General features: G+C 39.2%; 8 protein-coding genes across 13 annotated transcripts; 2 read left to right on the top strand and 6 right to left on the bottom strand.

Moving 5' to 3' along the window:
- The first annotated feature begins 42,491 nt into the window (after nt 1-42,491).
- rab43 (RAB43, member RAS oncogene family) lies at nt 42,492-47,720 on the top strand. The gene is made up of 3 exons (XM_026220758.1): nt 42,492-42,936; nt 44,236-44,419; nt 45,564-47,720. Exons 1-3 carry the CDS (start codon nt 42,748-42,750, stop codon nt 45,815-45,817), a joined length of 627 nt encoding a protein of 208 aa, XP_026076543.1. The 5' UTR covers nt 42,492-42,747; the 3' UTR covers nt 45,818-47,720.
- A 251-nt stretch (nt 47,721-47,971) lies between these two features.
- Nucleotides 47,972-63,424, bottom strand: zgc:77375 (haloacid dehalogenase-like hydrolase domain-containing 5). Of its 2 annotated transcripts, none has more exons than XM_026220757.1 (8): nt 63,034-63,424; nt 57,178-57,381; nt 55,802-55,914; nt 55,176-55,269; nt 54,699-54,732; nt 51,486-51,660; nt 50,734-50,922; nt 47,972-49,092 (listed from the first exon to the last, which is right to left on the bottom strand). In XM_026220757.1, exons 1-8 carry the CDS (start codon nt 63,292-63,294, stop codon nt 48,693-48,695), a joined length of 1,470 nt encoding a protein of 489 aa, XP_026076542.1. In that variant the 5' UTR covers nt 63,295-63,424; the 3' UTR covers nt 47,972-48,692. The 2 variants fall into 2 exon arrangements, with proteins under 2 accessions (XP_026076542.1, XP_026076541.1); XM_026220756.1 differs by having other exon boundaries at nt 57,178-57,384; nt 63,034-63,418.
- A 775-nt stretch (nt 63,425-64,199) lies between these two features.
- Nucleotides 64,200-70,194, bottom strand: isy1 (ISY1 splicing factor homolog). The gene is made up of 11 exons (XM_026220753.1): nt 70,075-70,194; nt 69,705-69,727; nt 69,573-69,624; nt 69,365-69,430; nt 69,238-69,280; nt 69,041-69,153; nt 68,398-68,515; nt 68,061-68,183; nt 65,810-65,928; nt 65,632-65,718; nt 64,200-64,748 (listed from the first exon to the last, which is right to left on the bottom strand). Exons 1-11 carry the CDS (start codon nt 70,075-70,077, stop codon nt 64,641-64,643), a joined length of 855 nt encoding a protein of 284 aa, XP_026076538.1. The 5' UTR covers nt 70,078-70,194; the 3' UTR covers nt 64,200-64,640.
- Nucleotides 70,195-72,626: 2,432 nt separating this feature from the next.
- cnbpb (CCHC-type zinc finger, nucleic acid binding protein b) lies at nt 72,627-75,635 on the bottom strand. Of its 2 annotated transcripts, none has more exons than XM_026220754.1 (5): nt 75,489-75,635; nt 74,320-74,444; nt 74,164-74,229; nt 73,800-73,998; nt 72,627-73,733 (listed from the first exon to the last, which is right to left on the bottom strand). In XM_026220754.1, exons 2-5 carry the CDS (start codon nt 74,420-74,422, stop codon nt 73,616-73,618), a joined length of 486 nt encoding a protein of 161 aa, XP_026076539.1. In that variant the 5' UTR covers nt 74,423-74,444; nt 75,489-75,635; the 3' UTR covers nt 72,627-73,615. The 2 variants fall into 2 exon arrangements, with proteins under 2 accessions (XP_026076539.1, XP_026076540.1); XM_026220755.1 differs by lacking the exon at nt 75,489-75,635 and adding an exon at nt 75,104-75,414.
- A 3,582-nt stretch (nt 75,636-79,217) lies between these two features.
- Nucleotides 79,218-97,655, top strand: raf1b (Raf-1 proto-oncogene, serine/threonine kinase b). 3 transcript variants are annotated; one of them, XM_026220749.1, is made up of 17 exons: nt 79,218-79,370; nt 86,956-87,182; nt 87,992-88,104; nt 88,748-88,850; nt 88,928-89,085; nt 89,595-89,681; nt 90,781-90,934; nt 91,019-91,043; nt 91,142-91,236; nt 91,359-91,476; nt 91,932-92,016; nt 92,130-92,306; nt 93,871-93,917; nt 94,063-94,181; nt 94,738-94,869; nt 96,113-96,247; nt 97,082-97,655. In XM_026220749.1, exons 2-17 carry the CDS (start codon nt 86,985-86,987, stop codon nt 97,217-97,219), a joined length of 1,884 nt encoding a protein of 627 aa, XP_026076534.1. In that variant the 5' UTR covers nt 79,218-79,370; nt 86,956-86,984; the 3' UTR covers nt 97,220-97,655. The 3 variants fall into 3 exon arrangements, with proteins under 3 accessions (XP_026076534.1, XP_026076533.1, XP_026076535.1); XM_026220748.1 differs by lacking the exon at nt 79,218-79,370 and adding an exon at nt 83,552-83,673; XM_026220750.1 differs by lacking the exons at nt 79,218-79,370; nt 89,595-89,681 and adding an exon at nt 83,552-83,673.
- A 489-nt stretch (nt 97,656-98,144) lies between these two features.
- Nucleotides 98,145-106,899, bottom strand: mkrn2 (makorin, ring finger protein, 2). Its single transcript, XM_026220752.1, has 8 exons — nt 106,740-106,899; nt 106,367-106,495; nt 105,298-105,458; nt 104,928-105,205; nt 101,336-101,550; nt 100,489-100,599; nt 98,969-99,113; nt 98,145-98,816 (listed from the first exon to the last, which is right to left on the bottom strand). The coding sequence occupies exons 1-8, from the start codon at nt 106,763-106,765 to the stop codon at nt 98,667-98,669; spliced, it is 1,215 nt and encodes a 404-aa protein (XP_026076537.1). The 5' UTR covers nt 106,766-106,899; the 3' UTR covers nt 98,145-98,666.
- Nucleotides 106,900-107,880: 981 nt separating this feature from the next.
- On the bottom strand, nt 107,881-112,855 carry tsen2 (TSEN2 tRNA splicing endonuclease subunit). 2 transcript variants are annotated; one of them, XM_026220746.1, is made up of 11 exons: nt 112,557-112,853; nt 112,411-112,477; nt 112,299-112,338; nt 111,783-112,224; nt 110,891-110,965; nt 110,371-110,421; nt 110,146-110,284; nt 109,696-109,732; nt 109,342-109,438; nt 108,103-108,192; nt 107,881-108,027 (listed from the first exon to the last, which is right to left on the bottom strand). In XM_026220746.1, the coding sequence occupies exons 1-11, from the start codon at nt 112,758-112,760 to the stop codon at nt 107,968-107,970; spliced, it is 1,302 nt and encodes a 433-aa protein (XP_026076531.1). In that variant the 5' UTR covers nt 112,761-112,853; the 3' UTR covers nt 107,881-107,967. The 2 variants fall into 2 exon arrangements, with proteins under 2 accessions (XP_026076531.1, XP_026076532.1); XM_026220747.1 differs by lacking the exon at nt 110,891-110,965 and having other exon boundaries at nt 112,557-112,855.
- A 4,152-nt stretch (nt 112,856-117,007) lies between these two features.
- On the bottom strand, nt 117,008-142,990 carry pparg (peroxisome proliferator-activated receptor gamma). Its single transcript, XM_026220745.1, has 7 exons — nt 142,856-142,990; nt 131,032-131,340; nt 130,635-130,804; nt 126,472-126,610; nt 123,016-123,215; nt 119,672-120,140; nt 117,008-118,572 (listed from the first exon to the last, which is right to left on the bottom strand). The coding sequence occupies exons 1-7, from the start codon at nt 142,899-142,901 to the stop codon at nt 118,325-118,327; spliced, it is 1,581 nt and encodes a 526-aa protein (XP_026076530.1). The 5' UTR covers nt 142,902-142,990; the 3' UTR covers nt 117,008-118,324.
- Between the last annotated feature and the right edge of the window lie 1,189 nt (nt 142,991-144,179).

Below are 144,179 nucleotides of genomic sequence, written 5' to 3'. Positions count from 1 at the left end.
TCCCTCCACACTGGTGTTTTCCCCTCATCATTTAGACAGGCACGTATAACTCCACTACTTAAGAAACCCAACCTCAACCCATCTCTTTTAGAGAACTACAGACCAGTTTCTCTTCTTCCTTTCATTGCAAAAACACTTGAAAGAGCTGTGTTCAAACAAGTCTCTACATTTCTCACACACACCAATCTCATTGAAAGCAACCAATCTGGCTTCAGAAGTGGACAATCTACTGAGACGGCCTTACTCTCAGTTGTTGAAGCTTTAAGACTGGCAAGAGCAGAATCCAAATCTTCAGTACTTATCCTGCTTGATCCGTCCGCTGCTTTTGACACGGTTAATCACGAGATCCTCCTATCAACCCTACTGGCAAATGGCATCTCAGGAATCACACTTCAATGGTTTAAGTCTTGCCTATCAGATAGGGCCTTCAAAGTATCTTGGAGAGGTGAGGTGTCCAAGTCTCAACATCTAACTACTGGGGTGCCTCAGGGCTCAGTTCTTGGACCTCTTCTCTTCTCTGTCTACAAGGCATCATTAGGTTCTGTCATTTAGAAACATGGCTTTTCATACCACTGCTATGCTGATGACACTCAAATCTACCTCTCATTCCATCCTGATGATATGATGGTAGCTATTCGCATCTCAGCTTGTCTAACAGACATTTATTCCTGGATGATGGACCATCACCTTCAACTCAACCTTGCCAAGACAGAACTGCTTGTGATTCCAGCAAACCCATCGTTCCATCACAATTTCACCATCAAGTTAGGCACTTCAACCATAACTCCTTCAAAAACAGCTAGAAGCCTTGGAGTTATGATTGATGATCAGCTGACTTTCTCAGACCACATTGCTAAAACTGTCCGATCCTGCAAATTTGCTTTGTTCAACATCAAGAAGATCAAGCCCTTTCTTTAGGAACATGCTACACAACTCCATGTTCAAGCACGTGTTCTGTCCAGGCTGGACTATTGCAATTCTATCAAACCTTTACAATTAATTCAGAACACGGCAGCAAGATTAATTTTTGATTAGCCAAAAAGAATACACGTCACACCTCTGTTTATCAATTTGCACTGGCTTCCAATAGCTGCTCGCATAAAATTCAAGGCATTGATGTTTGCCTACAAAACTAACACTGGCTCTGCACCCATTTACCAAAATTTGTTACTTCAGACTTATGTGCCCTCTAGAAGCTTGCGTTCTGCAAGTGAACGTTGCTTGATTGTGCCATCCCAAAGAAGCACAAAGTCACTTTTACGGACTTTTAAATTAAATGTTCCCTCCTGGTGGAATGACCTTCCCAACTCAATCCGAGCAGCTGAGTCCTTAGCCATCTTCAAGAATCGGCTTAAAACACATCTCTTCCATCTTTATTTCACCCTCTAACTTTATCACTCAATATTTTAATTCTATTCTTAAAAAATCTAACTACCTTTCTAATCTTTTTGTATTCTATTTTTCTTTTCATTTATGATGCAATTATATATATGTGTGTATGTGAAAGACCTCTAACTAGCTTGCTCTATTCTTTCTTTTATTCTGTTTTCTTTTTATTTATTATATTATTTAAAATCCCATGCTACATGTACTGTGTTAACCTAACTGAGACTTATAACACTTATATCTCATTGCTCTTTTTGTTGTTTTTGATTGCTTCCACTGTATTCATCTGTAAGTCGCTTTGGATAAAGCGTCTGCTAAATGAATAAATGTAATGTAAATATATATAACATGAGTCTTAACATGTTGTGATAGATTGTTATTTTATGGCTGTATATCTCAATGACCTAAGCTCATACAATTTGTGTTTTGTATTATGTTTTTTGCATTATGTATTGATTAATTTGACTAAAACAAATACTCAGATTAAACATATTGTGCTCTTTCAACTGTGTCTATGTGTTTAGGTCATGTGCCTGAAATCAATTTTATACACTTAATGTACAAACTTATCCATTCAATTCTATTAACTGGTCATTTCTGACCTATAACATATGTATAAACATATAACATATGTGTAAAAAATAAACAAAACACCAACATTATCCAAATGTATTTTGTGTGTTCAAATGCTGCATGTGGACAAAGTTATGGAACCTTATGAGAATCACATTAAATAAACAAATTTTTTTCAGAGAGAAAACTTGTAAATCGGTTAAATTTTACCTATTTACCTCCAGCAATTATACCGTAATAGTATTTACACATCAGTGACAGTTGACGTTACCTAGTCTATCAAGCGGTAATCATAGGCTAATTTACATAGCCAATCTTGCTATTCGTAAAGTACAAAAATCCTAAACTGTTTCATTATAAAGATATAAAAACATACATGAGCAGTTTGTAAATAACATACCTGAGCAGAGATTATATTGAATTGGCGGAAAGACAACAAAATTGACCGTGTGTGGTGATTGGTTTGCCATTTAATTGGACAAGCAAAACTAGAGAGCGTAATGTGATTGTTTTTTTTAAAAGGTGGAAGTCGGAACGTGCATGATTGGTGTATAGGAAATAGACCTTCCCATTTCATTGGATAATGAAAAATATAGATTGTAATGTGATTGGTTTTTAAAAGGTAGAAATTATAGCGTAATTGGTTTTTAAAGGTAGAAGCCAGCCTGCAGTTTATTTCCATGTTAATCGCCGAGCTTGTCGGAGTGCTTTTGAGATGAATGGCAATACCGAAGCATGTCCGTGTCTTGCCTATACATCGGAACGGGTGTGCAGTCTTTCATGGAAAAAAAAAGCATGCCTGGAGATTTGCCTTTTCTTTTGGACTTTGGAGAAGAAAAAAAAAACACACAACAACAAAATCAGCCTGAGAAAAATAAAATAAACACAGAGCAAGCCAGCCAAGAGTCGAACCTTGAATTTTCTGATCCGTAGTCAGACGCATTATCCATGATTAATGACATGAAAAACTACATCAAATTCTCTTCCATTGAGCTATAACCCTCTACAGTTTGACCTCAAAAAGGAATTTAGGAAAAGGCCTCGTTTTTGCCAACTCTGCAAAGTCCAAAGGGGGCATCCTGATTCAAACCTGGGACCTCTTGATGAAGAGTCAAATGCACTACCACTGAGCTATACCCCCAAATACTTCCTGGTTTAAAGCCACATACAGTGTGACAGACTCAAGTTTATATCCAGTTTTTGGTTAAGACAAGCATTCCAGATCCAAAACATGGACCTCTTGATCTGAGGTCAAATGCTCTGCCATTGAGATATTACATCCTACAGTTTAATGCACGAACCACAAAAAGGAATTTAAGACAGGGACTTGGTTTTTGCCAAATCTGCAAGACCAAAAGAAGGCACCCATATTTGACCTCTTGATCTGCATTCAAATGCTGTGCAATTGAGTTATAACCCCGTACAATATGATCACAAACAGGAACATGTCTTCCTGTATTCCTAATATGCAAAATCCAAAGGGGGCATCCGGATTTGAACCAGAGACCTCTTGATCTGCAGTCAAATGCTCTATTTAGGGCTGGGTATTGTTCAAAATCTTTCAATCCGGTGCCAATTTCGATACCTCCGTTTCAATACCGGTTCCTAACGATACTTTTTTCGATACCATATGTTTTAAGATCCGTTTCAACATCAACACAAATAGATTAAACACAAAACTTTTATTTTTCACCTTAATTAAAACAAATCCTCGGGATAACATTATTAATACAACTGGTTATGCTTTTTGAATAGGGGTGTGCCATTCAGGGGCGGACTGGGCCCAAAAAGTGGCCCTGGACTTTCTGGCCCACAGCAGCCCACCACATCATAACGCAAACGCCCCTGTTTTGATGTCATTTATTAATTTAATATTTAAGTAAACAGATTTTGGGATTTTAACCAATAGGGCAACTGATCCTAAAAATAAAAAAAAAGACCAGCAGCTGTTCATTTAGCAACTAGTGAGCGATACATGCTCATCAAGACACAAACATTCTTCTAGAACTCACACTTTGCATTCAGTTAGCAGATCCATATGAATCATGCATGAAATAAAAGTTTATAAACTCAAACGATAGCTTTATGTGCTTTACAGATGAACTTGCAGTATTTATTCATTTGAGATGTTCAATAATAGATCATCTTTGGCTTGGTAATACAAGTTCATGATCCGATTAGTGAACCAATGATTCTTTTGAGTCAATCTTATAAAATAATCATTTATTTTGTTTAACGAAACCAGTGTTTCACAAACTGGATAGATCTTAGGTGCAGGGCTCGCAAAATCGTTAGCCCCACATCCCCGGGCTATTGTGTTTTCCAGTCTGATGGGCTATCGTGAATAGTGATGTAAAATTCCTAACTTGATTCGCGTAGTTTACTCGATTGAAGGGGTGAAACGGATCGTAGCTGATCATTTGCCCTAGTTTCTTAATCTTGCTGATTCAAGCGTTTTAAACAATTTGTGCACGTTCAGAGCTTGTGTGCACTCATTCAAAGCACGCGCTGCGAGCAGCATTTCAGACAATGCACGTACAGAGAATGAATTCATCTTTTGCGTATAGTAACTTCTGAATGAACACATACACACAATTATATCAAAATAATTGTCTCTGCAAGTATTCTCGTAATTTTAAATGAACATATACTGTGGCCTGCTGCTCAGAGAAATTCGTTGTACCGGATAAATCTGTCTCTCTCTCTCTCTCTCTATCTCTCTCTCTCTCTCTGTCTCTCTGTTTTTTTAGACGACGTGAAAGGGAGCATGTTTCAAGATACACAATGTACTAGACCAGTAGACCAAACTAAACAGGGAGGGAGGGCAAAACACTCATCCAAACAAATGCTTCATTAAATTGATGGTATTGTCGGCTTTGGTTGCAATACTCTTATCGCATATGTTGCACTTTGCTGACTCGGCATCCACTTTTATAAAGTGTAGCCACACTTTAGACCTATTTGGCATTATAAAACGGAAAGGTTTTGAGAAAAAACAACTACACTTGTGTTGTCTGACTGCGAGTATCTTCAGAAATCCTCCCCATCACGCCACGTGGTGGTGGACAGCCAATCACGGCGAATTTAGGTCTTTACATGCACGTGTGCTACAAGCTCACACAGACACAGCCGCTTGACAAAAAAAAAAGGCTGCTTGGCTTTTGAAACCGAAATTTGGCACCAAAAGATAAATAATTTTTTGCTACTCATAGTACTGAAATTTTTGGTTCGATACCATAAAGGCATCGAAGTTCTGTACCCAGCCCTTGCTCTATCACTGAGCTATACATCCACAGACTTCCCTGGTTAAAGCCACACACAAGATGACAGACTCACTTTTAAATCAAGTTTTTGGATATGACAAGCATGCCAGATACAACAAAGGGACGTTCTTACTGCTCTGCACTTTGCTTCTTATTTCTGTACTTTTCTCTGATTTTTCTAAGATTTCTACATCAGCAGATTAGCACAGTGCTCAAACAAAAGATTTTTGGCACAAACGCTAAAACTAAAAACTCTTTGGGACTGGAATAATACTACAAAAAGAAAACTTTGCCTACCACTGCCAGCATCTTACATTCCGGAGACGGGAAAACAACTGTCTACATTCAAACAGAAGAGAGAAAAAATACCTCCTGTTGGATCTAATTGTTGCATGAACTGCTACAAACTTCTACAAAGGATTGTGATTCTTGAAACAAAGTTACTTGCTGGACTTCCAAAACAGACGAAACACTTAGCACACCGTCGTCATGGACCCTCTCAGCATACAGCCGGTGAGTCCCATGAATCTTCTGAATCTCAACAGTTTATACCAAGCGTAAAGGAACAAATCCGAAACTGATCGGCACACTAATCGATGGTACAAACAGAGAGAGAGACCCAAAGGAACACGAGATATCAGATTGTCACGAGTTTCTCATATTGCTGCTGCAGCTTCCTCTACCCCAGATTCGACTATGACAAGGCTTGTGAATACTGGTATTCAACCACCCCCTATACACTACAGATTTGAAGCATTAATGAATGTGGGTGAGGAATCCCCAAATGTGATTAAACATCTATTGGATCAGCCAGCAGCTAACACCGCTACTAACAGGTGCTCAAGGTCGAGCAGACAGTGGCATTCAGCTCAGAGCGCAGCCGAGCCAAGGACTCTGATAATGGGTGACTCTGTTATCAGAAACATCAGTAGCAGGACTACAACAACATACTGCCTTCCTCAAGCAACGGTTTCTGATGCAGTAGTGTAGCCAGAAAAGAGACTCTGGGTGTGCATATGAAAATCTGGGTGTGCCACATTTATTGTCAGATTACTGTGCAAAATTATGGGATAGTATTTTTGTCGCACTGCTTCCGTCCAACCATACTCCTAGTGGTAATTTGCAGGCCATGTCAAAATGTAGTTAATGGTTAAATGTAATAATTTTCTTCAAAATACGTTAATTTTGGACATTTCCAATCTGGCAACACTGTCTGTTGATGTTGGGCCCGGGGAGGGAGAAACATCCTCATCAGGTGTAACGTTAAGCCTTGTGTCCAGCTGTCCATTAAGACGAGGTTTTTTGCTAAAAAAAAATTAAGAAAGGAGCTCTTCGACATATTGCTAGCTAGCAATGTGCAATCAAAAATCATCTGTTTATATCATAGACTGCTGGGGTCACAGTCAGCTGCTGTTTGCTGATTGGTTGGCAGTCCGAATGTCGGCAGATATAGTTTAACAAAAATAATTTAAAATGTAAATTACATTTTAACATTTTTAGCATTATTGCACCATATATTGGATTCTTATTTATGTCACCTTGAGAGGTTTAGAATGTTCAGTGGCATCACAGAACAGTTAGATTCAAACAGCTTTCGCGCGTTGGCTGGCACTGAGCCAGAGACGGACTGTCACGTACGGGAACACAGGAGATGGAAGATCCAAGTGCAGTGTGGTTTTATTAAGGGTAATCCAAATCAGGGTCAATAACAAGCCGGGGTCGTAACCAACATAATCCAAACAGAACAAACAAACAGGAACAAGAACAGGAAGTGGCAGAGGACCAGGGGGAGGGACAAATTGCCAGGTAAAAATGGGGAAACAGAGACAAGAAGTGCAAAACAAAAACAGGGAGCCCAGGAGGGAAGTGGACCGGCGGAGGATCAGGGGGAGGGACGGAGGGCCAGGTAAAAATTGGGAAACAGAGACAAGAAGTGCAAAACAAAAACAGGCAGCCCAGGAGGAGGTGGACTGGTGGAGGATAAGGGGGAGGGACGGAGTGCCAGGTCCATAGAGGGAAACAGAGAGAAGAGGGCAAAAAACAAAACAAAAACAACAACAAAACACAAGTCCAGGAAGGACAGAAAGTGCAGTGGCCCAGGGATGAGTGAGGAACCCACCAGGGTGGCGCAGAAGACCACCACATCCGTGCGGTTGAAGCAGAAGCCCACCAGGGCGGCGCAGAAGACCACCACAACCATGCAGTCGAGACAGAAGCTCACCAGGGTGGCGCAGTAGACCACCACATCCGTGCGGTTGAAACAGAAGCCCACCAGGGCGAAGAAGACCACCACAACCATGCAGTCGAGACAGAAGCCCACCAGGTCGGCGCAGAAGACCACCACATCTGTGCGGTCGAGAAAGAAGCCCACCAGGGCGGCGCAGAAGACCACCACATCCGTGCGGTCGAGACAGAAGCCCACCAGGGCAGCGCAGAAAACCACTACAGCCATGCGGTCAAGACAGAAGCCCACCAGGGCAGCGCAGAAGGCCACCACAGTGGGATCGATGATACATGAGAGCAAGTCTGGATAGGCAAGTCTGAAACAGAGAACATGAACAAGTTAAGGGTGGCCTCCGTGGCCACGACAGGATCAGTCGAGCACTCTGAGAGTTCGGCTGAGACATGGAGAGGCTCTGGTAGTTGAGCAGAGACGTGGAGAGGCTTTGGTAGTTCAGCAGAGACGCGAAGAAGCTTTGGTAGTTCAGCAGAGACGTGGAGAGGCTCTGGTAGTTCCGCAGAGTTTAGACTGGATTCAGGAAGATCAATGGTGACTTGACTCTGCTCATGAAGATCATTGGTGACCTGACTCAGCTCATGAAGATCATTGGTGACCTGACTCAGCTCATGAAGATCATTGGTGACCTGACTCTGCTCCTGAAGATCAATGGTGACTTGTATTTGCTCATGAAGATCAATGGTGACTTGCCTTTGTCCATGAAGATCACTGGTGACTTGACTCTGCTCCTGAGGATCATTGGTGACCTGACTCTGTCCTTGAAGATCACCAGTGACTTGACTCTGTCCTTAAAGATCACCAGTGCGTGGGCAGTGACGCTGGACCGGCGGCCACCTTGTGCTGTGGTGCTGGGTTGGCGGCCATATTGAGCAGTGGTGCTGGGCTGGCGGTCCCACTGTCTGTAGGCCCCGGTCTAGAGTCGGCCATCTCACCGAGAGAGACAGGTGTGGCTGAGTCATCCCACCGAGATCGATGCTGTAGGTAACTGGTGAAACCCCAAAAGCCCAGTATCTCCAGCCCCTTCATCTACCACCCAGGCAAAGGGTCATCCAGGCAGTCATTGAATAGGTCCTTCAGGGCCTCATCATTATACCCCATCCCCACTGCCATTGTCCAGAACATTTGTGCCAAGCACCACACCTCACTCCCCTTTTGACGGAGAGTGGTTAGGTTGGAAAGTCTCCCCATCCGCTCCTCTAAAGTGGCTGGGGAATGTATACGAAATCCCACACCGCTGGATCTTGGCATGATGATGTCCTTCTGTCACGTACGGGAACACAGGAGACGGAAGATCCAAGTGCAGTGTGGTTTTATTGAGGGTAATCCAAATCAGAGTCAAAAACAAGCCGGGGTCGTAACCAACATAATCCAAACAGAACAAACAAACAAACCAACAGGAAAAAGAAAAGGAACTCAAGGACTGGGAAACGCGAGAAAACTAGGTGACGGAAAGTAAGGACTCCTTGAAGACAAACAGGAAAAGACTGGTTAATATAGGGAGGGTAATGACTATCAAGTGAAGATACCTGAGTGCAATTAACAGGAGTGCAATTACTGTGATGAAGGGTCAAGGCTTGTGGGAATAGTAGTGCCTGCGGTGAGGTGCCTATGGGGAAGTGAGACCACTAGTGGACACCCAGGGAAACAGAGACCAGACAGCGTTACACGGACGCACTAAGCCCTTGTCATATATCACAATTAATATGCACTGTTTCCAACCACATAATGTTTATTTTAGGTTTTATACATTTAAATATACATATTCACTAGTAAAACAATACATTGGTAGTTGGTAAAATACACACTGATGTCTATGGAAGCAGCAAAAACTATCTAATCAAATGTAATTTGCCGACGTGTTTTATTCATATATCAGACAGACATAGCAGAACAATAAAGTTTACTCTATCCTTCGTCCAGTTCAACAGCCACTTACTTTCGTGTATTTCAGGAGAAACTGGGGAATTCAAGTGCTTTACTTTAAATCCGTCTGACAGGACTCTGAACTGCAGCGCTCATCTCGTTATAGATCAAGATAAATTATAAAGGTTTTTAAATGAAGAATTGGAATATCAAATAGTTGACATGGTAAGCAAGTTTGTACATATATTTTAATAAAAAAATGAAAAACTAAATAAAACGAATACCGATACATCTGTTAGTGGCTGCAGTGTGTCACGTGACAATCATGACGTGTCGCCATGGAAACAAGGGGTCAGTTAAAACATTTTTAACTTACGCGTGAAAGGATTGATTTAAAAATATATATATTCTAAGTAAACAACAATAGCCCAAGTTTAGTAAACATTTTTTATTGAGACAATAAAAAATAATTCTGCATCTATTTTTAGGTGTGACAGCTGCCACTGTGGGTGGCACAGGCACACCCTGGCACACTCGTGGATACGCCACTGCTCTAATGTGAACAAAGAACTTCAGAACATTCTTATGAAGCACAAGACTGAAAATCTAATCATCATCCATGTGGGGAAGAATGATATTCGGAAAGAGCAGTTAGAACTCCTTAAGAAGGACTTCAGTGAACTCTTTGAAACACTTTGAAGACTCAAAGTTCAGTCATTCATCAGTGGACCACTCCCAGCAAGGGGAACAAATATATTTTCATGGTTGCTTGGGCTGAACAAATGGCTACAAAGATCTTGTAATACAAAATGAGTGAATTTCATTGACAACTTCAATATTTTCTACCCAAAAAAACTTGGTGCTAGAGTGTTTAAGGACAATATCTACTTTTCCCTCTATCATTCTTCAGCAGAGTGTGTCAATCCATTCAGCCCACCGGATCCGAGTAATCATGTGGTTGACATATCCCACACGGACACTGATTACACCATGCAGCCAAAACAAGCACTGCTGATAGACACTATCCCGGGTGAGCCCTGCCCACAGAGCTCCTCGCAGACTGACTGTGATGTATCAAAACAGCTACAAGATTCAGCACCCAGGGATAACTTTCTGGAAAACAGCCAGGGAAGCCAGGACAACATATCACAGCCACCGGAAACACCAGAGATACAGCCCATCTCACAAGACATATTATCCCTTTCTCCAGCATCTCCACTTCTGTGCTTTTCACAGAAAATGGAGGAATTGGTGTATGCTGGGACTAAACTCTCTCACTTATTTCTGCAAGCCCACAGATATCAACAAAAAAACGGCGGGCCCCACAACCACCAAAGCCCGTGGTCCCTGCTCCTGCAAGAGCTCTTCGACCACTGCCTCAACGCCAGGGCCCAAACCCTCTTAATGCTGAAGGTGAACCAAAAAAAAACTGATAGCAGCTCTCAGTGATATGTGTCGGGTCCCCACTATAATAACAGCAACATTCACAAATGCCAACAGAACAAGCGTGCCTGTAGCTTTCTCTATTTCAGTTTTATCATGTGATAGAAAGTCTAAGGCCATCTCAAGCCGAAGGGCAAACTCATCTAATCTGCGGCCTATTATGCATCAAACTAAGACTGATGCAAAGACACAAAGCACAGCCATCAAGTTAGTTTAAACATTCGCTCACTAAAACATAAATAATTTCTAATCAATGACTTTATAACCACAAACAATCTGGATTTTATGTTTCTAAACGACACATGGCTGGAAGACAGCTGCAATGCAACACTACTTAATGAAGCAGCCCCTCCTAACTTCACTTACATGAGTGTCTGCAGGACTGTTAGGAGAGGTGGGGGTGTAGCTGCTCTATTTAAAGATGTCTATCAATGCAAGCAAGTGTCATTTGGTCAGTACTTGTCTTTTGAATATCTAGGGATTGTGCTGAAAGGTGCTCCACGCATTCTGTTTATTATTATTTACAGGCCTCCAAAATACTCTCCAGCATTTAAAGATGTCTATCAATGCAAGCAAGTGTCATTTGGTCAGTACTTGTCTTTTGAATATCTAGGGATTGTGCTGAAAGGTGCTCCACGCATTCTGTTTATTATTATTTACAGGCCTCCAAAATACTCTCCAGCCTTTGTTGAAGAGGTCACAGAAATGTTATCAATAATTTCCTCAGAGTTTGACTGTTTTGCTATTGCAGGGGATTTTAATATTCACATAGATAATGCAGAAAACAAAACTGCAAAATAAATGATAATGGTTCTAAACACTTTTGACCTGACTCAGCATGTGCATGGACCCACAAAAAAGGGGGACACACTCTAGACTTAATCATCAGTAGGGGTCTAAACATTTCATCCATTGATATTAAGAACATAGCACTATCTGATCACTTTTGTATTTATATTGATATTTTGATGTCTGCTAAAACTGAATCTTGATCGGTCTCTGTCAGAAGGAGATGCATTAACGAGAACTCAAGTGTACTATTTATGGAGGCTATATCTATAACACCAAGCATTTCTGCAGACTCTGTTGATACTCTCCTTGATTCCTGTGAATTATTAAAGTTTCATTTTGATTGTCCGCCGGTTCCCGCCTCCTTCGTCTCGATGATTGTGAAGGTTATATCATTACACCTTATAAACAGTAACTTAACACTCTTACTCTTTTTGCCACTGTTGAGAGACTGACAAACCCCCCAAGTCAGATTCCTAGTGAAATGCTCTCAGACAGCAAATGCAATGATTTTGCATCCTTCTTTTCTGAGAAGATCATCAATATCAGGAAGGCGATTAGCACATCCTCAAGTAATGCAGAGGTCAGACAGATTAGGCTACAATATCAAAAATATACTATTTCTATTTTTGAAGCAATTGATAGCAAAATTCTGGAAGACATAGTGCAGCACCTAAAACCGTCAACCTGCTATCTTGACACACTTCCCACACCTTTTTTCAAAAGTGTGCTTAACTGCTTAGAAGCAGATCTTTTAGAAGTGGTGAACGCCTCACTTCTTTCTTGGACATTTCCAAAATCCTTAAAAACTTCAGTTGTTAAGCCCCTCCTGAAAAAGAGCAATCTTGATAACACCATTTTGAGCAATTTTAGCCCAATATGTAATCTTCCTTTTATAGGCAAAATTATAGAAAAGGTAGTTTTTAATCAGCTGAACAAATACTTAAACTCAAATGGATACCTGGACAATTTTCGATCTGGTTTTCGATCGCATCACAGCACAGAAACAGCACTCATTAATGATAGTTGCTTAAATTGTGACTCTGGCAAAATATTGGTGCTGGTATTGCTAGATTTCAGTGCTGTGTTTGACACTGTCAAACTGTTGACTGGAAAACTGGGTTGGGCTTTCTGGGATGGTACTCAAATGGTTCAGTTCATACTTAGAAGGGAGAGGCTATTATGTGAGTATAGGAGAGCATAAGTCTAAGTGGACGTCCATGACATGCGGAGTCCCACAAGGGTCAATTCTTGCACCGCTCTTGTTTAGCCTGTATATGCTCCCACTAAGTCAAATAATGAGGAAGAACCAAATTGCCTATCACAGCTATGTTGATGATACCCAGATTTACCTAGCCTTATCTCCAAATGACTACAGCCCCATTGCATTGATGAAATTAATAGTTGGATGTGCCAGAACTTTCTTCAGTTAAACAAGGAAAAAACTGAAGTCATTGCATTTGGAAACAAAGATGAAGTGTTCAAGGTTAATGCATACCTTGATTCTAGGGGTCAAACAACCAAAAATCAATTTAGGAATCTTGGTGTGATTCTGGAGACAGACCTTAGTTTCTGAATTCATGTCAAAACAGTATTTAAATCAGCATACTACAATTTAAAAAACATTGCAAGAATTAGATGTTTTGTTTCAAGTCAAGACTTGAAAAAACTAGCTCATGCCTTCATCACCAGCCGATGGGCTATTGTAATGGGCTCCACACTGGCCTTCCCAAAAAGACCATTAGACAGCTGCAGCTCATCCAGAACACTGCTGCCAGGATTCTGAATAGAACCAGAAAATCTGAGCATATCACACCAGTCCTCAGGTCCTTACACTGGCTTCCAGTTACATTTAGGATTGATTTTAAAGTACTTTTACTCGTATATAAGTCATTAAATGACCTAGGACCGAAATATATTTCAGATATGCTCAATGAATATAAGCCTAACAGACCACTCAGATCATTAGGATCAAGTCAGTAAGAAATACCAAGGGTTCACACAAAACAAGGGGAGTCCGCCTTTATTTACTATGCCGCCCGCAGTTGGAATCAGCTTCCAGAAGAGATCAGATGTTCTAAAACACTAGTCACATTTAAATCTAGACTTTAAACTCATCTGTTTAGCTGTGCATTTATTGAATGAGCACTGTGCAATGTCCGAACTGATTGCACTATATGTTCACTTATATTTGCTTGTTTTATTCGTTACTATTTTTCTTCATTATTATTTTACTTTATTTTATGTAAAGCACTTTGAATTACGATTGTGTGCGAAATGTGCTATATAAATAAACTTGCCTTGCCTTGCCTTGCTTATAACCCTATTCAGTATCTCTATATATTCCTAATCTGCCAAGTCCACAGGGGGCACCTGGACTTGACCAGGGACCTCTTGATCTGCAGATAAATGCTCTACCACAGAGCTATTCCCCCACAGACATTAATGCTTAGACCCACACAGAGCTAACTAGATGCAAAGTTTTGCCAATATCAGACATTGACAGCTTCACTGTAAACTCAAGTATTTGGTTACTCAAAAGATGCCAAGGCCAAAGGGTCAAACCTAGATTTGAAACGGGGACAACTTGATCTTCGATTAAATGCTTTACCTCTGTGTGAGATCCCCTAATTTCTGTTGCACAAGAGCACAGAAAGACAAGGAGTTCAAACATTTTGACAATTTCCAACAATGACAGACTCACTTTGAACTCAAGTTCTTTGCTATGCCAAGCAGGCTAGATTCAAAACAGGGACCACTTGATCAGTAAAATACTCTGTCATTGAGCTATACCCCCACAGACTTGTGTGCTTAGAGCCACACAATAAAGTCAAGGATTTGTTTATTCCTAATCTGCCAAGTCCAAAGGAGGCACATGGAATGAACCTGGGACCTCTTGATCTGCAATCAAATGTCACTGAGTTATAACCCCGTACAGTATGAGCAAAAACCACAAAAGGCAGGAAGATATGTCTACACATACTCCTTATTTGCCAAATTAAGAGGGGACAGTCAGATTTGAACCGGGTTCCTCTCGATCTGCAGTCAAATGCTCTACTACTGAGCTGTACCCCCGCAGTCTTGGTGTTTAAAGCCACACATGATAAACTAGATCTTTTTTTTTTTTTTTGCCAATATCAAACATGGACAGCTTTGCAGTAAACTCAAGTCTTTGGTTACTCCAAATCTGACAAGTCCAAACAGGGCACCCAGATTTGATTTCTCTTGATTAAGTTAAAGATAAGGATTTTGTTATTCCTAATCTGCCACATCCAAAGGGGGCACACAGATTTGAAATGGTGACCTCTTAATCTGCAGTAAAACACACTAACACAGAGCTATACCCCTACAGACTTCATAATTTAAAGCCTCACACTGTCATGATTCTGTCACCACTTCCTGTTAGACTTTTATTTTGGCAACTAGCATCCAGCTTCCTGTTCCTGGCCTAGTAACTCCTCTTTCCTTTCCCTCATTGGTTTCACCTGTCTCCCTAACTATATAAGCCAGTCTTGCTCTTACCTCCTTGCCAGATTGTCTCATCAGCTCATTGGTGAACATTCCAGCCAGTTCCTGAACCAGATTCTTGAAGCCTGTGTGAACTCTACCCTGCCTGGAACCTGATATTTCTCTCTCTGCCTGAACCTTTATCAAGAGGTAGTATTTTGATTGACTAGTAAATTTGCTGCTCTGGATTTGGATTGTCAGTTAATTCTGGATCTGGATTTGGATTGTGGAATTGTTTTGGATTGGAAGAGGATAAAGGAAATTGGATTGCATTGTCTCTGTTTGTTCTCTAATCCTCTTACTTCTCAGATTGCCTTCTAGAACACACTGGTAGACTCCCATGTGTGGTATAGTGGACTGTGTCTCTGCCTGTCATGTGGTAGACCAGGGTTAGATTCCCAAGCAGATCAACCCATCCATCTCAGAAGACCAACTAAATCCTGTTAGCTATACTGATCCATGCAATATCTTTAAGCTGGTTCACTCTGTTCCTGCTTAGAATCACTTAGCTAACCTCCAGACCTTCCTCTGAACATATACTCCCATTGCTTACTCCACTGTAGCCACCTTCTGGCCTGGATAAGACCTGCCAGCATCCTGAGAACATTGATATTAAAGAAACTGAAAATAAACTTTCAGAGACTTATTCACTTGTGTCTGGATGTAATTTTGGGTCCAGTAGTAATTCCCTCACAGTACAATCTGGCCAGGATGGACCCGACAGGAACAAGTGGGCAGGGTTGGAAGAAGAGTGTTGAGAATGTGACATGAGGAGAACTTTGGTGCAATAACTACTAGTATTCAAGCACTTAATCAATGATTTTCTCATTTAACAGACCTGCTCAAGATTAGAGAACTAATGAAATGGATCAAGCTCGAGTGATTCTCCAACTATAATGAATCAAGAATCAAAAGTGGCTCCCCCAGAGAAGTATAGTGGTGAATCAGGAGATTGTGCTGCCTTCTTGATGCAATGTGAGCTGCAGTTTGAAATGCAGCGATCATCATTCAAGAGGAGGACTGAGTGTTGTGACTCCTTTGAGCATTTTAGCAGGGAGATGAGGAGAGTTTTTGACCCTGTGAAATCTGAACATGAAATGCTGCAGATTGCACCTGGAACAAGTCTGCTCTATGTGACCAAGTGACCAAGTTATCGGGGCCTCTGCAGCAGACTGAAAGACACTCTGGCTACAGTGGATCTCCCCAAGAATCTTGATGAACTCATTGATTTAGTTATTAGGTTGGATCGACGTTATAAGGAATGTCAACAGGAAAAGATTCACGAAAGTTGGCAGACTACACGCACACCACACCACTGGAATTCCCCCCTATCGGTGAGAATTAAGGAGAATACATATTCATCTAACAAGTCCTCTGATTTCCCGGAACCTATGCAGCTTGGATGTGGAGGTCTGTCCAAGGAGGAGTGAGAGAGAAGGTTTAATTAGAACCTGTGTCTGTATTGTGGAGGTACAGCCCACTGAGTGAATCAGTGGCCCGTAAAAGAATCGGCTCAGCAGAGAAGGGGAGGACTCTGCTGAGCCACTCACTCATTGATCCCTCGCCCTCCCGTCCACTCTGTAAGGCTCTGCTGATGTCATCGTCTCTGAAAATTAAGGCGAGTGTTCTCATTGGCAGACACTAACTTCATGGATATTCAGTTTGCTATGAAGCATGGTTTTCAGTTTGAAGAATTGATAGAACTCCTGATGTGCGGTTTTTAAATAATGACTTTTTGCACAGAGTTACTCTTAGGACCAAACACTTAAAGATGGCCATAAATAATCATCAGGAACAGATATCGTTTTATTTAATTCAGACGTCTGAATATCCTGTGGTTCTAGGATTTACCTGGTTAAACGATCATAACCCACATATTGACTGGGGGTCAACCCTCATCAGACATTTGCCTTTTGTAAACACATTTAGCAGAAATCCAAGCTGTTTTTATTTTTATTTTTTTTTACATTTAAAATGTTACTTGAACACTTAACACTTTAAATTTAAAGAATAGAGCTTCAAAATGGCTGAAATGGCAGTTGTATTATATAAATGGAATAAACGATGCAGTAATCATAATTACTTTTAACATACTTGCTGACAGGATCTAAACAAAGTTCCATTCAAAGTCTGAAAGTTTTCGCAGAAGTGAGGAAACTGGTGGGCTTACAGTGGCGTTCTTTTTTTGCACAACTTGGCCAGTTTTCTTTGAAGTCACTTTTCCTTTTTTTGCTTTCGATCCACGTTCAGGAAAGATGTCAACAAAGCGTCTAAAATGAAGAAAAGAGGAAAAAAACACAATGAAATATTATAGACTGTGCATATATATATATATAGAGAGAGAGAGAGAGAGAGAGAGAGAGAGAGAGAGAGAGAGATTTGATTTTGAAAAAAGCTTTATTTACAAATACTCAAAACACACTGCACAAATGACTTAAAACAAAAACATACAGCAAGCACATTAAAGAAAAGAAAACACTATGGGATTATAAGAAAAAACCCAACTCATCTTCGGATAATGTGCACAAAGCACCATGACTACACCAAATTTGTTCAAACGTTGAAAGATCATCCATGGCTCTATAAAAATTAAAGTCAATCAATACCCTCGATTTGACCAAAGTCAGAAAACACACATAAACATCATTACCAGACCTTTGCAGAATCTTATTTTTCCGGCTAATATACACAGCCAGCTTTGCTTGTCCTAATATAAAATTCAACAATTGACAAAAAAACCGTTTTTTCTGGAAATACTTAAAACCCAAAATAAAAGTCTCAATTGAAAAATTTTCATTAAACCTACCAAACAATTCTTTTAGCTTCACAAATAAAGGCTGTAATCTAAAACAGTGCATGAACCCGTGAAAAATAGTCTCTCTTTGGAGACAAAAAGGGCATCCAGGATCAACTTCTGGGTTCATCACGGAGATAAAAGAATTAACAGCAATGGCACCATGCAAAACTCGCCATTGTATATCACCTACCCTCTTTGACAATGGTGGCTTATACAAAGATCTCCATTCGGGTTTTACATCATTTTCCAAACTGAAAACAGAACGCCATGGTGTATCAATTCTGCTGACCAAAGACTTCTTGTTAAAAACCAAAACACAAGCTCTATACAGTTTTTTAACTTCACATGATAAGAAATCTAAAACCAAAGATTCATATGATTTTAACAGAAAATTAAGGCCTATATTCTCATCAAGAATGGGTTGCAAGAATAAACAAGGAAAAGGATTCTCAGTATCAGGAACACTAACCCCTGCAAAGAAATCCTTCAACATGTGGTCTTCTTCAACTGTAAAACAGAGTCTTAACTTTGTTAAAAACTGTGCGAGCAAGCGGATAGATCTAATACCCAAACGCTTAGAAGTTGCCTCCACCTGCTCAAAGTGAGGCCCGGTTATAGTCAGTAAGTGTCCCAAAGTAAAAATCCTTGATTCCCAAAGAGAGGTGCTGAATCCTTGTAGGTTAAAACGAGCAGTAATATCCAAACGGGCCCCCAGAATCAAAGGCTCCAGTAATAACCAGTGAAGAGAGCAAAAATTCTCAGCCTGCCGGACCCGAAAAAATCTCCACACTTTGAAGAGATTCTGATAAAAAATAGGCAGTTCCGATAAATCCAACTTTGTAGGATCCATTAAAAAGAGTGATTTATCCAGTCCAAAACCTCCAACAGTACGCAGAATGGTGCAGCTAGCAGAGCGCCAGCTACAGTTTGTTGAACCATCCAAAAATCTTTTTAAAAATTGTAAACGAAAAGCAGCAACTCTACTTTGTAAATGGATTAACCCTTGTCCACCTTCTTCTTTGGGGAGGTATAAAATACTCTGCGGAACCCAATGTAGTTTATCCCAATAAAAATTCACGAGAGTGGCTTGAACTACAGATAAAAACTGTGAAGAAGGGTCTACACAGGCCAATCTATGCCAAAGTGAGGAAGCACCTAGATTGTTGACAATAAGAGCCCGCCCTCTGTAGGACATATTTGGAAGTAACCATTTCCATTTATCCAAACGCCCTTTTACTTTTTCCAATACCCCCTCCCAATTTTTCTGTAAAAAACTATCATCTCCTAAATAAATTCCTAAATATTTTAAGCCTCCCCTGCCCCAACACAACCCATCAGGCAGACAAGGTATCCCATTAGACCACTGACCCAACAATAAAGCATTACTTTTTTGCCAGTTTACCTTAGCAGAAGACAATTTTCTAAAATCTTTGATTAAGTTAAGTAAAAAATTTACATCACTTTGTTCACAAATGAACACCACAACATCATCAGCATAAGCTGACAGGTGAATATTATTATTACAACCTGGTAGACACAAACCACTTAAATGTATTCTTATCTGTTGGAGAAGGGGCTCAATAGCCAAAGAGTACAACATTCCAGACAAGGAACAACCTTGTCTGACACCCCTAAGAACCCGAAAAGGAGCACATAAGCCACCATTTATTTTCAGTGCACTCTCAACGTCACAATAGAGTACTTTGATCAGATTTATAATTTCTTTACAGAAACCAAAAGCAGCTAATGTGTTCCACAAATAAGAATGCTCAACTCGATCGAAAGCCTTCTCCTGATCCAGAGATAACAAGCCACAATCTAGATTTAACAATTTAGAAACATGAAAAATATCTTGAATTAACGAAACATTATCAAAAATAGATCTACCTGGGATACAATACGTCTGGTCCGGCTGGATGACCTGATCCAACACTCCAGCCAACCTATTAGCCAAAACCTTGGAAAGCAGTTTGTAGTCACTGCAAAGAAGCGAGACAGGGCGCCAGTTCTTAATGTCAGTAAGGTCTCCTTTTTTTGGAATAAGGGTGATAACTGCCCTCCAGCAACTCAGCGGCAACCTACCCTCTAACAAGCTGGCACTGAGTACCTCAAGCAGATCCTCTCCCAGTTCCACCCAAAAAGCCTTATAAAAGTCAACTGGGAGGCCATCCACTCCTGGAGCCCTCCCAGACTCCATGCTTTGAAGAGCCTTAAAAAGTTCTCCCAGTGTCAACACTCCTGAAAGCTCCACATTAGCCTCCACAGAGACTTTAGGTAAGCTTTCAAAGAAGACACTTTCCACACAGCACCCTGAATCAAGCTCGCTTCTGTACAGATTTTGATAAAAAAGAACTGCTCTCCTCCGAATATCAGCAGGGTCAGATAACAAAACGCCATTTTCAGAACGCAGTGCATAAATAAAACGCCTCTGCCCATTCTTTTTTTCCAAGCTGAAGAAGTATTTGGATGGTGCATCCATCTGGTCAAGGCTTTGAAAGCGTGAACGAACCAGAGCCCCCTGCGTTTTATACCCCAGTAGATCTGCTAACTGTGCTTTCTTCTTAGAGCAATCTTCCATGTGTCTAGTTTCACCAGTAGAGTGAGCTAAGTTCTGAGATTCAAGTATTTCTCTTTCCAAAAGTTCTAATGACCGAGCCAACTCCTTAGTGACATTGTGAGTGTACTGTTGTGTAAACTGCTTTATCTGGATCTTACCAAAATCCCACCATTGTTGTAATGAATGAAAAGAAGACTTCATTGTTTTATAGACTTCCCAAAAAGACTTGAATGATTCTTTAAAAAAATTATCATTTAGTAGTTTAATGTTAAAATGCCAATATGCACTTTTGGGTTTAATTGAGCTTAGAATAAATTTACATTGCACCATACTGTGATCCGAAAAACTTACTGGTGTGATATAACACTTACTAAAAATGTTAAGATGAAAATTAAAGCTATAAAATCTATCCAGTCTGGCCAAAGAAATAACATTATCACGTGTGTGAACCCAAGTGTACTGCCTTTCACTGCCATTCAAAGATCTCCAGATATCACATAATTCATATTTTTTTATAATATGAATAAGACGGTTACGAGAAGATAAATGAGGCTCAATGTGATTCCTGTCTAAATTGAGCTCAGTACAATTAAAATCTCCACCTAGAAATAAAAAATCTTCAGTGCAACAATTTTGCAAAGTCGAGCACAATGTGTCTAAAAAAACCAATCGTTCAACTGGTACAGCAGGAACATACACACAAATAAAGACAAACACATAATTTTCAAAAACTGCTCGAACTTTCAAGAGCCTACCTTTAACAATTTCATCAACTACGTAAGAAAAAGAAGGGTTGTGGGTTCTAGTCTCGGGCCGGACGGAATTGTGGGTGGGGGTAGTGCATATACAGTTCTCTCTCCACCTTCAATACCACGACTTAGGTGCCCTTGAGCAAGGCATCGAACCCCCAACTGCTCCCCGGGCGCCGCAGCATAAATGGCTGCCCACTGCTCCGGGTGTGTGCTCACAGTGTGTGTGTATGTGTGTTCACTGCTCTGTGTGTGTGCATTTCGGAGGGGTTAAACGCAGAGCACAAATTCTGAGTATGGGCCACCATACTTGGCTGAATGTCACTTCACTTTCACTTTCAATGTAACTCGCTTAGCCGGTAGAGAAAGGGGCAAGAGAGGGACAAGTTCACCACTTATAATTATTCCATGCTCAACTATTTCATTAGCCTTATCAATACTATCAAGAAAAACTACCATAGCACCATTCATTCTCGAGGCGGAAAGCACACTCTCGTGCCCAACCACCTGTCCAATTGCCAAACAACAATCTTCCACGCTCACCGCGGACGCCACCTTTACACCGTGTCGCCGCGTAAGTGAGCTCAACGCCTGCATGCGTGGGGCCGACATGCTTCCTCAAAAGAGCGGATAGCACGCGGCCCGAGAAAAACTCAAAAATCCAACTGTAAACACACCGTCAGGGATAGATATAGTAGAGAGAGGAAAAGAAAAGGGGGAAAAAAAAAGTTTGACTCACAGCACACCACTCCGCCTCTACACGCTCACGCTCACGCTCGCACCGGAAATGACAGTGACAGAGAGAGAGAGAGAGAGAGAGAGAGAGAGAGAGAGAGAGAGATTTAACGACTATTCCCCCAGCTTATATTAACATTATATTCCCGTCATCAGGTACTGGATCAGGGCCTACCAGAGTATCAGTTGAAATGCAGCCATAATCCCTGTTTATGTAGAGCACACATTGCCGAATCCAGTCCAAACATTTGTGACTTCATTAATATAACTAAATTTCAACCTAGGGTCCTTTGCACCATGACCTTGAGCCAAATACTAAGTTGTCCAAAAAACTTTTTCAACAACACCGGTTGATTGCGGAAGCCCTTACAAGCTTTTACCAGATCACGGAAGTGAACTCCACGTCTGTGTTAGCGGTAGCATTCACTCTCAGGCAATTGTTATTTAATAAACTCCCGATGTACTTACAAACCTTCAAATCCCTCGTTTTAGGAGTACAGAACCTATTTGTACTACTGTAGAAGTTTGGTACCCTTCTGGTCATCATTATTAGTGGGGTAATTTACTAGACACAACTTTTGGAAAAGGCTTCTGGGGGGGTGTTTGGCTCAATGTCATGGTGAAAATGACCCTAGGTTGATTTTACTCTGAACCATCTCTTTAAAGGTCCTATGACATGAAAATTTCACTTTCTGAGGTTTTTTAACATTAATATGAGTTCCCCTAGCCTGTATATGGGTGTAAATTTAGATTTTTCTATCTTTCTCTGCCTTTGAGAAAATGGAAGCTCAAACGGGCTGATCTTGAATCTCCTCGTTGTGACGTTGTAACAAGAATTGTTACCTCCCTTTCTCTGCTTTGCCCGCCCAAATATTTACATATAATTCAGTGGCAATGTCAGCACAGGCATTTCAAACAGACTTTTATGATATGGATTCGACAGCACCGGCACAAACAGTGAGTAACAGTGTTCATTAATGTCTGATCTGTGGTCAGTGATTTCTGATGTGTAGCTAATCATTCAAGTTCACACAGACTTTCTTTCTAAATCGTTTAATACTGTTTATGCATCAGTGAATCAAGCCAGTGACTAAACGATCAACTTCACGTTGTTTCTCTTAGTAGCATGAAACAAATCTGTTATTTAAATTGTGATTTAACTACAGAGAGCGATCAAAGAACACTCGCTTTTTTCCGGAGCTGTTACACATCGCGAGTATAACTGCACACTTGCCCAAACTGCCGTTACAATGAATGACGCTGTTATGCTGCACAACGGAGCTCTTACTGTATTCATGTGTTTGCTGTTAGCTTTGGTGAAAGCATTTTGTGAGAGAAAACGTGTTGCAATAATGACGAGATCACTGCATCCACGCGATAAACAGACTCTGTCTACTCAATGCTCATCACTGCAGCCTTTCATGTGATGTGGAAAAGATCGAAAAAATAATTATATAATCAACACTTCCACGATTCGTTAATCTCGACAGCTGTAATAGTAATATATATATATATATATATATATATATATATATATATATATATATATATATATATATATATATATATATATATATATAATATATTTGAGAGGGGTTTCACATGTAATATGCATTTTGAATGCAAAGATGTCAGCCAATCACAACAGTTGTGGTTTACTCGGAGTCTCACAGCAGACACGCCCCTTCAAACAGAGCATTCAAGCCAGAGGGCTAATGTCAGGATATAAAAATGTTTTTTATGTCTAAATTTCGAAAATACATTTTGGTCCAAAAAAAACAACAATTCAGACTTTATTCAACATTGTCTTCTCTTCCGTGTCTGTTGTGAGTTCACGACGCTGCTGACGTGTTTTCTGGTGTGCCCAATAAAACAAGATAACACGTCAGCAGCGTCACTGCAGTCTTTTGAACTCTCTCACAACAGACCCGGAAGATAAGACAATGTTGAATAAAGTCGTAACTGTTTTTATTTTTGGACCAAAATGTATTTTCAATGCTTCAACAAATTCTAACTGACCCTCTGATGTCACTTGGACTACTTTGATGATGTTTTTCTTACCTTTCTGGACATGGACAGTATACCGTTCACACAGCTTCAATGGAGGGACTGAGAGCTCTCGGACTAAATCTAAAATATCTTAAACTGTGTCCCGAAGAAGAACAGAGGTCCAATGGGTTTGGAAAGACATGAGGGCGAGTCATTAATGACATCATTGAAATTTTTCTGTGAACTAACCCTTTAAGCTAAGCCCTGTCTACACTGCAAAAAATGATTGTCTTTTTGTCTGGTTTCCTGTCTAAAAAGAAATCCTAAATCAAGATGCATTTACTTGATACGTAAAATTAGATAAGATATAATGTCTTGTTTTCCAAGGGAATTAATCCAAATTAATCCAAATTTATAGGAGGCAAACAGCGCTGCCAGGCCAGTGATGAAGTTGGGCTGTGCTCCTGCCTCCTTCACACACAACTTGACCCTCCAAACTTAACATCCAGCGCTGGTTGCTCAGAGATTGACCTTTTAATAAAAATAAAAATCAGAATGAAAAAGTAATAATAATATTTAAAATAACTATTGTCGGTTCAAATTTTGTTCTATGTAGTTGTCTATTCATAATTCTACATAACTGTTAAAAGAACTCTGTTCACAGGATACACCATTTCATTCTGCCTTAGTAGTGCTTTTGGGTGGGGTTCATCAATACAGTAATACTATAAATTAATTTATATTATTTAATCCTATTTAGAGGAATAGTTTTCCTGGTTAAATGAAAGTAGTGTTAGAGTTAGTTAGCGGGACTTCACAACCACACAATTTTGCTGAACACAGTTGATTCTTCCATATATATGTTGCCAATTAAAATCTGTTTTATATTTCTCTTTATATTTCTTATCTTTACCTTGATTTTTCCATGAACTAATACGTTTTCTGCATTGGATAGGTCTTATAAACTCCAAAATGTCATCTTTTTCATAAACCAAAAAGGAATGATGGAGAACAATTACTGACAAGCCACACAATGAATATTCAGACAGAGGATAGTAATCCAGTAGACTGTCTTGATTTATGCATAGGTAGCCTTGATCTTGTGGTTTCAAGAAATGAACTCCCTGGTCTATAAGACAAAAAGACTGACTTTTCTTTGTGACAAAATACACATTGCTATTGTCATGTACAATAATTAACTGAATGTTCCCAAACACAATTCCCTCATCATTCTTCTGCAAAACAAAATGCATGTTTTTCAAAAAAAATAGATTCATCTGCATTATTTGGCAAAAGTGCATTCTCTAACTGCTGTCTGCCATCACCACAATCAAAGCATTCAGACTGTGGATGTGAGTGTTCGGCCTCACCATGCGGCATCTGTACTGAAACATTTGACTGATACCAAATTTGAAAACGGATTTTCATGTGCTGGCAAAATGCTGACAACGATTCAAAAGTACAATCGCAGAACTGACACCATGCACTTACTTTAGCACTGGATTTTTCATCAGATTGTAAAACCCGAAATGAAAAAAAAAAAAAAAGCAGATCATCCAAATTACATGGTAAATCACTCGGTGGAACGAGTGATTTTTATTTTCACGATTTTTATTTTATATAACTTTTATATAAGCAGGTCATGCAAATGAAATGGTATGCTGCCTGTGTGAAATTTCAAAGTTAAGTTAACGAAAGTTACTTGGTAAAGAAGGAGTGTTTTTTTTTTCCACGTTACAAAACCACGTTCGCAAAATCAAACTAACTTATTCGTGTAACTTAAACCTAATGCAATAAATAAATCAAAATAGATTGGCTTACCGTATCAGTCAGTTGAACAGTCTTCTCAAGCTCTATAATCCACTTTTGCTCACAGATGCATGACCGATTCTTCCTCCCGTCGTCTTCATGAGGTTCATGTGACGTTAACCGTTTCTGCTGCGTCACAGGCAACTCATATTTGAAAGACGCACATAAATGCTTACACGAAACAAAGCTCACACGAACCAAAAAGCTTAAAGATTAATTACAAACTCACAAAAACTCACACAGTTTGCACATCAGTTGGCGTCAAATAAAATCAATCCCACAATGCAATGCATTTACAGTCTGATACTGTATTACCAATTTACCGGGAGGAAAACAGAAATGTGCTGTATATTAACAGCTGTTCTGTAAATTATACAGCCTTATACTGTATTATGGAAATACAGTACAATTCTGTAAGAAATTCGCTGTAAATTTACAGCAAAGGGTTACAGTGCAGATATCTCTAGGGTACCCAATTTATATCATGATTTGAAAGAAGTATTTAATAAGACACAAGCTACTTCTCTGCCACCTCATCGACTCATCGATTGTGCTATCAATTTGCATCCTGTGACTACACACCCACGGGGCAGATTGTACTCTCTCCCTGGTCCTGAATCTGAGGCAATGCAAGAATACATCTCCGAAGCCTTGTCTGCTGGTCTCATCCGCCCCTCTTCATCTCCTGCTGATGCAGGTTTCTTCTTTATCTGCAAAAAGGATGGTGGATTGAGGCCGTGCATAGATTATAGAAGTCTGAATCAAATTACTATCAATAACCATTATCCTCTGCCACTGATCTCCTCTGCATTTGAACTGTTACAGGGACCAGTGATATTCACCAAACTGGACCTGAGAAACACTTACCATCTGGTCAGAATTCGCGAAGGAGATGAGTGGAAAACTGCATCTAACACCCCTTCTGGTCATTTTGAGTACCTTGTCATGCCCTTCGGGCTCACCAATTCTCCAGCTGTATTCCAGAATTTGGTCAATGATGTGTTAGGAGACATGCTAAACAGATTTGTCTTCGTATATCTTGATGAAATTCTGATTTTCTCCAAATCTGAGACTGAGTATGTACAGCACGTCAGGGCGGTTCTCCAAAGACTTTTGCAAAATAAGCTATTTGTGAAAGCAGAGAAGTGTGAATTCCATTCTAGTACAGTCACATTTCTTGGCTTTTGTCAGCTGGTAACATCAGAATCCAGAGAAGGTGGAAGCTGTTAAAGCCTGGCCTGTACCTGAGAACCGTAAACAACTGCAGCGTTTTCTAGGCTTTGCTAATTTTTATCGTAAGTTCATAAAAGGCTATAGTTCAGTGGCAGCACCTTTACACCAACTCACCTCGATAAAACAAAATTTTGATTGGTCCCCAACTGCTGACAAGGTTTTTTCCACCCTAAAGGAACTGTTCACTACTGCACCTATACTGATGCTTCCTGACACTAAGAGGCAGTTCATTATGGAGGTTGATGCATCCAGTTCAGGGGTAGGAGCCATTCTGTCCAAGAGAGCACAGCATGACAACAAGATCCATCCTTGTGTCTTTTTCTCGCGATGACTGTCTCCTGCTGAGAGAAATTATGATATAGGCAACAGAGAGCTCCTAGCAATAAAACTGGCACTGGAGGAGTGGCACCACTGGTTGGAGGGCTCTGAACATCCATTTCTAGTTTTGACTGATCACAAGAATCTGGAGTATCTTCGTGCTGCAAAACGGCTAAACCCCCGCCAGGCTCGCTGGGCTCTATTTTTTTAACAGATTTAATTTTACACTGTCCTATCGTCCTGGATCTAAGAATCAAAAGGCTGATGCCCTCTCTCGGCAATTTGACTCTCAAGAGGAGGAGAGTGAAGATCTTGACTTCATTTTGCCTGTTTCTAGCCGTCTTGCTACAGCTCTCCTTGATGTTGAAGAAGAAGTAATTAACAGCCTACCGAAATTCTCCTGCTCCAACAGTCTGTCCTGACAATAAATTATACATACCTGATGCCCTCCGACGAAGAATTCTGCAGTGGTGTCACTACTCACACTTTTCCTGTCATCCAGGTAATACCCGGACCACATTTGTCCGGATTTCTGGATTTGTTCATCCACTATCCATACCAAGACGCCCCTGGGTCTCATATTTCCATTGATTTTGTCACTGGTTTTCCCTTATCCTCTGGAAATACCACTGTCTTGACTGTTGTGGACCGGTTTTCAAAAATGGTTAATTTCATTCCACTACCCAAACTGCCCTCAGCAAAGGAAACAGCTGAAATTATGGTTCAGCATGTTTTCTGTCTCCATGGCCTCCCCTGCAACATTGTTTCAGATCGTGGTCCACAATTTACGGCTTTTTTCTGGAAGGAGTTTTGTAAACAGCTTGGCATCTCATTAAGCCTCTCCTAAGGTTTCCACCCCCAAACAAATGGCCAGACAGAACGCTTCAATCAGGAGTTAGAGACTGGACTTCGCTTCCTTTGTGCGCGGGACCCAGCCTCATGGGCTAAGAACATGGTATGAGTCGAGTTTTTTTTTTTTTTTTTGATTGATTTATTAGACAGTAAAAAAAAAAAAAAGCATAACATGAAGTCATCACAGTGACATTATACATTAATCAGAACAGAACATAAAGATGGTCAGGCAAGCTACAGATGACTAACGTACCTTGTACATTCAATCACATCCGAAAAATAAAAATAAACAAATACATACACTTCAATAATAAATATTCCTTAAGATCACATAAAAAAATTAATCTAATTAGCATTTAGCAACCATTCACCACATGCTCTGTTAAAACAAAGATCTGACTGGCTTAACTTAATCTCAACTGGGAGTGTGTTCCATTCCATTGCTGCAGTGTACAAGAAGGTGTTTTGCCCCGAACAGCTCTTAAATCTACAAGGAACAGAATGTCAAGGAATGTCTGTGGCACTACCTCTAGTTGAATAGCTATGAGAGTTCCTAATAAGCTTAAAATAATCCTTAAAATACGTTGGCTCATTCCTATACATAATCTTTCGTGTCAATCTCAGTTTCAACTGTCTCAACCTGTTTTCAACTGTCAACCATTTTAATTTCTTACGTTCGGGAGAGCCAACATGGTTCCTATTGTTAAGATTTAAAATCAACCTGACTAATTAATTCTGTGCCATTTGGAGTTGAACTTTTATCCTCTTTGGGGTGCTGCTGTACCATGTAATATTTTTGAACCAAATAGAATAGATTCGGTTTTCCCCAGATGCAAAGACAATTTGTTCTCGATCAGCCATTCACTTTTGTTCTTTAACTCCTCACTTAAATGGTTTTCAATAACTTCTTTGTCCTTATGGGAGAACACCAAGGCTGAATCATCTGCATAGAGAAAAAGATTACAATTGCAAACAGATTTCATATCATTTATATAACAAAGAGAAACAACAATGGGCCCAGGACACTACCCTGAGGCACCCCACACATTATTTATCCATCGAGGCTTTTCCAGCACGGAGGCATCAATATGAGTTTTGTGCAGACCTCTCTGTGTGTCCCCTGCCACCAGCCTCTGACCGCTGACCATTCCATTGGCACAGCCCGTTCGATGGTAAATAAACTTCCCCCCGCCAGGGTTCTACTGAGCTATCCATAATTGCTCCCACTGAAAGGCGATCTCCGATCTCCACATGCTTGCCGGCTTGTTATTCCAACTTCTCATCTGACTCCTTTACCGCACACCTGCCATCCAACACACCCTCCATGTCCGCCGTCGTAAAATCACAGATTCCCAGAAGAGATTGATTTTCAGGGCCAGGGCACTGATGAATGTCTCCCGATAACAAAAGGCAGAGAGATATTATCAACTTATCTCGCCTGCATTCTCTTTGGACAATGCCAATGCGCGTATTTGTTTGTTGAGGAGTACCTCCAAGAATTTGCGAGACACACGTTTCATCCAGAACAAAAAAGCTTGCAACTACCAAGCATTTTTTGGTCTTATTCCCATTTACAAACTTGAGCATTAAAAAATGGTTGGTTTAAAAAGTTGCAAACAAAGGAGTATATCAAAAGGGCTATAAGAGCACCTGTAGCACCTGTAGAGCTTGATCACCAGATCACTTTGAACGATGTTGCCTGTGTATTTTTTTTTTTTTTTTTTTTTTGTGAGTATGCTCACAATTCACTTCCTTCCTCTGCTACGGGCTTGACACCTTTCCAAACGTCTATCAACCACCTCTATTCTCATCTCAAGAATCTGAACTTACAGTTCCATCTGCATTTGCGCTGGTGGGGTGTTGTCACCTGGCTTGGAGAAGAGCCAGGCAGGCACTCCTCCATTCCTCCGCTAACTATAAGAATTGGGCAGATAAACACCGCTCACCTGCACCTCCGTATCGAATGGGACAACGAGTTTGGCTGGCTTCTAAAGATCTGCCCCTTCGACTAGAGAACAGAAAGTTGGCTCCTCACTTTGTGGGACCTTTCTCCAACACTGAGGTTGTCAACCTGCTGGCAGAAAGATTGCGACTCCCCAGACCACTTCGCATCCACCCTACTTTCTATGTTTCCCATGTTAAGTCCACTTGACGTCTTGATCTGCAGTCAAATGCTCTATCACTGAGGTATACCCCCACAGACTTCCTTGATTAAAGCCACACACAAGATGACAGACTCACTTTAAAATCAAGTTTTTGGATATGACAAGCATGCCAGATACAAAACAGGGACCTCTTGAGAGGATGTGCTATTGAGTTATCACCCCATACAATCTCTCTCTCTGTCTCTCTCACTCGTGCGTATGCGTGGGCGTGGGCGTTTGTGGAGCGAGCGGAGCGTGGCTGTGAGATTGATTGTGGAAACTTTGTTTTCAAACTTATTTTTTTTCTCCCACTTTTTTCTTTTTTCCCCTCACTAGTTAGTTTACTAATAGTAATAACAAAAGGTTTTTGTTCTGGTTGCGCGGTCTTTCAGACGCCGGAATGGCGTCTGTTCCCGTGCAAGGAATGCCAACTCTGTCACTCCGGAATGGTTGCAAGTGTGTACCAGAGGCCGGGGTGACAGTGGAAGAGCTGCTTTTGGTTATAGGAGAGCAAGTGGGGTTTGATAATATCATTTCTGCTTTGCGGATGAACAAGGCTGTCGTTGTGTTTTTAAAATCAGACTCCCATGTTAACCAGTTGACTGTGAGCGGAATATGGGTAAGGCAAGGGAAGCGTTTGTTACGATAACCCCGCTATCCGCACCAGCAACCAAGATCATCATTTCAAATGTTCCGCCGTTTATAACTAACGAGACCATGACGAAAGAACTGCAGAGGTTTGGAAAGATCACCAGCCCTGTAAGAATGATTCCGCTTGGATGTAAAAATAATGCGCTTAAACACGTCCTCTCGTTTAGACGGCAAGTCTTTATGTTCACCGGATCGTACGTTAGAGGTCTCTTTCCGTGTTAATCACGGGGAGAATTCATACATGGTTTACGCTAGCACTGAGAACCTAAAGTGCTATGAATGCGGAGTCTTGGGTCACAAACGTTTTGCATGTCCGCATAAAGATGACCAACGTACATCTACTTCTCGTGTGGATGTAAATGATACCGATCAGCGAAAGAGTGAAAGTGAAGAACAGAGAACTGAAGAGCAGGATGAAGGGCCTACAGAGGAGGGGAAGATACAGGAGGTGAGTGAGATTAATGTATGTGCTGTGAGTGTGGAGCAAGCTGGATGTAGCCTGATAAACATGGAGATGTGACAGATGGGATTGAAAAGAGAGAGGCACAGAGTGGTGTGGAAAATGTGTGTGAAGTTAAGGATGTGGCACAGGCTGACAACTTAGAGGAAAATATGGTTGATGAGATGGATAGTTTATCCCAGTATACGGATGATGGAGTAGATGAGGAACAGTGGACTGAGGGCTCAAGAGGAACGGATCAAGATTGAAGAAATTAATGCATTTCTTGATAAAACTAAAGGTAAAGCTGGTGTTGAAGTAAGTCATTATTTTCCTCATATTGAGAAATTTACTGCTTCGGTGATGTGGGGTAGGAAGGTGAATAGCATTGATGAGCTCTCACAACAGAATCGTCTAAAAAACATCTTACTGGCCTTAGACAAGGCAAAAAGTCAGGGAAAGCGAGGGGAAAAAACGAAATCTTAATGGCTTTTAACATTTCTATGTCTTTCTGTTCTTTCCTCTTCTTTTTCCCTTTGCTTATGGAGATCTTGCGGGTGGGATCAATTAATGTAAATGGAATGAGGGATGGATAGAAAATTAGTTTACTATCAGAAATCATTCGATTGAAAGATTTGAGTGTTGTTTTTTTGCAAGAAACCCATAGGAATCAAAATAATGAGGCTGATTGGGGTTTGTGGTGGGAAGGTGAAAGAATTCTTAGTCATGGGACTAATGTAAGTGCAGGAGTAGCTGTGCTTTTTTTCCCCTGTTCTCAAAACAAAAATATTATCAGAACATGAAGTGGTACCAGGGAGATTATTGGCTGTAAGAGCTGAGATTAGAAATTTGCAATTTTTGTTTGTAAACATCTACGCTCCTAATATAGGAGAAGACAGAGTACAGTTTTTTATTAAACTAGAGCACTTTTTAAAACAGCAGCAGGATGGGGATGTTATTGTACTAGGTGGAGATTGGAACTGCACTTTAGACTCTACAGAAGATAGGATTGGAGAAGAACCTCATCCAAAGTCAAGTATATCTTTAGCTAATATTATAAAAAAAAAAAATTCTCAGATGTATGGAGAGAACAAAATTCATCAGTACGGCAGTATACATGGATGAAAGTCAGTAATGGAAGTGTTTCTGCTGCACGTTTGGAAAGGTTTTATATATCACACAATATGAGAAATACGATTGTTAATACAGCCATCACCCCAATAGTTTTTTCTGATCATAAGCTTATTACAGTTGAGTATATACTAACTGAAAGAAAGCATAGGAGTTATTACTGGCATTTCAATGATAAACTTTTGGATGATAAGCTTTTTTGTGAAAATTTTAAATGTTTTTGTTGTGTTCTAAAAGTTTTTTTGGAATGTTATTGGTGCTGATTATTTTGAGGTAATCAAAAAATGTATCAAAGAAATATTTTTCAAAATGTTTGGCCAATAGGGTAAATAATGTACTGCATACAATAATACATAAAGATCAGTCATATTGTATAAAAAATAGATCGATACAAGATAACTTACATCTGGTACGGGACATTTTTGACTTTGCCTCTTACAGTAAAACTAATATAGGTTTTCTGTCTTTAGACCAAGAAAAAGCTTTTGACAGAGTTAATCATCTTTTTCTTTTTGATACCTTAAAAGCGTTTGGTTTTGGAGACATTTTTATCTCCAAAATAAAACTACTGTATACTGTAGCCATTGAACCTTTACTATGTAGACTGAGAAGACAGCTGACAGGTCTCCGGGCCAATCCATTGGATTTTAAATGTCCTATTAAGCTCTCTGCATATGCGGATGATGTCACAGTTTTAATCAGTAATCAAAATGATGTTGAGTGTGTAAAGTTGGCTTTGGAATGTTATGGGAATGCGTCTTCAGCCAAAGTTAACTGGCAAAAATGTGATGCTTTGTGGTGTGGCCAAGATTTTATTAGTCCATCATTACCTGGTGGATTGAAGTGGGGGAGAGAAAGGTTTAAATATTTAGGTGTTTTTCTAGGGACAGATAAATATAAAAATAAAAATTGGGAAGGACTGGTGGAAAAAGTGTGTGCTCGGTTGTCTCACTGGAAATGGTTGCTGCCCCAGCTGTCCTATAGGGGGAGAACCCTGGTCTGTAATAACCTGATCGCATCATCGTTGTGGCATAAAATGATGATTTTAGAGCCTCCGGAAGACCTGGTAAGAAGAATTCAAAAGTGCCTGGTGGATTTCTTCTGGTCAGGACAACATTGGCTGAAGGCACCAGTGCTCTATCTGCCAACACAGGAAGGAGGACAAGGGTTGGTGGACATTAAATCCAGAGTCAGAGCTTTTAGTCTTCAGGCGGCTCAGAGACTCCTGTATGAAGAAGATGTGAGCTGGACTGGGACAGCCTGTGCCCTTTTGAAGAGAGCAGGAAATATGGGATTAGACCGACATCTGTTTCTGATGAACACTGAATAGCTAAACCTGACAGGATTGACACCTTTTTACAGATCAATGTTAAATATATGGAATTGTTTCAGTTTCTCTCGAGAACCAAATGGTGTGAAGGGGCTATGGCTGAGAGAAGAACCACTGTTTTTTAATGCATCACTGGATCTAGATGCTTTTAAATCAGGATCCCTCAGAAAAATGCTGTGGACTGCAAATATGACCAAAATTGGACATTTTGTTTCTGAAGAAGGATGGATTTCTGCTGAACGTTTGGCTTTAAAACTGGGTATGAGATCAGTCAGAGTGGCAGACAGACTGTTGAATCAAATCTTTGAGTTTTTACCACCCGATTATAGACTGTTATTAGAGACACCGGCTGAAGAGGAAGAGCTTCCTGTCTTCCCGGACCTAATTTTTTCAGCTGATTTTAGAACATGGGAAGAAATGGAAAATGGTCTGCTTTCTTTTAAGACTCCCCAGCCGGGACTTTTTAGACTTGCTGGAAAGAAAGATCTTTATGGATTGTGTGTAAAGGTATCTCATCTTCTTCAACTTCAGAATGTGAAGGAATCGAAGTGGCAGGAGTTTTTTGGGTCAGGTGTTTCCCCTAAAGGTTGCTGGAGGACCTTGTACAAACCTCTCATTGAGAAAAGAACTGGAGACTTACAATGGAGGATTGTGCATGGTATAATAGCCACAAACAGACACAGAGCACACCTCGATCCACAAGTCCAGGAGGGCTGTCCTTTTTGTGGAACTCAAGAAACTGTTTTCCACTTATTCTTTAATTGTGAAAGATTACAACCAATATTAGATAAAATTGAAGTGTGGTGTCAAGCTCTAGGGGAAGTATTCACACCTGAAAGGTTTATTTTTGGCCCAAAATATAGCAAAAGTAAAATGAGGAGTCATGTTCTATTAAACTTTTTATTTGGGCAAGCAAAGATGGCTATATGGTTGTCAAGGAAAAGTAAACTAAATGAAAAGGGATCAACTGATGCTATTTTAATATTGAGGGGATTAATAAAATGCCGTATTAGTATAGAGTATAGCTATTATAAGTTGATAAATGATCTGCAGATGTTTAAATATAAATGGGAAGTTAATCAATGCATTTGTGAAGTTGACGCTGATGAAGTTTTGATTTTTTAAGTTTGAGGAATGTTTGTTTTAATATGGTGTCAAAAAAAAAAAAAAGAAAAAAAGACAATTGATGGAAATTTATAATTTTTAAACTTTTTTTGTAATAAAGAGACCTTAAAAGTCAAAAGTCTCTCAATATATATATATATATACATATTCCTTATCTGCCAAGTCCAATTCAAATTTTCTGATACTGAATTTGGGATTTTCCTTAGTTGTCAATTATAATCATCAAAATTAAAAGAAATAAACATTTAAAATATATCAGTCTGTGTGTAATAAATTAATATTATATAAAAGTTTCACTTTTAGAATGGAATTAGTGAAATAAATCAACTTTTGATTATATTCTAATTATTTGACCAGCACCTGTAAAGTTACTGGGATAGTGAAAACATTTGCCCATCCAGAAGCTCAACCATGCTTGCTTGACATGCATCAAAAACTCCATTGGCTCTTTCAAGTTAAGCACAATTTCACTTACTATATTTGATGTGTGTTGATCAGTGTTTATAGATGAATAAAAGCCTAAATTAATTTGTCCATCACATAGAAGAGATTGTCTCTCCTCAGAACATATGGATTATAGCAGGTATCTCCAACCGTACTCCTGGAGAGTTACCAGCAGTTATCCTGCAGACTTCAGGTGCAGCCCTGCTCCAACACACCTGACTGTAATTATAGCAGTCAGTGATTTTCCATGTAGGCACCTCATGAAACTGATTTCGGACAGACTTCTGAGGCAGTGTTCAAGTTTTTTTTTAATTACTAAACAAATATTTAATTTCTATAGAACTCGCTACTCGCTATACTCACTAGAACTAACATTAGAAGTGCAAAAAGTTAGTCAGATATCAAAGGCATCTATGCCATCTTCAAAATTAGATCAGAAGAAGGTACCTCCGGAGACAGGAAGTAAAGCAAGGAAGAATTTGGATTCAAACATGCCTTGATGCCTCCCTGTCTTGGAATGCTGCCACCAATGCAGAATTTTAGTTTTCAGATGCAACCAAAGTGTGCTTCAGTTGTGTTGGATTAGGCTCAGAACTGAAATGTGCAAGACAGTAGTGTTCCAGAAACATGGTTGGAAAGCACTGGATTATTCAGATCAATTCGAATTACAAGGTCTTCATACTTTTTGATTAGAGGTCTGCTGGCATGGAGTTTCAAAAGGAGGACAAAAACAAGAATATTAAATATATCTTATGTAATGAACGGTAGTCTCATGTTTGGAAAAACATGAAGGTGGGTAAACCATTCCTTCTTGGGTGACTAATCACTTTGAAGAAAGATGACATCCTTTTCATGGAGATGACAAAACTATTGTCAAAAGGAACTGTTGCTATAACCAGAATGCCTTAATAAAAGTATAATTAAGAGTTATGAACTTTACTTAAGATTTTAGAAATGTGTTAATTTTAAAATGTTAAAATTAATTAGTTGGATAGATTAATGTTAATTGAATGTTAATTAAAGCTGGATAGATTTCAAACCACAGTATAAATTGAAAGTTAACTTTGAACCAAAGTGGGACAAAATAATGCACTTCTTCAACACTCTGGTCTGGAAAAGCTAGTTACACAATCACATTCTCAGTTTACAATATCTTTAATATTTCAATGTGTGAAACATATTTTTTGCTATTATGCACAGTATTTGCAAGAGTGTAAAGAAGTAATTTTACTGCATGATTTTAAGCTAAATAAATTGATAAAGTGATTTGGAATGTCTATCGATAGGATTAGTTTCATCTTTTTAGAATTATCATGACTGAACAGAAGTTCATGAGAACTTATACACAAACAGATGGATTTTTCTGATCTGTAAAGGAAAATTTTAGTGCAAAAAAAAAAGTATTATAAAACAGGCACAAACAAGCACCCACACATTCAGTGAAACCATAGCAACTATGAATAAAGCATGAATAAAGCCCTGTCCATTAACTACAGGATTATGATGTATGCTTTTATGATTAACCATGCACTGGTCAGTCGGTGGTTGTAGACAAAAGGAATGTCACAACGAACCGATGACACAATTTCATGTTATTTAAAATGGTCACCGTTATTAAACCCTAAGAAATTGGAAGTGATTATAAAAAAAAGGAAAAAACAAACTTCTTGTCTATTTAAAAAAATTTACTCAGTATAGTGATTGTTTGCTTGCTCTCTGACAAAAGGGTTAAAAATAACCCTTTTAAACATTTAATCTGCATTAAAGTTTAAAACAAAACAGAAAAATGATTTAAACAATGTTCACAATTTCTAATTTATGGTGGCTTGAATATGTTTGACACTAATATTTTTGGGTGAGCTATTACATTAAGTAGCCAGGACTGCAAGGGTGTGCAATGAGACACCCTGTTTTGTAAAATCTTTTAAACAAAACAAAAAACAAATGTGTGTCTAAATTGTGTTATAAATGTCTACGTGTGAAGCCTGATAAAGAAAATAAAAGCTTGTTATTGGTGTTCAGCAAGTCGTTAAAGGAAAAATCATACAAATGACAAAGCGGCAGGAACTGGCACCTGAAATAAACACAAATGTAAAGGATCCCAGGGCTTTCACAACATTTAGACATACTCAGTTTTCAGAGACGCCAAATCATATGTAAGTCTCTCTACTCTCAAGATAAAACTCTTACATGCGCATGTGTATGCTCATGATTGGACGTTTTCAGATAAGGGCACCTATGGAAGACATAAAACAATTTCTAATTCAACATTAAAATACATTTGATCTGAAAATGCAACGTTGATGTAAATGAGAAGAACCACACTCACTAGCCCCTTTCACACAGTAACAACAGTAAATTGCCGTAAAATTACCAGAACGACTTTAGCAGTAAATTCAAAAATGCGCTGTTCACACAGTCAACCACATTCCGTCTTTTTTCCGGAAAAGCACCATTCACACATCCATTCCAAAATACCGGTAAATTCTGTGACATCACTAACCTCTAAACAGCTGCGTTTGTATTTGTAAAGATGAAGGGGTATATGAGGTCAGTATTTTGTTGATGTTACATTTTTGTTTCATGCTTTAGCATTCATGCAACTGCTTTTGTTACAGAGACGTCGTAATAGACGACTGGTTTAAATAATTATAATCACCATTAATAAAACACCTGATGCTGTCGGGAGCTGACCAATTTAGTGAAATTCGGCTTGAAAGGAGTAACAGCACAATGAAGGTGCGATTGTAAATTGCAGTCTGTAAGACGCGCAACATTGCAGAAGGTGTGTTCACAAATTTAGCCTATGTTAAATTCATATCAATTAGTCTATGTGCTGTCAGCGCAGCTGAACAGTTCTGCATTCAAATGCGTTCAAAAGATGGCGCAAAGCACTAGAAAATGTTATTACCGTAAATGTGACAGAGGGAAATAGTAAAAATGTTTTTCAATTATTTACTATTAAACTAGTGTTTTCTGAATCTGTGTCGCAAGGATGAAGTTGCCTTGTCATCTCCTCATTAGACGTGCCTTCTATACGGATTTGTCAGGGTTAGGCAAGGGAGGAACTCAAGTGCAGACAGGGAATCACAAAACAAGGGGTTTATTCACAAAAAGGGGAAAACAAAACCCACGAGGGGGAAAACAGGACTAGGGCAGATACAGCAAATACTAAATAGACTGACTAGACGAGATAAACAAAGACTCAAGACAGGAGAACACTAACTACAAATAACACTCACGGCTATACAGGATACAATCTCACAAAGGGGAATACTTCTTTCACGAGGCTGACAGGTAGGAACACATCTGAGAAACACTCACAATTGAGGTACAGGTACAAATCACAATCACAGGTGAGGAACAATGAACCGACAGAAGACAGAGCACACTAGGGGATCTAAATAGGGGAACTAATCAAGAGACAACAGGTGGCACAGATAAGGCAATCACAACAAGACAAGGATAACAAGGGGGGCGGGGCAAGGGAACGAGACAACACAAGCACATGGCCCAAAGACAAGGCCATGTGCTTGTACACAAAACACGGGTCTGCCATGATCCTGCCTCAAGACTAGGAAAAATCAAGGACACAAGGGCAGAATCATGACAGGATTATGATTTTAATGAAAGAGGTTTTTTTCCATTATTTAAAGCTTTCTATAGATATATTTATCATGTCTTTGAGGCAGGTATTCGCTGTGTTTCGGTTTATTTTTGTAAGCGCTCCTGTTCAAGATGACAGAAAGCATGTTTGTTTCTTTATTTTATATTTCTTTATTTTATGATCGTGTCCCAAAAAAGCATGCTTTATCTTGCATTCTACGCACAAAATAGTAGATATAGTGCACATTTATCTGGGTTTAACGCTAAAACATCATTACATGCTTGAACTGTTTTATATCTTTGGATTTTATTTTAGACAATTCGTGATGATTTGAGAAGGCTAAACTGATCAAACAAAGGCTATGATCAACTCTCTCTCTCTGTGCTGGCTGATGTTACTTTAAAAATAAAACTTATAGGCCTATTTAACGACCAAAAACTGCTCCAAACATACAAAACTGAACTATTTTAAAAGCTGAAACAGTAGTAGACTATAAGCTGTTTTGGGAGAATAGGGAAAAAAGAGGGGATGAACATCTTCAAGTGAGTTGTGGGGCAAACCGAAAGTTGCTGCCGAATGTCCAGCACTCTTCTCCCCTGCTCCGACTTCTCGTTTGTACCCTATGTGTTTTTCCCTTTGTAAAAACTAAAATAAGCAGTAAAACTTGAAGTTATTTTTTTTTTGTGTGTGTGTGTGTTTGTGGTTTCGTGACAGGCCGCGGATTGAGATCCACTGGTTAGAGCTACAGGATTTGTGGAGTAGCTGGACCCCCAAATAAATTGAATAATAGGAACAAGAAATTCTTCCACTTCTACTTCATTTATGATGTTCGTTTATTTTTTAGATATTTAAGACGTGAATGCATTGCTCTCAGAGACAGTTAACAGTTCCTCTCAGATGTCTAATCTCTCGAGTCTTCAGGTTTGGGTTCGAGTCGTTTGTTCATCACATGACAGCCACATAGACTATAGAGGCCAAGCAGTCTGCACCGGAAACAGAAGTGATTCGTTCATCTCCCGAGTCTTCAGGTCCGAGTCGTTCGTTCTTTTGTGACGTGAGAGAAGCAAATTACAGAAATTAGTTAATAATTCCTAACCTTCCTTACAAACAAGCGCAAAGTTTGTTTCTTTACTCTTACAGTGATGTAATTTTCCTGGTCTCAAATAAGATTTGAGCTTTATAGCTTTTTATTTCTTACAATTTATAAATGTGATGTTTTTCATAACGCATGTGATAATTAAGAGTCTGTTAATGCTTTAAACTTTGTCCATATGATGAGGAAAATCACTTTAATTCCTAAATATAGCACAACATTACTGATAAAAGACATAAGGAAAAAGAAGACTGCATAGCTGTTTCTTATAATTTTGTCTTGGTTGCATTACAGTTTATACAATGCAACAAATGTTTGAGTTAACAGAGGTGATGGGGAATTTGGATATTAAAACGTAACATTTTAATTGTATTCTGCTGAAATGAACGAAATGACTTGAAATGGGATTTGTTCATTTTGCTGATCGCGATTCAAAGATCCGAGTCAGTGAAATGATCCGAACTTCCCATCACTATTACCGGATATAGTTCTTCAAAAATCCTTTCAAAAACCCGGACCAGTTCATCAAGACGTGCATATCAGGATAATTATTTAATCTTTTTCCGACATTATTGAAACTCTACAACTAACAGTATTGTACTAACCGAGTTTACGAGTGGGTCGCTCGTCGTCTACTGAAGCAAATGTAAACTCTAGGCGCCCTACGTCACGAGTCATCGCAAAAACCAGGCGTGTAGCGCCCTCTATTGGTCCGTTTATACTCCAACATGCACAGTCAGAGCAGTTTTATTTCATTAAATAATTAAATAATAATTAGTACTGGGATAAATAATGTAGTAATCATTCATTACTATTAATTAAAACGTCATGGGATTTATGTAAAGATGTGCTCAGAAAGAAATAGACCACAGAAAGATGAGGGATAAAAGCATGGACTTGTATCACAGACCCTAAATATGATTAGATAGGCTAATTATACCATTGACCACTGAGTTGTTTGGGGTTTCTTATGCAGTGTGAAAATTCATCTGCAAAATCAAGTCCTCGAGTGTTTCTGGAGAAGTTAAATCTAGAGCATAGCCTACACCGATTTATGCTGCAGAATGCCTAATAACATCAAAGAGTTCAAAAACTTCTGTTGCAACATAATCCTTACAAAATCTATTCATGAGATTACATTTACATTTAGTCATTTAGCAGGCGCTTTTATCCAAAGCAACTTACAAATGAGGAACTAATACAAATGAGATTATGCATTCAATACATTTTAATTTAAACAAAAGCTATGTATTTTTAAATAAATTAATGATGATAATATTTTGTTCTTGAGGGGAGAAGTTTGGGTAAATATAACTTTCCAAAAATGTAAAGTAGTAATTGATTGTGCGCCCATGATTGTTAAATAACTATAACATCTACAATCACATTTCAGCACAAATTCAAGACCACTGATACTTGGATATATTATTATTATTATTATTATAAACATAACAATATTACAAACACAACATTTCCAGCAAAAGTACATATTACACAAGTGCAATCAATTTTACATAATGTATCATACATAAACAAAAAAGAAGGGAATAAAACAAAAGGCAGAGGAGAAAATGGGTATCAAAAAAGTGTTACAAGGGTATATTATATTATGTAAAATCACTTCTCTCATTTGATTGGGTATGCACTATCTATTTATATGGCAATAACCACTGAATATTATCTTTCATAGAACCCCCCAAAAATGTCCCTTTTGTAATAATTTATTTTCTAGATTGAGAAAGTTGACGAATATTAGATTTTTTACTTAAAAGTGAAACACTTCAAAAACAGAATTGATATAGTTGGTTTGAACATGACTCATGTGCAAGAGAACCTTTCATCAGACATATCAATCCATGTGGAAAAGCCTTTATAACACAGTTAAAGTCTTTAGATGGGACAGGACATTGGTAGATATTCACAAAACATTCATAAGATAACAGATTACCATTAGAGAAACAACAAAACGTTTTTATTAAACCATTTATAATAAAAGACTCATCCACTTCTAATTTTAAAAATATAGGGGAAGTGTTTACAAAACTTTTTTCCTCAGTAACAGGGACTGCTGATGACATTTAATAGGTAATTTACCAGTGGAGTAACTACATTTTATTAAAGAGAGAGAGAGAGAGAGAGAGAGAGAGAGAGAGGCCACCTTTCCTTCTAAATATACTGACACGCGTCTTTTAACCAGTTGATTTCAAATGTTGTTTGTATCATCACAATTGTCCAATTCAGTACTTCAAGATCCTTCCATCACACATTTTCTTTGCCAAAACACATTTCGTCAATTTGTGAGACGTATAATTCCAAATAAAGAAAGTAAAAATCTATATTCTGATACTGGATAGTTTTGAAAAGCCTTGCAGCGTGGTGACGTGCGCATAAACAAAGTCCACGATTGGTCAACTGGACGCCGACGTCACAATTCCAGCCACAGAATCTCTGTTTCGCTTGTCACAAAGTAACAGTTATAGTTTATCCGGCGATAAAGAGGCGAAGATGTTTGATGTCTAGAGCAGCTAGTGTCTTCTCGTTCTGTCAGGCGCCGCGCGGAGACACCTAAAACAGCGCCGCGGGTGCGCGCGAGCTCTTCCGCGTTGGCGAGCGTCCACGCGAAACAACCGGAGGCAGCGATTATCGGTTTATAGGCGAGCACGCGCTGCACGGCTGACGGCATGTCACTGCTGGACTCTGACGACAGCTACGATTTAGTCTTCAAAATCGTTCTTGTTGGAGATGTCGGTGTCGGCAAAACGTGTGTGGTGCAGCGCTTCAAGAGCGGTATCTTCATGGAGAAACAGGGGAACACGATCGGTGTGGATTTCACCATGAAGACGCTGGAGATCCACGGGAAGAGGGTTAAGGTTAGTACCGCGATCCGAGAGCTCTTTATAGTTCTGTCTTATGATTAAAGAGCTCATTAAGTGTCTCTTCATTGGCGAGTTTCCTCATAAATCCACATTAGGTCCCAAAAATCTCCTTCGTATGTGTATTGTTGTTACTGTAAGCCTCGTCACATTCATCTAGGGTTTGATTCGAAAGATTCATGTTGTTGTTGTTGTTGTTCGTTTTTAAGCTGAGAGGTGTTTTAATAATAACCGCCGCGAGTTTGATGCTTTGTCGGATATCATGTTAACTATTTTAATACGAGGACAGAGCGTTTCCTTTCCACGTTGACACTTTTGACGTGGAGGAATACAAGTGAAAATACTGTGAGGTTTGTTGTTGGCTTTAGGGCTTAAAGTTGTGTCACTGGACAGTTATGCAATAGACAAGGTGCTTGTAAAGCTGTAAACAATGTCTGAATGTCTAATGGACATTATATTCTATAACACGGATGGAAAAATCATAAGCAGAAGCCAAAACACGGACGGTAGTTTCAGCTGATTTAACAACACCGACTCTTCTGGAGGTCTACCTGGGCTTTTGTTGGTAGTTTGGTAAAAATCTCAACTAAAACTCCTCTTTTCTCTCAGTATTTTCTGTTGACCTCTGATTAAAGTTGTGGTTGTGATACTGCGGTTGTGTTTTATCTTGTTTCCTGAAAGAACTTCACAGAGACGTCTATTTGACGTCTGCAGGATGTGTTTTATAGTGTTTGCTCATCTGCAACACATCTATAAGATTAGCTTCCTATCAGATGTCCATAAGATGTTTATGATTTGGACTGTATGTAAAACTGGCCTCTTAAAGGTACTGACTGTAGTGATGATGTAAATACTGTCCTGACATTAGTCCAGTGTCCGGCCGGCTGTTGGATGCTAGCTCAGCCAGAATGGGACTCCATTGTGAAATCTCACTGTGTGTCATTGGCTGACTCGGCAAACGTCAGCACTTTTTATTGTCCGTGTCTAATGTCTTTTACCATGCCAAGATTATCTGCCTAGCTTCTGCTCATGTTCAATCGTTTACTATCTAAATATGCTTTCCATTTACAATAAACTACAGCAAACATCCTCATTGTAGTGTTGAGTTGGGCATGACCAATTCTGTAATTTGTTCCATTGAGATTGAATTATTGACAATGCATTAATTGTATGTACAAGTTCAATGTAAATAAGTAGATATTCGTTAAAAAGACAACTGATATAGAGTGTGTGCAATGTATAAGCACGATAGTAGTTCAATACAATAGATGTATAGAATAATACTTTGTGGTATAGTTACAGATTTGGGATACAGCTGGACAGGAGCGGTTTCGCACGATCACACAGAGTTACTACCGCAGCGCCAACGGTGCCATCATCACTTACGACATCACAAAGAGAGCCACTTTCATGTCTGTGCCCAAGTGGATGGAGGATGTGAAGAAATATGGCGGTTCCAACATTGTTCCTCTGTTAATTGGTGAGTGATAAGCTAAAGAATGACTGTGGCTGACATGTTTCCTTTATCAATTGTTATAGATCACCCTAAGAAAATGTGCTCACCCTCAGTTCATCCCAGATGTGGATGAGTTTCATCAGGTGCTGGATTCACCAAACCTTCTTAAGAAGAAATTTCTTCTTAACTGCCGTTTTCTTCTTCTTTTTTAAATTTAGAAAAAATGTAAAGAATATTTTGTATTCCCATAAATTCATCTTAGAATATTCTTATCTTTTTTTCTTAAGACAAAAACTTAGAAGAATTCAAGTTCTTGGAAAGAATCTTCTTAAAAATGATCGTAATTAACTTCTTAAATTTAGGACAGCCCAAGACTTATCTTAAATCGCAAACAATAAGAATTATTTAATGCATTTATTGGGTTATTTAAAATTAATTGTTATATTTAAGCATTACATATAATACATATAAGGACTAGGGATGAGCATGAGTTTTCTGAAGGGACAGCGATGACTGATAATATAAACATGATCGCTCATTATTAACCTGTTTGTGACTGTGACGATGATTTGAAACATATCGCTGCAGCTTGAGACAGGCTATTTTAAAAGTAAAGAAATGTCTTAATTTATTTCTTAAGAAGATTTTCCTGAATCTGGCCCCAGGTTTGTAGAAATGCAGCATTGCATCACTGTCTCAGCAATGGATGCTCTACAGTGAATGGGTGCCGTCAGAATGAGCTGAATAGAAACATCACAGTAATCCTCACCACTCCAGTCCATCAAGATGTTTATATCTCAAATCGAGTCCATAATTCATAATAACTCTTCCTCCAGTGAAAAAGTACATATTGTCTGAATCAGGAGAGAAATCTGACCAGATCAAGCACCGTTTCTGAACAAAAACATTCCAAAACATTGATGTTTTTATCAGCTGTTTGGACTCTCATTCTGACGGCACCCATTCACTGCAGAGCATCCATTACTGAGACACTGATGCAATGACACATTTCTCCAAACCTGATGAAGAAACACACTCATCTATATCTGGGATGGACTGAGGGTGAGCAGAAATTCAGCAAATGTGCAGTTTTAGGGGTGACCTACTCCTTTAAGAAACTGTTTTGGGAAAATCTGTTAAGCACTGTTAAATACCTTTTGCATCCCAGGTAATAAATCAGACTTGACCGACTTGCGTGAAGTTTCATTTGAGGATGCACAGACCGTGGCTCATCAGCTGGATTTTGTCAGTGCCATCGAGACTTCAGCCAAGGACTCCAGCAATGTGGAAGAGGCGTTTAACCAAATGGCCAGTGAGCTCATTCTCAGACATGGCGGGCCCATGTTCACTGAAAATGTAACAGACAGCTTTAAACTCAGCAGCAAGGACGTGACCAGCGAGGGCTGGGGATGTGGGTGTTGATGACTGTTCAGAAGGCAATAAAGAGCTTTGGTTCTCACTCACTCACTCCGTTATATAAATCGGGTCTTGTCAGGCAGACGCTGAATTTAAAGCAGGAGGATACATGGCTTATAAAAGACCCTCAAAACAGCACCATGTGATTTTATAACTTAACTGTGAAGACACTGGGTAGAGACTATTTTGATTGCCAAGCACAAAATCATAACCAGCCAAAATTCATGCTCAATTATTTTCTTTAAATTTAGGCTTGAAAGGACAAGTATCACAGTGTCAAAAACCAGTAGGAAGTTTCCAATGTGTTTCTCCATTGAACGCACAATTACTGTGAGACGTGACCCAATCAGCCAATCAGATAGTGTTTGAGTTTTAATGTGCAGTTATGTGTAGCAGGAATGGACGGGGCTTCCTTGAGCTACGGCTAACAAATAGAAACCAAGCCGTTGAGAAAATATCCCATGGCTGTTAAGGTAACACATGTACATTATACGTGACACATGTACATCTCCGCAGAAGTTTTGTACTGTAGGTTTAGGTTTCCCATGGAGCTTATCCAGGAAACACACCATGTGTATTTGAAGCAAATGAAACAAGGCTGTGAGCGATACAACGTGGACATATTTTTAACTCTTTGTCATCTGTATGATCGACACTGAACTATTTCACATTCCTTTAGTAGTAAATGAAACGTGTCATCTAGTCAGACTAAGGTCCACTGCCTCTTGCTTAATCTTCCTTATAGTTATGTAACTGTTTCAGGACCTTTTGTAACAGCGGCTCAGCAAGACTTAAGTCACTGTCATCAATATTCCTTCATTTTACAGCTACTCAAGATTTTGAGTCCACGTTGAGATGGACATTTGCACCAGAACACCGAGACCAATCCCTTCTGTTCCAGGGGAGAGAGCTTCTGTTAGGTGCATGGGGTTTGTGACCCTCCCTGTCATCTGTGTTGACCAGAGATCTCTCATTCTCCATAGATTTAACTGACCTGAATTCTCAGCAGCCACAGTTCTGAGGCATTTTAACAATGTTTTCAGTACATTTTTAAGATTTAAAGAAAAAGTAAGAGGGCATTCAGAAGTAAAGGTAGCCAGGTACTGTGGTAAACGAGTGGCCATCCGCAGGTCTCTAGGGTACATTGGTTTGAATACAGTGTGGTTAACGGCTACCATGATACTTTACACTCTAAATATGAACTATTTTGTGTAAATGTGATTTTATAAACTGGCCAATTTGAAAAATGCAACCCTTTTGACCTGACATTTTATCATAGATGTCACATGGGCTTTGTACTGTGCATCGATTTAGTACCACAAAGCCTTGTTAAATAATAAGAGTATAATAAACTAGCTTGCAAAAGCATTTTTTTTTGATAATATTGTACCATGAAACTAATTTGAGGATTGCACTATTGAATATGGAAGGAACATCAATCCCAAGTAAGCCATTTTACACGCAATAGTGGATTTGTATTTGCCTGCAATATCTTTCTAAGGTTAAGAGCTCAGTTTGGTACTTTTCATATAGCACTATATGTCTTTTAAATCAAGAAAAAAAAATAGGTCTTTTAAATCTAAATATATATTTAGGATATGGTATGGTGGCAGCCTTTGTGTAGTTTTGAAACAATAATTAGCTTTTTCATTATACAGAATTGTTGAAGTATATGAGTGAAAGAAGACGGTATATGAAATATGATATTGACAGATGTACTGGAAGCTAAATCATTCTTCAGATCATTTATAGTGCCTTTTAAAATTGTAGTATTGTCTTCATGTTATTACTATGCATTATGCTGTGTGTCAATCAGTTCAATGTTTTGAGAAACATGATCAATTTGTATTTGGTAATAAATCGTTCTATTATCTTTTTATCAATAAAATTAACTTGTATGTACGACTAATGATTTACTACAGAATTATGTTTTTTATTTAAATGTTTAACTTCTTTAATGGTCACATCACTACCTCCAAGTTCTTAATCAGATATATGTACAGATTATTCCTCAGAGGTTAAACTTAATTTGATTTATAGTTTCAAGTGACAAAACAGACAACTATCTGTCAGCCTTTAATGTACTACCATGATTTTTTTACCATGAGTTGCACAAGATCATTTACTGATAAACCCCCCCCCCCCAAAAAAGAGAAGAAATCCAAGTGGATGGCTTTTATTTTCTGCAGGTTGTTTTGTCTCAGTGCAAATCTCACCATAATGTTACAGTGTAACAGTAACCAAACAAACATTAAATAAGCTAATAAAAAAAATAATGGAGGCATAACAGTGTAACAGTTACCTGTGTAATAATGGCACAACGAAGATAACAATACTGAACATGATGAATTAATATGAGGTATTACACAAACAACTCCATAAAAATGACCTGTAATGCTAAAACAACAAAACAGCAAGTTACTGTAATATGATGTTAAACTAACTGTGAAAAAAATGAGAAAGTACTAATGGTCTATTAAAAAGGCAGACTGATAGCCCTTGCGATCCAGGGGTGCAGAGGAGTACTGCTTCCAGAAGGTCACAGATTCAATCCATTCTGGGCTTCTGCCACAGTTTTCCCTCATGTTATTCCTCCCACATCAGTCTAATCATGACTCGGTGGCCTCTCTACTCACACTAGAGAGTAGAAACTGCAGATCTGTTCAGTCAGAGCGTCTGAAAAATACTGTTGGACCACGAACACTTGACAGGTAAAATGAAATCATGCTATCCAGTAAAGCTAAATGCCTCGAGATCTTTAACGATCGCTCCTGTTTTCTCATTGTGCTTCTCTGTGGAGGTCTTCTCCATAAAACAGATACTAAGATGGAAAGGCGGATTCATACAGACTGTTGATATTAACATCACTATATATACGTCACTAAACGGCGGTCCCGAACTTCTCCATCTCAAAGATGAGCTCCACAGCAGCGTCCACGTCCTCCACGATCTTCTCCGGCTCCACCAGAGCGGGGTCGAAGCGGAAGTCACGGTGGCCGTGGAAGACTGTCTCTTTGATGCACTGGCTGGCGTCTTTCGGTAAGTCCATGTGGGGGTTGTAGACGCCTGTGCACACCAGGATGGACTTGCAGGACGTGGCGGAGGGCGACGCAAGCTCACTCTCCCAGCCGTTGTCCATGTCCACCTCCTGAGGGACGCTGGCGGGCGTCCCCGCTCCAGTCACCATGTTTGCCACTGCTTTGGTGGACTTCCTGGCCATGCGCTCATCGAGGTAGCGGTTGTAGAGGTTGGCACCATAAATATCAGTCATCAGGTTGTCCCTAAATGCATATAGAAGATTAGCAATTCATTCCTAAAAATGTCTATTTCTTGAATTTGACAGACACATTTGGTATTCTGTTTTTTCTGTCATGGTTGATTTGTTGTACATTTCTTATTTGTATTCGTGAATGTATTCAGTTGTTCATAACTGATGTTTGTGAGCGTAAGATGGGGCCCAGCACAGGATATCTGTTGCTTTGTGAATTACTTCAGCTGTCATGTTTCCAGTGCTTATGTAGTGAGTTTTACAACAGGGAAATAAAGAGAAAGGAGTAAAAAAAGTTTGAAGCCAGAACAAGCGTGAGATCAAGAACGGCATCAGTTTTCACAGTTCTAGAGGGCAATAGACTTACAGCAAGAAAACTAAGTGATATGTACAAACTTTCTGTGCTTGGCCTCTAAACATTACTGTCCACAAAATAAGTTGTAGCCCTTAAAGGAGTAGTTCACCCAAAAATTTTCCTCAGTTCATCCCAGATGTAGATGAGTTTGTTTCTTCATCAGGTTTTCTAGAAATGTGTCTTTGCATCAGTGTCTCATCCATGCATGCTCTGCAGTGAATGGGTGCCGTCAGAATGAGAGCCAAACAGCTGATAAAAACATCACAATAATCCACAGCACTCCAGTCCATCAGTGAACATCTGGAGAAGACAAAAGCTGTGTGTTTGTCATGAATTTATCATTTAGGCTTCTGGCTAAAAACAAGACCGTAATCCATAATAACACTTCCTCCAGTGAAAAAGTGTTCTGGTCTGAATCAGGAGAGAAATCTGCACAGATCAAGCAGCGTTTAAACGGATCTAAACAAATCTGTGACTAGTTTTATTTTCATTCTTTGAAGCGTTATACATTATGGACTCATATTTTAGATGGAAGCAACTTTTTGAAGCTAAAAACATATTGATGAATTTGCTTATTACTTTCACAAAGCTTTTCGCTGTGTATGTCATTAACTGATGGACTGGAATGCTGTGGATTATTGTGCTGTTTTTATCAGCTGTTTGGACTCTCATTCTGACGGCACCCATTCACTGCAGAGCATCCATTGATGAGACACTGATGCAATGACACATTTCTCCAAATCTACATCTTGGATGTTATTTGAAACAACAAATTTCCCTTTTTAGGTGAACTATTCCCCAAAATATTATGATCAGACATGTACTGTGCAAAATTTGAAAATTATGTTAGATTCTTTTACATATATATGTGTGTGTGTGTGTACTAAAGGATAGTAATATCAAATACTGATTTAGTTGTTAGAAGTTAAGTGATAAAATCTGTCTATAGCATTATTTTTGAAAACACGCTTACTTTATTTTTTTCACAATTGCCTGAAACTTTTCACAATGCTAAATTTCTCCAAGTGTCTTAAGATGTTTCATCTCTTCATTTCATACTGAACAACTCCTAGATCAGGTATGTATGTGGACCATTTGTCAAAAATCTGAATATTTTATTAAAAATGGAATGAATGGAAAAATCAAACACGCCTAAGACATTTGCATAGCACTGTATATTTTGCTACGGAAACTGGATATGAGAAATAATATCCAAAGCATAATATGGGTTAGATTTTGTGTTTCATATTTGAGACCCTCTCACATCCGCACTTAGGACAGTTATACAGTGTGTCTCACCCGATAGCATACAGGGATCTGATCGGCGCGCTCCAGCCTCTCTCAGCAGCTTGCTCTCTAATGAGGAACTCAGCAAAGTGGTAGGTGAGTTCACTGGGCTTCCCCATGAGGGCCTCGTACTTCAGGTCTTTGCCAGTGATCTTCTTATAGATGTTCTCCAAACACACCATGAAAGTGCCGTGACCGAATCTGTAGATGGGAGATTGTCAATCTCAGATCTTTGCTCAGTGTGCCACTACTGTTCACTTCAATGCATCATACCTACATTGTCTACGTGTATATATGAGCAGAATGCATTTACCAGCATGTGAGAGCCATCATAAAGGTTCCTAAAGTGTGATTTAACAGCGATGCCAAAGAAGAAGAACCTTTCAGTAAAAAGCTCTTGAAAGAACCATTACTATCTTAGTGTACAGAACATTTTAATACTCTTTAATAATCTTTTTTACCACTACAAAGAACCGTTGGTGCGATGGAAAGTTTCCATGGCTGTTAAATGTTCTTCATGGAACCATCAGAGCCAATAAAGCTTTATTTTTAAGAGTGTATAAGAGATTCTAAGTCCTTTATGGATGTTGCAACAAGCAAACACAATAAAACTGCTGCTTGAGCACAGTGTCACAAAATGTAAATATGTGTTTAACAGACTTTAAACGTTGAATCAATACAGGAACTGATTTTTCCCTCTGCTTAGAGATATTGACTGGTGTAAGAAGTGTGAGAACTAGCCGCAGTCTCCCCTAATAACTCACCTTGGTGAATGTGCCTCTGCCATCCACATCAGATCCATGTTGCAGGCCAAGAGCGGCAGGTGAGTGGAGTGAGTGGTTTCATAGGCATTGCTCAGATTGCCGTTGGTGAGAAGCACATCGATGATGAGCTGTAAGTTGGTTTCCCATCGAATGGGCTCCCCAAACAGAACTACAGCTAGAGTAACAGGAGAGGACAGACAATTCAGAAACAACAACTACACTCTATTATTTATTTGACTACTTTATTGTTTGATTTTTCTTTTATAATACAGGTTCCAGCTTAATAAATATCAAGTACATGTAGACTACCATTCGAAATTTGGGGTCAGTGAGATTTTTTTAATTTGCAAAAACAGTAATATTGTGAAATATTATTATAGCTTTCTAGGTGAAACTCTGTTAAAGTGTGATTTATTCCTTTGATTAAATCTGTATTTTCAGCATCATTCCTCCAGTCTTCAGTGTCACATGATCTTCAGAAATCAGAATAATATGAGGATTTACTGCTCTAGAAACATTTCTGATTATTATCAATGTTGAAAACTGTTGTGCTGCCCAATGTTTTTGTGGAAACCATGATGCATTTTATTTTTCAGGATTCTCTGATGCTAGAGTTCAAAAGAACAGCAGTCATTTGAAATAGAAATCTTTTGTAAAATTATAAATGTCTTACATGCTTTCGTTTAAAGACTACAAGAACACATTTTTTTTTTAAATATAATTTTGTACGGAGCCCCGCACATGACACGCAGGAAAAATTAAATAAATTGTGCGTAGATTTACTAATTAGTTCCCTCAATTTACTAAAACGTGCACTCGATTACTATTGATTTCCCTCGATTTACTATTGCATTCGCTTGATTTATAAATTGTGCGCACGATTTAGCAAATCGAGCGAACGCAATAGTAAATTGAGGGAACGAATTAGTAAATCTTGCGCACAATTTATTTATTTTTTCTTGCATGTCATGTGCGGGGCTCTGTAATTTTGTGCATGTATCAAAAAATAATAATAATAAATATAGCTGCAAGCAGCAATTACGGGGCCAAGCACTCCAACGGTAAATTTAGGAGGTAAGCATGGCATGGAGCATCACACCAAATTCATTAATGAGCGATAACAGAAATTTTTGTATTATTGTAATTTAAATGGCTAAAAAAATCAAATACAACCTCTAGTAGCATGATTACTTGGCTTATCAAGTTTGACCAATAGATGGCGCGGTTATCAAATCAATTTGATGTTCTTTGTGTGACGTGTCAATGACATACACAAAGTTGGGTGTCAATATGCCAAGCCATTGCAGAGATAAAGCCTGAAGGGTCATTTGGGCATCATGCCTCAAATTCGTCGCTGTGGTGTGCGACAACGGTTTTTTTTCAAAATATTTTGAGTACATTCAGGGGATGGTGTTGTTGGCACATTCTGAGTTTCGTAATATTACACCAATCCATTTGTTTCTAAACTTCTCACGCTCCTTCAGGACATTGTGCTGATGCCCCATACCATGTTTCGTAACAATCCGTTGATGCGTTCTTAAAATACAGCATTTTAGCACAAAATTCAAAATGGCTGACAGTCAAAATGGCCGAATTGGTGAAATTGGATATCAGTCGACCCAGCATGTTGCCCTGAATCTAACAAGATCAATATGATTTTTGGATAAACTGTTAAGCAAAAAAAATTTTTTTTCATATCTCTGTACCAGTAGGTGGCGCTGCACCGAAACGCTGCATGTAGCCTCAGGTCATGCTTGTTATAACATGTTCCAAGTTTGGTCTGAATACGATAAATCGTTGCAGAGATACAGCCTTACGACTGTTTTTGAAAGCGCTATGTAAAAGTTGCTCGAGTGTTTATCGGAAACGGTTTGATGAATATATTTGAATTCCATAACTTTTGGTCAGCACTGACTGAAGATGATCTGGTACAATTTTCGTGTAAATCGGACCAACCTTCTAGGACGAGTTCGAAAAAGAACGTTTTAAAAAAAATTCTAAATGGCGGCCATATTTCTATGATGGAAAATGACTTCATATGGTGCAATCAAATCGATAATCGAATTTTGTTGATTGGCCTTAAGGTTCAAAAGTTATTAACAAAATATAAGTGAAACTTTGGACAGTTGGTGGCGCTAGAGGGAATGACTTAGACACACCAAAATTGGTGTACTTAATGTTGGCACTGTCCTCTATCAGAATGTCATTACAACTTTCACCATTACAACTTTCCCGCAATTGGTTCTATGGGCTGCCATAGACTCCTAGTCGGAAGAAGGAATAATAATAATAAGAACGGGAACAAATACAATGGGTGTCTACGCACCTTCGGTGCTTGGCCCCTAATAATTTGTTAAGCTATATATGGTTAAAGTAGAGCCATGCCATGTTTCACAGTGAAGCACCAAATCACTAGCCTGGTAATACCAGACTCTGCTACTTCACTTTGCTTCGTAGACAGAGTCTGGAATGGCATAATAGAGAAGTGTTTTCTCTCTCGCTAGGGGGGTGCTTGTCTGAAGCTTAAAATCATTGGTTACCCGTAAGCCAATCAGATACGTTTAGTTATGACGTATGTTATTCGCCTGTACAGCCGCATCGAAGCACAGACATCATGCATCGAACTCAAATCTATGATTGAACTTCCACAGTAAACCTGTTGCAAACACATGATGATGCGAGCGAAATACCAGAGTGAACATGGCTGTAAACGACTTTTGCAGTTTGAAAAAGAGTTGAATGTTCTTCATAACAGAGCGAATTGTATCCCGTGTCTCGTTTCCCATTTCCGCGGTCGTTTCGGTTTTCGATTTCTCTAACCTACAATGTAAAACTCGGCGCTTAGCATCTACGTCACGCCTCTCAGCCCGCCCTCTGCTCGTTGATTGGCCCGGCTGTTTCCAGACCGGTGGCAAACAGAAAGCTCTGACGCTGTATCAGACTGAGTACAGAAGCGAAATGAAATTCCGAAATGTGTTCCTGTAGCTCAACTGGTAGAGCACTGCGCTAGCAAGCAAGCAAGCGCAAGGTTGGGGGTTTGATTCCCCGGGAACACATGATATGTAAAAATTGATAGCCTGAATGCACTGTAAGTCGCTTTGGATAAAAGCGTCTGCTAAATGCTTAAATGTAAATGTAATGAAATTGAGCGGAAGAAGGAAGTCTGACGTAGTCAGGCTACCAAATCAGCAAAACTATCCAGAAATATCTTACCTTCAACTCTGGGGAGGTTCACCACAGGTGAAGACTGAAACAACAAGGAAAGTATCCTCCATTATATGTCATAAACTATCCAGCAACTGATTCCCTCACAGAACAACAGCTTTGTTATGATACTATATACAAGTACAAACCATTTTAAATTCTTCAAATACACATTCAAAATCTGTGAATTCAGCATAATCCTCTATTCTTGTGTTTTATCCTATGAATAACCTCCTCATCACTGCCTCTGGCCAATCTCTTCACATTACATCAGTGTTTCACCTGCTCTAACCTGACCTGACGGGGAATAACACAAGCACATTCTGCAGAAACCTAGGAAGAGTGTCTCTGCCCTGAAGAATCAATGTCAGAACTGGTCACAAAATAAAGTTAATTTAGTAAATAATAATCAAAAGATACAATCAAAGCAGACCAAATGTTTACATCCGTCGTCATTTATATAAGATGTGTAACTTAACGACTCACGGGTAGTTTGGGCCGTCTGTTGTGGTCCACCATGTCCAGCAGAGGGAAAGATTCACGCAGCATGTCGATACTGACCACGTTTGTGAAGCCCACACTGATTCAGTGAGTCAAGAATTCATCTGACACGTGGATTAACCTAAAAGTCATTATCACTGTTTTAATGATTCAAATCCATTTGTATTCACAAACAAATACAGGAGATTTGGGGGATTACGATAATCCTTTATCCTCGTGGAAAGCTTGTGAATACTATCACATTATAATACAGGCGCATCTAATGATACCACTGAGCTGCTGGTCATAATCACACAGACCACAGATAACGGCTTTCTCTCAGAGGTCATTCACATCCCTGTTCAAATCTGGGATTGTTTCATTTGTTTCGCTCATGTCCTAGCTGTCCATCCTGCTGTCATTAATCCAAGCACTTGTTACACAACTCCAGAAACTCATGTTTGGCCGTCTTCTACCATGTGGCTTTGTTCAAACTAGGGCAACAGGATTTGGCCAAAAATCCCAGTGTGGTTGTTTTTACAAACCTCTTGCGCTCTGTATATTTATTTCACTAAAAAGCAGTCATTGGATCAACAGAGAGGAAGCTGAAGACACTGGACAGGGAAGGATACTTTTTGGCGATGTCGAGCACAGGACCTTGTCCGGACACCAGCACGTATTTGTCGTGATATTTCTTGAACATTCGCAAAGGGCTGTGAGACATCATGACCTGGTCTTGCGATATCTACAAATCAAACAAGCAGATTAACATCCAAATCAATAGTTGAAAACCATACATAAATGCTTTATGGTTTGGTGCAATGACCGAACCCAGAGGATTCTAGGGATGAAACAGTTATCAGTTTGACAAAAAAACACAATATTTGAATTCTTATTAAAGCCATCTTTGATTGTCCTGAATTGCTCTGCATTGAGCAAGTGTGCTGTCAGATAAAGCAGTGTTTAAAGTGCAGTGGTTACTGTAAACAGCTCTATTTCTGCTGTGCCACCAGTGCCATCTTCTGGCAGACAGAGGATATACACTTTTATTCTGCTGATTGTGTTCAGACCCACTGGTTCACGGAAAAAAAACTAATGTGCACTGATAAAAATTGTTTTGTGGTGATGTAAATAGTACATAAAAACGAAAGTAATTTTTTACATTAATTTAGTTCAGGCAAAAATAAAAACTTTTAAGTAAATTCTATATTACTACTCAATTTATGCATGTAGAAGTTAAGTATTTGTTATTTTGAATTGTTTGTTATGTTTACAAGGATACTTTAAGTAAATATCAAAGTTATGATCCCATATTTCCCATCATTCACCGGGGCACAAATAATTAAAAAGGTTAAATGTTTCAATGTTTTCGAGTTGTATTTACACCGTTTTATGGTTGCTTTTGTTGTTAGGTTTAGTAACTTACTGTTTTGTGTCATCTGGTGTTCATTTTCTACACACTCAAACACTATTCACTAATAATTACACTGAGTGGGCATATTATGTTAAAAGAATAGCAAGCTGTCTACTTGCTTATTTACTGATTTGACTGAATTCAATACTTAAATTTTACTTGAAATATTTGTTTTGCGAAAACTTGAACAAAATAAAAAATAAACCAGTATTGTTTTTTTTCAGTGTGGTAAACTACTACAGTGATAAACATTACTTAAGTAAAATTTACAAACAAAGAGTCAATAAAAATTTACTGGGAATTCCAAACTTAACTTAGAAAATTATATTTAAAGCTACTAATAATTATGTTTAGGCTTTTACTTTCCAATTTTCTTGAGTTATTATTGTTTTCAAGCTTTTTTCAAGTAAATCCTACTCAATCAAAACAGTGTTCGTTCAAAAATCTCAACACTTATTAAGGCAATGTAGAAAAGTTCATGGAGGAGATAAAATGTCAACATATCAAGGCTACTTTGATTTGTCATGCCTTCAGTGAACTGAGAATCAAGCTGAATGGAAGACACACAGTATACATGAAGCGAGCAGGACTCACAGGAACACCCAGTATGTGAGACAGCTGATCGGCCTTCTTCTGTCGTAAACAGTTGCCAGCGTTGGTGACAAAGACAACCGGAACCACAAACTGTCCATTTGCATCCACCAGCTTCTGGAAAGCTCTCTTTGCTGCTGGGATGGGGGTCTTTCCTCGCACCAAGACGCCATCGATGTCGAACAGCAACCCAAAGCTCGGCTCAGACTGCTGAGGAGATTACAACATCAGGAAGAGGAATTAAAGGAAGTGATGCACACAGGGCTAGGTTTTGCACATGATTGTTATTGCTGTAAGTCACTCAAAGTATACTAAGCTTGTCAGTGCTCCACTGTCAGGCCCCTAAAGACAGATGCTTCGCTCACGCTGCTGTTTCGAAGCCAAACCGTGCCCTGAACACTGAGCAACTGTGCAATGTGTGCACCATTACAGCCCAGTTTAAGAGTATAATGCCTTTGTGTGCACCTGGGAATCTCGTATCTCTGACTGTAATCACAATTTTTACACATTCAAGTTGAAAAAAATAACATGGAACAAGTTTTTATTATCTTTTAAAATAATTATTATTACTATTATTATTGTTGTTGTTGTGTGTGTGTTTTCGGGTTTTTAAAATATGTTTAGATTGTATTAATTTTTATTTCATTTTTTGTTCTGGTTATTATAGTACATCAAGTTAAACTAAATGAAAATGAGAAATGTGTAATAAAAAAGTTTCAGTTAAAAGTAATAACCCTGCATGGAAGCAGTGGAAAAAAAGAAAGAAAAACGTATATATATGAAAGTTTGGGCACCCCTTGCAGAATCTGTGAAAATATGAGTAATTTTCAAAAAATAAGAGAGATCGTACTAAATGCATGTTATTTTGTATTTAGTACTGTCCTGAGTAAGATATTGTACATAAAAGATATTAACATTTAGTCCACAAGACAAAAACATTGCTGAAATTATTAAAATAACCCCACTCAAAAGTTTGGGAACCCTTGGTTCTTGATACTGTGTTCTGTCACCTGATGATCCTCGACTGTCTTTCTGTTTTGTGATGGTTGTGCATGAGTCCCTTGTTTGTTCTGAACAGTTAAACTGAGAACTGTTCTTCAGAAAAATCTTTAAAGTCCTGCAGATTCTTCAGTTTTCCAACATCTTTACATATTTGAACCCTTTCCAGCAGTGACTGTATGATTTTGAGATGCACCTTATCACACTGAGGACATTTGAGGGACTCAAACACAACTATTTAAAAAGATTCAAACATTCACTGATGCTCCAGAAGGAAACAAGATGCATTAAGAGCTGGGGGGGGGGGGGGGGTGAAAACTTTTGAACACGATGAAGATGGCCAAATTTGTCTTATTTTGTTGAAATACATATTTTTTTCCATTTAGTTCTGCCCTTCGTAAGCAACACAAGATACTTGTATGTTTCCCGGTACACAAATTAAGTACAATTTACCTTGATCTTCAAATTCCAAAAGTTTTCACCCCCAGCTCTTAATGCATCTTGTTTCCTTCTGGAGCGTCAGTGAATGTTTGAATCTTTTAAAATAGTTGTGTTTGAGTCCCTCAAATGTCCTCAGTGTGATAAGGTGCATCTCAAAATCATACAGTCACTGCTGGAAAGGGTTCAAATATGTAAAGATGCTGGAAAACTGAAGAATCTGCAGGACCTTAAAGATGTTTCTGAAGAACGCTGCTCAGTTTAACTGTTCAGAACAAACAAGGGACTCATGCACAACCATCACAAAACAGAAAGACAGTCGAGGATCATCAGGTAACAGAACACAGTACTAAGAACCAAGGGTTCCCAAACTTTTGAGTGGGGTTATTTTAATAATTTCAGCTATTTTTTTGTCTTGTGGACAATATGTTAATATCTTTTATGTACAATATCTTACTCAGGACAGTACTAAATAAAATATAACATGCATTTAGTATGATCTCTCTTATTTTTTGAAAATTACTCATATTTTCACAGATTCTGCAAGGGGTGCCCAAACTTTCGATCCCCACTGTATATATATCCTTTATAATAAATAGATTTTGATTTGGAGATGAAATAGTTCTTGTCAGGTGTCATGAGATTCAGTCATAAAGTGACTCTTTGACTAAAGGTGCGATCACATTTAGAGAAATCCATTCATTTCAACGGGAATCTACACGATCAGGAGTTTCACGTGAGAACAAAAGATTTCGCAACAGCCTCAAGTTTGCCAGAGAAATTTCCCCGTAAATAAAAGAGTGTTTGGTCCGTTTATTTTAAGGTGTCCTTTATACAATGTAATTACACAAAGAAGTGTATTGATGTTTTAAAACATAACATGATAACATAAATATAATTAACATCATGTGTTTACTTTAGGTTTGGGGTTTTAGTGTTAGGTGCTTGTAATTACACATTATTTACTGTTATAACTGTTTTACATGTAAAGAAAGTGATACCGAATGTTTAAATTGATGCTTTGGCAAAATGAAATTAAGATATAATAAAATGAAAACATTATCTAACTGAATAAAATACTAGGCCGCCTACACAATGCATAACCTCATTCCAAGATTTCTCTTTCCCAAGTCAGATTAGATGGCACATGATTACGCACAAGAGAAGATGATGCTGCGTCACACTTGACCCCCGCTGGACATTTGTCCCTAACATGTCTTCAGTCTGCGATCACTTGAGGATTACGGCCGGTTCGCTTCAGTCTGCTCAAATAAAACAGCTGCACTTGCCCTTAGGGAGCTTTAGTGTTTCTCTCTCTGTAAAAAGCCATCGATGTCACTCCGGCTCTTACATATGACAGAAGACTAGACTTTACAAACAGAGCACAGCAAGGCCATAGCAACTGCATGATGTTTATTATCCAGACAGACTTTCTGTTTTTCTTAAGATACACACATCTTCAGTATGAGGAAGAGGTTTGGCTTCACTGTGTGTCTAATGAATCGCATGATCAACAAACAAACTGCTGAGACCTTGATACCAGACACACGCTTTTACTTTTGATATTGACTTCAAAATTATAGTCAATTCAGTGTTATTTCAGATACGATTCATCTTTTAGGAACATTTTAAATATTTTTTCTTTCATTCTACATTTTTTTACACTTTTACATATATATATATATATATATGGTCACAATTTTACATACTCTTTGTGGTATCTGCAAAATGTTAACCTTTCACATGTTAGAGAACTGTGGCATTCAGGGCTGGACTGAGATTCATATGTCAACAAAATTCATAAACATAGCAGGGCTGTCAAAATGGCTGAAAAACTAAATTCGAATTTTGTAATTAAATATTATCAATATTCAAATTATATTCAAATTTAATTTCAGTTAGCGGGAAAAAACTCTTTTGGCTTCTCACCTGAGGCCACAAGAGGAGGCATTGAGCTAAATATTAGTAATGCACGTTTCTGCAAAGCATTAGATTAACACGACTATCTTTGCGTAATGTTTAATGCGTTCTAATGTTTATAAACCATATATAATTAATAAAGCTGCTTAAAACAATTAGAATCAAATCAGCAACATGTATGTATGTATAGTTTGATATAAAGAACCAAAAACTAATCACAAAAAATCATTTTTCATTTAAAAACACGAGATGCGGTGGGATGGGAGTCTCGAGACATGTTTTTATTAAGTTGAACTTAATACTTTAAACCTGAACTATAAACACGAGAGTGCAACGGTGAGAGATATTCCTCCAGAAAATGTGATGAATATGTGTTGTGTGTGAACAGCTTGGTTTCAGTTTTGATGTAAACAACATCTTCTCTGCATCAATGTTCCCTTTTTCTGCACTGTTTTGAATGAACTGCGTAAAAGCACTGGATTTAGTGATTTCAACTGGATAAGCTAACAAAACATTCAAATTCAATGACACTTACATCATCATCGCATCTTGAAATCTGGATTTTTATTTCAAATTCAATGAATATTCAAAATTCGATTTTATTTGTTATTTTTTTTACAGCCCTAAGATGTATAGATCTCATCTAGCACTTCGTCCAACAGGAAGTCGACCATTCAGGGTTTTGTGAAAAGCACACGCGTTGGCATTTGCAATACTCCTTTTTGGATTTTCAACTGAAACTTGGTCAACATGACCTCAAGAAATAGGGGATGCAAAATTGCCAAGGGTTTTTTGAGATCTCGAATCGTTTGGCCGTGGTGAGGCGACAAATTTGTAATGAGAAATGATAAACAGAAAGTGTCTAATAACTTTTGCACACATTGTCAGATTTTGATCGAGCAGTTTGTTGTATTAGGGAGATCACACAGATGTAATCATCAGGAGTCATAGTAACTTATATTCAAGTTATAGTGCCACCAACTGGCAGCAAGAAGTGTGTCATCTTTAAAATGCTTTGAAATCAGCCTGTAATTTTTCCTTGATTTTCTTCAAACTTCATCAGAATCATGTCAAAACATTCACATGCTGCAAAGGGATTCTTGATATCTTAAAAACTATTGACATGGCAACATGTCAAACTTGACACAGGCTCTAACCTCTAACAGCTTTAGAAATTCATGATATTCCACACATCTGTATTAATGATAGCATCGGCCATCTCATTGGCTCACCTATCATCATCTCATTTTTGATTTCAGCAAATCAGTTCAAAACACACACAACCTGGTAATATTCATGAACCCGGCTGCACATTAATTATTATTAGTAGTAGTATCTTATCAGTAGTATTGTTACTTTCTCCCAGAAAAGCATCCCCACCAGCCCTAAGTTCAGTTAAAATGACTAATTTGTATTCATACATGGTTAGCACGATTTAATTCTAATTACTAAACTTATATTATTAAATAATACTTGATTGATTATCATGTTATACTGCTTTACTGACTGATGTTAAAAGTGCATTTTCAGATCATTAAAAAGCTGTCATTTTACAAACCTTTTATATATATATGTATTTATATATATATGTGTGTGTGTATATATATATATATATATATATATATATATATATATATATATATATATATATATATATATATATATATAAATATATATAAACGAAATTCTATATATATATATATACAGTATTTCAATCTGGCGAGTAAAATAAAAAATGTACTGTCCGATGCCGATTCAAGTGTCAAGGCGTCTGTAGAGGATTGCAGAGGGGTTTTGCCTGTCGTGCCACCAGGTATTTGATTGTGCCAATGGGCTTGGGCCCGTCATCACTGTTTGCATATTAATAAAATATTGAAAATTAATATACTTTTTTTGTTTTTTTAGCTATCAGACATATGAACTAGTCAGAATATAATCTGTAATGTATTATAACAAAAAACTATTGACAGATCATGCAAGCATATGGTACTGCTTTTGCTCAGAGCTACAAAATACTAACTTTGTAGTTACACTGTAATGACATAAATAAGGGGACAGGATCAAAATATAATGTTAGGCATTTAAAATGCAGTAACTGGGGATATTGTTAGATGTCAGGGCACTGCTTGTGAATCTAAAGCACTGCAGACAGTGTGAGTCTCAGTGTGACACACGGATCAATAACTCCACAGCTGTACACTGTGTGCCTTAAACCCGAGAGGAACCACACGCTTTCAGCAGGACTCGAGAAATCACGCTCCACTAGTGACGGAGCAAATACACACATTCATCAAGAACTTAGAGGGGGGGAATGAAAGAAAAAGAGTTCATCCTCAAGCGAGATCCTCCCTGTGGAATAACAATTAGGAAATGAAAAAGCCCCCAGACACGGACTGAACAAGCATTACTGACAGTTAAACGCTCCTGTTTTAAATGGACACTAACAATGGATCCAGCAAACATCACATGATGCTGATGTAGGAATGTAAACACGTCCTCTACCTTACTGCAGAGTCCGCGTCTCCCCAGCGTCGCGACGCGCTGCTGCCGCACATGTCGCGAGCCCGCGCCGCTCGCAGACCTCAGCAACGCGTTCAGAAACATCTTCATTTCGATGCGACGCTTTTCTGGCCGGAGTCGACTGCGTCCAGTGTCTCCATGAAGCTTTGTAGCGGTGTGATGTGACGACAGAGAGGAGGTGGTCCGAGTCCAGCAGGAAACACAGCCCTCTCGCCGGCAAACGGGGAAATGAGACACCCCCATCCACACTGAACCAACCTCCCCTAGATAGACCACACTGCTGTTCACTTCGAGACGCTAGCCGTCTTACATTAGCAATAGATGGTCCCACAAAGATAAACCGTCTTTATTAAAAAGAAAACATGGTGATTTGCAGGGGGAGGGTGTACTAATCGAAACAAAGCCTACTACTGCGGCAGATGTGGAAGTAGGCTACTAGTGACGTCATCTGCACTAAAACACGTGATTATAAAATAATGAATCCAATAAATAAAAGAAAACACGAATCTTAAGGTGAGGAAATGGTTTCTTTCTGTTACTTTAAACTTGCGTTCTGTATTTATATTTATTTATTAATTGTTTTACACACCTAAAATATCAGCAACTATTAGAAACTACTACTAATAAAGAGTGATTATAACTTTATATAGCCTAAAGATGAAGAACAAATTGTGTCTATATAAAGTCAATAACCACAGATAACACTGATGCCAAGTTCCTAAGTGCATCTATCAATCAATAAAATAAAATCAGAGCTCAGAGATGATTCCATGATGAACTTTGATTTTGTCTGCCGTGTCATATCACAAAAAATAGAGCGGAAAACATGCCATTGAAGCTTATCTTAATGTCTAATTTATACTGTTGTTTAAAATGTAAAAAAAAGTGAATTTGATCACAGAATTTTTGGGATTATAAAAAAGACACAAAGCCTGTATTATATCAGTGCAGAAGAAAGACACTTTGGCAGCACAAGGATATTAGATTTAGCTCTGATTGTGTAAATGTGACTGTGGTTTATCTGAGTGACTTCAGTCTGGCTGGTCACATGAACCAGATCGTCTCTCATCAGAGACTGGTTTGGACCTTAATCTAATATTAGTACTTTCACATGCATTTACAAAAGAAGCACATTAACAGCATACAGATATTGTAAAAAAAATCATTTTACTTGTCCCAGAAGTGTAAGTGAACATGGTATACAAAATATTTACAGAGATTGTTTGTCCTTTCACAGGCTGAACAAATGAAGGATGAACAAATTAAGTTGTTTTTCCATTTTCAAGAACCAATTTGCAAAAAATAAAAAGTTTCATACTTAAATGTAACGCACAATTTGACACAATCAGCATAACACCGATGTCAAGAGTATGGTCCAAATAGCACAGATGTTACACAGCTTAACAACTAGATGTTAACCTCAGCATCACACTGATCATCTCAAATTAATCTAGACAGATATTTTCATTTGTTTGTGCTGGTTTGAACACTACTGTTCAGAAGCATCTTCAGCCTCATCAGCTCTGTTTCTAATACAGCACACGTGATCGCTCGTCTCGTGCTCAGCGTTGCTTCAGATTCAGATCCCACTATAAACCGAGCAGTGCTTTGGCCTCTTCACTCTGTGCCATCAAACTCTCGCTGGCGTATTTCTGCAGCAGCTCCATCTTCTTCCGTCTCACCAGGGCCTCCTCAATCTGTCAGCCACAACAACATTATTTTAACAGTTTTACTTTACTCATTTTAAAGCTGCGGTAGGTAACTTTTGACGCTCTAGCGGTTAATAAACAGAACTGCTTGCTTCTTGCGGAAGAACATCGTAGCCGGAACTACTTCTCTCTGTTTATGTCTATGAAGAATCACAAAGGTACTGGGTTACTCCGCCGCGGTATCCCCGAAGCAATCTAAAATAGTCCGAACATAAACACTTATTATAGGTGCACCCTAGTGATTCAGGACAAGCTAAAAACACGGTTTGGAAAATGGATTCATGGTGTACTCGCTTATTATATACATTTTTCTACATTTTGAACACAAACAAAGTTACGGACCGCAGCTCTGATTGGTTGTTTCTTACCGGGAGCGATGGAGTTTCTGCAAATGGCAATAGGACACTGGGAGGAGCCAGAGGAGCTTGATTTTTACACAGATTATCTGTCTCATATTCTACTGTCAGGACATAATGACAGGTTTAACAAATATGTAAAAAATACATTTTTACAAAAGTTCCCTACTGCAGCTTTAAATGTTATGATTAAAGAAACGGTTCACCCAAAAACTATAATTGTTATTTCAACACAAAATTCTCAAAGGAGACTGTTTTTTTTCTGTTTTAGTTCACAATAGTCTCAAACTGACCATGAACTGAAAGCTTTAGTGAAAAGTTTACTTAAGGTACATTTTTAGAGAATAAATGATTTTTTTAAAGAAAAAAATGACTCGAAATATGGTGCATAAATCATTTGGACTACTATTGGATTCTCATAAATTCTTCTTTTGTATTTCCTGGATGTCATGTGGGCTTGGAAAGTAAATAATGGTACTTTCATTTCTCTTTCATTTTGTCAAACTGAAACAAACCTCCTTCTGCGTGGGAACAGGAACATGAGCGATGAACGCCTGTGAACCATCTTCTCCCTCCATCTGTTCTCCCATTTCATCATCAGACTGCTCAAAATACATTACACCATCAGACAAATGTAATGAATGTAGAGGGAGAAACTGAATTAAACAGAGCAGCACGGACGGAGAGGTTTACCTCTTCGTCTCGGACAGCGTAAATATATTCCTCCTCTTCTTCTGTGTCTTTCACACCTCCTCCAACAGCTAATCGAGCCTCTTTGTCTGCTTTCCATTTCTCAACAGCCTCTGCTATGACTGCCGGACCAGACAACACAAATCAGGATTAACACTTGTGCATTATATGTAACTCAGAGTTACACACTTAATTGTGCGAGCGTGTGCTTCAGGTCACTGGACAGTCAGCTGCAGAGGGATGCTTCAGATGAGTCGCTCCAAACCTGCAGCTGCACGTCTGGCATTGGCTTAACAGACTCAAATGGGAAACACATGTCAGGAAATGCTATCAGCACACAATGCCACAACTGTACCACAGCGTACATTCACACAATGCAGTGCTTCATCCGGATGATGCCAGTGTGTGAGCGTCTAGAACACCCTGAATCTGGTTTCAGAGGGGTCTTGTGGTGGTTCGGTTCATCTGAAGGCACGGGGAGCCCAAAACACGTGCTGCTTCTGCTCTTGCTAATGATCTTCAGCACTAACTCAAGTTAAGTGAGTGATGCAGCTGATTTACTCCTGCCTTCAGCACAAAATATTCATATGTAATGGCATAATAATAATAATAGTATTAGTAGTAGTACTACTAAAATCAGCTTCCCTCTCAATCTATGGCCAGGTTTACATACAGTGTGTAAAGATGCAGTCTCCCAAAGGGGTTCACATTAACATCCCAATCCATCATTTGTTGAGCTTTGATCACAATTAAATGATTTTATATTTTTATTACACACGTCATCTGGGTTTGATTCATTGATAAGCATTGCATAATCAATTTGATCCATGTCCTGATGGATGTGGTGATTTCTGTACGAGTCAGATCCACGGATGTGAGAGAAACACTTTGTTAAAAAGTAAACTAACATAAATGAATAAAAACCACTAGCACAAAAGCACTAAATTACTCAGTTATGACATGCTGATTATACTGTTTTTGTCCCATGCTAGAAGATTATTTTTGCACTATCAAATAAGATATTGAATAATAAACTGCACATATGTCACATGTTAACTTTGACAGCCCTGACACATACAGACAACCGGTCTGAAGAAAATTAGCAAGGCTGAATTTATTTATTGAAATATAGAGTATAAACAGCAATGTTGTCAAATATTATTATTACCATTTCAAATAATTGTTTTCTGTGTGAATGTAATGTACAACAATCAAAGGTCACGTTATCCTTCAGAAACCATCATAACCCTCATCATCATTAATATTTCTGAGGAAACTGCGATGCATTTTACTTTTCAGGAGTCACAGATGAATAGTTCTTTCAAAGAACAGCGTTTATTTAAACTAAAAATCTTTCATAGCATTATAAATGTTTATACTGTCACAAACAATTGAATGTGCAAGTATTCTTTATTCATACACACCCTAAAGTTTTGAATGGCTGCATATATCACAGTTTCCACAAAAATATTGTGCAGCACAACTGTGTTCAACACTGATAATAATCAGAAATGTTTCTTGAGCAGTAAATCATCATATTATTCTGATTTCTGAAGATCATGTGATACTGAAGACTGGAGGAATGATGCTGAAAATACAGCGGAGCATCACAGAAATACATTACAATTTAACACATTCACACAGAAAACAGATATTTGAAATTCTAATAATATTTCACAACATTACACTTTGTACTCTTTTTTTCATCAAATAAATGCAGCCTTGGTGAGCAGAACGGATGTCTTTCAGAAACTAAACTAATGTCATTTAAAGGTTTGACAGGTAGTGTGTTTATCACATCCTCTGCTACCTCTTTTACTCTTTTTGTTCTCTATTATTTTCATTTTTATTTGCTGATCTTCTAGTTTTACTTCCTACAAAATTGCATATGCTGCATGTTATTACTTTAAGTTAACGATACTTCATTTGTAATCATTATAAATCGCTTCAATGAGCTTCTGCCTGAAATTAATTAATGTTATCTAGCTGTAGGATCCTTATATCGTATGATTATCTTGAACTGTTCATCCGTGAAATGAACATTACTTGGACACATTCACTTCTGCTTTGTAATGTAGACGCATTAAATGACTCCCAGTAATTTACCTTACGCTTCAAACTTGACATTGCTGTATTGCAGTATTGTTGTCTTGAATGCTAAATAAAGAAACATGACCATCTTGTAATCAGGTATAAATCACAAACATCAGTATCAGTCAGCCTGTGTGTCTGGTGTTCAGCTGATCTTGCCCACCTTGTTTCTCATACTCCTGCTCCAGCGGCACTAAAACACCGTCGTCCTCATCTCTATAACCATAATAGTCAGCATCTATTTCCTTCATCAGCTCACCGCGGGTTTTTCTGGGTGCTGGCACAGCTGCAATGAGAAATCACACAGATTCAGATGATCATGTCATGCAGGATGCCCAAAACAATCATTTCTGGCCCGAGGAATCGAGCGCCAAAACATGCTGACATCAATAATTCACAGGAAGTCCCAATGCTTCATTAAACCAGAGATATCATTAGCCTCTCCGCTGCATCATATCATCACACAAAGGTCAAATGTTGTGTTGTGTGACTGAACTTACGCTCTTTTTCGAACAGCTCTCTGACTCCTGGTAAGTCTTTGGCCGCACCGAAATACTTGTATCCTCTGTTTCCCGGCACCTCTTTACCCTCATGATCCAACATCTTCGGCCCCACTCTCTGTCAAACACAGACACAGTCACCAAATACTGCCAAGACGCAAATACACTGCACAGTCTGCGACTCACATGTGGACATAAAACAAAGATTATATGATTTACAAGAATATATATATATAAAACAATGAAGAGATATTTCAGATATTTTACTTTTGTTAAGCCACTAACCACATAATGTAAATGTGTGACATTGCTCGGGTTAACTCGGAAAAAACCAAACCTAACACTGAAACATTCTTGTGTTCGTTTTCTGAGATTAGTTTAATATGTTAATAAAACTGGAACAAGTGCAAAACTGAACTATTTGCACCTCACTATAGATGCTGTAAAAACACTGTAAAAAAATACAAATAAAATAAAGAATCCTTGTGTTTGCACACACACACTGATTCTGATAAAACACAACGACAGATCAGTCCTTTATTTGATTTAATACAGCATCCAGATGCATTAAATGCAGTATGATTAGAGCTGAAACAGACCAACAGATGCACTAACACTCATAGTTCAGCACTGATATTCTTACCCTGTAGTCCGGGCCTCCCAGCTCCTTGATCCGCACTTCCCAGTGGCCTTTCTCTCGGAGCAGTTTGTTGATTTCATCATTCAAGTCACGAATCTTAAACTCACCCAAACCAGCTGAGGAAGACAGACAGACAGGGGTTCACTCAGTAAACACCACAGGGACATTCAATCTTGACACATATATATATATATTCTCACCGTTCTGAATCTGGGCGACTTTCTTTGAAATCTCACTGATAATCTAGAAGTGTATGAAAGATGTTTGTGAGTTAATATGCATGTAAGCGGTATCTATCAGAAGCAGCGCTAGTGTGTCATTCCTGACCTGTCTCCTCCACTTCTCTGCTTTGGGTAACTCGTTACACTCTGAAGCAAGGAACGGTCTTCTCTCCTGCGAAAGTGTCATATGATCAGGTGAACACAGAAACAGATCTCTCCTCACATCAGTGTTAGGTGATAGAGTGTCATATGATCAGGTGAAGATCAGAGATGCTCTCAATCATCACATCAGTGTTTAGATGATAAAGTCTCACTTTAATCTTTCCCTCTTCGAGCTGGGCTTGACGAAACCTGGCCAGAGCCGTCCTGAAAAGTAAAGAGACAGCATTGCTAGAGATCTGACAAATCACACCAGAGAAATATAACGTTAGAGAGAAAACACTTACATGGCCTTCTCTGCGTTTCGAGCCTAAAAACAGATAATAAAAATAGTTCATTAAAGCAGGTTGTGTTTAAGTGCTCACATGTAACGCTATAACATCAGATATCTATTTTTATGAAAATGTCTCTCAAACTTCAGAGTCTTATAAGTATCCGATTAGAGGAACTCCGTCATGTAACGTTATGTTTATTATTAAATCTGTTTATTTGAAAACTTCCGTTAACGGTGAAATTACTCCGCTCTTGAGATTCGCTTCTTATTACAGTAGATTCATTCATTTTCAGACAAAAGCGACGTGATTACTTTTATAAATGTACACCAATACAAATATGATCATTCAAAATTCACTAACTAAAGAATAATATATATTTTACCATGTTTGTAGTTCAGACGTTCAATCCTGCGTGAGACCAACGGTGAGCAAAGCACGACGCGTGGATATGACGTGTGCACAACTTCCGGCGCGCCAAGCGATGACAAATCACACAAACGCTTGATAAGGAGGAATGTCGCATGTGGGTTTATTTACTTATTTATTTGTATTTCTTAGTATACTCTCGGTGTTAACTAGAAAGTACTTTGAAAGACGTCTGGAAATGATCACGAGGTCATGAGTAAACGCAAACATGTTTTTCAAAAGGCGTCTTAGGACCATCTACCGGTGAGAGATAAAACTGCACTTCAAAAGGCCTTCTATTTAACTCATTAATATTACGATTGACAAAAAAAGTAAACGCAAAGCCTTCTTCAAAGATAAACCATTTTCTGTTGTCAGTGAACTTGCATTTCCTTCATTTTTCTATTATATAAGATTGAAGTTGATTGAATTCCCCCTTCGTTACATGTGTATCTTACAAGAAAGTGAAGCACACTGCATCCACAGATGAGTATAAACAGCATCTTGTAATCTTCCTCTCTTGTCTGTTTCTGCTGACAGGGCAGCTGGACTGTTTCTGCTCATTTTAACAGGGATTTTACAGCTTCTTGAGGGAAAGCTGAACTGGGACTTCATGCTCTTAAACTCCTAGTGTCTGTAATAACTCTTGGCATCATCAAACACTGAAACATGTTCCTGCGTTGACACACTTCTGGGGAAACTCCATTGCACTCCACTGCGACTGAGGTCTCAGCTTGGTTATGTTTGGTGCTTCCTTTAACCTCTTCAGCTCTACAGCCTCAGTTGAACCCACGTGTGAGTCAAATATTGCATCATCATAATAATTATGTAGAAATCTGTGGAGCACAAAAGTAGACATGCAGTATATGGTATCTTTTAAAAGCTCAGAACCTCAGCTTTCATAGAGACCCAATCACTTTTGCATTTATGTTACGTGAAAGAACATTATAAGGTCTGAATTTGACCCCCCTCTCTTGAGAAAATCATATGAATAATAGTAAATTTCATGTTTATATCACACAAACATAGACAAGTCACATGTCTAATGGAAGCTCTCACTCTCAGGAATATCGGTATGTAGTTTATTTTAAAGATTATACACTTGACATTAACATAATAATCAAAAGAATCATAAAGATGGAGATGACTCCTCTGAACAGGCAAGCACATGAGTCATATTCCTGCTCCGATCACTACTTCCACTAGCCCCAAATGGTATATCAGCTAATTCTTTCTCTTCACGTGTCTGTGAGCATGCATGGCCAAACGACACTGTAATATCTCTCAGATGTGCAAATCAAAACATGCCATGCAGCCAAAAACTTTTATTAGTTTGGATTATATGTGTTTATCATAAAATTGTGAATATATACAATATAATATATGCAATATTCCACCACTGTGTAAAAATTCATGGTTTTCTGTAAATGGAGACCATTTTTCTAATTTTTCTCCAGCTTTTTTAAGTTCAGTCTTTAACTGCAATGAATGAGTGTAGAATATAGTAGAGTTAGGGTTAGATCTGTCCCCTCATCATCTCAAAAGAGGTCAAAACACTCATCAGGAGACTTTACTACGAAGTCAAAGACGATGATCATCAACTCAAATAAGACCAATCTGCTGACAGGAGATGCTTAGATGCATGTGAGAGCCAAACAGAAATGGACTGAATCATTCAGCTCTCCACAGCTGAAAAACTGAGCTCCTGCTCTCCTGTTACACTGAAGCTATGCTTAGCTTTGCTCTTATTGATCCATGGTAACCCAATAGCACTTCATACCCCCCTGACATTACTTCGCCCTCTCATTTGGCTTCAAGACAACTAAAAATAAAGTTTCTATGTACTCTTATGAGTCACATGACATCAGCAGCAAAATTCAGCCCTGCTTCGGTTTCATTATATTGCTTTTCGTAATACCATCCATTAGTGTTTGCACAAACAAGGAATGTAACTTTAAGTAAAATGTGCTGTTTATAGTGTGCCGCTGAATAATTTATTGATGCAAGTCATTCCTTAAGTTAGGGTTCATCAGACACCTGGCAGAGCAGCTGTTGCCCTGAGCTATAACCTCACTAGGCTCTGAATAGACACCACAGTAAACTAAACTGGGCATTCACTCGTCTGTCAGAGGACTCTATGGGCTTTTAATGTGCCAACAGAAACACAGAGGTGCGTTTATACAGATGTCAACAACTGTTACAAGGACCTTTTCTGCTGCACACCAGAGATTACATTTTTTATATTATTTACTTATTTTTTTTTTTTTTTTGAAAATGAAGTCATTTTAGAAAATACCTTTAACAAAAAAAAAAAAAAAAAAATATATATATATATATATATATATGTATGTATGTGTGTGGATGAGCATTCAGTTTGCAAGGCTCACTCACAAAAATAAAATATATGTCTAAAATGTACCGAAAATCCAAGATACCATCTATAAACCAAAAGAATCAGGGAAAAGTGTGTGTATTGGTGTGATGAAACAGTAACAGGAGACCACTCAGAAAAGAAACGCCAGTCTTTAACCCCTTCCTCCTCCAGATTTATTGATAGTTTAAAATTACATTTCTATGTCCTAGAACTTCAATTGCATTTACCTTCCGACTTAAAAACAGAGTACAAGCAAATGATAGTTTTTTTTATTATTATTATTATTATTATTTTTAGAGTAGTCTAAGTGATATTGTACAAAAATAACATTTTGATTTCTGTGAAAACATTCACCTTTCTTACGACTCCTAATCTGTTTAATGACCTTTTTTTGTGTTTTTCTTCTTCTTTTATTGTTATTTCATTGAAGTTTCCACCTTGGGTAGAGCGACCTGAACTCCGTCCGTCCATATCGCTTGGGATCATGGCCGTCTCGAAATGATCAAAAACAGCCCGTGTTTTACACAGGATGTCATTTTCTGACACTGTTATTACTCAAGGTTTCCAGAATATGCTATAAAGTTGTTTTGCGTTACATTACAGGTTCTGTATTTTGTTGTTTTCTCCACATAGCTGCGTGCTGCTGGTTTGGCCTGGATAGACCCGACCGTATGTGTCCTGTGCTGCTTTTCCAGGTCAATCACTCGTAGGCTACCTCAGTCTCACCTCTAAAACAAAAAATGCAAATCATTCAGAAGCGAGCGCTTCCCTGATCTCTGTATGGTTCTTTTTCACCATCTTTTTTTTCTTTTCTCTCCGAGGTCCACGAGCCTCTAGAGGCCTACTTGACAAACGCTCTTCCACTCAACACATCTCACACATCCCTGTTCACCAGTGGCATGGAAAGGGGGTTCTTTAACAAAGCATTATACATAACACCTCTACCAAACTAAACATAAACATTTTTTTGTATTAAATGCAGAAAGTGGAAAGTTTTTTTTCCACCCCTTTCCTCCTTTTACATGTCAAGAGCTCACTGGCCTGGGAATAGCCTCTATCTGCCAACCGTTGGCCAGTGAAGAGGATTCAGAGAAAATAATACAACCATCAATCAGAAAAAGGAGGGGCGAACGAGGAGACGGGACTAAGCGGTGGCCTCGATGGTGCACTCTTTGGCGACATGACCAGATTTCCCGCAGTTGTAGCAGTTGACTTCGCTGGCCTTGCTGCACTGTACGGCGACGTGTCCGATCTCTCCGCACCTGAGGAGCACAAGCACAGATCAGGCCCAGCGGTTCGCCACCCGGCTCGTTCGGATCGCTCCTCACCTGTAGCACTTGACTTTCTCACAGCCCTTCTGGATGTGTCCGAAGCCGCCGCAGGAGTAGCACTTCTGCTCGTTGGCGTGGTCGCAGTCGCGCGCCATGTGTCCAGCTTTACCACAGTTGTAGCACACCTGCTCGCGCTCCTTCTTGGGCTCCTTGCAGTCCCTGGAGATGTGGCCGCCCCTGCCACAGTTGTAGCACGCTGCAAAACACACGCCAACGCATCAGAAAAACAGATCCGGCATTCTCCTATTCTTCAAACAGCGAGGAACACTGACTCACTAATATGCAAAATGTCCACATTCACAACATCTCAGAGATTTAACAATGAGTAAGAGCCCATTTTTTTTACATTTCATGTCCTTACCATCCTCAGTCCTCTCACAGTCCCTCGCAACGTGGCCTGGTTCTCCACAGCGATAGCAGAAAAGATCTAGTGTAGGGCAGGAGAAACACAGTGTTTACCCAATCAGCTTGAGAAATACCTGTGTGTTCAGATCAGTTCAGAGCGAGCGGCTCTCACCTTTCCCTCTGCCACGGCCCTTCCCACGGCCACGGCCAGCGTTCGGACAGTTCTTGATCCAGTGGCCCGTACGGCCGCAACCAAAACACTCGCTGCTGCTCATAGCCTCTGACTGCACCCTACAACTGAAGGAGAGAGCAGAGGTCAGAGGTCAAGATTAAACCTGATGGGGAGAAAACAGCTAGTGAAAACAGCTATATTCACTGGACTCGCAAGTCATTAGGGAAAACAGTACTCAACTGCATGAGCAAATTTTACTGAAACCAGTTGTAAACCAGTTTATAAGCCATTATAATTTGCATTTACTTTAAATGAATTTACATGATTAAAAAAAAAAAGATTTGCAGTTTTCAATAAAATGCCATTTACAAAATAACTCGTTTCATGATACAGGTCTGCTGAATAAAGTCTTAAAAATACGTTTTATTTGTAAACATTAAGAGTATTTTTTTCTCTCTGTCTCTGATGAGTTCTGGACTCGAGATCCGCTCGATTGAACCGATTCAAGATTCGAAACGAATCGTTCGCCAACTGGACTTCGCTACAACTGTCACAACTCACGTAAAAACACGTGGTGCGTTTATACATCAACTATTTAAACCTGCCGACCCTTTGGAGCAAAACGATTAAACCCGATGCTGTTCGAGGGGAGAGTTGGGAACGATGCCAGAAAATCGTACAAATCAAAAATCAAAAGTCGCTTATGTGGTGAAAAATGCTGCCTAAAGTGGACTGTGTAAACAACACCGATATGAAGCAGAGTCGCTACAGTATCTGCACTTACACGCAGAGAGCGAAACACGGTGATGAAGATCAGCAGTAGTCTTCAGGGCTGATCTGTGGCCCACAGACCCTCTCTCTCACTCTCAGAGAGACCATCCAGTCCCACGGAGACATTATATCTATCCTTCAGCTACCTTCAAACCTCATCATCCCCGCGATACAGCGCTCACCGACTCTCCGCTCGCAGCCTGTCGCAGCAGGCCAAAGTGCGCGGCAGAAAATATCACTTCTGTCCCTTTCTGGACGCGTTCAACCGCAACGATTCGCCTTAAAAACACAGCTCTGGCATTTCACGACAGCGGAGACACTCTCCGAGCGCGTGACGGTGTCACAACACGGTGTGCATCGAGTTAAATGTCGTATTTTCGTCCTTTAAGGGAACTCACCTCGGCGACGTGACTCGTTGCTGTTTATTTTCGGTTCCTCCTCTCTGCGCTGCGCCACACGCGGTTTGCGCACGGCACGCTCGCGCTGACTCCTGTGGCCCCGCCCACCGCGCTCTGCGCACGGCACTATGGGCTGCAGTGACTGATGGAGACACACGGGGCCACACACACACACACACACACACATCTATATATGTAGATATACAGAGCTGGGTATTACTGATTACATGTACTCTTCAGGAATCGGCTAAAACACAACTCTTAAATCTTTATTTGACACTCTTACTCTAGCACTCTTTATTCTAATTCTATTATTTTATAAAAATAAAAAACACTTAAGTTTACAGTTTAGACTTGCACTCTTTTCATTTGCTGCTTGTTTTCTCTTGCTTCTCTATTCTTTTTCTATTCTGTTTTCTTTTTATTTATTTATTATAATTTAAAAAGTAAAGCTAACTGAGACTTCTTATAGCACTTGTATATCATTGCTCTTCTGTCTATTTGGATAAAAGCTCTGCTAAATTACTAAATGTCAATGTAAATGTAATCTGGATTACATAATCAGATCCCGAAAATTAAGTATTTGTAATTAGATTAAATTACAATTTCAAATACTTGGAATCAGATTACAGTTGATTTTTTTATTAATTACATGATAACATTTTATTGACACAATACCAATAAATTATTCATCATTTATTGATTCTCCCCAATTCCTCTTTTTTTTAAAATCTTTTAAATGTTATTTTCTGAAACAGCCTGTAATATACACTCAGAAAGTCTTCCAGTTGGTTTTGTAGACATTCACACAAAGACAAGTCACTAGTCAGGTGCATATAATTAATGCTTTTGTCTTTCAAACTATTTAAGACACAAATTCATGTCATTTCTAGGCTTATTTGCATGGCTTCCATTTTTATTTATTTATTGGCCATCTGAACCTCTTTCATCTAATAAATTACCTTCAGACAATTAAAAATAATCAAGTTCACATATTTAAGTCTGACATGTGCATGTACACGGTTCTCTGATGTTGGTTAATAATCACATGACATGCAGGTAAACAAATACAATATGTATTTTGATTGATGTTATTTTAAAAAGATTTATTTTAAAGTGACATTTTTATGGTTGAACCCCCTGCCGTTCCTTCATGAACACATTATATAATGTTTAACCCATGTTGTTACTAACCATCAATGGAATAGAGTTTCTTTTTTCTTTTCTTTGCATAAATCAACGTGATAAGTTATTTCAAAAGTATTCTTAAAGTAAACATAAATTAGTTTTTGTTTTGTAATTTGGATTTTAGTAAAGGATTATAATTTTTAAGTAAGAATCTCTCTCTCTCTTTCTCTCTCTCTCTCTCTATATATATATATATATATATATAGACTGTGTGCACAATAGGCAAGTTGTATTTTTGAGGATTCATTTTATAATTGAACAAATGCAGTGTTCTCGGTCAATCCAAAATGATAATAAACATCAAACCTGAATAATTAAGGAAGTTAAAGTGAGGTTTGGGCCATGTATGCACAATTATTGGGCAACTATTAGTGTGCAGAAATATTATGCAAGTAAAGGATAAACAGACATTTCACCATCATGTTTATTTTCATCATGTAACTCAATTTACAAATACACATTTCTGACATTTAAAATAACAAGAAGAATACAGGGTGCTGATCTGCCTGCCTCACTTTCCCTCATTACACAAATACACATCACCTGATCACCTCAATCCAGCGCGCATTCACGTTTATACAGCTGGAAAATATGATGATAACATGTTTGGAAGATTACCCATGAACACTCCCCTCCTTGATCTAAAAATATCTGGCATTCATTTAGTGAAATGCAACACCCTTAGTGAAATATGATAATATTTAGTAATTATTATTTAAATCAGACTCAAACTGTTTGTGATAAATCAAGATCTCAGGAAAATGTTAAAGATATATATATATATCAGTATTCCTATGAAATATTAGATATTATTATGAAAATCTTGCCAATTATTACTCCCATTAATACATTTATTTTTTCATTATATTGCCCTCAAAACCCTGGCTATTTTACACACACACACACTGCATAAGGGAAAATTGTATATTAAATCATTCTGTTATATCTTTCATAACAGTTCATCTTTATACAAAGTTTGGTATAAAAAGAAACATTTATCTGTGATTTAAAAAATCCCACTGTTTTTGCCTTTTCATTTCTATTCATGTCTTTTTATAAAATAAAATAAAAAATACTTTTTAAAGAGCTGGTGAGCTTTATAAAAGACATAATAACATATGAATAAAATATACATTTTCAAAAATGCTGTTTTTCCATTTTATGTATGCATTAATCAATGTAATGACATGAAAACATACTAAACTCAAAATTTTGGATGCAAGTGAATTATTAATATTTTATTGATTCCCCTTATTTTTTCTTTTTCTTTTTATAATTTCCATTCAAAAAAATCCCCCTGTGTATCATAATGAGCTTTAGCTATGACTATATTCACAATAATGGTCCTGCAAATAAAGATGCAAACAATGCCTCAGAATTCAGGTGAGAAAAGCACCTCAGAAACAATTAGACGATGTATGAAACACATGATGCAAGTTACCAGACACTGGTGATGTATATCTAACATTATGAAACGCAGTGTCCTCATCGCTTCCGCTAGCTTCAGTAGCTGTTGATTCGGGAGGTCTGGACAGAAATGTCTAAACACTAATGCCCTAATGTTTTCATGCTTGTTCATATAATGCAGGGTTTCCAAGTGTTTTTGTCAGCTAAAACCCCTTTAACACGAAATATGTACTTGAAATATATCAGAGGAAGTTAATGTTTTCACATTTTCACATTAACATGCAGGTTTATGAATAAAACACTAATACAATTTCTAATACAGTTGAATCTGTAAGTAATCTGCCCAGCTCTGCGCAGACAGACAGACCGATACTAATGGCAAACTCCTACAATACACCCAAATCAATTATTCATGCTTGTGCATCCAGTAGCTCATGAATAGTTTTTTGGAATAAATAATACATATGGATTTTCCTCCATGCCTTTACTCCTCTAGCTGACCGACACAGATTTCTTCCGTTTGCACGTCTCTTTACAACTCATCCTGTATGCTTTTTATAGGAATGCACCTGTCAGGAGAGATGTGTGTGTGTGTGTGTGTGTGTGTGTGTGAGGGGGTTGTACTGCTGTCCTGCAGGCTTTTATAGCAGAGTCGATTTACTGATGGAGCAGACTCTCAGAATCAATACACTCAGAGCTGTGCTCATCTCTTTATCTTTAAGGTGGTTTGTATATCTGGAGCTTTACAGCCCTGTATGCTTTTCAACATATATATAAAAAAAGAATGATTAAAGTAAACTGAGAAAACGCTACTTTCATTGAATTGATAGAGAATATGATACGAAACAATCTCATGCTTGTGATATAAATGATCAAACATACAGACGTTTTCCCAGTCTCTGCCATGAACGCATGCAATCTTTGTTTTGTCTATAGCCTGGTGCTATTGTCAGATGATGCAAGCTGGAGGGAGTACCTTAAGGTCCTGCTCTCCGTTCTCCCCGCCTCCGTCTCTGTGAGTGCATTTGAGATGCTCTGGGAGTTATACACAGACAGCCTCCATTTGACACTGAGCCGCAGCTCAATAGCACACTGTGAGCAGAAGAGGCGTTTCGCTGGATCTGTATTACTGGAGAAAAGGCCCAAGTTGTTTGGCTTTCCCCTGCTGTGGATGAATTGAAGATGGGGGTGAAGAGAAAGAGTCAAACAGAGCATTTGATGGAACTATGGTTGGAAATGAGAAGATAATCTGACATGGATGGATTTCACCAGCCCTTCTTGATTCAGGTGAGTGACTGTATTTATTGGGCCATTGTGGCCTAACGGTTAGAGAGTTGGACTTGTGTTTTTTGTTGGTTCGAGTCTCGGTGCAGGCAGGGGTTGTAGGTGTGTGGAGTGAATGTGAAGTGCTCTTTTGCACCCTTAAAACCAAGACAGGTGAGGCCTTTGAGCGAGAACCGAACCCCATCTGCTCCCCGGCGCTGCTGCAAAAATGGCTGCCCACTGCTCTGGGTGTGTTCCCTACTCACTACTGCGTGTGCACTAGGAAGGGTTAAATGCAGAGCAGAAAATCTGAGTATGGAACACCATTCTTGCCTTCACTCTCTCTCTCTTAATTATTAATTATCTGAACAACATAAGCTAAGATGATGAGAGCGGTTGTACATTGTTTGCTGTGAAATAGCCTTTGTTTATCATCTTGTTTTAAATGTATAAAACCCAAAACTTGTGCTTTAAGGTATGCACATTGAATTTGTGCTGGTCATCATCCATTTTCTAATAGCAGCATATAGGTCAAAACTGAACAGTTATGATTTTATGTGTAATATAGTGCTGCACTAAGATCTTTGTGCAGGTTATAATCTGTAAAATGCTTTATTTGTGATTGCCTGCAGTTTAACTATTGTTTTTCACCTGTAAAGTATGCGTTCATTCAAATCATGAGGTAATGTGCTCATATGGCCAAGTGATGGCACTGTTATCTCAGGGAAAAAAAATATACATAACTATACAATACAAGCAATATTAACAACAAATAGCAGCACAAATCTGTACATATAAAAGTATAGGTGACAACATCCACTTTTGAACAGCATATTAAACAGACACTATTCAACTCTGGTGTTTGCTTCCAAAACTCTGTTTGGTCTCATCTGTCCATACAGTTTGCATGCCATTTAAAGTTCGAGTAACACTGGGCAAACTGGAGGAGCATGAGTTTGTTGTTTGATGACAGTATATGGTCCTTTATTCCAGCCTGTTCCACACAAGCTGTGGTTATGTCCTCTGGTTGTATAGTTTTGGAGACCTCAAGATGCTACTGGCCATGTCCCAAATGGATCTTGCAGACTTACAATGGGCGCCGTGTGCATGTGTCGATTTGGTCGATTTGGTCCGAGATGGTGTCACTTCATAATCATACCCCAGGGAAACAGGAAGTCAAGACTAACCACTTATGTGTTCCGGATCACTAAGGGGAATTTAAAAACATACTGCATGATTGGAAATACACTACATATTTACAGGAATGCAGCTAATTGGGCCCCATGTTATTATTTCACTTTCACTGAAAAAAATAAAAATACTTATCATTTACTCTTGCATACCTTCATGATGTTGAAGATGTCGATGAATTTTATTCTTCAGTGGAAAACAAACTACGATTCTTAGAAAAACAGTCCATTTCTGTGAGTCCTTATAATGCAAGTGATTGGGATCCTCAAAGCTGACCCTTCAGAAAAGCTAAATAAAGAGGACAGTAATCCTTAAAACCCCAGTTGATTAATGAATGTTCTGCATCACTTCTGACATGAGTTTCACAATGCACTTATGTTTACAACAAATGTGAACTCACAAACCTTCATTTGGCAGCTTGGTCTAAAGCAATGAGTTATTCTTTAAAATATGAGAGTTTTTCTTACACACAGCTATGGTTTTGCTTCAGAAGTCTGGGCTTGTAATGGATTACTGCTGTGTTGGTTTTGCTTGGTGTTTGGCTGACTGATGGTCCCATCCATTTGCATTATATTGACTCACGGAAGTTTTATTTTTATTTTTCTAGAAGAAAGTCATAAATCGGGACAACGTGAGGGGGAGTAAATTATAAGAAATTGTAAGTTTTTGGTGGAGTATCAGTTTACATTAATATAATTTACTAGCAGTGTTGGGAAGTCAAGGAATTAAAATTAAAAAATTTAATTACATTTATGCATTTAGCAGACACTTACAGTTCATTCAGGCTATCAATTTTTACCTATCATGTGTTCCCGGGGAATCGAACCCCTAACCTGGCACTTGATAGTGTAGTGCTTTACCAATTGAGCTACAGGAACACTATTACATAACATGATTACAAAATAAATGTAATTTGTTACAGTAATAAGGAAAAAATGTAATTAAATTACAGTTACCTTAAAGGGGGGGTGAAATGCTATTTCATGCATACTGAGTTTTTTACACTGTTAAAGAGTTGGATTCCCATGCTAAACATGGACAAAGTTTCAAAAATTAAGTTGTACGTTTGAAGGAGTATTTCTGTTCCAAAAATACTCCTTCCGGTTTGTCACAAGTTTGGGAAAGTTTTTTTCGAGTATGGCTCTGTGTGACGTAGGAGCGGAATTTCCTTATATGGGTCCTGACGCACTTCTGCCGGAAGAGCGCGCTCCCGTATAGCAGAGCACTGAGAGCACAACAGACTTCACTGATCAGAGCGAGAGCGTCGCCAAATGTCACAAAAGAAGTGTGTTTTTGGTTGCCAGGGCAAGAAAACCCTGCACAGATTACCAAAAGAGAAACAGCATTAAGGGACCAGTGGATGGAGTTTATTTTTACAGAGCATCAACGGAGTTGTGCAAGTGTTTGTGTTTGTTCCCCTGCATTTCGAAGATGCTTGTTTTACAAACAAGGCCCAGTTTGACGGCGGATTTGCGTATCGTTTATTTCTTAAGGATGATGCAATCCCAACGAAAAAGGGTCACGATCGTGTGTTGGATCCGCAGGCAAATATCTCTGCCTCCTTGTTAGTGCGTCCGCCTCCCATCGGAGACCAGGGTTCGAGCCCCGCTCGGAGCGAGTCGTTGCTGCTGCTGCTCTCGTTCAGTTTCAGCCTCGGGATCTGATTCTGGATCATAAATAAACGCTGAATCTGACTGTTTGCCATGGTTTGTTTTGGATGTTTTTTTCCTCACGGTAATGTCACAGCTTCCAAACACTCTCAACGCAAAAGCTTACTCGCGCTCGTGATTCTTTAGCTCCGCCCACACGTCACGCCTCCAGCCGCTCGTGTTTTTCCGGGAAAAATCGATACAGACTATCTTTCTCTTATGAATATAATAAAACTAAAGACTTTTTGGAGTTATGAAGGATGCAGTACTACTCTATAGGTACTCAAGATTAACAGGATATTGAGTGAAAACGACCATTTCACCCCCCCCCCCCCCCCTTTAATGTATAACACAATAACACACTGGGACCTGCACCAGACACTTTGTACAGCATTGGTCTGCTCACAACCTCATTCAACTACCTCTTCAGTCAGTTCAAATAAAGAACTGCTCTCTGAGATTTTTGACCCTTTAAACAGTCATTATATCTGCACTGTTTGTTAACTTCACTGGTTTGCTCTCTATCTGCCATGTGCCTTGTGCTGCTTTTTACTTATCTTTCTTTTTACATGACCTATTTGTATAGTTGTACTTTATATTTTATCTGTATTTAATGTTCTACTGTTAGTGTTATCTGTATGCACCGGGGGTCTGAGGGTTACGCAATTTCAAATCTCTGTATGTATTGTACATATGGAAGAATTGACAGTAAAGCAGACTTGACTTGAATACTACTGTAAGGTTAACCCTGTCGGCTTTAAATGTTTGTAACAGTTGAAAAACATTAGAATTTTTGAAAAGTAATAAAAAAATGATTCCAATTTAATCAGTTGCATTACTTTATAGTAATAATTATAATCAGTATAAGTATAATCTGTAACCTATTACATTTCCAAAGTAATGTTCCCAGCACCGTTTACTGGTCTACTTTGTATGGAAGCCTTATTTCTGCCAAATCAAGATAATTGCTAAAATTTTGACTTTATTTCTCAGAATTGTGAGATATGAACTCGCAATTGTGAGAAAAGAAGAAAGTCAGAATTGCGGGATATAAACTCGCATTCACGGGTTATAAAGTCAGAATAGGGAGATATAAACACAATTTTGAGAAAAAAAAAAAATCACAATTACATAGTTTTATTTATTTTTTATTTAGTGGCGGAAACGGGCTTCCATAATTTTGTTCCCAACACAGCTGAAAAATTGTAATTAAATTTGAAAGCAACTATGTGTGCTGTGACTAGTCAATCTTGTATTGTGAACATCTTCGATTCATATTTTAATCCTACTAATCAAACGGCACATGAGTCATCTGGTACTGGAGTTTAGACGAGTCGAAACCTGGGCTGTTAAATGTGAAGTGAGCTTGCCATATCACGCGACTGCTAGAAGCGTTTGACAAAAACAGCGATGCAGTTCGGCGCAGCTCGTCGCGTCGCTGCAGTGATGAAAATCATGGCGGATCAACAATTCAACAACTTTCTCTGGTGAGTAAAGCTCCGCTCTCTAGATCTGTCCAGGGTTTATTCGCGTCTCGCCGCTGATCGGATCAGTAACGTTACACATGTTCGCTGTTGCGTTGAAACATCATTCGCCGATGTTATTGTTTGTTTGTGTGAAGCGTAACGTTACAAGAGAATGTGTTGGTAAACACGGTTAAATCTATCAGAACAATCTAATCTTCCCCTTTCTTTCTTTCTCTAGTTGTGTAGTTAGTTCGCTGCGTGTCAGATCCAGCGAAAAGCTGTTTAAACTTCTCAAAGGACAACACGGACTTCGCTTGAAACTCATAACATTAGTGTGTTAGCGTTAGGGAAAATATCCTTTCTTGTGTCGGTAACTAATGTTAGGAGTGTGTAAGAGCGGTTCATAATTTAACTGATATTAACAGTGTATCGAAACAGTTGAACGAATGAAGTGTAACTGTGTGACATGGATTATTGCCAGCATGAAATATTAACAAGCCTCTTCATTGTTCTCCAGTTTTTCCTCAAATGCACACAAGTCTTCTCCGTTTGATCAAGTTTTTAGAACTGAAGCGTGTTAAAGGTGTTAAATGTTTGTTTATAGAATTACCCGGATGTTCAAGACCTTTTAAAAAACACAAAGGCTAATGTCTTTGGTATCTTGATTTGTTTCCTCAGTCTGCTGATTCATTAACATGATCCAGTTTCATGAAACCTGTCTGTACTGTTCTGCATTTAATGCACAAGTACTGAATTTAATGCACAAGTACTGAATCTGCACGGCTGCACTGCAAACACGTCTGAACCCAAGCAAACTGATGTTATTGTGCTTCATCGGACTGATCTGTTCTGTGTGAGAGCAAGCAGAGCACACATTAGGCTATCAGCACTCATCTAAATGGCTTTAATTGTGCTGCTTTCTGATATAAACCTCTCTACTTGGCCTAAAGAAGTCTTCTGAGTATAGTTTTACAGACCTTTCAGTATAAACAAGATTATTGCATTTCATTGCTATTCTTTGAAATCCATAAATGTGGGCATTTTTAGTAGTCCTTTTATAATAACAGTCATTATTTGACTTCTGTCCCCAATGCAAAGAGCCATATTTCAAGAATAGCTATTGATATAGAGATCATAAAATGAATAAATATTGAGTATTTTGAAAAAGATTTGTTTAATTGGTGTTTTTAATGGCCAAAACTGTATTTTCACACTTAGTGCATTGTATAACCCAATACATTTAAATCATATTATAATATGCACACACAAACACAAATACCTCGTTAGATAGCTTCGAGATATTTTTGCCAGCGTGTTGTAAAACTCACTTGTAGATCTCTCATTGAGATGGCATTGTTGGCTTGCGTGGCGCAGAGAGAGATATCAGGGAAGTTGTACAGAATGTTTTACTACGGACTAATTTGTGTTTCTCCCAGCCGGTGAGCTCAGCAGTGAGTGTCTGTCTCTGATAGCTGCTCAGACCTGCTCGACAGGTTTCTGATGTCAGAACAATGGAGACCTGAAAAGGATCAGCAGGCCAGAGCAGTTAAACCCAACATAGTTACACAGTTACTTTCCCAGCGAGAACAGGTGGATATCGCTGTGGCTCATGCAAAAAATTGGCTGTGAATACTGTGTGACTTGCGTGACTGGTATCGTGAGCTGGCCGCAGTTTGGACAAACCATCTGGACATGAGACATCATTGCCAGTTCTTCACACACAGGACGGTTGGGAAGCCCAGAACAACAGTAATCCAAAAACACTGTGGCTTTCATTCTACTGTAAGTCGTAATGGCTTCTTTTCAGACACTGTTACTGACAGGATATCTGTCACCATCTCTGCTCTTCTGAGCGGCGGAGACGTGCTGACTAATGTTTCTTGCAACAACAGCGTGTCCTCTTCTTCGGATGTGCTGTTGGGTGTTTCATGTGTGTGTTTTGTCCTGAGAAGCGGTGGGAATAGTCTTGGCCTGGTGATTTACACATCACACGAGTCTCCTGTCGATCATCTGTTCTTAGCATTGTTAGTTGGCTTTCTCTTTTAAGGTATTAATTTTATAGCATTGCTATCAAGCTCAAAATTGGGCTGTTGTTCTGTGTCACGACGTTATGACTTCAGAGTGAATGCTTTAGATTCACAACCATCCTGGTTGGATGTGAATGTATAATAAATACAAACGTTTATACTCATTTGTGTTTTGCAGGAAGACTGCGTGCGCTTCTGTCTTTGATACAGCAGAAAGCAGAAGTGTGCTGTGTGAAATGCTAATCATTATCATTTCATCAGTATCATCTGAGGACTACTTGAATGTGGCTTGTTTAATTCTGTTGGGAGGACCCTGTCAGGGTTATTTGTCCTTGACTTATCAGGAGCTTCACTCACATGTTGCGAGCTGTAATAGAAAGACTGCATTACATGATATTAGATTCAGTCTTGACTTGCGGGTGACCTTGTTTAGAAACTGTATGCTGTGCTGTTTTGGAGAGTTATTGCTGCGAGTCACGTAGTCACATTACAAATACAATACCCACTTCAGAGTTGGCGGTACTATATGAGAGTAATGGATATGGGAAATGGTGTTTTAACCACATATTATAATTCAAGCCTTGTTTGTTAAAGATTTGTTTTACTCTCCCGCAGTCCATCCCAGATGTGGATGAGTTTGTTTCTTCTGCAGATTTGGAGAAATGTGTCATTGCATCAGTGTCTCAGTAATGGATGCTCTGCAGTGAATGGGTGCCGTCAGAATGAGAGTCCGATCAGCTTATAAAAACATCACAATAATCCACAGCACTCCAGTCCATCAGTGAACATCTGTCCATAATCCATAATAACTCACCGTCCAATAAAAGTGCATCTGGTCTGAATCAGGAGAGAAATCTGCACAGATCAAGCAGAGATTACAAGCCAAAACAGTCCAAAAACAGGTCTAAAGTAAACCGACATGTGTCAGGGTTTTGATGTGAGAAACAACAGGAAATTAATTGACTTTTTCACTGCCGGAATAATTATGGATTATGTATTGTGATGTTTTTATCAGCTGTTTGGACTCTCATTCTGACGGCACCCATTCACTGCAGAGCATCCATTGCTGAGACACTGATGCAATGACACATTTCTCCAAACCTGATGAAGAAACAAACTCTTCATAATCTGGGATGAACTGATAGTGAGAACATTTTAAGCATTTTGTGTGAGCTATTCATTCCAGGTGCATTGTTTTGGCCATGATGGTCCCTGATTTCAGATCAGTTTTGTTTGTGAGGTCGTGTCATTTCTTTTTGTTCTGTTCTCATGCCAGATTATTGAAGTCTGCTGCTGCCCGCTGTGATGGAGCCTGTTCAAGGGGCCTTGAAGAGCATCAGTCATGGGTTTGGATGCAAAGACTTGGTGTTTGAAGAATCCTGCATGTCTCCCAACATTCTCAAGAGCTTCCCCTACCGGAGATTATCAGATGACGGGAGAATCCCAGACGCCAAAACTAGCAGCACAATCCGCGTCTACCTGCCCAACAAACAGCGGACTGTGGTAACAATAAATAATCCTTGTTATCTTCAAACACTTTAGGTGATTGTGTGACACAATACGATGAGCTTATCCGGATGAAGACTTAGGCTATGTTTACATGACAATGATGTAGTCAAAAATGGATAAGTTTTTCCCTCACGTATAAGCAACATTTTCAAAACGATTTCCATTTACACGTATCAGCGAAACCGGCCAGAAGCGCTGTATTACGTATGCCAGGCCAGTAGCAGGCGCAGTCACCCTGTGAGTAACACTACCTGAGGGAAGTGATGATTACATGATGTGTCTCCGCTGTTGGTTGTAATATTGGTGAAGCTAATCCACACTTTGCCAAAGAAGCATTAGCAAACTCTTGCGCAGCATCAACAGTACCATGCACTCCTCCATTGTTGTGTATGTTTGTTCGTGTTTGCCTTTAAAATCAACACGTACTGCGCATGTCTACATACCTAACACATACTACGCACGCGCATGACGTCATCGTTTTCTAAGTTTCACAAATTGGATGTTTACACGGAAACAATAATGGTGAAGTTTTCTTAAACGTGCACTTTTAAACCAATTTTCAGTCCCCAAAACAATGTTGCCATGTAAATGGCCCCTTACACTGTAAGCGCCATGATGAATAAGCAGTTATTACAGATTCCCAAAGTGATTGTCAATATAACGTCAAAGATGCAGCTCGGATTGTTCCTTTCATAATCTTCTTCTCCTCTACACAACCTAACCCTAACCCTAACCCTTAACATGCTTGTTCACAGCTTTCACTTCAATTTAAGTGATGAAATGTTAAACTTGTGTTGTAATAGGTGAATGTGCGACCAGGTATGACGCTACGCAACTGCCTCATCAAAGCCCTGAAAGTCCGTGGACTTCAGCCAGAATGCTGTGCTGTTTTCAAGCTGCATCGAGAACATTCATAGTGAGTTGTGGCCTGTGCTGTTGTGAGCTTGCAGTCTGAATTGAATGAGACAACAGAGTTTATCACCTTATCCTCACTGTTTGCAACACGCAGTTCCAATTGAAAAGTAGCAAATGTGTTGAACCCAAATGAATAAGGTATTTTTGCCAGTGACTTTCATGTGGAAATGTGTTTTTACAGAACAATGTAAAATAATTACGAATGAAAAAATGCATTGTAACTGAAAATGCTAGATTTTGGTATGCACCATTTTACAAGCTCCCATGATCTGATTCTGATTCATTTGGGAATTACTGGGATATCCTGGAGGAAAACCTCTAGAAATGGCTTCCACACTACAACACTGTTGTCCTGGAGCAGCCAACTCCGAGTACAGATCCCGGGCCGGTTTATGAGTGAACTAGTAAAAGTGTCCCATCATGATCTCCATGTAACATGACTGAGCTAGAGCAGTTTCTCCAGAGAGATTATAAGAACAATCCAGGGACCAAAGCAGATCTGATATCTAAATATGACTTAAAGGGGCATGAATACTTATGAAAAAATGATTGTGTGTTTAATATCTGAAATAATCAAGCTCCATTTGGTTTAATTTTGGCCCTGCAAGTGAATTTGATGTAATTGCATTATTCTTTTTGTTCAGTAAAAAGTTGCGGATGGATTGGAGCACTGATTCTACCTCACTGGTCGGAGAGGAGTTGCTGGTTGAAGTCTTAGATCATGTACCCCTGACTACACACAATTTTGTGAGTTCCCATAATGTGTTTAAATCGAGCCATTGTTTTCTTTACAACTTCTCTAATGACCATCCCCTGAATCACAGGTACGAAAAACCTTTTTGAAGTTGGCCTTTTGTGACATATGTCAGAAGTTTCTTTTGCACGGCTTCAGATGTCAGACGTGCGGCTACAAGTTTCACGAGCACTGCAGCACCAAAGTGCCCACGATGTGCGTGGACTGGAGCAACATCAGACAGCTCCTGTGAGTGTTCAGCAACCCATACTCCTGCATCGCCACGCTCCATGTCTACACAGGGCTACTGTCGTGTAAATATCAGGCTCTCAATGATAAAAATTCAGATTTCCGGACCTAGAAAAGGACATACATTTATGTTTATGCACATTCTATTATAAAATGTAACCAGTGCTGCTTTTGTGTAATGTGCCATTTCCTAGCTTTTTATTTGTTATATTCCTCTGTTGAAAGAATATGGACATGTAGATGTAGTTCAGGGGAAGTCTGTTGATGCACAGAAAGAGTTTTGCATAGAGGCCCTCATACTGTGAGCTTTGTAGATGTCTATCAATGAAAATCAGGTAATGCACGGTACAAAGGTCCATTCTTTTGCTGCTCGTACTGGTCACAAAGCCCTCCTTCATTTAAAAACAAAAAATGTTTTCTAAGATTATACCACTCATTAGTCCTAAAATTAGACATGGTGTAGTTTGTAATTTAATGTAAGTTGATTGAGTGGCCGTGTCCTTCTCCAGGCTGTTCCCCACTCCCGGAGAGAACGGGACTCCATCGCTCCCTCCCCTCTCATCCCGTCGCATGCACAACTCTAAATTCTCCTTCAGGTAAATATAGCCTGTTTCTATATTTACCTCAAATGCAGTGAACTGACTCGACAAGTCCTCTGAAAATCAAAGCGTGTCAAGACGTCGTCTCCTCGTTTTTCTTCTTCCTTGGATTTATGGATGATGCTTGTAGTTCCTCGTGTTTAAGCATTTTTCCTTACACCGTTTTGTCAGCTTTATATTATAAACAGTCACATTAATAAATATTTCACTATTAATACTTTTTAGTCATATTTTCCCATTTAGTTTTGAAATGATTGGTCTTAGAGAGTCCTGCCCAAGTGGAGGAACACAAATCGATCAGGATCTATAGAGATGATCCATCTAGAGAAACTGATGACTGATCATCACAGAATATCATTTTAACAATAACACTTCCAGTGGACGTACACTAGGCCAACAACCATTAAAATGTGCACTGTTTTAGAAGTATATCCACTGGACATTAGAAGACGTTGCTGGCACGAGACTCGTGCGATAAGATCTCTTGCTGGCCTTGTCTGTGTAAACTTGCACCCAGTTTTGCAACGTGTTATTTTTTCCTGTTTTCATGATGATGTAAATCTATTTCGTAACTTTCACACCAAATGCGCACTGACTGATGTGTAAATGATGATTTTTTTCTTTTTGCCAGTGAAGATCGAAGCAAAAAAATAACAAATAAATAAATGTGCTAGTGGCACTTGATCTTCTTTAGTCTTGCTATAACTGTTTTGACGTTACGTTCGCCATGTTTTTATTATAGAGCACCGCCTGTGATGGAGGATTTTTGTAGGCCGACCTTATGCTAGCATCACACTTGTTCCTCTTGTTTTTTTTTTCATTTCTCTGGAACCAACAAAAGTTTATGATGCTCTCCATAAACCCACTCTCTTCAGGACGATGTAACCAGAAGTGCTAAAATGCATCTCGTTTCTGGGTTTTGGCCTAAAAAAATACACCATCCCTCCACCATATTTAGTTCTATATATTGCAAAGTTTTATATTATAAAGATGCTGTGCTGTGAAAGAAGACTTGGGTCTAAACGCATCCGAAACCCTGTGAGAACACAAACACTCCTACTTGCTAAGGTTCACTGACATATGAACACTTCTCTAGTCCCTATCACAGATACTCAACGCCAAATGCTTTAAACTACATCGCCCCCATGCCGTCCCCGGGTGTTTCTCTCAGTCATAAAGTGCTGTCCACGTCCACCCCCAACGTCCACATGGTGAGCACCACCCAGCCGGTCGATGAAGCGGCCTATCAGGTGAGACTCCAGCGCTCTCTCTTCTGCCCTAAATTCAGTTCCTTTATCCTTATGCTAAAATAGCGCTTCCCTCTTCTCTCCTAGGAAGCCTTAGGGCGGGATGAATCCGGTAAGGGGATTTTCAGAACTTTTCTTTAGGTTTCATAGCAAAACCAAGGCTGAAATGTCTTCTTACACATCCCGTTGTTGTGTGGCGTGTATTCACAGGAAGCCCTCCGAGTCAGAGCCCGACGGAGTGGTCCAAAACCCCGGCTCCAGCTCACAAGGAGAAACACTCCACTAACGCTCAGGAAAAACGCATCGTAAGCACCTCTTTACGATGCTTGAGACACAAATCAGACTATTAACAATATCAGATTGGTTTCTGCATGCCATTTCCGTCAGCATTAGCTAACGTGCGCGTGGTTTGTGTACTGGTCACTAGCGTCCTCGAGAGAAGAGAGATTCGAGCTACTATTGGGAGATCGAGGCCACCGAGGTGGTTCTGCACTCCAGGATCGGCTCAGGGTCTTTTGGCACAGTTTACAAAGGGAAGTGGCACGGTAAGGGTTCCTCCTCACCTTTAATTGATGTGTGGGGGTCACGCAGGGGCGCGTATAACGGCATCCAACACATCCAGTGATAACGATGTCTTTGGGTGATTTGTATTTAACTCTATAAAGCTGTTTTGTTATGAATAATCTGACCTTTGTGAACAAGCTCCAAAATAAAAGTCACTAATTATTAAAGTTCCCCTATTAAGCGATTTTGGATATTGCCTTTCAAACAGTTTCATACAGTTGCTGGAATTTGTAAAGCTGAAAGTGCATGATAAATAAAGTTATTGTAAATCATCAGTAATTCAAATCCCACTTGGGACAACACGCTCTTCATTGGGCGCACTAAGTGTAATTAATTATTACAACGTTGACGAAATAGTAATGGTAGACCGGTTTAGACGAACAGAAATCTGGCTTGCTCGAGTAAGTTTAAGTGATTGTATTTCATGAATTTTCAGGTGATGTTGCTGTGAAGATCTTAAAGGTCATGAATCCCACACCTGAGCAGTTACAGGCCTTTCGCAATGAAGTAGCTGTTCTCAGGTAAACCACACAAGAGTTTGAGAGAAACACTTGCATTATATCCTTGTCATGTGGTGCTTAGCATCTGCTAAACACTGGCCAAGCAGCTGAAGTGGTTTCTGTCATTGCTACAGGAAGACCAGGCATGTCAATATCGTTTTGTTTATGGGATACATGACCAAGACAAACATGGCCATTGTGACGCAGTGGTGTGAAGGAAGCAGCCTCTACAAACATCTGCACGTGCAGGAGACCAACTTCCAGATGTTTCAGCTGATCGACATCGCCAGACAGACGGCTCAGGGCATGGAGTGAGTGTTTGAGATAGTTTATAGCGATCCTGCTGATCACAGCTCAGAGGCAGGTGTGTTGCAGCCAGGGCTGTGTGATAATATCCTAACTGATGTTTAAATGTTACGCGATTCACAAAAACACACCCAGAGAGTGCAGACACGCACTATGAGATTCACATTTAGAGTTCACGCCTTCACTGCGTGATTTAATCTATTAAAAGATTCTGAGATATTTAGAATTTCACCAAAATTCAAAACATCCCCATCTTTATTTATATCATCTGATATAATGTCACACAAACAGTAGAGTTTTTTTTCTCTCCAAATATCACAATTGCAAATTTGACATCGATTTGATGAAGAGTTCAATAAATTAAGAAGTCAATATCAAGTGACTTGCATTTTAGACACAACAGTTCCTGTTTTTGCTCTATTTCGTCAACAAAAACCATTTCAGACAAGCCACAGCAGAACTGTTTTGTGTCTCTGAGCAACACAACAGTGTTTCGTTACTGAATCAATCAGCATTTGAACAAATCGGTTGAATGAATGACTCAATGATTCACTCGTACAGTGATTTTAGCTTTAGATTTAAAATAGATTTTCCCCAAATATCAGCTGATTATCATTATAGACAAACTTCCAGAAAATATGAAGATATAATTGTTAGTAGTTGCAGCAGGGTTGACTGGCCCTGATCTAGTCCAGTGTTTCTCAGCCCTACGCTTGCAACCGTAAACACTGTTATTTGCTAAATGCAAATTATAACATGAAGCTAAGCAAATGCTCTTGTATGGTTGGGATAGGAAAATTAACAGACTTATCAACTCCCAAAACGTCCATGCCTAAGCTGTTTTGTTGTAGATGTCAAAGGCTGTGCATCTAATGAATGCAACAGTATATTGGTGTAAATGGTGAACCGATAGAAGACACAGAAGAGTCGTCTGACGTGACATCATCCTGGAAAGCCATGGACAGAACTGCACAAAGTAAACCAAATGCAAACCAATATTGCTTTGAAAATATATGCTACCAATCAAAGGTTTGGGAGCAAAAATGTTTGACCTCAACAAAGACCTTTTCAAATCAATGCTGTTATTTTATATATCTTTTTGAACTTTGTATACATCAAAGAATACTGAAAACATATTTAATAGATAAATGCAGACTTGGTGAGCAGAAGAGCTTCTTGGGAAACCGTCTTACCAGTCCCGAACATTTGAAGAGTAATGTATATGATTATTGTAATGCATTTGATGCTTTCAGGCGTAGTGTTGGAAAGGATCTGTAGTGTAACACAATTAAGACCACAGAGCACAGCACGCTGTCAGTGTTTGACAGCATCGTATATTCTCAGGGGCAGATTTGCATTTTGAGAGCATGATACCATCAGCTATTTATAGAAATGGGACCAGGTTTTAAAATAGTACAGCAGAGGTGGGTGTTTATGTGTAAACTCAGAGGTGGTTTTGTCAGTTAACACCTGACGGTTTTCTCTACCATTATGATGATAATGCCAAAGATATACAGAATGTAACCTTTAAAGGTTTTCTAATAACTCTTCATGTCTTTTGTCTTCTAGTTACCTTCATGCAAAGAATATCATCCACCGAGACATGAAGTCAAATAGTATCTTTTACAAACATCTTCTGAATTGTACTTCCTTTTATTTCAGCATTGCATTGATCGAAGTGAACAGCTGTCTCTGTAGAGAAGGTTGATTTCGGTGAGTCTAGTGCTCAAGCTGTCAGAAATGCCCTTAACAGAAGCTCAGATATCTTCCTGCACGAAGGGTTGACGGTGAAGATTGGTGATTTTGGTCTGGCCACGGTGAAGGCGCGGTGGAGCGGCTCCCATCGGGTGGAGCAGCCGTCCGGCTCCATTCTGTGGATGGTGCGTCAAGAGTTCAGCCAAAGATTGGTCAAATGTGTCCCCCTGAGGCCATCCAACATCAGGATGAGTTTGTGTCTTCATCAGATCTGGAGAAATGCAGCGCTGCATCAGTGTCTCATCAATGGATGCTCCGCAGTGAATGGGTGCCGTCAGAATGAGAGTCCAAACAGCTGATAAAAATGTTCATATTAACACTTCCTCCACTGGAAAAGTCCATTTTTGTAAACAGTACCTGATTTCTCTCCTGATTCAGACCAAATCACCTTTTTCACTGGAGTAAGTGTTATTATGGACTGGTTTTGTAGTTAAAAACATCTTAATGCTGGATTTGTTTCGTCTTCTGTCTTCTCCAGATGTTGTGCTGTGGATTATTGTGATGTTTTTATCAGACTCTCATTCTGACGGCACCCATTCACTGCAGAGCATCCGTTGATGAGACACTGATGCAATGACACATTTCTGATGAAGAAACCCACTCATCCACATCTGGGATGGACTGAGTACCAGTGTTTTATGTAATATTTTCTGAATCTTTCACTGATGCTGATGTTTTCAGGCTCCTGAGGTCATCCGGATGCAGGACAACAATCCTTACAGTTTTCAGTCGGATGTGTACTCGTACGGTGTGGTCCTGTACGAGCTGATGACAGGAGAACTGCCTTATTCTATGATTGCAAACAGAGATCAGGTACAGTGACGCTACCCTTCTACAGATCATGAGACCGTAATCTACCTGTTCACCATGCATGAAATAAAACATGGGTTTGACTTCCAGATTCCTGCTTACAGGCTTCTTACGCAGTCCGGAAAAGCATGGAAGTTGATTTTGCTCATTTCCAGGTCTGGAAAAGTATGGAAAAAAAGATAGCACAGTATGGAAAAATATCTGCATTTCTAGCCCTCATTTAGCTTTCAATAATAGAAAGTGATTAATTTAATGAAAAAAAAGAAAGTGTCATGCAAGAAGTGTGTCTTCATAGCAGCTGCTCAGTGATTCAGAATGAATGCACTTTTTCATTATGCAGGTTTTTTTCTCCGGATATTCTTAGCTTAGAGTCTCTAAAAGGACCTTTGCACACATCTAGAATACACAGACGTTGGAGCGTGCACACAGCTGTATTGTGCCAGCGGTCCGTTCATGTCATGTTCTCTGCAGTACAGAGGATGATGAATTGGACATAAGGCCTTGATATCAGAGGTGCTTCCCAAGGAAAGCCATGTGTTGAGCAAATAGATCTTAATTCGTGTGCATCCGTGCTCTCGTTTCTTCATGAGAAGATGACAGTGATGCACAGAGGAAGGTGGTTACAGTATATAAAACTAGAAAATCTAATGCATAAGTGAACAAAATATTCCGTCAATAGTTTCTCGAGGGCATGAAAAACTTTCTTGTGTGCATGCAAAATCTTTTATATATGCAAGAGAAACAAAAACCAGCTCAGCTCAGGATTGAGGCGAGTGTGTGACAGTGGAGCTTGTGCTCACAGCAGCGTGACTCTCAAATGTGTTTGGCACTGATCCTGAGCGCTCCGGAGCCCTGCTGCTAAATTTAGGAGTCCAAAGGCTAAAGGTCCATTTAAAGCACCCTCACTGCTTGTGTAGCCTATTGTTTAATGGGGAGGTGAAACGAAGGCCGTCATTTTTGTTTTCCACCGTTTTCCAGTTATCTTAGAAAGCATTATGCAGTGTTTGTTAAGAGATGCAGCACTCACACTGTTCAAAACCAGGGATTCTCACTCAAAGTATTACATGAATCCTGCATTATTTGTGTAAGAGAGGCGTACTATTGCTTTTCTAAGAGATCCCATTGAGTGAAATAGAAGAGAAAGAGAGCAGATGATCATCCTAATCGCGCTGTGTATAACATGTCAGAGTCTAGTTCCTGTTGTAGTTTGGAGTAGAGTAAGTTGTTCCCGTTGCTTTGTGTGCAGATCATCTTTATGGTGGGGAGGGGCTATCTGACCCCTGACCTCAGTAAACTCTACAAGAGCTGTCCTAAAGCCATGAAGAGACTCGTCGCCGACTGCATCCAGAAGAGTAAAGACGACCGGCCGCTGTTTCCGCAGGTGAGGACAGTCTCCTGAATACAGAGCCTCGTTTAATCGCTTTCATGACAATTTCCCACAAACTATTCCCTTTACTCTACATTTACTCTGCACTACATTATATTACATAATATACAGTGTTTGTTCTTAAAAAACATTTTAAAGGTAGAACAATAAATGTTACACTTAAACTTAAAAACAAGACACAAAAAAAAAAAAAAAACAAGTGTGAAATGTGTATTATTTCCCCAAAATACATTTGGATCAGCTTGAATATAATGGCCTATGGTAATAATAACTGCTAATATTATGTTAATGACAATGCATTTTGTAGTCTAATTCTCAAATAGTTATTAATAATGTGTCTAAAAGCAGATATAATAATTATCCTGCATGTCATTTATCAGAAAGAAATAATCTGTATCAGTGTCATAATAAAACATCAGTGTCTAAAATATTAAATGTAAATAATATATCATTTTTCAATTCGGTGTCTTAACTGTTAATAGTGGTATATTGGATATATATTTTTTTATATTAGTTATTGATATTATTTTCAGTTTTTGAATAATTATGGTGTTGGTAATGTTCTTGTTTGGTTAGATTCACCTTCTTGTTGCGTTGTAGAAATGATTTTCTACTTTAAATGTCATGTTTAATTCAGTGCATTACTTGCCGTTTCTTTCTAATCATTTGTGAAAGTTACTAGCAATTTCTAAGTGAAAGTTGTAAATCCAGCACTTTTTTTGTGGTCATTGATGATGTGTAGATTAATTGTAAGCTGTAGCTGTTGGCAGTGTTTAATAATGAGGGTGTTTGACTGCATTGACATGATTTATGTGATGTCTTTTCTAGATCCTGTCCTCGATTGAGCTGCTCCAGCACTCGCTCCCCAAAATAAACCGCAGCGCGTCCGAGCCTTCGCTCCACAGAGCCTCGCACACCGAGGACATCAACGTCTGCACGCTCGCGCTCTCCTCCGCCTTCAAGTGAAGCCACGGGTCGTCCAGGGCTTGACGTCTGTGCTGTGTTTAGTGTGTAGTGTGTGTTAGCGTGAGACGTGAGCTGGCTGAGCAGCTGATAGCACTTTCTCCACGCGCCTCACACTCTCAGTGCGTCTGGCTCCCGCAGCATCCCTCATCATCACACTTGTAGATATTCCTGAAGTGCCAGTGTGAAGGTGGACATCATCTAAACAAGCACAAGGTGCAGGGAGCACTTTATGATCATCGTGTGTCTAGACGTCTCTTTGACTCGTGTATGTTACAGAAATCAAAGCAAGAAGAGGGTATTAACGTTATTATCAGACTTATTAGGGATCCTTTCTTTTTCTTCCTTCGGCTTTTAGTGCTTGTCATGGAGAATTAACTTGTAAACTTGACAGATTGTTTATTCATTGTATTTTAATAAAATTAAGTTAAATACACCACACAAGCTTGGTTTTTAAATGATTTGTGCTTCGTATGAGTAGTTGATTCTGGAGCGATTTATTTGAGAGTTACTTGCATTTCTATTGAAACGGTGTGAACTCTTAAAACAAGTTTTCATAAAAAACAATCACCAAATTGGTGCTTTTAAATATCTGTTCATCCATAATTCACGCCGAAGTATTTTTCACAGTTTCTCACAAATTGTAGAGTTGACTGCATTCTTAAATTCAGTGCTTCAAGTCTTCAAGTCATTTTCTCCCCCGTCAAACATCAAAGCATTCATGTTTCTATCATAAACACATAAATATTTAAGCCTGCTGCGGTGAATGAGCACTTTACATGAAGGTGAAGCACCTCCTTTCACCAAACCATTGATGAGGAAATATTAGTGCCCTTTAGAGCTGGTTATTAATCTCTGGTTATTATCATACGCAGGGTTTGAAGGAATTCAGTGTATTTGTGCATGGTTTCAGAAACACACACAGGCAGTCGTTCACGAAACGCTTTATTACACTCCCTCCAGCGTCACTCAACAATACACTTGAGAAAACACAATATAATGACCCATGATCAGATGAGTGAATTCAGCACAATGATATCAGAACGAGAATCAATCTGACGAATCAATGGCTACCGTTTCTTTTTTTTTTAACCACAGCAATATTGCATGATGCCCAAAAGTTATAAAGTTATGAATGTTATCTGAACTAAGTGTGACAATCACTAATTTAATTTTTTTTGTTTTGTTTTTTCACTAAACTGTGTTTCTGTAACACACTTCACACACTATTTGAGTGCATCTGAGAATTTATTTTAGTAATGTTTTCATCATACATTCGTCTTTGGACTTTACGTTAAAAATCTGGTGAAATCCCGATGCAATACGTCAGCCTACAGCCGCCACCAAGCTGCTCTAACCCCAGATTCACATGATGCAGTAATGCTTGAGCACTTGTGGCTGAGCTGTGGACGCAGGTTTGTGGGCCGGATGTTTGAGGACAGTCGTGTGATCAGTGTGAGGCGGCCGTGTCGCTCTGGTCTCCGGCTCCTGACAGCTGCATGAAGAGCTCGCCCAGCTCATTGACCTCGTCCTCGTCCTGCGCCGTCCCACGGTGCTCGCGCTCCTCGATGAAGTCCCACAGACGCACAGAGTTCAGAAACTGAGACAGAGAGAGAGAGAGATGTTACACTCTTGTGAAGTATTTCCTCAGACACATCTAGCACTAGCTTCGTTTCAGTTTTCAGGCAGGAGTTTTGAGTCACATGACTAGTGTTCTGTACATACAGGTGTGTGTGTGTGTGTGTGTGTTACCCGCACGCTCCCCTCTGCGCTCAGCTGTTTGCGGGGTTTGTCTGGTTCGGCTCGTGTCCCGTCGGCGTACGCATGCATGTAGAAACACTTTCCTCCGAACGGACACGTTCCTCTGCCCTGATCGAAGTATTTGCAGGGCTTCTTACTGCCAAAACAGAAACACATTCGAACAGATGACCACAAATAAACAACAAACACGGGTTTGAACGGTCAGAGAAATCCGTCTGCATTCTGTCAATATGATATAAAGATAAATAAATAAACGGATGGATGGATGAAAACAGCTACTGGACTGAATGCAGATCAAAGGCAGATGAAAGGCATTATGGGAAGACCCCAAACATTTCACCTTTCCCCTCAAACTCTATTGATTTCTGATTCAGCTGCTCTTTAAAGTGTGCGTTCAATCACAGCCCTGATCTGAAGACTGATTCACTGCATTATCATCTGATTCATTCACCAGCTTCTTCTTATCGTTAACTGAAACCAAAGCAATAAAACATAAGATAAAAATATATCTCACCATTACACGGCTGTTTAGATAATAAAATATTCAAACTCAATTCAATATTATGTGTAGAATTATTTAATTAAGTCATCTTGGTATCGTGGACTCGCTCTCGTTTCATACTAACAGAGCTGTTGTCATTCTGCCATGACTGACGCTGTTATTGATTACTAGATAAACTAGTAAGAGTTTAAAACATTTTCATACAAAGTTTTCACTCGTGAAATGCTGTGTAAAGCTTTGCGTTCAAATGTTTCAATACAAATCATTATTTTGTGTCTAGTTATTCACGTATGAGGAAAGCAGCTGTGTAATAACTGGGATAATGTACATCCAGCTGGTGGTTATCACAGAATAACCTCCGCTGTGCTGTTAGGTTACATGTACTAATGTGGTTATCCAATGTTAACAAATGGAACTTTACTGTAAAGTGTTGTCGTTATATATACACATATATATATTTTTTTTTAAATAAAATAATTAAAAAGTTTTTTTTATTGAAATAAAAAAAATTCGAATTACTCATAAAAATAAAAAACCTATAGAATAGCATCTCAGTGATACTTAAATGACGCTGTGTGCTAGGGCTGGGCGATATATCTAACGATATGATCACGCACATCTAGTCAGTAAATCTGGTTCTGTGATTAGCGCTAAATCGCCATCACCTGCTTTCAAATGGAGCGGCACTAAATAGACAGAGCCGTAGATCCCTGACAAGCTACACAATATCACGGTCATTATAGAAGGTGATCTACAGCTCTTTTAGATTAACTGACTAGATGCACATGATCATATCATTAGATATGTCACCCAGCCCTACTGCGTACTACTGACTGTTTGCTCAAAATGCATTGATAAGAATAAAAACACGATTCTGGTGCAAAACATGCTATTTTTCTAAAAATAAAACTAGAAATCCAGTTCCCTTTGGAGCCCTGGGTATATTGGCAGTTATTTTGTAAACTTGCGTCAAGGTAAAGTTGTGAGGTGGCAAGCGTTTCATACACACCTGACTCCAGACTTGAACTCCTCGATGAGCCGGTTCTTCTCCTCCTGGTCTTCCACCCAGTACACACTGGGGATGACGAACTCAGACACCACACGGCACTCGGGACAGGACCTGCACACAGTCAGCTGGAGTCAGTCCACAGCGCGCGCACACACACACACACACACACACACACACACACACACACACACACACTCAGACACCACACGGCACTCGGGACAGGACCTGCACACAGTCAGCTGGAGTCAGTCTGCAGCTCGCGCACACACACACACACACACACTCGCTCTCTCTCACACACACACTCGCTCTCTCTCACACACACACACACACACACACTCACTCAGACACCACACGGCACTCGGGACAGGACCTGCACACAGTCAGCTGGAGTCAGTCCGCAGCGCGCACAAACACTCGCACGCACGCACACACACACACTCTCGCTCTCACATACACACACACACACACACACACACACTCACACACACACACACACACTCTCTCTCTCTCTCTCTCACTCACAAACACACACACACACTCACTCTCGCTCTCACATACACACACTCACACTCAGACTTACACACACACACACACACTCACACACACACACACTCTCTCTCTCTCTCTCTCTCTCTCTCTCACACACACACACTCTCTCTCTCTCTCTCTCTCACACACACACACACACTCACACACACACTCGCTCTCTCACACACACACACACACACACACTCTCTCTCTCTCTCTCTCTCTCTCTCTCTCTCTCTCACACACACACACACTCTCTCTCTCTCTCTCACACACTCGCTCTCACACACACACACACACACACACACACACACACTTGCGGATCTGGTTCTGGAACTGCTCTGCGCAGCGCCACTGGCGGATGCAGCTCAAGCAGTACGTGTGGCAGCAGCTGGAGAGGATGCCGAAGCGCCGCTCGGACGGAGACACCTTCTCATACACCACGTCCAGACAGATCTTACACTGCTTGTCCTGACTCTGCTGCGCCGCAAACGCTCGCTCCATGTCCAGCTCGAACGCCGTCATGCACATCTGGGGACAGCATCTTGAGGTCAACTAAGAGTTTTCTCCTTCAATTTTCCAAATGATCTGTTATAAACTATGAGTTAACACACATGCAACTAGTTTTGAGATAAATCATAATATTTCAAAGTTTGATCAAGTCAAATAAGTTATGATAATCAGAAAGTGTTGCAGGGACGCTGCAAGCACAATGAAAATTATGAAAATTAACTATGATAGAATTAGCATGAAACATAACTAAACTTAAGTAATACTTAAATATTAGTATTACTGTACACACACACACATATATGCAAAAGAGAAGATCCCAAGGTGGTGTGGGTGTGGCTGGGAAAAACAATGACTTTGAGGGGACTTCACATCCACATGGGAAAGAAGAAGAAGTGTGTTGGTGGTAGCCTGATGGTAAGGGCAGGTCAGACAAATGAGATCGAAGGCCGGGTTTACAACCACAGTGCCAACGGGCCCAATGTTGCAGAGGCAGAGCAGGAGAAAAACAAGGAGGAGGAGGAGGAAGGGATGTTGACGAACCCCAAGAAGTGAACTCTGTAGCACCCCCAAGAACAGAGGGGAGCCAAAGGGACAGGAACCTGAAGGACCCACTCTGAAGGAACAAGATCAGGGGCCCAAAGGCCAATGAGGCTGAGGAAGGGAGAAAGTTGGATGAACATCTGAGTGGATGAAAGAGATCAGTCACCCAGCAAGGAACAAACCACCAGATTCACTAGGGTACATGCCAAGACCCTCAGACCCATCAGCCCTGTTAGACGCATCACCACCAAAGTTCAGCGAGATCAGGCAGGTGATCCGGAGGGCAAGATCTGCTTCAGCTCCAGGCCTGGAGTACCCTACAAGCTGTATAAGAGCTGTCCAGGAGTGCTGAAGCTGTTGTGGTCCCTGATGAGAATCACCTAGGGTGCTTCTCAATATCCCTCCTCGTCTCCTCGATCCTCCATCCTATGACCCAGAAACCGATCGAGCACAGCCATCTTGAAGGACATCTCAATTCTCTAATTGCACCGTGAGGAGGTGAGGATAGAGGAGGCAGGAGGCTTCATGAGGAGTGATGAGCGAGGATACACAGGTTTATCCTATGCAGAAGTCTTTTATCGACTCAACGTGATGCACGCATAAAAAAAAGCTGGGATCCCAGGCTTTCCTGGCTGTGAAGAGCATGCTTCCATGATTTGGGAACGGATCTAAACCACCAAGAGGGAGAAGAAAGATCTGCACATTATGTGGCTAGACCTAGCCAATGCCAATGGGTCAGTACCACACCTGCTCATAGCCTATGCTTTGGGATTCTTCTACATCCCAGACCACACCAGGACCGTGATCATGAACTACTACCAGGACATGCACATGTGTTTTGCACTGAAAAAAAACCCACTGGTTGGCAACCACTGGAAGTAGGGATCAGCCCATCCACAGCCAGGGAAGACTTTATACATCCGGTCTCTCAGACAAGGATATGGGGAAATACATCCTTCAGTAGTTGTCAGAAGGCCTGTCCAAGATTGACGCAAGCCAGCTACCTGGAAAGGACAAGGTGTGGTGTTATCACTTCACCTTGTACCCAAGGGTGCTGTGGCCTCTGAAGCTGTGCAAAGTCACCTCAACAGAAGTAAGACAGATGGAGGCGAAAGCTAACTCTTTCATCTGCAAATGGCTCAGCCTACCATGGTGCTTCTCAGCTGCTGGTTTGTATAGATGTAATTCACTCCAGCTACCCCATAAATCCATCACCTTGGGCTATAGGCAGGAGAAGGCAATGCTGGGGGTGGATTTAATTGATTCCTCCGACAGGGCAGTGCCTGATGCAGATGCCAGAGTTGAGACTGGAAAGGAAATGGAGAGCTAAGGAGAAGGTGCAGAGGGTGATAGGAAGATCAACAAATTGTGGGCACGGTCCAGACAGGGAGGACAGGCATTGGATGGACGAAGCTACCCATCGTCTGGTCCAAGGCAAGTAGGAAGGAGAGGAAGGACCTAGTTGTTGCAGAGGTCACCAGGATTGAGCAGGAGGAGCTCAGAGTAAGGTTTGTGGCACAGGGGCAGCGGACAACTTGGGAGGGTGTCGCGAGCCGAGCAATCAGCTGGGCAGAGTTCTGGAAACTGCCACAGGCCTGGCTCAGTTTCCTCATTAGGGCAACATACGACACCCTACCAAGCCCTAAAAACCTCCACCAATCCTGTGACTACTGCGGGACCATCAATGCCTCACTCCAGCATGCTCTGTCGGGCGGTAAAACAGCACTGACACAGGGTCGGCTCAGATGGCGGCATGACCAAGTGCAGTCGGCAGGAGGCAAATAATCAGAGTCCATTAGAGAGTCGATGTAGGATCCACTTCCTCAGGCAGGGGGAACCCGTAATGCATACCAGCAAGAGACCACCCGCTAAGCTATTAACACCAGGGGCAGTGTGGAAGATAGAAGTAGACCTGAGAAGGCAGCTCCAGTTCCCACAGGAGATGTGCAGCACCACAGTAAGACCAGACGTGCTGCTCCGGTCTGCAGCTGTGAAGTCAGTGATAGTGATCGAGCTGACAGTGCCATGGGAGGAAGCTGCTTACAAGAGAAAGGAGGCGAAGTATGCAGACTTGTTTGCGGAGTGCAGATAAAGTGGATGGAGTGTGAGGCTGTACCCGGGGGAGGTGGGAGCCAGAGGCTTTATGTGCAGATCAATATCATGCCTGCTCAAGGACCTGGGACTACAGGGAGCCACACTGAGCAGATCCACCAAAGAGCTCTCTGAGGAAGCGGAGAAACAAGCCATTGGCTCTGGCTGAAACGATAAGATAAGGCTTGGGGAGTAACATCTAATTAGGTTTTGCTGCAGGGAGTGTCAGGGAGACGTCCCTATTCACTGCCCTCCACCAGGAGATGTTCTGGGTTACCCACACGGTATGCGGTCAGGTTTAGGAAGAGGATGCCCTGCCATGCATAGTCCACCATAGGAGGTGCGTCAGGCCTCCAGCAATTTATTTTACAAATTTACTGTGTAAGTAAAAAAAATAAAAATAAAAACGTACGTAATATTCCTTAAAAATATTGTTTTAATAAATTGCATTTATTTCTGTTGCAACATCCTCAAGTTAAACCAAACCTTTATTTTGCCCAGTTTTTTTCTTTGAGTTTCTGCGTTTCAATAAATAGTATTTATCTTTATTATTATGAATCATCTTCACCTGACCCTCTAACTCTAGCACTACTCTCATCTCATCTGCTTGTTTTATTTATGAACTCTTCTCTTACGTATTCTCGCTAGGCTAACGGTGACTCGTACTCGTATGTCATCACTCTTGTGTTGGTTCTGAATGCTTGAATGCTTCTAGTCCTCCTCTGTTTAATGATTAAATGTGAAATGTGCAGTGACAGGCACACCTTCTCGTGCGCTGCTCTCTGTTCAGCGTCGTGTGGATGCAGAACCTGCAGCCGACAGATGTCACACATGTCTCCGTGGAGATACGGGCAGCGGTCGCCGTAGTGACAGTGTCCGGCCGCCAGGTAAGGGCAGAGCTGCGGCTGCTGAGCGGCGTCAGGATACGGGACGGGGCCGGCCGAACTCTCCAGCCCCGAGCAGATGGCGTCCAGGTAAGTGTGAGGCTTGTCGTCCCAGCAGTCCCTCAGCTCGGGCCCCTCTCTGCTGTCGGAGCCCAGCGCTGAAACACAGCAGACATCTCATCATCATCATCATCATCATCATCATCACAGTACTGTACTCTCAGCTGTGTGAGCGCAGGTGTGTGTGCACCTCTGTCTCGCAGCACCACAGGTCTCTTGGCAGGTCTGCTAGTGTTAGATGAGGGGCCGGGGCCCGGGGCCGAGGCTCCTGCGCTGCTGCTGCTGCTTCTGCTGGGCTGATCTGATGATGGGGGGCCGCCGCCGCGCCCGGGGGGTCTGACGTGATCATATCTAGCAGAAAACACACAGCAGACACACTACACATGCTGACACATCTCTGATAACTCTACCCTGACTTTAAACAAATAAACACTGAGTTTCCTGGAAACAACAGTCACCGAGTTTTAATGTTTCTCTTCTGCTCAGCAAGCCTGCATTTATTTGATCCAAAACTCAGCAAAAGTGTTAATTTTGTGAAATATTTTTATATATTGTGATAATATTTTGTCAAAGTAAATCAGTATATCAGAACGATTTCTGAAGATCATGTAACACTGGAGACTGGAGGAATGATGCTGAAAATACAGCTGCGCATCACAGAAATAAATTCAATTTTAACAGATATTCACACAGAAAACTGTCATTTTAAAAAATAAAAATATTTCACAATTTTACTGTATTTTGGATCAAATAAATGCAGCCTTTCTGAGCAGAAGAAAGTAAAAAAAAAAAAAAATTAAAACTCTTACTGTTCAGAAACCTGTGAATGCTGTGTATTGTGATAAAAAATGTAATAATTAAATTTTTTGGCATGTTTATGCTTTAAATTAAAACAAGGATGAAACATTGTGTGATATTCATTAACAATATTTTTTAATAAATTGCATTACTGTTATTATTATTAATAATATTATTAACTTCAAATGCCCACTCTTTTGTGTGATGGTAGTTTATTAGACGCTAGAATGAAGTTTTATTTTGGCAGGCTTTAGTGAAGAACCCTGTCAGCTTCTCTGCGTTTCAATAAACTGCAATATTATCATTATCATCATCATTAGCATTGAGCAGTACACTCCACTGTGCATTACTAACACATTTCTGTTATACTCCTCTATATACCGTAGATCAGAACACTTAGTCGGGGCTGAATGATGATGAAGAGTCATACATCAGGTTTGACTGAGACTGAAGTCACGCACCTGCATCGGTCTCCATACGCACACACGCCTCTCTGGTAGTATTTACAGATGGTCGAAGGTTTGCTTGTGGCCAGATCATGAGAGAACATACACCTGCTGCCCTCGCGACACACACCGTGCAGGAAATACCTGCGGACACGAGAGAGACACGAGACAGAGGAGAGAGGAGCATCAGTCCACACACCGCTGCTGCAGTGAGAGGACAGAGAGCACAGATGAACGCGTGCATGTGAAGGATGAAGGAGGTTTGCACATGCGTCAATCCAGCTGCACCATTTTCTCTCATGTGAAAGTCATGCTGATATTATCAATGCCCTTCTCAATCACAGCGAGGCTTTAGCGTCTGTCTCGTGACGGTGTGGTGTTTCTTTACCTGCAGGTCACTTGTTTCGTTGACATGTTTTATCCGGCTACCAGTCTGATGTTTTTCTGTGAAATGTTACAGTCTCCACGGTTTTGTGCAACCTGAAAATACCACCGGCTGCGGCGCGCGACGCTGATCGATGCTTCCGCCTAGCGATGCTTAGAGCGACTCGTCTCCGCGACTCGGTTCTTTCGAACGAATCGTTCAGGTTCAGATCCAGACTCCTCATGCATCTCTCTCAGATCTGGACTTTAAAAGCACCTGTCCGATCAGAAATGGACACACGGCCCAGGATCTATTCACGGAACATCACATCTTGGGTGAGTTTATGAGATTATAATTATTCGTGAAAGTCACATTTATTCAGCAAGGGCGCATTAAAACACCCCAAAGAGGCAGGAAAGACAAAATATTGAAGTTTTAATAAATGCTGCTCTTTTGAGCTCTCTGTTCATCCTGAAAAATATAATGTATGAAGCAGCACAACTGTGTTCAACACTGATAATATTCAGAAATGTTTCTTGAGCAGTAAATCATCATATTATTCTGATTTCTGAAGATCATGTGACACTGAAGACTGGAGGAATGATGCTGAAAATACAGATTTAATCACATTTTTAACTAATATTCACAAAGAAAACTGTTTTACATTGTAATAATATTTCACAATTTTACTGTATTTTTGATCAAATAAATGCAGCCTTGGTGAGCAGAAAACTTCTTACTAAAACATTAAAAATATATCCCAAGCTTGGCAGTGTATATATTATTTTTGATTCTTGATTGAGTTTTCTTTTTTTTGTGCATTTTTTTAATGTCTGTATCATTTTTATTTCAGTTTGAGCTGGTTTTGATCAAGTTAAACTAAATTAAAATGATGCACGTTGTAGTTGAAATTAGCAAAAGTTAATAAAAATAAGACATATGTGACCTATTAAATATTACACAGTACAACAATTGCGAATTGCATTAAAATAAGTAACAGATTTAAAGATCATTCTTCACACAGCTTGCATCAAGGTGATATTTGAATGAATGATGTCTATTAATCTGCACTCGTAGGAGCTGAAGAGCCACATCTGTAAAGCTTCTCTCATTAAAACGTTTTGTAAAGCAGAATCTGACATTCATGAAACACAACAGACTCGGCTGATCTTCAGTTTGAGGAGTTTATTTACCGCTGAACACTCTTTATTAAAGAAAATATCCATGGGCGTTTGATCTGGACACAGAATGTCTAGATGTCCTCCTGTTCAGTGCGCTCTCTGGAGGAGACCCATCTGCTCACGAGGACCTCCTGGAACAGATAAAAGAGTGCTGCAGATCCAGACATGTGCAGTGATCTCTGAGTGTGAGCGCTGCAGTGCTGTACCTGAACAGAGAGTCTCTTCAGACACTCAGGAGACGACAGCATGTCTTCAGTCACGTCTGACGGAGTGATGACCAAACACAGCATCAGCTCCTGCGCACAAACACTTCAGCTCACTGCACTCACACTGATACACTGCAGAACTCAGTCCACCTCAGGAGCAACCCACGTCATTGACATTTTTAATTATAATTTAAAAGATAATAAACAACAAAAAATAAGTGGATGAAACATGGGTACTTGGAAAAGTTCAAATGTTACTGTTTCATTTTTTTTTTAAAGTAAAAAAAATAAAATAAATCAACAGGTTATACATGCACATATTGGGCAAATACATTTTCAAATGAATTAAAAATAGGTAAATAAGTAAATATGGTGGCATTTTTGTATCTTAACTGTAGGATACTGTTGAGAACATCATGACGTCTGAGGTAGAAACACTTAAAACCTTTACATATAGTGGATTATAAATTTAGTTTTGACCTTATAATGCATTGTGTGATCTCGTGAATAACTAATCACAGTTATAATACATTTTAATACAAACAAACAATTCCATATCTAACAAGGAATCTGCAAATATTCTAATTCATCTGAACTTTGCTTACAATTGTTTATGAAAAGATAATGCAAAATAACTTCTATAATAACCTTTAAAATGGATTATACAGTTTCAATCAAAATTATTCAACCCCCCCCAGACAACTGTAGAACAAACTTTAGGGTTTTCTGAAGATCTAGAACAAGAAAAGCACCTATGACAGCTTTATAGGCAGAGTTATAGGGGTTTTAATATCACAGGTCACTGACGGTTTTAGAGAATGAGTTTCTGCACCACATTTGACTTTGGAGGGTTGAATCATTTTATACAGGAATGTTTACAGCCCATTCAACTATTACTTTTTTTCATTACTGATCAACTTCACATCTTCAGAATCACTCAAATGTGTATTAATAAACTTTCTCTAATAGTTTACTGATGCCTTTGTTGAACCGTTTTCATCAAATAGTGATCTTGGCAGTCACGCAGGTCAAGGGGGTTGAATACATTTGATCGTATCTGTACATAAAGGCTTTAAGTGTTACCAAAAACACGTGTGTGCTTGGAATGGGATAAAAAGCCATGGGACTCCAAACTGTACTATTTTTTGAGGACAGTGCCAAAAACAGACTGATAATAACCAAATATAGCTCCTCCAGGGATACGATCATGCTCCTGTCATCAGGCGCTTGACACTGTACCTTCGACACGTTCCCAGTGATTCTGCTGAGAGAAGCCAGAGATTTCCAGCTGAAGGGCCGCAGAGACTCATCACAGCGGTCCACCACCACAGAGTAGCTGCACACACACACACACACACACACACACACACACACACACACACACACACACACACACACATCAGCATAAACACACACTGCATACACCTGGATGCTGCTGCTGATTCAGATTTGCACATTGACAATCATAATAAATAGGCAAATATATGAGTCATTAAAGAGATTTTTCATGTGAAGTTCTGGACTGTATCTTTGATTCTTGATGCACCATTAAATCAGCAAACATTTTCAACACACGACTGATTCAGAACAAACCTTGCATGATAAAACGGCGGTCCCTTTCGGTAGAGCACTAGACGGAGAGAACGAAAGGATCAGCACTGGAACAGAAGGAGACTCGGAGAGCAACACATCTTAAACTCAGTCATCATGGCACTAAATGTTGCATGCATTGCAAAACATGGTTTTGTCTTTCCATTACAATTATTAAATCAAAATACCTTTACTGGACATGCCAAATGAAGACAGCCCAAGTCTCGTTTTCTGAGAACTTGAATAAAATTGAGTTTATGCTTGAAACAATTACTAGAGTAAACACACGAGGACACTGTTTGGTAAAAAAAAGTCTAATTGTTATGTTATCATAGCAAAGCTGAAAAACACTGAAATGTGGAATTGCTTGCAACATTTATGGATGAAATGACCCAGCTTGGAGTTGGATGTAGTTCAGGTTTAAAGCTGAGATATTGTGAGAAAAATCTTTACTTAAATCAGTTCCGTATTTAATTCCAGACTTCGGCACCCAGCCTTTACTGCGGAAATAGTGATAGGCCGCGTAGGAGCTGGAGAAGTTGGGCTGCAGCGAACGAAACATGGTCCAAACCTGAGCCACCGACAGAGCCTCCTACAGAAACACATCCAGACAGACCCTCACCAGTCAAGAAATCAGTCTTTAAATGACACGCAGCGCTGGCCACGCGCACAACTCACCCCGCTGTAATAAACCGACAAGCAGCCCAGAGCGTACACCAGGAAGAACGCCTGAAACAAAGACCAGCAGCTCGTTAGCACACAAATGACCACGCACATGCTGCTAACCAGCCCATGTTAGCATGTGTCCTAAATCAGTGTCAGAGAAAGGTCAGGCGTACGGTCCGGATGATTAATAACCAGTGAGAAAGCGCTGGCCCTGACTCTTTGATTGGACTCGAGGGTGTGTGTAGTCTCCAGGAGGATGATGGGATGTGCTGATGTCAGTGAGAGGCGTTCAGTAAGCTGGTGTTAAGGGAGGCTGAGCTAACAGAGACACTAGATTACAGATTCAGTTGTGGTGTTTGGATTGGCTCAGGGCAATGAAATCACTCGACTATATCCAGCTGTAACAATAAAATATAACGCTGCCTATTTATCTCAGACCTGACGAGACCACAGTGATGGAGGGAACACACTGCAGATGTGATCCGTCACACGGAGAGCTCGACCCTTCAGGTTAGTGCCAAGAGTCACTCACTTCTTCATAACTGAGCTGCAGATACTCCATCATGGGGAACGGGTTTATTCTGCACACCAACCTGCCCTGCTGCTCCTGGCACAGAAAAGAGTCCAACAGGTTCGATCATTGAAAAAAATAAAAACATTCCAGAACAGCTGAAGCCAAAGCTCTTCTAGAAGCACTGATCTAATTCAGAAACATGTGACCGAGGCATTTCCACTGCTTTCCCAGCTGATGTACTGATACTGGACCGTACGTGATTAGGACTGGAGTCATTTGAGTTAAACCACAATAAGTGCTTCCAAACTATGGTTTCTGGTGACATCTGTAGTATTTAGGGCTGCACAATTATGACATAAATCATAATTTTAGATTATTCCCTTGAAACTGTAATTGTAATTATTAATTATGATTATCACAATTTACACTGAATGATGTTTCTACCATTGTTTGATGCATGCCGTGTTTTTATATGTATATAAACAAGCTGAAAACACTCGAACTAAAAATTATTTAGTGCTTTTCTATAGTATTAAGCCTCAAATATATATCAGATTGGTTTCTTCTTTAAATTATAATATATATATATATATATATATTTATATTTATATATGTATGTATAGTAAGTTATACCAAAACTAAAACAATGGAAAAACCCTTAAGATAACACGTAGAAAAAAAAAAAAAAACATATCCTAAGCGTGCAGAATAGCATAAGTGGACATAAAATGATTACGTATTTGTGGCATCCATAACTGTAATCGCGATTATGAATTAAATTAATTGTGCAGCGTTAATAATAGTTACATAAAGTTTATGTGCTAACATCTAAATAAGATGGCGAAATTTCCATCAGCAAAGATTTTGACGTATAATAAACGTGCAACAAATGGTTTTTAAGGATGCAAACCATTTTCTCTGCTTCGTTAGCAGAGGCACGTCCTTCAGAAAGTGATAAAGTGGTATTATTTCCACCGGAGAGGTCATCTTCAGAGAGCTCCACCAGCACGTGTTGATAAGCGTCTGATGGCTCTGAACTCATGCACCGCTGCTCCTCATCTCCGTCAGCTCTTCTGCTCTTCACACTGGGCTCTCCAGGACACTCTTCAGCCAGAGGATCATACAGGGGGTTTCCTTCACGCTGAGACCTCGCTGGCTCAGTTTGATCCAGACTGTCATGTTCAAAGTCATCATCATCCATTGACTGTTCAACCACTGAGTGATGGCTTTGCTCTTCCTCCACATCAAGCTCCACTGGTTCTGTGAGCGCGTCTAACGCACGACTGACGGACTCGTCCTCCAACCCTTGCTTCAAGAGAGCCGCACGCGCCCAGCCGAGACGCTTCTGGTATCTGGAGGAAATCAAACCAACACGCTGATCATCAAGCACCTGCACACGTGAGAATAACAGTCAAGACCTTCTTACTCTGATGAGGAGATCACAGGCAGACATCGGTCTCCAACGTCTGAAACAAATGAAAGAGTCATGGTTAGATGCGGCTCTGGTCTTGAACGCCTCCAGCGAGCTCGATACCTACATGTCCACCGCTGAGAGATCTGGTGCTCAGGTCTGGATCTGGAGAACACCCCTTTACCGAAGTAACCCTTCAGGAACAGAAACACATTAGAGTTTGAGAAGGGCACTGGGCTCAGATGTCTGGTTTACTGTGTTATGGTGTCCCACCCTCTCATACAGAGGCAGTATGTGAGCAGGATCTGTGACTGTGACATGATGGCTGATGAGGTCTGCTCTGTAGATGATGGGCTCTTCATCCTCTGCGCCCAGAGAGACGGGGAGAGGAGCTACAAACGACTCGTACACCTTCGCCCGCCGTTTAGGGGCTTGAAACACGGCTTCCGTCATGATCCCGTGCTCAGCATCACGCATCTCCCCGCAGGTTTGTGTTCATCGCAGAGGATTCTCGCGCTGACGCCATGTGATCTGCTGCGGTGCCGCACTCAATATCGTCCGGGCGCTTCTGGAGACATCACCGGTGGTTCCGAGCTCTCTTGGTTAGAGCACCAAATAAACATTTATCAATTATCAGGTGAGATATAGATTAGTCAAATTAAATAAGGGATGTTTATCATAAACACACAGCTAAATATCACGAATTTATATGTCCACGCTTTATTCAAAACGAAACATTGTAATTTGTTTCAAGAGCCAGCAGAGAGCAATGTTTACCAAATAAACCAGAGACGGATGTACCTAACATTTTTAATTATACGGGTACATCTGACAATAAAGGCCGATTAGCAGGCACAAAATTAATTTAATTGTATGTATATGTATGCACATAATCAAATAGCCAATACAAATGTCACTATGACAAAAACTACCCATGGTGTTTTTGAGTAAAAACATTCACTTCCACGTCCTGAAATCACAGAGACATCTATTTGACATCTGCAAGATGTATTTGTTAGAGAGTTTGCTCAAATGCAATACATCTATAGGATGTGTTTCCTATCAGATGTCAAATAAGTTTATGATTTAGACTGTATATAAACTGACATCTCAAAGACGTCTATCAGATGTTTGAACACAGCAGATGCTTTCATCTTTAACAATAATCTTGCAGATGTGTGTTATCTGGACGGTATATTAAAGTTAAATCATGACATTGCTGTCTGATGCCTCCACAGTATATAATGCATGTTCAATCTTCAATATACAGACTTTACACAGACACGTATGTATTAAACCCAGAGTTGTATTTTGGGGGATTAAACCCTCCTGGTGCACACACCTCAGACCGGACTAAAGCAGTGACAGAAGGGCTTAACTGGCTTTGTTAGCTGTGTTTTTCTGTCAGAATGAAAGGCATGTGAGTGACAGTGTGTCTCTAGCTCTGGCCGTGGGCGGAGAGGAGACCGGCTGGGATAGTTCGGCGTGAACTTTACAGCTTTTGTCAGAAGCCCCAGGAGCCACTCCTGTACCACGCACACTTTCACAGACTCAGTAGAGATCTAGATGAGCCTCAGTATATCCACACAAGAGACGATTCTCAGTGTTAGCTCAAAAACATTACTTATACATCACTGAAACGTTTCAGTGTGATGTTCGACTCATTTATGTATTTATTTGTTAATGTTACTGCTTATTTCAGAATTTTTTAAGAAAAAAATACAAATGTAACATTCCCATAATGTTTGTAAACTGATTAAACACAACTAAGAAAAAAGTATTATATCACTTTCTGTGAAGCCGTGTTTATAATACATTATAAGAGTTTTCTTAAGGCATTATGATGAATGCATAATGCATTATAAAAACCTAATAATATGTTGAATCATCTCATGAGTAATCATAACATTTTTATGCATTATAATATTTACTTATTTGTGTTTATATTTTTTAAGAGTATGAAGATGATTTATTACTCATAATGAAAACAGTGCATCCACTTAACTTACAATAGATCATATTTCACATCATTATAATATATTATACGTCTCATATCTCACTATTGTTAACTTAAAGCAGACAAAGACCACTCATAAACAATTACAACATTAATAATACAAAATAAAAACAATAGTTTTCCTCAAACAGCTGTAAGATCAGAGATCTGATCAGATGAGTGTGTAATACGGCACATTTGATTTGAACTATATTTATTATAATATCAGTAAGATGCAGATCTGAAATAAATAATGTTGAGATCTGAGATTTATAATCCATTATAATTCAGTAGATTTACCATGCTGTTTATTACGTGTTATAAATAATCATACTCATAAACGTTATAACACAAATAATTACGTTTTATAATGTATTATAATTGTTGTTATGATTATTTATGAGATGAAACAACATATTATAAGTGTTTTTATAATGCATTATGCATTGGAATACCCTTATAATGTGTTATAAATACAGACTTCATAGAAAGTGTTATAAAACAGTGTAAAAAGCGGATGTAAATCCAGGGATCATCCAGAAACCAGGTTTTCCAAACTTGATCTGAACATTGAGATGTCTTCTGTGAGCTGGAAACGATCTGCTGTCATGTTGCCAGTTTTGACTAACAGAACAAAAAGCTTTAACAAGTCGACACTGGAGCTTTATTAGACATTGTTTGACACTGCTACTGTTTTATTAGAGCAGGTGTGCTGCTTCAGACGGCTGGGATTCCTCTCGTCATGTTTGGACACACGGAGAACAGATTCAGTGTGTGCCACGCTCCACAAACACACCAGGCCCGCTCTCCTCCAAAGAGTTTGAAAGCAGTGAAATGTATTTTCCGAAATGTCTTGGCATTGTCCATGAAGCGTCTTGGCAGGATGAAGTCTCTGGAGGACTGATAGTAACAGAGTAAAGGATGTGCTGACACAGCACAAACCCATGTAATAATCATGATGATCAGCAGAAGAGATCCTCAGCTTCAGACGCTGTGTTCCCATCACCGAGACACAGAAGGCACACGCTTCCCATAGTGAGAAAATCACACGCCGACTCACACGTTTAGAAATGTTCATACATTATAATGGCGTTTTCCACTTATGTAGAATTTAAAAAGTAGTTTTGGTGTATTTGTTTGTTTGTTTTGGCCTAATGGGGTTTACAAAGACCTGAAATACTCGTTTGTTGGCAATGAATAGGTTTGTGTTAATATGAGCTCAAACTAAAATGTGCTTGTAGAGCAGCTATTAATCTTACTAATGTTAATTTCAACATTTACTAATGCATTGTGAAAATCATGATGTAGCTGTTTATGTGGTTAGACCTGAGATGACATAAACCGAGCAGGGAAATTAATCAAATGAAATGAGTTAATTGCACTCAAACAATAATGAAAGTTCATTGGACTTAATTTAAATAAGTTCTGCGAACTCAAAATTTTGGGTGAACTTAAAATGATTGCGTTTTCTAGTTCCCAGCATGCTTTGCATCAGAAAACAAGGAAAATAAATGTAGAAATGAAGTGTTATTTTGTGTGTTTTTACAGAAGATCAACACAGAGGGACATAAGTCAGTACTCAGATGTGTTATATTAGGATTTACACAGGTTTCTGTTCTGTTGGTTTTGTAGCGTTACTGTTGTGGTGAAGAGAAGAGCCTGTGGTTAGGATGAGGATGGACAGAGAAAGACTAAATATGAGTGTATTTCCCACATTATACCAGTTGTGAGTGAATTACTCTCTAATTATAAGTTGAGAAATATCAATATTATAAGATAACTGAGATAAATGAAGGCCACTGGAAATGTAATTTTTAATTTGATGTAAACTTAAAACATTTAGAAACATCACTTTAATGTTTTTGTGTAATCTGTTACACGGGATATGTTTTGAGTTCTGTGAACTTATTAGGGTTTACAGTGTACTAATAAACTATAATATCATTTTAATAATAACTACTGTAACAAATGTATTTCTTGTTAGTTAATGTGAGTTAATGCATTAATGTTGACTAATGGGATCTTACTGTTTACCTTAAAAAATAATTAATGTCACGTACGTTACATTTCTTTAATTAAATTAAACTGTACTTAAATTAAACGACTTATTTTTTTAAATAGTAATAAATGCATATATTAGCTAAAAAATAATCATATTTTGTGGCAAATTTCTGATTGAGGTGAGTTGCATTAGTTTAGAGTTTGAAACACATCTAGTTTAAGCTCGCTGGTTTTGTTTTAAAATGCTTTTGACCTTAAGGAGATTGTGAAAGACATCACTCAGCAGGAACGAATGATGCCAGTCTCCCACTTCCCCTTCCCCGACCCCCGAAAACAGCATCAGACCCAACGCCCTTCAGCGTTCCAGCTCCTTCACTTGACACTGAGGTGTAACCAAAGAAAGAAATACTCCTGTCCCGTCCAGCTGGAAATCATATTTTGTCAGAGGAGATATGCATCTGCTGCGGGGTGCCGTGAAGTTCACGTTTTGCAATCACAACAGGGTGTGTTCAGACACACACGCAATAAAAGCATGATATAATGACTCAAAGTAGCTTTGCGTGTTACGGAGCTGCACGCACCCAGCCTGCTCAACACTTCAATAGGAAGACATTAATTAAACACACACACACTGCAGGAGCGTAGGCGGACGTGATAAAGGTGAGCAGCGACTCAAACATGTCTCATGTCAATCAGAGGAGGAGAAACTACACACTTGAGCCTCAGCTCATATCACTGAAAATATTTATTTACATATTCAAATACAATCGACATTAAACGGCTTACACGTCATTACAAATTTATGAAAGATAATCCCCTTTTTATTTTTTTATTTACATACATTTTATGAATTTTAGTTAAAAAAAAAATTAAGGCTTTAGAATGATTTGGAAAAGAAATCCTGACTGAGAAAGATAAAACAAAACAAAAATAAAAAGTCCCCAGATAAAAAAATCATATATGTTAAAGACAACACATTTAATTCAGAATTCAAGGCAAAAAGAGCAGATGAAAATAATCTAAGTATGGCTTGTGTTTGCTTCACGTATTAGCAAAAAGAAAAAAAGAGGAAATTGTCACCTGTGACAAATATCAGTGGTTAAAATGAAACTACATGCTTACATATTCATATATTCTGTGCATAGTTTGAGACAAACCCCAGCTCTTTGGTTCATCTGATGATAGTGGTGTGTGTGTGTGTTTAGTTTTCTCTTTTCTATCCAAGACAAGTAACTTTTATTGTAGCCCTAAATGAACAAACATCGGAAACGTATATGTGGAGATCCTGTAGATGTGAACTCTGTTAGCGCTCTTTGAAACTCTTTGATAACGGCCAAACATTAAACAGGGTCTAAGAGTCTGAAACCACAAGTTCTTCCTTCTAATTGATTTTTAATAAAACTAATTTAAATATAGAATAAATTAAATATAAAAGAGTGACAATCACCAGGTTAACGTCTTGAAGCATGTCAAGTATGACTTGAACATTTACGAATTAGAAATTACATCAGTAGAATTGGAGAAATCTCTATTAAATGAGTTCAACATGGTGATTGTCACTATTTGAAATTAAAATGTATTTATATGTTTCTAGTCATTTAGAAAACTTATCTTTATTTTTCTTTTCTTAAATGCTTAATTTAAGGGTTAAATAAAAAATCCCTAGCTTGCAGAGTGGTGTCAGACTTTTGCACAACGCTGTATTTATGTCATTGTTAAAAATGAAATATGGAGTGTGACTTATGTTTGCGTGGCTTTATCTGTAAGAGCTCTGAATGCACAAACACACGTGTGGTTTTAAATCAGCTGGTAAAACATCTTCACAGTGGTGGTGTCCTCTTTAACCAGCGCCGCTGCATTGGGCACGGCTCTCTGGAAAGCCTGAAACGAATCTCAAAGCGGCCGCTGTCAAACGCGTAACACCCTGTTCTAGTTCCTCTGCTGACAAAAGTTTTTTTTTTTTACAGTGCAAAAACTTCACCGACTACAACAGAGCAGTAAACCGACCTCCGAATCGAAACAGTGTGCATCTGCAGAGCACACACTAGTACAAGTCCCTCATGATCTCCTGCAGGAGCGGGTGCAAGCACCAGTCCACCTCGGTCTCCTTCAGCAGCTGGATCAGCTGGACGTGGTCGGTCACCAGCTGACGCAGGTCCGTCATCTTCTGCAGCACTTTGGCGAACAGCTGGAGAGAGTCGGGGTGGTTCATCTTCAGCTGCAGCTCCAGAGAATGAAGAACCGTCTCCTGGAGATCCTCGATGGGCTTGACGTTCAGCAGACCCGGGCGATCTGCCGGAGGAAGACGGAGAAGATTATCAGCCTGTCTCTTCAGAGACATGAATTATAATAGACCAAAGAGATTTGTGCTACAGATTTGTTTAGGTGAATCTCATGAAGAATTTCAGGTGTTTCAGTCATATTTTGGCACAAAACTAAACTAAAATTAATAAAAAATAAAAATAAATAAATATAAAATTAAATACAATTATTTATTTTAAAAAAGATATTAAAAAATAAATAAAAAATGTATTAAATAATATTATGACAATAATCATTGACGATAACCATCCCACTCCCAAATTCTCATTATTCTGATAAAAACATCACATTAAAACGTTTACAAAATAAAACTCGTTTTTTTTGTTTGAATAAGGTAAATTATACAAATATTTCACAATTGTTTTATGTTTTATAATCCCCATCAATTAATATTTTGTCAAAAAAAAAAAAAAAATACCACAATGTATATTCACATTTATTTATTTGTTCAATTTTTAATTTTTAATTTGTAATTTTTTTTTTTTTTTTTTTTACAATTCCACACAGGTTGTTTATAATTGAATTCATAATAATAATAATAACATAATTAAATTTAAATAAATTGGGCTTCATTTTCTTTCTGACCTTCTTCCTGTCTTTCCTTGCCAGTGTTTTAGCTTCACCTGTTCTCTAGGTTTCCTTTAGTTTCATATTTTAATCTTCCACAGAATATTTGATCAAGTATTGGAATCACCGGAGTTCAAGCTTAGCATTTTATTAAACGACAGTCAACTGGTCAACAATAAAACACGATGATAACCTCACTGCACACGCTTGCAGAGCCTTGCGGTTACTGCCGAAGTGTGAATTAAACAAGAATCGTGATAATGAGTCAAATATACGGCTGCTAGCTATGGTTTCATTGAAATTGAGGTATGACACAACTTTGTGATAGCTCAGATCACACGAGTTTGGTTTAAGCTCAGTGGAGATTGTATCATGAGTCACTGAGCTTGTGGTCGACCTGAAGTAAAAATGCAACTGAGGTTAATCTTATCATCTGCTTGTCTCGTTGGTTAGACAGAGTAATGAAACCTGACCAGGTTTGTCTTCTTGAAGCAGGACTCACCTCCGCTCAGGATGATGACGGCCAGGAACAGCGCCATGTCGCTGTCGTCCAGCTCCAGCATGTTGAACTTGACGGAGAACTCAAACTTGGGCTCCATCATTTCACAGAAGGGTTTGCGCAGACTCTTGAGGAACTCGCGGGTCATGAAGATCTGACCGTAGGAGATGAGGGTGCCGTCCTTGTTCATGAGCGGAGACATCATGATGATGAGGACTTCGATGACGCCGTACTTCAGGAGCGTCACCTGGTCGTTCAAGTCCAGGTTCACGAAGCCGGGGATGCTCTTGGCGAATTCGGTGACTTCGCTGACGGCTTCGGCCGAGCGCGACTGGCAGCTGTGGAAGAAGCGCAGCTCCACCTCGTGCATCACGCCCATGTCGGCCCTCCTGTGCTCCTGCATGGGCATCTGCCGGCAGTTGATCATCTGCTCGCCCTCCAACAGAGACTTCATGTCGTGAATGACGAAAGGCTGTGAACGAGAAGAAGTGTACGTTACAGAATTCGCAATACAAATAAGACACGCTTGCTTCCACTAACAAACTATGTCGTAGTAAAACAAAACCAGACCATATTTTCAACGACTAGCCGAGACCAGCTCATACGAGTCCAAGTCCTCCTGAAAATAAGTTTTTGGACTCGGACTTGAGACTTGAGAGTTGGCTCTAAACATGAAAACATAAATATATAAATGCATATCTTGGCATTGGTTGAATATAAACTTCTCAAGGTTTCTCTGTTGCGGATGATGTAGGCCCAAAACATACTCTATGCAAGAAGGTTCAAGCTGTTCATTAGCTGTGTCACAGTTCAAATACCAAACGAGTCACAGCGGCTTCTCAATATCGAACTGTTCCCCAGGCCATGAAGGATACTACAGATGTGATCTAAACTATCCCAAGACTAAATAGATGTCAGTAAGGCTGCCCTTGACTAAGAACTTTTCGTTTTCGTTTTAAGCATTAATCAACTAATTGTACGTTTATTAATAAACCATTTAAGCTTGCCACAGTGCGCCGGAAGAAGTATTGATTATGAATGAATCAGGAAAAACAGTAAGGAGGCTGCATTAATATTTTAATAATTTGATAAACTTGTGCTTTCTTTGTTTTCGATTTAAGAGATGAAATCGGCAACACCGACTCGTCACCTCCGCAGTGTACGTGGCTGTTTGCGTGTTTCATACGGATTACATACTCTGACAATATTTGTTTTCCATTTGAATTTTGAAAGTAGACATTTCATTCTCTATAGATATATAGATTTTTTTTAATCTCTGTAAGGCAAATATATACACAGTGTTTCAAGCTCAAGTTCAGAGAGATCGAGACGGCAGAAAGTGCATCATGTTTGCTTTCAATATTTTATGTGTTTTTTTATTTATTTATTTTTATTGTGAGTGCACACAAATAAACAGAGTCTTCACAGATTTGAGAGATGTATTACTCTTTTCTGTATGAACAAAAATGAAAAAATATTTTAGGAGTAAATGAGCGCAGCAGCGCCTCCATCTGTCCTGGAGTAAGCTACTGTTCAGCTCCACACAGACACAATAGCACACATTTCTCTTGGCTAATATTACAGTGAGAAGCCATGTAAGATGATACGTCACATTTGTGATGGATGAATGAGCGTTTGGATGTCCTGCCTTATGTAAGGTATTACCATAGACTAGCCTTTAACGATTTGTCCGCCACGAAACCGCGTGACTTCACATCTGGATTTCTTTCCCTCCGACTAAGCAACTAATACAATTTTGGTCGACCAACCCTCTTATGGTTGACTAGCGATTAGTCGAGTATTAGAGGGCAGCACTACATGTCAGTGACCAAAGGATGCCAGATTACACTTTTAAATATAAGTATTAGGTTTCAGCTAAATCGAATATCTAACACTACTAAAACAAACACTTTAATATCCAGCGAGTTACATCCACTGTTGGGAGCAATGCATTACAACTAACAAGAGTTACATAATCAGATAACTTTTTTTTCAGGTAACTTGTAAAGGAATGCATTACTTTTTAATTTAGTAGTGAAGATATCTTTTTAATTTCACTGTTGGTGTGGAAGGGCTTTTACATTTGCCAAAAATATAACTTTTTTATATTAAAAACAAACATTCAAGCCCAGCCTTGAGAAAAAGAAACGCAAATGTAACACAATACATAATTTCGCATTGAAAATAACTCAGTAACACAGTTAGTTACTTTATAATATTGTACGCAATTTTGTAATGCATTACTTTTAAAAGTAACTTCCCCCAACACTGCTTACTGTGTATCTCACGAAGATGTAATGTTAAAGGGAGATTACACTTTCACATGAACGGACCAAGGTGAACATATTTAGACTGTCCTATTTTAACTATGCTCAGTTTGACTTTCACAGCCTTTGAAATTTGTGTCCGACTGAAGTATTCAGCAAGAGCGCTAAATCTCCGCTGTTAGCTACCTGATGTATAAAACAGCCAGTTTAATGGCACTAACTTTGTTACATGAAGTTAACTCTCATATTGAGGAGGGATACTGCGATGACTTCATAAATGCTGTTGAACAAAAAGACTTCCTACGTAATAATTTCAAACATGTCGTTCCACCTCAAAATCAAGTTAGGCAGTAATATGACAGGTCTTCTGCAGATGGACTCAGAATGAGCTCTTCTTGTCTAACTCTAACTCCTCTCAGTGTTTACTCTCGTGTTAGGACAGAAAACACGTCTCTGAAATCCCAAGCTGATCTTTCGTTTTGTGTCAGCTTCCTTCGAGTCAGAGAATGTGGAACTGATCAAGCTTGAATTAAAAAGGTTCTGATATATAGATTTATATCCATACTACTTTTAATGTTTTTATAGGACAGTCTTTCTGCAGTCTGTGCCTTTATAAATATTTCTCCTCCAACGAGAGCAGATGTTTGGTATCATTGGCTGCATTAGTCAAAACAAGCATCTAACAGCCTTGGTCATATCTCTTGTAAGAGACATGTGATGCAGGCGTTTTATGTGTGGTATGTTTGATTTGAACTTCTTTCTACTGTCAACAAAACTGGAATGTTCCATAGGTTTCTCTCCAAAATTGGAATAACAACCAGGAAATAATTCTTTGGTTTAGGGAATGTTCTTGTCGTTGTTTATGATTGGTTGTGGACGGCAATAGAGGACATGATTAAAAGGCATGGCGTGAGATTATCTGTGTGTTCAGTTAACGTTGGAAACCTGATTTTCTGCCTAGGCTACGCTTCAAGTGCACTGCTCCTCGTGTTGCGTCTAGACAGCTACAAAGTGCTATCTGTGATGGTTTCAGATTTCTGCACCAGTAAAAGGCATCTACACATATATTGTCAGACTCACTGTGTTGTCGCTGGTCTTCCCTGAGAGGATGGCCCTGGCCTTGGCTTTGGTCAGGGGGAAGTACTTCAGATAGGACTCGTAGAGTTGCCTGGCCAGGGCTCGGAGATCAGCCGATTCGGGATGCATGTGATCCACGTCAGTGGAGAACTCCGCCAAGAGCTTCTCTTTCTCGGCTTGGGGCATTCGACCAAAACGAATGGCTGGGAAAAAAGCAAACAAACAGACAGTTGAAAACCCCCAAATCCCAGATCCATCATGTTCGCAGTCTTCGCTGAACATCTCGGGCCTGTGGGGATATTGTGTGGGAGTTTGTTTTCAGCGTTTCAGTATGTTAGCACACAGGTCATCACGACCGTTTCAAACAGCGCCCTACTTTCTCATTTCTGTCTAAAGCAACGAGGAATATTTAATCAGAAGTTCTCAAATATATTGTTTTCGACACACTTAGTATGATGGTATCTTTTAAGACATTCAGTACATTCAGTAGTATAGTAATTCAGTGTCCATATGGGTCCATTATAAACAGCTTGAATTTTTGTCATGTTAATGCGAAAGCTGAAAAGATTGAAGATACAACAGTAAAATGTGCACATGACATTGATCTGATGGGCCGCTGCAGTAATCTAGACATATCTTTACGCTGCTCTATCTCTGTCCTTCCATATGTAATAATTACCAAGAGAACAGGACAGAGTCTTCCACACTTTACAGCCGTCACTGAACAAAAATATACACTTTGGACCAACTTTTGGACTAACTGCTTGATTTGGTTCAAATAAAAAATGTATACAAAGTAAAAAGATTATTTATTTAATATGTTTTCTTTGGACATAAGCCAAAAATGTTCAACTATAATTTTCAACTAAACATTTTATTACTCAATCTTTAATTTAATTTTGTTTACTTACAACTAAAAAGACTTTAACAACTCTGTCATGTTTTTTTTTTTTTTTTTTTTTTTTAAATATGCATCATATTTTCTGTTATGTACTAACAAGTGTCAATTTAATTTAATTTAATTTAATTTAATTTAATTTAATTTAATTTAATTTAATTTAATTTAATTTAATTCTGCGTTTAGATGAACTGAACAAAACAGGTTTAAACCTTTGATTTGTCCATTATACAAATGCACTTTACATATGGTTGTTTAAATTTTTACAGAGTAGAATATAAACGCAGAATAGAAGTGTGCTTTAAAAAGCGTTCTCCTTTTGTGTTCCAGGGAAACAAAACAATAAAAGCATGTGTATGGAACGACATAACAGTGAGTGAAAATAAAAATGCCAGAATGTTATTTATGAGTGAACTATTCCTTTAAGATCTCAAATGTAAAATATGTTATCATTATTAGTTACTCATTTCAGTATTGCATGGAAATGTCGTAAGGATTTTTTTTTATGATGATCACATGAGTGGCCTGAAGTATACACAGCTTCTAAACTAACAATGCCATCCAAAACCAAATGCATCTGTGCATTGTAATCTCAACTTTGTGAACCCTGTGCCTATTTCTATCGAATCTAGGACGACTGAGGTGATCAAAGGCAACAGAAACAAGGACATAAGACATCTGTGCATTCTGTGCATGAAACTGAAAATACGCTGAACGTGAACTCTGCTGAAATCGGCATTTATAAGTGTCTTCCGACAAACCTTCGCTAGTAAGACAGATAAATGTGCAAAAGTGCCCTCCATTTAATGCAGAAGATGAAATTGTCTATACATTTCTTCACATGTGAAAATATTTGTAAAACCTTTGATCGGGATTGTCTGATGGCTGTGTTTGGCTCGGTGGGGGTTTGTGAAGTCTGTCACCCATGCGGCTTTTGAGCCAGAATGGCAGAAGTTATCTAATATTCCTAATGGTTGTGAAACATCATTTTTTTCATGTATATGCCTCGACTTGCTGATTGAGATGACGTGTGGATTTCTATCACTCCTTTTGTAAACTAGTCGGTCTATGTTTCTCCTGATGTGCTTGGCTCGAGGCCAGGGCCAGTGACACAGCATGTTTGTGGCGGCCTGTCCACGCTTTCATGAATCATTGATAAAGAGACAGGCGGCCAAATCCCAGCCAGATTTCAACCAACCACTACAATGTGCGTGAAAAAACAGAGAGAGAGCGTGTGAAGGGGAGGAGTGAAAACAGAGCAAGCCAATGGGAATGTGGCGAGCTGATAACACTAAACTTGACTGACCTCGCTGCATGCAACATAACACCTGCAATCAACTTCAGCGCGCTCGGAGAAACACAGCGCAAGGTTTACAGAGACGGTTTGTGAGAGCCTTCACAGAAAGAATCCGGAATAAAAGCTTTAAGCTAAATGGAAAAGAGGAAATGAAAGTATTAAAGGAAAAAATAAAAAAATAAAATAAAAAAGAGAAGCATAACAAAACCATACATGTAAGCATAAATATAAATAAATATCTTAATTTGATAGAATTTATTATTTAACATGTAGTCTAAAAAATGGAAAATATGAAATGAATGAATAAAAGAAAACAACTACAAACAAACAAAAAACTTAAAAAGCAATTTAAATATAAGGGAAAAACAGACTAGCAAACTAAAACATTAGATAAAAAAAACATTACAAACTGTACATTTAAACATGTATAATTACATGGGATTTATTTATAAGATGCTTATCGTTGTATAAGATCCTTTAGGAAAATAATCTGTAATAAAATTGCTTTAAACTAAATGGAAAGGATAGAAGAAAAGCATTAAAGAAAAAACTAAATTAATGATAATAAAATATAAATAAAAGCGAAAATAGACTACCAAATTAAAACTGTACATTTAAACATAAATATATAAACAAATATTTATTGTATTTCATAAAAGTTTATGGGGGGGGGGGGGGGGGCGGGACACAAGAATTTAAAATAAAAACAGAAACATTTATAAAAATAGATACAGCAGACAGACACACTTATAGATAGATAGATAGATAGATAGATAGATAGATAGATAGATAGATAGATAGATAGATAGATAGATAGATAGATAGATAGATAGATATCAGCTGATGGTAATGATGTGGTGATCCACACTGAGGTGTTTAACCAGGACTCATGCGGTCGCAGGGTTGCAAGTAAGGTGTCACTTTGCCTTTCAGCCCGGAGGCAACGAACACACACATGCAAGCACACACACACACACACACACACACACACACATACACGCACGCACGCACACACACACACACACACACACACACACGCACACACACACACACACACACACACACACACTCTGCACATTCTGAAAGAAATGCCACATATGTTGCAGCAGGAGACCACACAAAGGAAACAACAAGGCACATGAGGCAAAGTGCAGTTGTCTCAGAGCGTAGCATTGAAAGAGTCTGCCTCGAGTGGTTCAAACAGAAACCAGTTCTCTGAAACGGCAGGGCCTTTCTCATGAGCGCGGGTTCATGCTCAGCTCACCGTTGTGTGACATGCCCACCATCAGGCACTTCTGAAAGCGGCAGTACTGGCACTTGTTGCGACTCTTCTTGTGGATGCGGCAGTGCAGGTCGCAGTGGTCATAGACCAGCTTCAGGCGAATGGTCCTGCGGAAGAATCCCTGGCAAAACAGACAAGGAATGTCATTAGGAAGGAAGGGGAAAAGGCTTTCCTGATGCCTTGTTACAATTCTTTAAAAAAACATCTGATCTATTCAGCTTATTGTCAAGAAGCACAATAGCAGTTCCTATAGACCGAACGCTTACCAGCTGCCACTAATAGTTACGTTTCACTAAAGCGTGTTTCATTAGTTACAGGAAAACTTCAGCCCAAATGAAAACCTCTAAATGAAAACCTTCTTACTCCTCAAAAGGAAACATCTGGAGAAATGTACCAGCTGCTCTTTTACACTCAAAAAGGGACTGAAGCTTTGGATCTTCGAAAAGCATGAAAAAGTGCCATAAAGATTTACCAAACAGGATAAATTAGCATCAGAAAAAAAAAAATGCTTTTTTTTTTGGGAGTAGTGCAAATACTAAGAAAGTATCTAAAGTAAATCACCTTGCATGATTCACTTAAACAATAATTCATGCAAACTCCTACAACGCAATAAGCTCAGACGAAGGTCATGGCTTTTCAGTGCAAATCCTGACATTTTGTCCTTTATAACCCCAGAAGAAGGCTAGCTGCTAGTAAACATGGCCCTCAGTATCATAAAAGTAGACCATATGACTTGAATCTAATATATATATATATATATATAGCAGATATGTGTGAGGAACTGACTGAAAAAGTAAACCTTTATATCCTCACCCGCTCTACTTTTAGTTTATGAAAGCAGTAACAACGTCTGAACATTTTTTTTTTTGTTTTGAGTTAATTAGTTTGACTCAGTTCTCAAAACCTGAAAACTAAAAATTATTTGTTCACAAATCAGTCTGATCTCATATAACATAATCTTTTGCCTGAAAAACAAACAAACACTGGAATCACATGGAATATGGATATTGTATAATATGAAAATATACAGTGATACTCCGTACATATCCTCAGAGTAAATCTTCGCTTCGAATCCAATCCGCGTAGTTAATTATGCTTCAATCCAAAAAGCAAACCACAGGCCCTTGGAGTGATTTGTGTACGACATGCCACTCGAGTCATTACACACTCAAAGATAACCTGAGGTCTCACGATAGCACGCTTTTATCTAAATAATATATCATTAAGAACTGCCTGCTTTGGACTTTGGCCAGAAAACAACTATTGGTAGTGTTTGTCTTGGCTCGAGATCATTAATAGAGAATGCCTGTGCGATTATTAGGAAAACCCACACGGTTGGACCTCCCCAAACACCTGCAACGGCAAATGTGCATCATTAAAAAATGATCATTTAAAAAAAAGAGTAGAAGCCATTTCCATTAGAGTGCGTCCGTTAAAGTGGAAACAATACGGGGCACAAAAAGACGTTGACCGAATCTATTTTTGGTAGACATTTTCGTATACTGGTGTAGTCAAAGACTGGCTCCATGAAGTATTTTTAAGTAGGTGAAAAATACATACCGATGTGAGAACTATACACACAGGAAAGAGCCTTTTAAAAGAGGATGTTTTTCATGCATTTACTCTGCCTCTTGATCACTCCTCTTTTAAATTTAGAAACATTGTAGGCCAAAAATATATAACACCGTGGCTTTCTATTGTTGAACACTAAATGAGTTAGCCTGGTTGGCTGAACTCATCTCTGAGCATTGTGAAGTGATGGGACGGCGGAACAATACCTGCATTGGTTCCATTTATAGTAAAGCCCTGGTGTAGGAACATCCCAAATTTAGCATATTCCGAAATGTGTTTTTCACACAGGCGCGCATAAAACGGTTCTGGCGAAGTCCTTTCATTTTTCGACGAATGCAACACATTGAGCGGGATGTGGTTAACCACGAGATTTGCATTTTTTTTTTTAAAGGATCATCTGCTTGCAAATTCTTCACATCAACACTTTACCTAAATGATAAATGGCGTTTATATTGTGCGTATAAAAGGTGTTAACTGGGGAGCTCTTTTGAAGCTTCTGTAAGATGTATCATCAAAGAGCACATGTTGAGTGTGTGGGAAACGTGAGCACCTGAGATGTCTGGGTCACCCACTCAAATGATTATTCTTATTGAGACATATCTTTCTGCCCATGTATATTTTTGCCACAGTGGAAACTTGCAGAGGGGTTTGCGGTTGAAGTGACAGACAGGTTCAGATGTATCAGGCAGGGCATTTTCAGACTTTATCTGCATGTCTGAGAACCGATTCGATGTTCGATGTGCTAAATTTATCAGAATGACTGGAAGAGCTTGGTGTGTTCGGGGTATTAACGCATTCGGTTGTTCAAAGCTCCTGGTGTGTGTGTGTGTGTGTGTGTGTGTGTGGGCGGTGTGGTCTGTTGGTTAAAGATCTGAGCTGAAAAGCAAAAAGTGGTGAGTTTGAACCCCACAAAAGCTGTCACCTCTCTGCATCCCGTAAGATGCTGAACTCCCACTGGCTTCTGTGCGCTGAGATGATGTGGAATTAATTATTCAGCTAGAATTGAGCGTCATGCATGAAACAGTTATAGTTATTGTCATGATCCCAGTCTTGGTTTGTGGACTCTTATTTTGAAGTGTTCATGGTCCCCTTTGTTTCTGTTTTCCCTTGTTCCTTGTCCCTCATCATTGATTAGCTGGTCTCTCTTGTTACCTTGTCACCTGTTTAAGACCCATTCAGTTCCTGCTCAAGCTGCAGAGTATTGTTTGTGTTTATCGCTGTTTAGCCGATAGCAGCGTTACGGAGCCAGTTCCCAGTCTAGTTCTTAGTCCGGTTATATTCTTAGGCAAGTCTCGTTATGTTTCCTGATTTCCAGGTTTCTGATTCTTGCCTGTGTATCTTGGATTTACCCATTTGCCTCGCTATTTCGGACTGTGTTTGCTCCTCACGGATTACCCCTTTTGTCAAGCTCTCTGGATGTCCCTGTTTAGACCATGTTTATTAATAAAAGCTTGCAGATGGATCCACTCGACTCACATCCCTGTCACTCCGATTACAGATATCTTTATATTTTTGTCGTTGTTGGTGTGAACGGGCTTTAGTTATGTGTTAGCGTACACATTTCACTTCCAAATCTATAAAGGGCTTCACACTTAAAATCTGGGGTTCAAACGTGGAAATTAAACTAAGAAATGTTAAATTTAAATGAAATTTATGCATTTAGCAGACGCTTTTATCCAAAGCGACTTTCAGTGCATTCAGGCTATCAATTTTTACCTATCATGTGTTCCCGGGGAATCGAACCCCCAACTTTGCGCTTGATAACACAATGCTCTACCACTTGAGCTACAGGAACACTATATGAATGAAATGTTATAATGTAAAATACATTTTTCAGTGCTCAAATGTGAGTAAATGAAAGACACTGTTCATGTGACTTTTTGTAGACGCTCAGATTCCAAACGGGACCGAAAATGTAAAATAAATATACTTTTTCAGTTAAATGTTTTAATGGAAATCTTCAATTGTGATTATTATATTCTATTCATTTGTTACTTATTATTACAATTATTATAAAGGTAATAGTTGATGAAAAACGCTACATTTATAGTCATTAAAATGTATTAAATTCTTAAAAAGCAGGATAAAATATCCAATTGCTAATATTTGAAGCCCACAAATTGCGCGTACTAGCTCTCATTCACATATTATTTACACTTTCAGTACATCGTAATAAATACACATAATAAAAATAAAATTAAATAACATGGGAGTTTTTATATGGAGTTTGTTTTTAGAAAATATTTAAAATTTCTCATTTAATTTAAAATGTTACTTTGTAATTTAGCAGTAATGAGTGAATCTTCACCATTTCTGGTGTGGTTTCAGGCGGCCGAACTGCAGCGTTGTACATTGTGCTCAGAACCTGTTGTGCATCCGGTGCTAAAAGACGGCAGATGGAGCATGCAAATAACAAATCATTCTTAAAAAACATCTACCAAACGAGGCCTGGATTCATGACAGCTAGTGTGGGATTCAGACACTTTCTCTAAGCCCCAGTGACAGCTTTTTTCCTGAGAGTGTAGTCAGTGTTATTAATGAGAGAAGTGATCTTTAAAGAGTTCAAGGCTTACCTTGCAGCCCTCGCAGGCGTGAACACCGTAATGGAAGCCAGAGGCCTTGTCTCCACACACACGACACTCAATGTTTAACACGGAGGTGGACTGATCTTCATGAGGTTTGGAAAAGGACAGGCTGTTCTCCACGAACTGTGGAGGAGACTCGGGTTCAAGTTTGATTGAATCTGAAAACAGATCAAAGAGAGCAGGTTTGTATCGAGAGTTGGACCAAAATGCATTAATCAAACGGCTACTTACTCTACATAATAGGGTACAAATAAAAGGCTTGAAGGAATATTCACCCAAACATAAAGAAATGGTGAATAAATCATTTTTAGGTGAACTATCCCCTGTGTACTGGAAAACCATCACGCACAGTTGTTCCCAGTGAATGAGTCAAACTGAAGCGTACTTTGGTGTTGGTGTGCTCTGTAGCTGCTCTCTTCAGCAGTGTAGCTGCTCTCTTGAGCTCTGTAGATGCTCTCCTGCATCCTGTAGTTCTCCTGCGCTCTGTAGTTGTACATCTGCGTCAGATCCATCATGTGCGGCATCTCGTTCTGCGGCGGACTCGGCTCATACTCGATGCCGGAGATGGTGGTGTAGTCCAGCGTGGAGAAAGGTTTCATGCCCATGGAGTGCGAGCTGTCATCGAGTTCGTCCAGCTCCAGAGCGCTCAGGCCGAATCCCACCGGCCAGGCAAACGTCTGCGTGTCCACCATGTCTGCCAAAGAAAGACCAGCCGCAGAATGAGGCCAAAGGCAACCCTCAAAACATCAACAACTCTGGATCCAAGATCATTCACAGCAAGCTTTTCCATAAGCTACATCATATTTTGTGCGTAATATATATAGACATTTGCCATTGCAATGATAGTTTTGGCAAAAATACAATAGCTACACTGAAAAAGTCAAATATAAGTGAACTGTTTTTGAAAATATTATTTAATTTCACTGAATCAACCTAAATACACTCATTTATTCCAACAAAACTCAATTCTATGGGTAAAATCAAGTAGAAACCAATGCAGGTTACCATTTTTCAAGTGTACTAGAGTTATTATAAAATCTGTGATACCTTGGTCTCAACTTTATGAAAAAAATAATAATTCTGGATATTGCTTTATTTTATTATGTCCTTATTACAGTGTAATTACACACATATAACTATAATATAATTAACAATGTGTACTTACTATGAATTTAGGGTTAGATTTGCATGCTTTTAATTGTGAATAATTTACCGTTATTACCTTTTTTATATTTAAATGTAATTAATGTATTATGATTTAACAGAGCAATCAAGGACAGGAATATACTTTCTGCTGCTGTGAAAGTTATTAAATTAGAAATGTTGTTACTGTCAAATGCAATGTAAACATGTTATTAAGGTGTGCAAATTCTGCTCAATCTTTAGATTTTTATGATTACATATCTTTAGGAATAGCATCCACGCTGGACAATGTTCAAGGTCACATAAAATCTGCTTATAACCATATAACTCAAGTTACTGATAATTAAAACTGATTTAAGTCAAGTAACTAATCTTCAGCAAGAAGAACGACAATGATTACTTTATCATAGTAATTCTCATAATTATTCAAATTACACAGAAAAAGCTAACATAAATTAACTAGTAAAAAATATTAGTTTACAGCAATGAATCAACCTATACACACACACACACACACACACACACACACACACATATATCAATGTAAACCAATCAAAGGCTCTTTAAGGTAACAATTACCACGTTTTGCAGTGTATTTTACTACTGTAAAATATTTACATTAAAATATTACATTTTTATAATTAATTAATTGCATTTAAATAATAAAAAACTGGTAACACTTAAGCGTAAATACAAGCAACTAGCATTAACCAGAACTCAACCTCAAACCCATAGTAAGTACTTGTAGTTTTCCAGGGACTACAGATGAAATGAACAATGTACTGTCCCTGATAAATACAAATGCACACTTTTATAAATGATATGAACATGTGCAAAACCTCTAAATGTCATGTGAGAAAACATTCAAAGAAAGTGAGAAGAGAGAAAACATTATAACGCTTCCGAAAACATGAAACACTACAGTATAACATGTCTAAACACCTCAGATATCAAGCCCCCGAGAAGATGAGCTCCGCTCCTGGTTCAAAAAAACACTTGTGCTGACACTTAAAGATGTTGAAAGTGTTGAATTACTAAATTAGACTGGCCTATACAGACTGTTTGTGTGAAAAAAGGAACCGCAGGGAGGAAAAAAAATAACCTTGCTAGTTAGCTCCTATTCAGCATTTAACGCTAACTGATTCTATCACGTGTAAATGAGCTATAAAACACCAGAATAGAGTTACTGATTCAGTTTTCTGGCTTGCATATATCAGAAATACATGCCAAAAATGGTTATAAGCACATTTTGTTTGTCCTTGGACATTGTCCTTCTGTATCGCAGAGGCACATGCTAAAGTGTGGATGTTCAGCAACTGTATAGTTAAAGGTGACGTGTGTAATCGCTTCATTGTAGAATATGCAGAAACAATTAAAGTGTAAGACACTGTAGGTTGATTTCCTAGAAAAGTGTAACGCTGTGTGTCGCTTTCAAAACACTGATCTGTTTGTTTGAGCATCATGGCCAGCAACACCAACTGTTTGACTGGTTTAAAAACATGTTTTTTTTTAGTTCAGTTTGCTTTTCCCATTGAAATCCTTTAAAAGCATCATTGCTCTACTGTGGCGATGACAAAAACGAAGCTGCTTGGTGAAAAAGCTGTTTTTGTGTTGAGGTTGCAGCAGCTTCAAGGTGTTTCCTGTCCTTCCTTGAATTATAGCTCTTAACATGTAGATATTTACAGAATTATGCCATATTACTACGTGTTATTTATATAGTGTGATGCCACATCTCTGCCATCTGTTCTGTGTTCCTCTTTTGGTGGTCTATACTTCATTTAACAGCACAGATTTAGTTTAATTGATTCTTTGCAGGTAAATTTCATATGTAATGCATATGAGACCTTCTGTCATCAATAGCAGCGCCTATCCCTTGTTGGGCGTAGCATTACAATGTTTGTACAGTCACCTATAGTGAAGTCAGTGTTTTAAAGCAAAGGGACTCATTTCACGTGACATACGTTATTAAATGTCTGAATGGTTTTTAAATATTGAATTTAAGATGCGGGCTCTTCTGTAAAGGGTTCAGAGACCGGCAGACAGCTAAATATAGAATACAAATACAGAGAAAAGATCGTAGTTTATAATAAACCGAGGTTTAACGTGGTTAACCCATCAATGACGGCCCCGCAAAATGTTTAATAATCAAGGTCCACACTGCAGAAATTGTGTGAACCACTTGATTCTCCAAGATTTTAATACACAGTTCTTCCCCTAGAAAAGCACATATACAACAACAAATGCTCTTTTCAGGGATTACACCTATAATTGACATAGATTAAACAGTTCTGGTCTTGTCCGGACGACATAAAGGGGTTTAAATGTAAAGTTTTCCCACCCGAAAATCTTTCATCACCAGACTGGAACAGCAGCTTTCCATTCATGCTAAACACGAGAGATGATATTATTCACTGGTGAACCTGGATGAAGTGAGATACCTGGAAAGGTTCCCAGTGACTTTCCATAAATACCAACAGGTCTTACACATCCTTATATCCGTCCGATCGGGATGCGATCAACCCGGCAAACCTCCCACTCCCAATTGTCTTTTGTCAGTTTTTCTTGATACAGCGAGCTGTAGAACTGTCTATTCTTAGTAAAAGGTTTCCGTTCATAACATGCCCGTTTTGAAATGTGGTAAACATCATTTGCTCTTGTTGGCAAAAGTTGTCACAGCATAGTCAGAAATTTAGTTTAGTGAGACACACTCTCCTTCACTTCTCCATTGACTCAAGTGGTTGAAAACCTAGAGATATTTTGGTTGAAACCACAAGCCCATCGAAATACCTGTATTTTTTGACACCGCAGTGTGTTACGACTATATCTACAGCTTATCACTAGCCAGCACTTGCAAATTCTTCATTACATAACTCTGAGAGACACTGGGGGACAATGGGGTGCTCAACTCGTCGTACTTTTCATTGGCCCAAACTGTTTGCACCGTTATGACGTGCGCATAGAACATAACAATACATGATAAATTGTCAAGTTAATGCCCTGTATCTTAACAAAAGACAACAAACACCACGTGAACCAACCCCTAATGGAGAGATTTCAGTGCTGCGTCCTCCAACCAAGTCTGATCTTGCAGTGAATGTGGAAGCTGAGACAAAACTCAAAACTAAACATCGACTTGAAGAACTGCAGGCAGCGATTCAGAAATCTGTTTCTGATGATAAAACAACTAGATGTTTATTAGGTCTGTCAGTGGATTCAGGGTTTTTACTCAAAGTAATATCCAAATATTTGCTGAAAATAGTTACTTTTTCACCCGTTTGTTTTTTGTCAGACACTGATGCATAAAGTAACAGCACATCTCTGGAGTGCTAAGTTTGATTAACATTACACTGGGATAGATTAATGCGACTGAACAGTATGCTAGTATTATACTGATTGTGATTGTACAGACTTCACTGCTTATGTTAGTAAGTCAAGCAAAGCAGTCTGTTATGTGAAATCTATTCCGCAGGGACACTATTGCAACAGGACTGTGATGTTTTTCACTATTTCCTAAGAACATCAAATAAACGCCAAGTCGAAAAAGAATGAAGCCACACTGTTTAAAGCAAGAAAGATCCCCACAAAAAATAATGGTTTCTAGACCATCAGAAGTCACCCCTCCCAGGAAAGTATGAAAGTTCACCTACTAAAGTGTCATTTCTAGGCTCACGTGTGATTTTTAATTGCTTTGTACTATACGTTGCAGAAGCCAAGGCAATCGCCGTTAAAAGCGGAGCGCGTACAAGAAGAACCTGCTCGGCTGCATTCAGGTTCCAGGCATCTGCACGTCGAGCACAGGCTGACGAGGGACTCTACCGCACACAGAAATGACTTCTGTTTCCTGGAAAGATTCCCAATGGCGATTCTATGAATGATAACACTTCTCAAAATCTGATAATAGGGCACAATTCTTATTTTCTCAGGTTCCTGAAATACGCAACTCTCTACGGTGTTACAAAACCTAGCCGATGATTGTACAGGACAAAATGGCTTTGAAAACAAACATGTGACCTTCAGCTATTTAGTTTGGTCTTGCATCATTAATTAGACGCAAACTCACAAAAACACTGTATTATATTGCGAGTTTTCTAAAATGCTCCACAATTGCTCTCTTTGTCAGTCTGTGTAATGGAAAAGAGTGGCACAATGTGTCAGCTTGCCAGTTTTCAGTGTGAATGCGGCTCTAAATGTGCTTGGTTTACTTTCACATGAGCTTCTTTTTTTACAGAACAAACTCTAGAATATGTGTTTGAGAGCGAGTGAATAATGTCGATTTTCTCCGCTGGCTGAACTAATCCTTTGAGCTATTCGCAGAAGTTCGCTGTATCAACTATCACCTGATGCAACTCTTTCCTCAGAAGAAGGATGGAGGAGTTTGTCTTGGTCTCCAGGGAGGGGGAGTACCCAACCTGACCTCAAAGCTTTGTCAAAGAAGGCAGAAGAAGCAGAAACATATGACTTCCTGACCTCAGCACTCAGCTACAGCTACCTCCGTACCGAAGCCTGACCCCTGCCCTCTCACTATGAGTCTCTAGCCAGACAAAGTCGTCTGGCCGCCTACTCGGCTGGTACTGATTTTGCACAGCATGCATGTGCCACTTTGATGCAGGTGTCGCGTCATACGAGTTTCTGACCACATTTTAAGTAGGCTGGCATAAATCCCTTAACCATGGCACGAGTGGACCCTGATTTATTTTTCTGACGTGTTCAAAAATGAGCTCATTCGGGGATTTCTTCACAGTGCTTTTCATCATAAGAAAGGAAAGCATTTAATTACAAGTAATTAGTATTTACCATACATAACCACCCACTGTTTTTTTAAACGAAATACTTCTGAAAAGCATTCAAATGGATAAACCCCCCACCCCCCCCAACCAAATAAAAGTTCTTAAAATGACAAAACTACATGATTTTATGTTTAACAATAAAACAATAATTTTTGTAAAAGTATCAGTGTTTTTCCACCATTCAATGGAAGTCAATAGTAGCTACGATGGTTTGATACACTATATATACAAGAACACAAGACAACAAAGTGCAAAATGTAAAATACAGGTAAATAAATAGAAAATTCCTTCACAATTAAAAAGTGTGCCCTATTTTTTACATTGCATCTTCTAAATCGCTCTCTCTTTTTTACCATACAGATTTGAAGCAACATGAGTATTTTCGGGTGAACTGTCCCTTCAAAGCATTGCATCAGCATTCCCTAACTCTGTGTATTGGCTTCTTTATTTTGATTTACAAGAAGGACTGCTGCGAAACACTGGCCTGTAATTTAATTATGAAATCTTTTCACTATTTCAACACTTTGGTTGATAGCCGTCCAGACCGTTTCGACAAGTTTCAGTACACAGTTATAAAAGGAAGATAAACTCTGCACCCAAACCAAGACATGTAAAAAAAAACAACAAAAAAACACACACATCCAACAACAGCATGTGATAAAACTATATCTCACCCTCACGACCCGAGAGCTTCTCCTGAGGTAAGATCCTGGACAATTCGGGTCGATAAAGTACACTGAACTTTTGACTTAAGAGAATGGGCAAGTGAGTGGCTATTTCTGTGGTTATATTAAATTGAACAGGAACTGAAGATTTTGTTTTTTTTAGGCTGGTTTTGACACTTCACGGCCTCAGCAAAAGTGCAGACAGCTAAGTATCATGTGGTCCTGCTATGAGGTGTAAGGCTAGCCAGATGACTTCCTGTTGCTTCATTCTCACTCAAAACTCTGCTGGTTCCACTTCTCTTCACAGAAGAGCGTCGGATACGAGCAGCACTTCTAATAAAGTGACAAACAGAGGCAAAAGTAAAATTAGGCTGTTCACGTGTCGTCTGAAACTTTCAGCTGAGATGTGTCAAGATAACTGATAAACGTGTACTGATTAAAGTCATTCAGTTATTTTTACTGCCCTTGGCATGAGTTTTCAGGCGAGAGACTACAGGGGAACCCCAAAACCAAAATACACTTCTTTTTGTGTGTGAATAAAGAAATATGCACCAAACACACAAGGTCCAGCATGAACTACTACCCATTTCCATGGATTCATGTCAATCGGTGACTCATCTGGAGATTCATCTCGAAACGGGACATTTGAGTAAGGGACAAACAATCTGTTCTGATGTTAAAGCCAAACGTTCACAAGGGACTTGAGCAAAAACGAAGCTGAATTGTGAAGCTTCTGAAGCATTTGGACTTGCGCAACATCTAAGGACATGAACTTTCTCCCAATTACTTTTAATAGGAATGAGTTAACGGTGGACAGCTCTCCTGGGGGTTTCGCAGAGCTTCCTAAACGGATAAGGAAGGAACATGCTCTCTGTCAAGGCCTTCATAATGCGCTCCGGCTACAGATCCCATGAAATGAGAGGAAGGGTCTTCCCTGTTCCTCGATGTGGACAGGAAAGCGGGGAGAGGTTTAGTTTTGGTCACATCATGACTGAAAACATGCACCAACGGCGCTACTGTGAAAGATCTTTGGGAAGAGACTCGGAGCTCGTTCCCAAAAAGCTGACGAGCTGAATGTTTAGTGTCTTGCTGACATCGAACCTTCAGTATGAATTACAGTCTTTGATACGACCTGAAACCGTGGGGCCTTCTGGACTTCACCCTAAGTGCTCCATTTCACATTGTACGCTTGTTTATGAACAATTGCATCACGGTTGTAATTAAACGCCATAAGAGCAGGAGATAAGAATGTATACTCACATTCATGACACACGAGCAGAACGGATTTCTGTCTGAAGCATTCGCAAAACCACAAAACCAAAATTCACTTCAGTCCAAAAATACTAAGTACAAATCATTTACACAGAAATTACAATTGCAATTACAAAAGCATCGTAGTTTTGCACACCATCTATAGAAATATGTCTTAGCTGGTTGAAGAAGTTTAGGCTAAGGATGGAAAAACATACAAAATGACAAACACTTTGTGTTTAAATGCATTGTTGCGACATATGAAAGACATTGTTCTGAAATTAATGTAATTTTCTATACTTCTGAAATGTGAGTATTCAAATCTTTTTAGTAACATGCATAATTTACAGGTTGGATTAAAAATTATACTTAATTGATAAAAAAAAAAGAGCAGGTGATACTTTATTTTGATAGTCCACTTAAATGTAACTAACTATGCAAGTGCATGTTAACTTATTCTATTAAGTCTGAACCTAACAGTCAACTAATGAGAGTTAGCTGACATGTAGAGGCAAAGTTACTGTCTAAAGTGGACTGTCGAATTAAAATGTAACCAAAAAGCATTGATTAATTAGCCCCAGCTAAATAAAAGAAATCATCACTATAACTAAAGCACACACACACACATCGTAAACAGCCCACGCATGCATATGTCTCCACGCATGCAATGGTGCCATAACTGGTTCTTGGAAATGAGGTTCCAGCCCACTGAAATGCAAAGCGAAGGAGACATCTTTGGATGAGGTGTGGCTTACGGCCTCTAATGATGTCAATGCTTCTGTATAATCCTGCAATCTGTGTGCGAACACGTGCAAGATAATGCACTAAAGCATATCTGGTCCATGTCAAAAGAGACGCCATCCATCATCTTTACGCTGAAACCAAACAGCCACTCCTGTAAATGCGCACACACACGCAAGATGCAGACAAATACACACACACACACACACACACACACTGCACTCAGCTTGTTCTGAAAAAGCTGTAACGTGAAGACTGAGTGCTTACTTGGTGTTCAGGTCTCTGTAGTTTTCAGTGCTTCAAAAATAAATGGGCAAAGTGCAAGAATCTGTCTGCAGCGTGTGCAGCACAAAGGGACAAGCATTTTACCCTTCAAAATCAGTGTAAACAGGGTTTCTGCTGCGATTTCCACACCTTACATTTATGACAACAGGGTAAAGTCCAACTCGGTGCATGCCAGTTATATAACACGTCATACAGTCTCATCTCAAACGGCTGGATTTGTTTCACTGAACATTCCCTGAGCTTTTCAACATGCTAAAATCTGAAGCCACAAATCTGAGATTCAAACGCTAATTCAACCAAAGAAAGATTGGTAACACTTTATTTTGATGGGCCGTTTTAGACATTCCTACATGTCTACTAACTCTCAACAGATTATTAGTAGACTGAGTATCTGCTAACTCTTCATTGTCACGGTCTCCCAAAAGACATTCTGCGGACTACAAATAACTTTACAAGTACATATCAATTTGTTCTGAACCTAACCCTAACAATCTACTAATACTCTACTAATACTCTAAAGTAGAGTTAGTAGACGTACACTATAAACAAAATCAGTGACATTTACCGTAAAATACCAGCAGCTGTGTTTACCAGAACTTCTCCGTACAAAAAATATGGTAGCAACATTTTAGGTTTTACAGACTTAACTCAAATTCACAATAAAATAGCATATTTCATTAACTGAGTTAATGTTAATAAACCAACATATTTAAGTACTAATATATGTTTAAAACTGGTGGTGATGAGAAAGTCACATGATGAACCAAAGCTCATCACAGACAGTTTTTCTACGAGCCGAGGAGGGCAATACTTAAATACAGAAGGGGCACAGTATCATTCATACACACACTAAACCCCATCCCATTAAATCAACAATATTAGATGTGAGCTTTACAGTGTTCCTGTGGCTCAGTGGTAGAGCATTGCATTAGCAGCAAAAGGTTGTGGGTTCAATTCCCAGGGAACACACATACAAATTAAAAATAAATAAAAAATGTGTAGGCTGAGTGCACAGTAAGTTGCTTTTAAAGCATCTGCCAAATATGTAAATGTCAAGACCTTATGTACACAACTGATAAGAAAAAACGTTATTTCATTTAAAAAAAAAAACACACATTAAATATGAAGTGTCATGCAGGGGATTCTGGGAGTGTCAATTTATGGTTTTCACTGTAAATTATACAATGACTTTTTCTTTTTCACCTCCAAGAAATTTATTTTTAACAGTATTTTACTGTAAAATTACATTAAATGTAATTAGATTTATTCACTGAATATAGTATGGAAACTTACTGTTAACCAGAGAAACAGGTTTTTATTGTAGCATTTTTACAGTTATTTACTGTTAAAATCACAATCTTTTTTTACAGTGTAGGTTTTACTCATTACTTGTAGTCAACATAATGTGTTAAAGGGACCATCAAAATAAAGTGAAACCAACATTTTATATATATATACAAATTTTCGATTTCTAGAAGACTAATCAAATTGTCTTGCTTCCACTGAAACACAAGATGTTTTTTATAAACCATGCTGGAGAACATGATCATCAAAGAGACAAAATATTGAATTTATGTTCATATTTATAATCACAATACATAATACTGATGATACAGTTTGTAATGGAGCATTTGTGTTCAAACAGACAACAGGATCATCATATTCACTAGTCTCATGCTTCTGGACTGTACATGTAAACACACACAGACACAATGAGGACGTAAACAGCACACCGCTGTCAGATAAATGTGCATTGTACATATCACAATAAAACACACAACAATTACGGTCAGGACTTTGAGAAAACTTTTCAATTTCGATTTTCAGTTTCTGTTTTTTTTTTCTCGCCCTCCCACTTTTATGATTACTTACTATGCAAAAGCACAGTCTGAACCGAATGACAAAGCTGACCTCAGATTTACGGGTAAAGCAGAATAAGATTTTTCGTGACCACTGTTTCACATTAATTTCGCAATTTTTGTAACACGTCATAAATGTCATAAGGTTCTTTGATTTCCCTAAATAACAGCAGGCCAGACTTTGTGCGTTAGTCGCTATTTGTGACTGTCACAAGAATCTGACTTTAGTTCTTGATTTAAAGGGAGCTTACATCAGCAAATACTTTTTTGTTCTTTTTTTATGTTACAGTAGTTCATATATAAAACTTACACTAGCCGATGTCAGCCTTTATTCATATTGTGCCCTCATCGATCAAACAAACAAACAAACACATCCGTTTTTAAATCTGTGATAATAACCAAATATCATAAATACTGATGATGTGTCCGTCTTTAGGACATTAAAACATTCGCACAGTAATTACAGTAAATTACTTCATCTGACTCAAATGATCGTGACATGATATTACATACACACATCTATAGTTTAAAGAGTATGTTAGCTGGGCAACTTGATCAGTTTCAATATATTTTACAGCATTTTTACAATTCAGATGTTGTTCTGAACCAGAGAATAGTGCTCCACCAAACCCAGCGATCACTCGCCGCAGTGTATAGAAAACAACACTAAGCTTTCATGTATTAACTTATGTCTAGCTCCATAATGATGCTTTACATCGATGTTAAACATCTAATAACTAGTAAATGCTATTTGACAGTATTTTTGTAAATTTGACACTAAGAACTTTTACTCAGTTAAAACTTGCAAAGTAATGACTCTGTTAAGCAAACATTTTCACAAACACTACATGTGGAAACACAACTTAATCTCAGTCTAAATCTCAGCTTAAATATAGTTTCTGTTGTGTTTGCTGAAAAATCAGTTCTCTGTAGAGGTCTCTTTATAACAAGGTTGAAAGTAGAAAAGAAAAATCTAAATTTAAAAATAAACTATTTGGTCATTTAAGAGAAATATAACTGAACAACACATCAAGTATCATCTAACAAACATGTATTATTGTATCTATATATAAGGCGAAAGCAATAACATTCAAACAGTGTAGCCAAAATGTCTGAATACTTTTTGTGGCCTCCATATTGATCAAAATGTACTGTAACTTACTTACTATAACAGCCAAACACTTTCCAGTAAATAAACCCAGACAGAAACATCCCTGCTAATTCTGGTGATTTCTAGTGTAGTCTAGTATTAATGTAAAGATTTTACAATAATGTTACGGTGTCTCAACTCATAAATCTTAGCCATGCAGAACAGGACATTTTCCTGAACATCCCTCATTGTTGAGATCTTTTCAAATCTGTGAAACTACACTCTCCTGTCACTCCACAGTTTATTCACAGATCCTCAGAATTCATCTTAAAAAGCCTAGTGTATGCTATAATTCATGTAAAGTGTTAAGATCTTGGCTCACACTTACCCGATGTAAATGATGGCTTTGTGATAGTGAAGCGGCTGTGCAGCATATATGTGAGTTAGAGTTAGCAGTGTGAGAGTAAACGCACAGTATTCACCTGCTGCTCACTAGAGGTGGTCTGTCTGTCTGTCTGTGAGTGAGTGCACTGACCTGCAGGGGTCTCGTGAAGGTGTTCAGTGACGCTCCAGATATGTCCTCCTCTGCTGCTGTGTGAGAGATGCGGGACTTCTGCTGCTGTCCGGCCGCGCGCGAGAGCTCCACAGCAGGCTGCGTGCAACAGGTTCGGCTCGAGCCGAGCTACAGAGACAGGAGTCAGGGCGCGAGAGATGCGCGGGGCAACAACTACTCGTGACTGTGTCTCAAACCAAGCGAGCTGCCTACCTAGACAGCATTCATCTTGGAAGATTATTTGCGCTAATCCAAACCCGCCCCCCCACCCCCAACACACACACGCACACGCACACACACGCGCGCGCATATAATAGATGTGCCCAAAAATTTTGCACGCGTAAAGATCCAGCTACGTTTAAAGACAAAATAAATGACAGTATAAACAATATAAATACGCTGCAAACATATTCAATTCATGAAATTATCCTGTTTAAAACATGATGTAGAATAAGTATTTCTACACAGTTAAAAAAAAAAATATATCCTATAAATATATTAATATATATATTATTGTTATTTGCATGTACTTTTGATGGCCAAAAAATATTCTTATACGTATACATTCTGTAAATGACAGACACAAAGTTCTGATTATCTGCTAAAGCCTAGGTAGTAGGGTCTAGTTAGGCAGCTCGGTGAGCTTTGAGACGCAGTCACTCTCTTTCTCCTCCCATCGGGAACACCTTTGGAGCGCGTGGAGCAATGCGGAAGAGCCACAGAAATCTGTGCCGAATCAACTGCATGACGCCAAGTTTACGTAACTATGCACGTCCGATTACTCTACCTACACCCGGCGAGATCACCAAAACTGCTTCAAGCGCTTAAACTAGTAATTTAGGCATTTAGCCAAATATTGATAAGGAGAAATTCATACAGCCGGATGTAAAATAATAATGAATAATTCAATACGAACGGGTTTGTTTTATGTGAAATTGCACGAGGAAGTGCACCGCTGCTTTTAGCTGGCAAACAATCAACCCAAATCATATTCGTTTATAGTAACCATTACATCAGGTATCAAAGTATATTCAGTCAACTTTTAATAGATTCAGCGTGGGCAGTTTCTTTCACTTTCACTCCGTCTATAATTAAACCTTTCTGCCTCAGCTGCTGACTTTGAAATCCACGGTAATAGCTATAGCAATTATTTGAAGTT

The sequence above is a fragment of the Carassius auratus genome, chromosome 36 (assembly GCF_003368295.1).
Source record: "Carassius auratus strain Wakin chromosome 36, ASM336829v1, whole genome shotgun sequence".
Lineage (NCBI taxonomy): Eukaryota > Metazoa > Chordata > Actinopteri > Cypriniformes > Cyprinidae > Carassius > Carassius auratus.
This window is presented reverse-complemented; position numbering and strand designations above follow the sequence as displayed.

What these genes read in the sequence shown, in the direction of transcription:
- zgc:77375 (XM_026220756.1), bottom strand. Translation starts at nt 63,294, where the DNA reads ATGGGGGTGTCTCATTTCCCCGTTTGCCGGCGAGAGGGCTGTGTTTCC. An exon ending in GACGCGGACTCTGCAGTAAG is followed by an intron (nt 57,385 to 63,033) that starts GTAGAGGACGTG and finishes TAATCTCCTCAG; the next exon opens with CAGTCTGAGCCGAGCTTTGG. An exon ending in GTGCTCGACATCGCCAAAAA is followed by an intron (nt 55,270 to 55,801) that starts GTATCCTTCCCT and finishes TCACTGAATCAG; the next exon opens with TGTGGGCTTCACAAACGTGG.
- cnbpb (XM_026220754.1), bottom strand. Translation starts at nt 74,422, where the DNA reads ATGAGCAGCAGCGAGTGTTTTGGTTGCGGCCGTACGGGCCACTGGATC. An exon ending in GGGCCGTGGCAGAGGGAAAG is followed by an intron (nt 74,230 to 74,319) that starts GTGAGAGCCGCT and finishes GCCCTACACTAG; the next exon opens with ATCTTTTCTGCTATCGCTGT. An exon ending in CTGTGAGAGGACTGAGGATG is followed by an intron (nt 73,999 to 74,163) that starts GTAAGGACATGA and finishes TGTGTTTTGCAG; the next exon opens with CGTGCTACAACTGTGGCAGG.
- raf1b (XM_026220749.1), top strand. Translation starts at nt 86,985, where the DNA reads ATGGAGCCTGTTCAAGGGGCCTTGAAGAGCATCAGTCATGGGTTTGGA. An exon ending in CTTAGGGCGGGATGAATCCG is followed by an intron (nt 91,044 to 91,141) that starts GTAAGGGGATTT and finishes GTGTATTCACAG; the next exon opens with GAAGCCCTCCGAGTCAGAGC. An exon ending in CCGAGACATGAAGTCAAATA is followed by an intron (nt 93,918 to 94,062) that starts GTATCTTTTACA and finishes ACAGAAGCTCAG; the next exon opens with ATATCTTCCTGCACGAAGGG.
- tsen2 (XM_026220746.1), bottom strand. Translation starts at nt 112,760, where the DNA reads ATGCGTGATGCTGAGCACGGGATCATGACGGAAGCCGTGTTTCAAGCC. An exon ending in TACTGCCTCTGTATGAGAGG is followed by an intron (nt 112,478 to 112,556) that starts GTGGGACACCAT and finishes CTGTTCCTGAAG; the next exon opens with GGTTACTTCGGTAAAGGGGT. An exon ending in TAAATACGGAACTGATTTAA is followed by an intron (nt 109,733 to 110,145) that starts GTAAAGATTTTT and finishes CTCTCCGTCTAG; the next exon opens with TGCTCTACCGAAAGGGACCG.
- mkrn2 (XM_026220752.1), bottom strand. Translation starts at nt 106,765, where the DNA reads ATGTCAACGAAACAAGTGACCTGCAG. An exon ending in TGTGGTGCTGCGAGACAGAG is followed by an intron (nt 105,206 to 105,297) that starts GTGCACACACAC and finishes GCTGTGTTTCAG; the next exon opens with CGCTGGGCTCCGACAGCAGA. An exon ending in GCGCAGAGGGGAGCGTGCGG is followed by an intron (nt 98,817 to 98,968) that starts GTAACACACACA and finishes TCTCTGTCTCAG; the next exon opens with TTTCTGAACTCTGTGCGTCT.
- isy1 (XM_026220753.1), bottom strand. An exon ending in CAGAGAAGTGGAGGAGACAG is followed by an intron (nt 69,281 to 69,364) that starts GTCAGGAATGAC and finishes ATACACTTCTAG; the next exon opens with ATTATCAGTGAGATTTCAAA. An exon ending in AGAGCTGTTCGAAAAAGAGC is followed by an intron (nt 68,184 to 68,397) that starts GTAAGTTCAGTC and finishes TTCTCATTGCAG; the next exon opens with CTGTGCCAGCACCCAGAAAA.
- rab43 (XM_026220758.1), top strand. Translation starts at nt 42,748, where the DNA reads ATGTCACTGCTGGACTCTGACGACAGCTACGATTTAGTCTTCAAAATC. An exon ending in TCCACGGGAAGAGGGTTAAG is followed by an intron (nt 42,937 to 44,235) that starts GTTAGTACCGCG and finishes TTTGTGGTATAG; the next exon opens with TTACAGATTTGGGATACAGC. An exon ending in CATTGTTCCTCTGTTAATTG is followed by an intron (nt 44,420 to 45,563) that starts GTGAGTGATAAG and finishes TTTGCATCCCAG; the next exon opens with GTAATAAATCAGACTTGACC.
- pparg (XM_026220745.1), bottom strand. Translation starts at nt 142,901, where the DNA reads ATGCTGCACAGCCGCTTCACTATCACAAAGCCATCATTTACATCGG. An exon ending in AAAGCCATCATTTACATCGG is followed by an intron (nt 131,341 to 142,855) that starts GTAAGTGTGAGC and finishes TTTCTTTGGCAG; the next exon opens with ACATGGTGGACACGCAGACG. An exon ending in ACGCCTGCGAGGGCTGCAAG is followed by an intron (nt 126,611 to 130,634) that starts GTAAGCCTTGAA and finishes CTGTTTTGCCAG; the next exon opens with GGATTCTTCCGCAGGACCAT.